Genomic DNA, 107878 nt, shown 5'->3' on the forward strand with positions numbered 1-107878 from the left:
GAATCGCTTGAACCTGGGAGGCGGAGGTTGCAGTGAGCCGAGATCGTGCCATTGCACTACAGCCTGGGCAACAAGAGCAAGACTTAAAAAAAAAAAAGAAAAAGAAAGAAAAAAATGGTTTTTCATGCCTTAGAAATGTCTAAAAGCCATTGGTCTCAATAAACAAATTCCCTCTAACTGTATAATCCTATTTCTTTCTGCTGTAGGCCTGAGCGTTTGTCTGGTTTGTTATTCAAATGAAGCATGACTCACTTAGGATTTACCAGCTTGCTCCGAATTGTCTGTGGCTGTATTAAGTCATTTGACCTGTTTCCAGTGGAAAATCCATTTTTATTTACATCCTTAGGTGAAAGAGCCTGATGGGGCCAAAAGAGTGCTAGGGAGCAAGTCCGCAGCCCTGGCTCCGTGCTGTGATAACAAACGTCATTCATAAAGAAGTATAAACCAATGAATATTTGAATACATGCTAACTAGCAACACCATCTTGGGCAAGCCTCCTTGTCTCTCTGACCCATCCCTCAAATGGGAACAATGCCTACCTGGTCTGCCTCACAGCATTTCTGTGAGACTCATATGAGAGAATGCATCTGAAAGTTCTTTACGAACCGTAGAGGGTGGTGCTAGGGGAATCAAGGCTTGGGAGAGCAGCTCTCCTGGTCAACTGCGGCGGGGCAGTTTGAGACCTTGGGAAGTGACTGATTTTCTCCAATAGCATTTCTCGGCTTGCGTGTTTGAAAGAATAAGCGAGAAACAATTAATGCATCTGCTGCCTTTCTTAGATGTTTCACCTCACCCCAAGTCCCGTCTAGCCTTCTGAAGGTCACTGAAATGAAGCTTTGCCATGAAAACTGGCAGAAACCTACTAGAAAGAGCCCTGGCCAAGATAAACCCCAGGAGAGACAGAGGCAGAAGGTCTCTCGTAGCTTCCGCAGATGTTGATCAGTTCCTCACATCATTTGGCCAAGGAATGAACGGGCATAATTTATGCTGCAGTTTAAGGAAGCACTGATTCTTCCATTGAACTTATTCCCTGTCAGTTCATCTATTTACCAAAACTTAACCGAATGACATCTCCCTCTTGAGCCCAAACCACCATCCCTACCAGTTTTTCTAACCTTGCATTACTAGAGCTATTTCTCAGGTGATTTCAATATGCTAGTCTTCTCAATGAAAGAATTGAAACATAGGCCAGGTGCAGTGGCTCGTGCCTGTAATCCCAGCACTTTGGGAGGCCAAGGCAGGTGGATCACCTGAGGTCAGGAGTTTGAGAGCAGCCTGGCCAACACGGTGAAACCCCGTCTCTACTAAAGATACAAAAATTAGTCAGGCGTGGTGGCGCATGCCTGTAATCCCAGCTACTCAGGAGGCTGAGGCAGGCGAATCTCTTGAACCTGGGAGGCGGGGGTTGAAATGAGCCGAGATTGTGCCATTGCACTCCAGCCTGGACAACAGAGCAAGACTCTGTCTCAAAAAAAAAAAAAAAAAATTGAAACATCAAGAGATTGCAGCACTAGCTGTGCTGTCAAACTGGAATGACAGAAAAAATGCCTTTGTCCAAACACAATCCGACGTTCTCCATCTTGTGGAAGCTACATCCCTTAGCCTGGCTGAAAGTAGCTCCAGTCTGGCCTCATTCAGAAGGCAGCAAGGACTGGTGGAAAAAACCCTGAGCTTGAGCTTGTCTCTTCTGCTCTTTATGCCTCAGTTTCCCTTCTGGTCCAATAACGAGGTTGAACTAGTCCTGCTATAAAGCTCCACTCATTTTCTGAGGTGGCAGCGGGGCTGAGGTGTAACACTGGGGTAGGAAGGAAGCTGAAGGGATACAGCAGTTCTGCTTTTAGCAGGCTGACACATTCTGAGTACAGTTTCCTTTGGCAAAGGATTACTGTGCTGATTAAAAAATGCTTAAAAAACACAGGCCTGGCTGGGCATGGTGGCTCATGCCTGTAATCCCAGCACTTTGGGAGGTCGAGGCGGGTGGATCACCTGAGGTCAGGAGTTTGAGACCAGCCTGGCCAACATGTTGAAACCCCCGTCTCTACTAAAAATATAAAAATTAGCCAGGCGTGGTGGTGGGCACCTGTAATCCCAGCTACTCAGGAGGCTGAGGCAGGTGAATCACCTGAACCCAGGAGGAGGAGGTTGCAGTGAGCTGAGATCTTGCATTGCACTCTAGCCTGGGAGACAAGAGTAAAACTCCATCTCAAAGAAAAAGCAAAACAAACAAACAAACAAACAAAAACCACAGGCTTTTACCTGATGACTCTGAGGCTGCCCTAACAACTTTCCTTCCCTCTACCCTTGCGAGAAAACGTGTGTATTCTTACTGCAGTGACTTTACTCGAAACTCCCATCCCAGCACATAATGCTCAAACTCCAGTTCCAGCCTCATCTCCTCCAAAAGCCAATGTGCCCATGAGGCTCTTCTCTGCTTCTTCTAACAACCCACTGGTTATACCAGGAGCCATGCCTGCCTTAGAGTGCCTTGTGCTGGGTGCCTCAAATGTCCCCCTACTTCCCCAACAAGATCATGAGACTGCTGGGGCAGGGACCCAGCTTGGGTCCGGCACTAATTGAGGACACAGGGATACCTGCTGAGTGACTGGATGTTGCAGAAGGCCACATCACTGACAGGGCCCTGGAGCTGAAGGTTGCTTAGAAGAGGGTCATACCCAACTCGGAGCCCCTCCCCATTCTCAAAGTGAGGACTGTGCAAAGAGCAGAGAGCAGGTGAATTCCCAGAGCTGGGAGAAAGTGGAGCGGGGTCTAGGGCAATGCAGAATGATCCAGATGGGCTCGGCTCCCTTAATAGCTCCCCAGTACCCTCTGTCCCTACTCCCAGCATGCTTTGGGTAGGCTCCATTGCCTCAGGGATTTACACAGGTTCCCTCTCCTCCTCTCTCTTCCAGTCCAGCCATTCCCTCCTGTGAAGAGACCAGATCCTGCCTCTGATCTGTCTCTGTCCCTGACACTGGATGAGATTGAGTGGGTCCCCTCTGCTCTCTGGCCCTCAGCTTCCCAGGTCTTTTCCAGAAACCTGCCACCCCATTGCATGAATGCCTTGCTAGGGTGGTCTGTTAGGTTGATCCTGCCTGTACCCTGGGGGCTTCACCATTGACTCTCCTGGGCTCCACTCCCCGTGGTGCCATTCCCCACCCCTGGGTCCTGCCAGCCACAGACGCTGAGCTCCAGTTTTCTTATCTGTAGAAGGCCAGCATCCCAGCCCTGATACTCTGAGATCCACTCAATTCAAAAGGATCTTGAATCTGCTCTGTGATGCTCTCAGCACATTAGACCACCTGTTCCCAGCCTGAGTGGATATCCCAGGCTTAGCACCCCCGGCAGGAGAGTTGAGACAAAGACAATCTTGGCTTCTCTGATATCGTTCACATTACAGACCAGGGGAGCCTGCTCTGGAACAGCAGATGCCTTGGGGTCTGATGGTATCAGTGACACTTTCTGGGAAATAGACATAACCAGCCTGACCCTCAAAAGAACATCCACTAGAGCTGGGTGCTGAGGGGGACAGTGGCCAGAATGCCTCCACTGTCGGGGGACGTCTGCAGTGTGACCTTGGAAAGAACCCACTCCCTCTTTCCCTCCTTTTCTCTCATTCACAAACATTTATTGAGCATTTCCATGGGCCAAGCCCTCTGCTAGGACTTTGGGCTTCAAAAGCATAGTCCTTGCCCTAGAGAGCCTTGTAATCTAATTGGAGAAGCAGAAATACGAACCTGTAACTATAGTATTTCCCCCCCCCAACCCCAGTTTTCTCAATTCAAGTGTCACTCTGTGATACTGTCAGCACATTAGAGCACCTGTTCCCACCAGTTTTGCTGCAGTGGCAGGCCACAGTCAGCAGGTGACCCGCAAAGAAGAGTTAGTGATAAATGATGACTTGAATGGCATTGAGAGTGGTCCGCAGTGTGGCTTGCTATGGCCAACAGACTGCTGTGGTTTGGTTCTTGCTCTCCAAATTTCCATTCCCTCAGCTACTGCCACCAGCAAAGCACTCGAAAGCTGTAAAGATTATTTTCAGCATGTCCAGGGGCTCTAAGAGAGACCAGGTGAAAGACAGATTATACTGTTGGTACCTGAGCCAGCACGAAACTCAAGCTCCTCTGATTGTTGGTCCAGGGTCTCTACAGCCACACCAGCTCCACATCCTTCCCTTCCTCGGCTAGAAATTGAGGAATATGAAATACATGTCTGGGTGAATAACTGGCTGTCAGGTTAAAACTGTTCCACAGGATTTCAAAGGACCTGGAATTAGGTGGCCCGGGGTAGTACCTAACTAATGTTTTTCTGGCTGGCGGAAAAATCTCAGATGTTAGTTGGGCAATTCCTTCCTTTTTTTTTTTTTTTTTTTTTTTCAAGATGGAGTCTTGCTCTGTCGCTAAGGCTGGAGTGTGGTGGCACGATCTCGGCTCACTGCAACCTCCGCTTCCCAGGCTCAAGCAATTCTCCTGCCTCAGCCTCCTGAGTAGCTGGTACTACAGGCACATGGGCACATGCTACCACACCCAGCTAATTTTTGTATTTTTAGTAGAGATGAGGTTTCACCATGTTGGCGAAGATGGTCTCGATCTCTTGACCTTGTGATCTGCCCGCCTCAGCCTCCCAAAGTGCTGGGATTACAGGCGTGAGCCACCGTGCCCGGTGAGAATTCCTTTCTTTCACATCCACATCTTTCTCTGTCTCACACATGCCCCATACTAGCCATCCTCCTTCCTCTCTGTTTCTCAAATTGAAACACAATTAAGGACAAAGAAAATACTCAGGTTATTGGACACATTTGCAAATCTTCACAATCCCACAGAGGGCCTTTAGCCCCCGATGAGAACCAGTGGCATAATAACCCCTCTTGGGAACCAGCGTCATTCTCCCGATTCTCTGTTATGCATCAGTCTTGGTCACCTTTCTTTTCTTTTTCACGCTTGTCTCTGCTTGGTATCCTCTAGAATCTGGTTTTCAATGTCCTTGCCTTACATTTGCAACATCTTCAGAGAAAGTGGTCCTAGCCCATCCCAGCTCCCACAGGCTGGTACCTCTAGTTTCCTGGCCAAGAAGGGCACACCCTTCAGGTACACAGAGATACAAAGGCTGGCAAATATTTCTCATTGCATTGTTTAGCTGGAGTATCTCAGGCCAGAGACAGGGACATGACCAGGCAAACTTCAGAGGAAGCTGTGAAGCTATGAGAGGTCTTGGAATAAAAAGATGGATCTAGAGCTCTTCTATCGCTGAATGGGCCATGTGACTGCTGCCCGTTCTATCAAAGTGGAAGCCAAGCCAGTCCCTTCCCTTAGAGCTTCCGTAGATGAGAGGGTACAGGGAAGCAGGAGGGATGGAGTTGTTTTTACTCTTGCACACCAGCTAAATATCAGCGCTGGTCTCCGGAGTAGAGAAGCCCTCTACGAGAGACTTCCAGGGTATCCGTGCTGTCTCTGATACCAAAGCATCCGGGCACAGCACAGCAGCTCATGCCTATAATCCCAGGACTTTAGGAGGCCGAGGAGGGCAGACGGTAGCTCACGCCTATAATCCCAGAACTTTAGGAGGCCGAGGAGGGCAGATTGCTTGAGCCCAGGAGTTCGAGACAAACCTGGGCAATGTGGCAAAATCCTATCTCTACAAAAAATACAAAAATTAGCCAGGTGTGGTGGCGCGCGCCTGTAGTCCCAGCCACCTGAAAGGCTGAGCTGGGAGAATTGCTTGAGCCCAGGAGGCAGAGGTTGCAGTGAGTGGTGATCCCGCCACTGCACTCCAGTCTGGGCGACAGAGTGAGACCCTGTCTCAAAAACAAACAAACAAAAAATGTAGTTCGACCCACAAAATATCTCAAGATTGCATTTGATTGGCTTTAGCTTGGGAATCAACTTTCATCTTCAATGGCACTGCTGTTTTGCAGGACAGCTTTTGACTCGACATAGAACAATATCCGGCAGTTTCTTCCTGACATTGCTGGATGAACATTGAGGCACATGACGAATTGTTGTGCTGAGAAACTCTGAGATGTTGCATGGGTCACAGCTGCTGTGAGAGTGACTCACAGAAGCCCAGACCTGCCTGGGAGGCAGGAAGGGCAGCATTGAGGGACTGACGGGCCCTGGGCCATGACAAACAGAAGCAGATGGGATGAGGCCCACAGGGACATTGTGTCATTCACTGGGTGACCTGAGCATTACCAGAGGCAGACGAGACTGCCAGGAAGAGCACTGTTCTCTCATCTGGTGGGTTTGCAAACCTTTTTCTTTTACTATTTTCTTAAAAGAAACCTCTTCTGAATTCTGTCTGTGGCTTTGGTTGGGATCCAGCCAAGCTTTAGTTTAAAAATAAGACATATTACATTGTTACTGAATTATCAAGCTTCGGTCAACGTCGACATCAACATCATTAGCAAAACATGATTCAGGTGTTCGGCTGAGCAGACCCTCGCACATGGCAATCTAAACGAATAAGCACACTTCCTTCTCAATTTTGAGAATGTAGCTGAGAAGCAAAAATGAATACTGATGTGGATGAAAATGTAAAAGGCTTGCAGACACATACCGTGCACACCAAATTTTGGCACACAACATTAAGAAGGAATAAAAGGTAAGGTGCCTGATCCTTCGTCACACGTGTACCCATCTGATGGCAGGCTGATGCCCATCAGTTGAGGTCGGTGGCGAGAGAAGGGTGGATTTGAAGGGTCATTTCAAATTCTTCTGAGTCAAAGTGGCCTGGACCAGGAGCCCCCGAGCAGAGACCATGGCTTTTAATTTTGAATCTTCACCATCCAACCCGGGGCCGAGTAGCTAGGCAGTAGTTTGATTGTAGTAACTCTTATCTTACTGTCATTATAATCTCTGCTGTTGAATGTCCCTGCATCACCTTCTAACTACCCCACCATACGAGGCTGTCATAAATGCGGGTTGATACTCACAGGTGTCTTCAGCTTGTCTCATTTTGTGGGAAGTGCACCATATCACTGTTCTGGAAGCTTTTTTCTCCAGAATTCCATAAGCTGGAACAACTATTTATGAACCTCATTTATAAGAGATGACAGTTGCCAGTAGTACAATGAAATACATGCTGTGAGAAAATGAAGTGTTCTAATCAATTAAACATACGTACAAGGCAGAATGAACTTTTATATCCCTCTAAGGCCTTTCCTGGGGCCTATGATAAGCCAAAGCTAGGCCAGCTCAAAGGAGAGGGAGAGTAGCGATTCTGTAAGAATATCCGTACACAGGAGCTGCACCAAGGGGAGGCCAGCTGGACAGAGAGCAAGGTTAGCGTGCCTTCTAAAATCCACCGGCCTGCTTCTCCCACCGGCCCCCAGCACAGTTCCTGCCCAGGTAAAGCAGAACCCAGTGTGACCAAAAGCCTGACCTGGACCCAAGGCATGGCCTGGGAGTGGGAGCAGTAGGTTGAGGAGGTCTGAAGGGGCAGGAATTGGGGTGTGGGTGGGGAGTGAAAGGAGAGAGGGCCAAATGTAGGGGGAGGCCCTCAGGCCAAGCTGGAAGGACCTGGGGCTGAGCGGGGCCCAGGGATTCCACGACTGGACCCCTGACCTTCACATACTCTGACTGGGAAGACACAGTGCAGTCTTTTTTTCGAGACAGAGTCTCACTCTGTCACCCAGGCTGGAGTGCAGTGGCGTGATCTCAGCTCACTGCAAGCTCTGCCTCCTGGTTCAAGCGATTCTCCTGCCTCAGCCTCCCGAGTAGCTGGATTACAGGTGTGTGCTACCACACCTGGCTAATTTTTGTATTTTGGGTAGCGACAGGGTTTCACCATGTTGGCCAGGCTGGTCTCAAACTCCTGACCTTGTGATCCGCCCATCTTGGCCTCCCAAAGTGCTGGGATTACAGGCGTGAGCCACCGCGCCCAGCCCGACACAACTCAATCTTGAAGGGCTGTTTTGTACATCCTTCTGGATGCAATGTGCACGGATAGGCTAAGAGTACACTTGTGTTATAAACTGTAAACCACTGTTCCCGTCCACTCTTCAGGTGGACGTTCTGGGTTTGTTTTACATGTGTTTTTCCTTTCTTTCATAAAAGAAAAGGAATCATGTTGTCATCAGTTTTTTAAAGTTTGTCCCCAGCTCCCTCTACTTTTTCTGTGTCTGATGGGGGCCAGCCAGTCACAAGGACCTCACCATACTAGCAGGGTGCGGCCTCCTAAATGGGCATTTGTGAAGCTCTGGGTGCTGGCTGGGCGGGGCAGGGTCAGAGAAATGCAAAGTATTCCAGGCATTAGCCCCGGAATTTACTCCCAGCCTCTCCTCTGCCCACATCATAGCCCCACCAGGCTGCAGTCTTCTCCCCTTGGAGCAGAAGGTGCCCCAAGGCCTCTCTTGGAGATTTTACCCTGTTGGCTCATCAGGAGAGAGGAAGAGAGGCTAGGATCAGAGGAAATGCCTAATGAATTACCATGCAGAAAGAAGAAGCAGAATGAGAGCAGCTGCCTCTGCTGGTTAGGTCCAGAGAAAAGATGTTTCTGGATCTATGATTTAGGTGGGCAGGCAAGCAAGCAAGAGGAGAGCCCGCAGCCAGGGGAGAGAAAACTCCTGGGAGTTTCTGCTTTCTGAAGCCTGGGGCAGTTTGCCCAGCCAGGCTGGAGGTGATGCTAGAGGGCCTCGATTTGGGGGTGCCACCTCCTGAGTATAGCAAACGGACCTAACACCCTCAGTGAAGTCAAGATAAGAGGAAGGCTGGATGCCAAATGGGGACAAAGGATTAAAATAGGCTTTGGGGGCTGTTCTAACCCAAGGAGAGGAAACACGAGAGAGAAAAAACATCCCTGAGTGACAGCCCCACAAATTCCCAGAAGTGGGATGGGAGTGGAGAGGGCTCATTATAAGCTGTTCCTTTTGCAAACCTGGGTGAGCTGCTGGAGCTTCTAGAGAACGAACATCCCAGGACATCTGGAATGAGGTAGGCGTGGGGAGACCCTATGATATCAACTCCACTGACAAATTGCAGTTTACCAAGCATGGTCAGAACCAGCATCCCACAGCACATGACAACGGTCCTGGGGCAGTGTCATCATCACGCTGCACCTGTTTTACAGATGAGGAGACTCAGACATGTGTGAGGACTTGGCCTCCATAGGTGGGCTTCAAAGAGAGGTGTGAGGACCACTGGTCAGTACGAGGTGATTTCGTGCTGCAAGGGTAAATTATTATGCTAATAGACATGTATTTACTGTAATGAGCTTTTAAAAATATAATTAGAACCACGAAACCTGTGATTTCAAGGATACTGTTACTTAGGAAGAGGCTACTTTTTTTTTTTTTTTTAGGCAGTCTTGCTCTGTCACCCAGGCTGGAGTGCAGTGGCATGATCTCAGCTCACTGCAGTCTCTGCCTCCTGGGTTCAAGCGATTCTCCTGCCTCAGCCTCCCGAGTAGCTGGAATTACAGTTGTGTGCCACCATGCCCAGCTAATTTTTGTATTTTTAGTAGAGACGGGGTTTCACCATGTTGATCAGGCTGGTCTTGAACTCCTGATCTCAAATGATCCACCTGCCTCGGCCTCCCAAAGTGTTGGGATTACAGGTATGAGCCACTGCATCCAGCCGAGGCTACGTTTTAAAAGTGAGTTTATTTAAAGTTGGTTTCAACAAAGTGGTAAAGAAATCATATTACATATGGCAGTGGGTTTTCCTTTTTTAAAAGTGCAAAGGTGGGAAACCATGTACTGAATGGTGGTGGTGATGATGGTGATGATGATGATAGCAAACTATCATCATCATCAAGTTTTCTAACACTCGGTGCCAAGCACCTTGCATAGATTAAATTATTTATTCTTGTGACGGCTCACGAGGTGGGGATAATGATGACTTCATTTGACACACGAGGCTTTAGGGAGGCACAGGGTAAGGGTGGAGGGCTACATCCAGGTGCTCAGACCGCAGTGCACTCACTCCTGAAGGCGGCTATGGAGGCCCCTGGCCAGAGGCCCAGATGCAGGGGTGTTGAGACCATGCCTGCCGGAATGGGGAGGGAGTCCGTGTATGCCCTCTCTGCTTCCGATGCAGAACTACAGGAGATGCCATATTTCACAATGGCATTGCTTTCCAAAGCAAATGGGGACAATCTGGTGGCCACAGTGAGGTGGTTTCATGAGCAGCTCCAGAAGCATTCTGCTTTGCACTTTGGGCAGAGGCTGCATTGCACAGCTAATGGGAGGGCCTCGGGCGGAATCTAGCTAAGTCCATTTCAGACTGGCCTTCCTGCCAGCCTGCTAAACTCTTCCAGATGATTCTGGCTGGATTTGAGAGGCTTTACCAGACAGGTTGTCTCTGTGTTAGAGGAGGGGAGGAGGATGTCTGCAAAATGTCTGAAGAGAGGGAAGAAGAGAACTCTGAGACCAGGTGGCTGCTGCAAAGGCTCACATGACGAAGGCGGATTGGGGAGACGAACGAAGAGACAATAGGGCTAGTGGGTCCTAAGAGTCTCTCAGCCAAGAGCACAAAACACAGTTGTGCTAGATGGGTGTGATGGCATGCACCTAGTCCCAGCTACTCAGGAGGCTGAGGTGGGGAGGGCCAATATGCTGCCAGCCTGGGCAACACAGCGAAATTCCATCTCTAAAAAGGAAGCCACAAAGGCCACAGTTGTGCTTCTTACTGTTCACACAATCGGTCAAAAGTCTTCCAGCGCATCCTCTCATTCAGCATAGCATTTAAGAGCAAGAGCTCTGGAATACTAGATTCACCTCTCATTAGCTAGATGGCCTTGCTGAGGTCATTTAACCTCTCTGGGACTCAGTTTCTCCAGCTGAAAAGTAGGAATAATAAAAGTGTCTCTCGTAGGGTACAGTAAAGATTACATGTGATGGTCTTGGCGCAGTACGGGACGTGTGTGAAGTAACTGATGGTGATAGTTGTTACTGTTGGCATCTCCCAGGTCACTGCCCCTCTGAGGAGACCCCATCTGGCTTGGATTTGTAAGTCTAGGCTGACCTACCACAGCAAAATTTTAGAAAATTCTTACTTTGATTAGTTAATGCCCCTTTTAATTTTTTAAAAAAGGTGTACATGGGCAAACGTACTGATTTCATGGGATATTTAAGCCAAAGTTAAGATATCAAAGTGGCCAGAAAAGGGTTCCAAAGTTGAATTCATGGTTTTTCTCTCTCAAAGCCTGCTTTTCCTCCCGTGTTCCCTGTCTTAGTAAATAACTCCTCTAAGTGCTGGGAGGGTCTAGAAAATGACACCTCTTTTCTGTTTCCAGGTCCTGATCAGACTGGCTATGCCACCCTTAGCTGACACTGCCTCCCACATTGCAGGCTTCTGAGGGGTATGGGGTGGATACAGCCGGCCCCACCAAGCTCACTGTGTGGCTCAGAGAGCAGAGAGATCACATCTGTCTGTGGCAGGCAGGGGTGATCTGAAAACCCAAAAGGCACTGAGCCACCCCAGTCCCATTCCTCCTCCCTAATACACCATCATATAAGGAGCGAGGGGTTGTTACGCCAACAGAAGACCCTCCACCAGGAAACATGAGGAGTGGGGAATGAGTGTTCCTCTAACACCATCCACCACAAACCTGAGTCACCTTAGACACACAGTCTCCCTCACCCCTACCTCACTCCATATTCTGCCTGTCACCAAGTCCTGTCAATTTCACTTCCGAACTATGTCTGGACTCTGCTCTCTTGACTCTATTATACAGCCACTAGTCCAAGACAGTATTTATTAACTCTCACCTGGACTGCTTACAGGCCCCCTCATCCACTTTTGCTGTCTCCGATCTGTTCACACTGCAGGCCCCAACTCTCCTGACATGATTTTTAACAGTTCTTTGTTGCTCTTTGGTAAAAACTAAAATCCATCATGTGTGCCTGATGCCCTGCTGGTCTAGCCCCTGCCTACCTCCCCAGCCTCGGGCAGCACCACCATCCCTCTCACCCCCAGTGGGAGCTCCAGCCACCCTGCTTTGATTTCACAGAGAAGACAGGCTTCATTCTACTCAGAACCCTTTCTCGTGCTTTCCCTCTGTGTAGAATGCCCACCCTTCCTTTCTTCCAGCCTTCCTTCCTCCCCTTCCCTTCCTCCCACCGACTCTCACTCATCCTCCACATCTTAACTCAAATGTCAGCTTTCCAAGGAAGCTTCCCAGACAAGATCAGATCTCCCTACTAAAGATTCAAGGTTTGGTGATCATTTATTTCATAGTATTGAGAGTTGATAATAAGATAATTGTTTGATTCTTTGATCAATCTCTGTGTCCCCATGATACTCTAAGCTCCATGAAGATAGTGGTTTTTTTCACCCCTCAGCCCCTGGCATAGTAACTGGCACATAGTAGATGCCTGGTAAATATTTGTTGATTGATTGAATTAGACAGAAAAATCATTGTAGAAAAAATGTGATCCCAGTGAATGGTTCTGGAGATCAAACGTCCCTTTTCCAGGAAAGTGGGGCAGGCTAGGGAGACATGGGATAGGCTGTTTGTGTGTGAGTGGTGGAGGGTGCCGGGGAAAAGGGTTTGTCTGGGATCAGAGTTCAGCAGCTGGCAGCTCAACTGGTTGCACGGGAAACGTGATTATAGTGTCAGGAGGGATTAATGGAGTGGAGCAAAGGAGGTGGTTCCTGGTAGAGCCCTTCCCAGATCAGATGCATATGGGATTTGAAACCTGGAGGGAGGAACAGGAAAATGCAGTTGTTGGCAACAGCCACAGCAAACATCACCAACGTTTCTCTGGGGTGTAGGCTCCTCCAGGTTGCCGCACCCACATGTGAGAGGCCTTTGTCATTTCATGGGATGCACAGCACCTGCATTCCCTTTTTAGTCCTGGGAAATCCCCATGGCATGTGTCTTTCTGGGAGGCAGCCAGATTTGTTTTTCAAACCTGGTTCTCCAGAACTTTGTGGTGGATCTCAATGCTACCCAATATCCTTGAATAAATTCCTTTTCTGCTTAAGTCAGCCAAAATGAGTTTCTCTTGTTTGCAGCCAAGAACCATGACTGGTTTAGTCTGGGGCCAGCAGGGAAGTGACGTTCGGCTTCTCCACGTAGCCAAGCACGTGGGTGCCACACATGCAGACACTCCGAGAGTGGACGGCGCCACTTTGGCGGCCTGAAAGTTAGGGGCTCCTCAGGAATGGGACAGGGGGATGGTGACCATCTAGAGCCAGTAAGAGTCTTTAGATGGACTTGGGTGGAGGCCACACCAGAGAAATCATTCTATTGTTGAGACATGTCCGTGGGTGGGACACCTGGTACACCCCAGACTGGGGCCTGGGAAGCACCTTTCAGTCGGAAGCCCAAGAACCCACAGCTGGCTCACGGCCTCGTGGGAATGCAAACCCCACCCCTCCCGGGACTTCTGGTACTTGTTGTGCTTTTCCTGAACAGACTGCACTCTAGTATCTGTTCAAGATACTTTTCCACTTCCATGGCCCTGAGTCTACTACAAAGACTAAAACACGGGAGGAAATCATCAGAGCCAGAGTGCACTCACCACACTTCCCACACCTCAAATAATCGGATGTCAGAGCAGGGAGGGCCCCTGGGACCATCGAGTCTTGGGGTCTCAGATGTCAGTGGGCCTCAGAATCACCCAGGAAACTACTTCACATCATGGGTTCCCATGGATTTCCCCAAGCCCAGAGCTGATCCTCTCGGCCTGCTGTGAAGCCCCAGGATCTGGGTTTTGTACAAACTTTTCAAGCGATTCTCATATGAGTTGTTTAAATATAGTGATTTTCATCCTTCATCTCATCTTACAGAAGAAGAAACAGACTCAAAAAGAAATTTCCTCCTGACCAAAACCCCCCAGAGAATTGATTGCTGAGCTGAACACTGACCTCAGGCTTCCTGACACCCACTTTCCTAGGCTGGCCGGGCTCGGCTGGGGCATGGAGAGTGTCAGTTCCATGATTTTTCTTCACTTACAGGGCCCCCTGTCCCTTTCCTTTTTTTTTTTTTTGAGATGGAGTCTTGCTCTGTCACCCAGACTGGAGTGCAATGGCATGAGCTTGGCTCACTGCAAGCTCCGCCTCCTGGGTTCCAACAACTGTCCTGCCTCAGGCTCCTGAGTAGCTGGGATTACAGGTGTGTGCCACCATGCTCGTCTCATTTTTTTACTTTTAATAGAGACAGGGTTTCACCATGTTGGCCAAGCTGACCTCATGATCCACCCGCCTCGGCCTCCCAGAGTGCTGAGATTACAGGCATAAGCCACTGGCCGCCCTCCTCGCTTTTATAAGAGGGGCTGCCTGTCATGGGAAAATGCTGAAAATAGGGACAGATACCCAGTGCTTATCTTGGCCAGAAAGGCTGCTATGGCCTTAGTGGAGCTGGAAACCCCATAGACAAAGCCAGAAATGGATACAGCAGGGCCCTCAGCCCAGGTTCCAGTTCTGGGTCTCCCAGTGATGTGCTGTGACCTTGGACAAGTCACCCCACTCCCTGAGTCTCAGTTTTGTCCAGTTTATAAAATAGGGACAACCCTGCTGTCTGCTGTCTGTCCTGCCTACCTTGCCGGCCTCTGATGTGAGTGTACTTTGAAAACTCCCAAGTACTGCCCAAGCAGAAGACATTACTGACACTGGAGGTGTGACTAGAATACTAATTTCCACCCAGGGTCCCCTGAGGACATGCTGGGCCCATCTTGGAAACAGTAGAGGAAGCTAAGAAGCTGCCAGCAAAGCTGGGGGAGATTGTCAGAGCCTTATGGGCTGGCTGGCAGGGAGAGCCCTTCTGCTCACACAGCCCATTTTCTTCATGCTCCTGTGTCAGGGAAGGTGCCATGGATGAGGACACTCACGGCGGCAACTGTGTGTGTGTGTGTGTGTGTGTGTGTGTGTGTGTGCTGGATGAGGGTGGGGTATGGGAAGTCACTGGATCAGGGCCCTCCTGCCTCTGGCCTGGTGCTGCCAGGACCCTCTCCGCATCTCTTACAGTGTTCTGACTCAGGAGCCCTGGGAAGTACTCAGAGGACCCCCGGGAACCCCAGGAAGTCACCCCCCACCCTTTCATGCCTGTTTTGGCTGTTGCAGCAGGTTTGAGAGGGTGGATGAGCTCAGTCACCCTCTTTCCTTCCTACTACATCAGAACCATTCTCCCAGCTGGTGGGAGTCCCTATTCTCTTTACGTTATGAGGATGCCAGGATGCTCACACAATGCTGCAAAACACTTGCTTTGTCACCTGGTCCAAGTCCCTTTATCTCTCTGAGCCTTTTTCTCATCTGTAAAAGAGGGGAGGCCAGGCGCAGTGGCTCACGCCTGTAATCCCAACACTTTTGGAGGCCAAGGTAGGCGGATCACGAGGTCAGGAACGGAGACCATCCTGGCTAACACGGTGAAACTCCGCCTCTACAAAAAATACAAAAAATTAGCCAGGCGTGGTGGCACACGCCTGTAGTCCCAGCTACTCAAGAGGCTGAGGCAGGAGAATCGCTTGAACCCAGGAGACGGAGGTTGCAGTGAGCCGAGATCGCACCACTGCACTCCAGTCTGGCAACAGAGTGAGATTCCGTCTCCATAAAAAAAAGTGGGGCGGGAGTGCGGGGAAGCAATTCCTGTGCCTCCTTCCACTATAGGGCTGCTGTGTCGAATGAGAGCAGGTGCAGGCGGGCTTGTTACACTGGAAGGATTTCCACTCTCTTGTAGAAGAAATCAGGACAGAGGGCCCACGAGAGGGGATGGTAATAGAAATGTCCTCCACTCCAGGAGGCAGGAAAGCTCTGCAGAGTAATTTCATTCCCGTCTCTAGCTGGGCTGTCCCAGGGCGGCAGGTCCTTTGCCTCATGATGCACCCCGTTCTGCCGTGCTGGGCTCAGCCTAGAGGCTCTGAGAGAAGACGTGTCAGACTCAGGGGCATCACGGTGGTGAAACCCGGAGAAAAGTTTTCAGAGACCTAAGCAGACACATTCCTGGGCCCAGGCGTGAAGTCGGCTAGGCCAGTGGGTCTCAAACTCAAACATTTTTAGCAGAACGCTTCCGCGTCAGAGACTTTCTTTTTTTTTTTTTTTGAGACAGGGTCTCACTCTGGGGTCCAGGCTAGAGTGCAGTGGTGCGATCATAGCTTACTGCAGCCTCCAACTCCTGGGCCCACCACAGCCTCCTCAATAGCTGGGACTACGGTGCCACCATGCCCAGGCTAGATACCGCTGAAGAATCACTGGGACTTTAGGAAGTTCCGCTGATTTATGGCACAGATGGGGAAATGAAGCTCAAAGAGGGGATGGAATGTGACCAAAGCCGGGCAATAAACCAGTGGTTAAAACAAACAAACAAACAAACAAACAAGCAAACCCACTTCAAACGCAGAGCTAACCCTCGGCACAGGTGCGCTTCAGAGAAAAATGGAAAGGTTCCTTCATTGAGGGGTCTTTTACACAGCCAGAGGATGGAGGCTCACAAAGGGGCTAGCGGATAGGTAAATAGGGGCCATTTATTGACATAGTTGCAATAAACAAATCTTACTGGGCAAGCAGGAAACTCATGGTCTCCTTTGAAAATGGAGGTGTTTCTCAAGGTGTGCCTGAGGCACTGAGCCCCTTTCTGAAATAAAGCAGAAGCAGGTCAAGCAGAACAGGACAAATGGACATTCCTTCCAGCTGCTTCAGCCCTGGCCCCCCCTTCCAGTCTCCCCAGAGCACTGGTGGCCAGGCTTTGCCAGTGGCCGGCGGGAGACTGACCCATCCGCACAGAGGGCCCAGGTGTCTCTCAGCGGTGGCCATAGGACACCTGAATGAGCCACGAGCCAGAGAGAGTGACTTTTTGGCGGGGCTCTGGAAGTGGCTTTCTGCCCACAGCTCAGGGGTGGGAGTGAGGAGTCAGACCTCCAGATTCCCCCACCGCGTTCACTCGGGACAGGTGCATGAACGGAGGCACGATCCGCACAGGCGAGGAGACGACCGATGGGGGCGGACAGCCGGACGCACGGCTGCGTCACTCACCCTCAGCGACCAGGGCCCCACGTCCCTAAGCGCGGAGCTGGGGGAGGGGTCGGCCAGCTGCAAGGCCGCGGGGGACCGGGAAGGGCCGGGACTGGAGAGAGCCGGGAGGAGGCGCCGGGGCGGCCGGGGAGCGGCTGAGTGGGGGAGCCGCGCGCAGCATCTGGGCCTGGCGCGGGCGCCCGGGGAGCGCGGGGTGTCGCCAAGGGGGCCGCACGACCCGCCCGCGATGAGCGCAAGGCCCGCGTGCCCCAGCTCTCCTCGGTGGGGCTTTTCCTCACCTGGAAAACACACGGGTTATGGAGGGGGTGGTGGTTAATCGTCGCACAGGGAAACCGGCAGACAGGTTCCGATCAAGCCCTTCATCCCAGTCCCAGGTGGCAGGTGCCGGGCGCCACGACCTCGCTGTGCAGGGCGCACGCTCTCTCCCCGCCCTCCCACACCCCAGCGGCCCCAGGCCCTGGGGGATTCTCAGAACGTTCCACGTGGAGCAGCGCTTGGAGAGCCCCTCCCCTAAGGGCGGGTGGGGGGAGGAAGGGCGAGGGTTTAGGCCGCCAGCCCCATTCCACCCAAGCACCCCCACTTTGTCTTTACTGCACTGAGACTTTGCCTGAGAGGTCATTTAACCCACGGCCGTGACTAAACACAGCTGCCAGGTCCTCTTTCAAGTCTCATTTTGACTTCGTGGTGCATGCATGACCTTGGGCCACTTAGAAACCTCGGCGTCTCAGGTTCCCCACCCATAATAGTAATGGTACCTCCCTCACAGGGTCCTGGGAAGGATGAGTGAATAAAGGCTTGTGAAGTGTTTAGAACATAGTGAGTCTGGATGACTCAACAGATTGTTTGCTGGTGAGCTGGGTGTGGTGGCCTACGCCTGTAGTCCCAGCTACCTTGGGAAGCTGAGGTGGGAGGATCGCTGGATCCCAGGAGTTCAAGGCCAGTCTAGGCAACAGAGCCAGACCTTGTCTGTGAGGAAAAAAAAAAAAAAATGTGTTAGATGTTGCTGTTATTCTTATTACTATTGTTTTCCAATGAGGAGAGTGAGGCGTTTGCTGCCTGGACAATGTGGCCAGTTGGTAGTAGAAGAGGGAGTAGTAACAAGGCCTCCTGGCTGCCCAGATGGAATCCATTATTTCTTGGACATTTAGTGGTTGCTGCTTCACGGATATCTTTGAAGCTAAACAGATTAACAAAAGCCCACTTGCTGGTAGGCCTGCTGTGTAAGGGGCCTCTGGTGCCACCTCCATGATCCTCAGGAACAGGAGGAGTGAGGAGAGGAGGAAGAGGGAGAGAGAAAGGAAGGTGGGGATAGAGGGAGGAGGTGGAAGAAGAGGAGTCTCGAGTCTTCTTAGCTCAGCCACTAAACAGGAGGTGGTCTCACTGGGGATGCTTCTGAGAGGACACTTTCATTAAGAAGAACTAAGCCAGGCGTGGTGGCTCACACCTGTAATTCCAGCACTTTGGGAGGCCGAGGCGGGTGGGTCACCTGAGGTCAGGAGTTCAAGACCAGCCTGGTCAACATGGTGAAACCCCGTCTCTACTAAAAATGTAAAAATTATCCTGGTGTGGTGGCAGGCACCTGTAATTTCAGCTACTCGGGAGGCTAAGGCAGGAGAATCTCTTGAACCGAGATCACACCACTGCACTCCAGCCTGGGTGACAGAGTGAGACTCCGTCTCCAAAAAAAAAAAGAACTAGGCCAGGCATGGTGGCTCACACCTGTAATCCCAACACTTTGGGAGGCCGAGGCAGGCGGATCACCTGACATCAGGAGTTTGAGACCAACCTGGCCAACATGGTGAAACACTGTCTCTACTAAAAATACAAAAAAAAAAAAAAAATAGCCAAGTGTGGTGGCACGTGCCTGTAATCCCAGCTACTCAGGAGGCTGAGGCAGGAGAATTGCATGAACCCAGGAGGCAAAGTTTAGAGTGAGCTGAGATTGGGCCACTGCACTCCACCCTGGGTGACAGAGCAAGACTCCATCTCAAAAAGAAGAAGAAGAAGAAGGAGAAGGAGGAGAAATAGCCCTCTAAAATATTTCAAGTTTAAGAATTTTGTTCAGAGAATAAGGATGAGAGTTTGGTTGCCTATTGTCTCAGCCTGTTTTGTGTTCAATTTTGGCTCAGTCCCAACCTCATGAATCTCTCCTTTCAATCAAAGAGGAGCTACCTCTTCGTAGCCCAGGTGACATCAGGGAGGCTGTGGCCAGCATGGCAGAAGCCCTCTTCATTGCCTGAGGAACAGTTAGTGCTTGTACCCAGCAGTTAGAGACAGTCTGGTTCTGAATCCTGTCACTTTCTAACTAGGAAAGATATTTAAACCTAAGCTTCATTTTAGTTATCTATAAAATTGGGATTATAAATCTTGCCTTATAGTATCACTGGGAGAATCAATTGGGATAATGCATATAACATGCTTAACCCAAGGCCTGGCGTGTAGGAAGCGCTTAATAAATGCTTATTACTTAGGATCAGATGTGGCTTCCTGCCCCCATGTGTATGCGATGGCTTCCTCATTTCCTGTCCAACTGGACTAGGGGTTCAGTTAGGATTTGCTTTGCATACAAGGAAATAATTCCAAAACTGTAATAATGCAGAAAAGATGGAAGTTTATTTCTTCTCACATAAAATCTGAATGAGGGGTCAAAGGTGGAATGTGGTTCCCCAGTGTCTGGGATCCAAACACTATCTTGTTGCAATGTCATAAATGTCTTGACTTTATGGCCCAAGATGGCAGCATCCCAAGTTCCAGGCTGCAGGATGAAGTGCCGAAGGAGCCAAAGGAGATGCATATAAGCTCCCCTTAAGGAAGGTTCCCGGAAGCTGTTGTACCACCATTTCTGCTTACATCCCATTGGCCAGAACACAGTCACATGACTACCCCCTAGCTGCAAGGGAATCTGGGGAAATGTAGTCTTTATTATGGCAGCCATGTGCTCAGCTGAACATTGGTGGATCTATCCCTATAGAAGGGGAAAATGAACATCAGGAACATGCAGCAGTCTCTGCCCCCAAGTCCCAGCTTGTCTAGGCACCTGGAAGCCAAGTACCTGAGCACTAGAAAGCCGGGATGGGGGCATGCTGCTTCTCCTCAGCCACCCCCAGTGGCTCAGTCTGCAACTGAGAACATGGAACTGGAACTGAAACTTAGGCCTCTTGCCATGGGTCTGAGAAAGCCCTGCCCTGTTTAATCACCTCCCTGACGTGTCCCAGCCTCAACACTAAAGGCAGGAGGGATACTAGAGAGGCAGCTGACTGCCCCCTCCTGGCCAAGGAGAGGACAGTGAGCAAAGCTGCAGCTCCGAGGGGCAGAGGGCACAGCAAGCTGGCAGGCTTGGCACAGCCTGGTGGAGTTGCCCACTGCAGGACACACAACTACAAATTGTGGGGAGGCCGGGCCACCAGCCAGTGCCACAATCCAAGTGCCTAACTGGAAGGATCTGCACTGGGGGTTCCGCCCTTCTTCATCCTGTTAATGAGAACACTTGAGCAGGCCATCTGGCCTTTGCCAGGCTCCCAGCACACCTGTCTCCCCTCTGTCCTGGGGTCTCTGAGAAGGGGAGGAAAACTTGCCTGCCTCTCCCCACACTGGCACTTCTGAAACAAGCCCTCCGGCCCTTTCTGCTCCCGGAGTTTAACTCCTAGTAGCCACCAGGGGACAGAAAAAACCACAGCCACAGGTGCTCCAGCTCTCCCTCTCCCAGGCCTTGCCCCAGGTCTGTCACTAACTCGGGATGCAGCATCCCCGTCTTCTCTGACCCTCCTTTTCCTTGCTGTGCCTTGAGTCGCTTTTTAGATATAAGGTTCCTGGGCTCCACTCAAGACTTACTGGTTCTGTTTTTGAACCAGTTTCCCAGGAGATTCATGTGTGCTGCATTTAGGATCCAAGGGGCTGGATGGCTTTCGCGGTCCAGCTTAGAGTGATCTGGTTCTGACAGGACAGAGCTGTCTGAACAGTGTCCTGCGGGTTGGGGCACTCCTAACAGCCCTTTCTTCCCAGGGGCTGGAGTTCTTCAAGCCTCCCCAAATTATCCACTTTCCTTTCAGAGTCCATCCCCCTGAGGTGTTAAGCCATTCTCATCCTGCTCTGCTGGCTGGGAAATGTCCCATCAGGTGCCCCACCTCCTGTTTCTATCTGTCAAAACCCTCTTCACTTGTCAAGTCCCAGCTGAAACACAACCTCCTTTAGGGAGCATCCGTTACCTCCCCAGTGAGAATTTCCTGCTCCTTCCTGGGCTGCCATGAACTTTGCTCGTACATTCACTATAGCCCAGGCTGTCCTGAGTGACAGCTCTCCAGGTTGGTGCGTCCTATCTGCTCCACCCCCTCACACCCTCAGCCCCACAGGACTGGGAACTCCTTCAGGCTGGGAATCAAATCTTACCATAGATATCCTGCAGCCTGATTATAGATCACTCTCAACCCTGAATGCTTAAAGAGAAAACATAGGAAGCCAGGGCCTGGGTAGGACAAACTGAGTGCTAACAGAAAGAGTCCAGGCCGGGTGTGGTGGCTCACACCTGTAATCCCAGCACTTTGGGAGGCCGAGGCGGGTGGTTCCCGAGGTCAGGAGTTCAAGACCAGCCTGATCAAGATGGTGAAACCTTGTCTCTACTAAAAATACAAAAAATTAGCCAGGCATGGTGGCAGGCACCTGTAATCCCAGCTACTTGGGAGGCTGAGGCAGAGAATTGCTTGAACCCAGGAGGTGGAGCTTGCAGTGAGCAGAGATCATGCCACTGCACTCCAGCCTGGGCAACAAGAACAAGACTCCGTCTCAAAATAAATAAATGAAGATCCCAAACACAGATAACCAGGGCAGGAAGAACTGGTCCATTCCCCTCCCCTAAGCTGAATGAATGAATGGGCTGATCCTCCTGGATGATTCTGAGGGTTTGTATTCCAGAAAAAAGAAAAATAAAAAACCCCTTCTTTGTCTAGGATGGACTTGTCTAGGCTTTTAGGCTTAAGGCCTTCTGGCAAATAATTTCTTAATCCACTCAGGAAATCTTCAGGGATTTCCAGTCAGGTGGTGATGCAGGGCTGTGGAGTCTGTTCTGCGTTTAGCAGTCAGGAAGGCAGTGGCCTCCTCTGCCCTAGGCCTCTAGGATGAGCCGGAAAGCGGGCTCTGGCTGCTGTGGTTCAACCCTGAGTGGGTCCCCATTTCTGTCTGTGCCTCTAGGACACCCTTGGGCTACAGTGTCTGCATTTCTCAGAAAGGCTGGGGTGGGGACGGGAAAGAATTTTGTAGGCGGTGACTGCAGCAGCCGGGGCACCTACTGAGTCCCCCCCTGTGCCAGGCGCTGGGCTGGAGAGCTTACCCACTCACCTATCTACACAACAACTCTGCAAAGTACAGATGGTTATCCCCATCACAGACAAAAAGAAATCGAGGTTTGCAATGCTCGCTGGCAGCAGCCCTAGTGTTAGTGTTAGTGACCCTCCCCACCCCGCCCAAAAAAGAAACTAAGGCTCAGAGAAAGTAGATAACTTGGCAGCATTATGCAACCAGGAAGTTGCAGAGCGGGATCAAAGTTAGGTGCATCTGGCTCCAAAACTTCTTTCTAACTGACCTCACCCAGAACACAGTTGCCAGCAAGGCCTGCTTCTGTCCCATCCCTCTGGCTGCAGGGTCTCTGAGGTCTCTTTCACCTCTAACAGGGCATCACCTGTGGGCTCTCTTTCTCAGGGACCACCTAGGTAAATCCACACAGGCGAGGAGAGGACCAGCAGGCACTAAAGCCAGACACACAGCTCTGTCACTAACCCTCAGTGACCAAGGCCCCACTGTCACTAAGCGCATAGCAGCGGGGAGGGGTTTGCCAGCTGCAAGGCCGGAGGAGGCCAGGAAGGGGAGGGAATTGGAGGGCCTCGGGGCGAGGGCAGGAGAAGCGCAGACCCTCCAGATGTGCCGTTTCTTTCTCTGCTGCAGTAACCCGAGAACCTATCTATCTCTTTTTAATGTTCTGCTGTTTCCTTTTGTCGTACACTTAACCGCACAGAAAATAAGCCCTAGGGCTGAAAACTCCAGTTTGTCGTGGTGCTGGCAGTGGTGTGCGCTCCTCCACATCTGGGTGCAGCCTAAGCCTCTTGTCCGGTTCTGCCCTCAGCCTCCACACCACGTGCCCAGTCCCACATATCCAGAGCCCCCTGCCTGGTTATTCTCCAAGCAGTCCCAGCACCGCCTGCTTGGCAGCCTCAGGTTGTTGGCCTCTGGGTTTCCAGGGGCCCTTATATTTTATTATTCCTTTGACAAAGTCATGGGACTCCCTAAGTAAGGAGAGACCCCTGCCCACTCACACCTCTCACATCAGCTGTCCATGAGGGGCTCCAAGGCTGTGCGGGGAAGAAGACAGACTGTGTTAGATTGAAAATGAGTATTTTTATTTACATGTGATGGAATCGAGGCTCTCACTTCCCGGCCCAAGTCATGCCCACGGTTACCCTGGGTCACCCTGGGCTAGACAGTGAGCTCTGGGAGGGCAGTGGGCTGCCTGCTGTCGGACGCCCGTGCCTAGACAGGGCCTGGCACAACGAAGAGATTCAAGTAATAAAGGGGCAGAGGGAGAGGTAGCAGCTGCTGTCCGGCACAGGACTGCCCCTCAGAATGTGACACTAATACGGCACCGGGACCATTGGCAGCTCCTCCGCCCTTCCCATCACAGCCCCGGAAGTCTCACTGTACCTCCATTGGAACGAGAGCCCATCAGTCCCGCCAGCCTGCAGGGAAGAGTCTGATGCCCCTCGTGACGTCACCGAGCTCTCCCCACTCCCTAGTGGCCTGCTGCTGTTGACCCTGCTTCCTGAAGGTGCCCCGAGTCTCCATAAGGCACAGGCTTCTCTCCCCGCGCCATGCTCCCTCTGTTTCTTACGGCAGGCAGGTCCCACACCACTTTGTCCACCTCTGGTCGGACATTATGAGCCAAAACCTTTGTCCAGAACACAATGTAGATAGGAGAAAGAGAGGTTGCAGCAGAGTAAATGACCCAGTCACAGAACACGTGGCCAGATGGCCCCGCAGAGCACTCACCGGCTGAGGGTGGCCGGAGGGTGGTGGCCGGTACAGCAGTGTACCCAGTGCAGTCCACCACGCCCGCTCTTGTCGTCTGGCAGCAGAGTTGAGCGGCACTTCCAGGCCCCGGGAACCACGGGCACTTCCTCCTGAAACTGGGGTGGCTACAGCTGAAGCTGAGAAGAGCAACCAGCCTGCTGCTATTTCTGCAGGAGCCCAGTGTGGTTACTCAGTGCGCTGTAATTAAACTCATCTCTAATTTGATAAGTGGGAGTAGCCTTACATTTTAGAGAGTAATTAAGTCTCACCAAAGGAGAAGCACATGGTGCTTCTGGGACCCAGCATCTCCTGAGGTTGGTCCCCGTTCGCTCTCCCTGTCTCTACACATCTCCACAGATGCTGAGGCCGCCAGGGTGGGCCTCAGCCACAGCCCTGGGAATGCTTCACGCCCCTGCTCTCTCCACCCTCAGGCCTTCCATCGACGTCCAGGCCCCTGGGAGATAGCGCAGACACTGCAGACACACGTGCGACGAGACAGGGAAGCCTGGGCCTCCCTTTCCAGGCTGCTCCGCGAAACTGCGGACTAGGAGGAAGCTGGCTGTCCTGCTCCCCCGCCTGCCTGCCGCTCCTTCGCCACGTGCAAGGCGAGGTTCTGACTGCGCTGAGTCCAGCCCAGCTCTGGGCCCCAGTGTGGAGACTGAGGCAGCCTGAGGGTAAAGGAAGGGGCTGCGGGTATAGAAGTCAGATGGGGCTGGGTGCAGTGGCTCACGCCTGTAATCCCAGCACTCTGAGAGGTCGAGGCAGGTGGATCACCTGAGGTCAGGGGTTCGAGACCAGCTTGGCCAACATAGCGAAACCCCATCTCTACTAAAAAAAAAAAAAAAAAAAAATTAGCCAGGCATGGTGGCGCACACCTGTGATCCCAGCTACTCGGGAGGCTGAGGCAGGAGAATCGCTTGAACCTGGGAGGCAGAGGTTGCAGTGAGCTGAGATCACACCACTGCGCTCCAGCCTGGGTGACAGATTGAGACTCTCTCGCAAAAAAAAGAGAAGCCAGATAGCCGAGGTCTGGATCTTGTGAGGTCTGGATCTTGCAGGGTCTGGATCTTGCGGGGTCTGGATCTTGGCTCTCTCGTTTCCTGGCTCTGTGATTTTGGGCAAATGACTTCACCTCCCTGAGGCTCAGTTTCCTTATTTGTAAAATGCAGACAATGGTACCGCCTAATATATAATCTGTTTATGCGGATCAGATGAGAGATTTGCCACGAACTCACTTGAGTAGTTGGGAGGGGCAGGTGCATGTGAGGAGTGTCAGCATCTCACCAAAGCTAGTAAACCTGTCTCAGAGCGCTTGGCAGCTTGAGGGGAACTCTAAAGACCATTCAGCCTGGTGTGTGTCATCAAGAATGAGGGATTGGATAACCACAGCTGAAACCTGTTCAGACAGCGAGGAGATGGAAATCTTGTCAAATGGGAGACCTGAGCTCTTAAACCTGACTTGGCCACTTCCAAATATCTGGAAGTCTATTTCAGAAGAGTTAAATTATTCTGTGCAGGTCTGGGTCATAACCAGGTGCCAAAAACATTAAGTGAGGTGGTAGATTTCAGCTCAGTCTTTGGATAAATGTTTCTGAACCAAGGAAATTGCCTCTTAGGAAGTAACGCACCCCCTGTCACTGGAGGGCTTCAAGCCCTGGCTAGCAGGCTCCTCATCCGGGAGCCTGGGAGTCAGGCACAATGATGGCTGAGTCCCCTTTCCTCCCCTGGGGTTGTGGGGGTCCTGGCAGCCTGTCCCAGCCCTCGTCCCTTGCTCAACAGCTGCCCACCCCGTGCCTCCGAATGCGCCACTCACAAGTCACCCTTCCTTAGTGCCCGCACACACCAGAGAGGCCTCATATACTGTAGGGTTGTTTCATCTCCCCCAGAGCACCAGAGCCCCTCAGCCCTCTTGCTCTGTCTCTTTGAGCAGAAATCATCACTAACTTCTCAAGCACGGCACTCACATAACCCTCAAGCCCTTTGAGGGCAGCTCCAGAATCCAGCTCTGCCTGCTTGGTCTTTGAATTCCTAGAGCCTGCTCTTGGGACTGGCCTTGACAGAGCTGACTTCCCGCTGGAAGGATACTGGGGGCTCCTCCAGCACATTCTCTCGCAGGGGGCAGCACTTAGAGCCCAAAACGGGAAGGGAAGGAGGGTCTGGCTCGAGTGGCAGGACCCCGTGGTTGCTGCTGTGCGTAGGCTGAGAGTCTCCTCGCTGTTACGTAACTGAGGGCTTCTTCCCTCCCTATTTTAGATCCTGCTGCCATCTGCCCTGATTTTCCGCATCACCAGCTCTGGGCTGGAGGTTAGATCTGGCTTGACACCCAGCTCTACCCCTCACTTGGTGACAGACTTGGGAAAGCCTGTTTCTGCAAAATAAGATAACCCCACCCTGCCTATCCTGCCTGGGTTGCTGTGAGAATCAGGTGAGAGGCAGCTGTGGTGGCTGGGTAGCAGGACCTGCACTGGGCGCCTGTGCCTGGTTGCTGTCTGGCCAACCCAGCCTGGGGCTGCCTGAGCCAGGGGAGCCTCTGCTTGCTCATGTCGGCTCCTATATCAACACAGTTTGCACAGGTTTGCAGAGCCAGGCCCTGTTCGAAATACAGGCAGTGAACAGACCTCACAAATGGGGAGTCTTTGTCAGACCCCCTGCCATGGGTGGCAAGGGTGCAGACCTAGCAGCTTGTGACAGGCGGGGCCAGGCTGGCTGTCACCTGCTCACACAGCCTCTTGGCCCCGGTGGAATGCTAAGCACAGCAGGTGCTCTGTAACAAGGCACTGTCAGGCGCATCTTGCAAAAAGCCCTTGCCCAGCCTCCAACCATCAGGGGAGGGGTTTGTGCTGGCTGGAGTCACCAGACCATAGGTTCACACAGGCAAAGGCCTCCTTCCTACTTACTCTGACAAGAAGGAGCGGCTGTCTGCCAGCAGACAAGCAGTGAGGGTCTAGGTGCCTGGTGACCCCAACTGGCTTTGCTTCCAGGGCTGTTGCTAGCCACAGTGTTATGTGATAGTGAAGAGTGCCACTCAGGAGACTTTTGTTCTGGCCCTGGTCCTGCCCTGGATTTACTGTGACACTGAGTGAGTCACTTTCCTTCTTTGGGCCTCAGTTATGTCATCTATAAAATGGGAATATACACCTGTTTTGTCCTCTCACCCTTTTTTTTGTTTTGTTGTTGTTGTTTTGTTTTTTGAGACAGAGCCTCACTCTGTTGCCCAGGCTGGAGTGCAGTGGCATGATCTTGGCTCACTACAACCTCCACCTCTGGGTTCAGTCGATTCTCCCTGCCTCACCCTCCCGAGTAGCTGGGGTTACAGGCGCCCACCACCACGACTGGCTAATTTTTGTACTTTTAGTAGAGACAGGGTTTCACCATGTTGGCCAGGCTGGTCTTGAACTCCTGACCTCAGGCGATCCGACCGCCTGGGCCTCCCAAAATGCTGGGATTACAGGTGTGAGCCACCACGCCCGGCCACGCACTCTGGTAAAGATGAAAACTACGTCCTGCGCCCCGGTAGGTTCTAAGCTGCCGGAAAGCGAATGGTGAATATGAGGTTTGAGTTAGCACTGGAGTTATTTGGAGGGACGGTAGCCTCGGCTTTTCAATCACTGGAAATGATTAAAAGCCAGAGCAACCTACATAGGCCGGCCCAGCAGTTCTAGCTTACTCAGAAGATCCCAGTAGACGCACATGCAGCTTCTCCGACGTTCGGGTCTGCTGATCGGGACCCAGAGTATGTGGCCCCCCCTTCCTCTAGTTCCCAGGCAGGGACGCACACGTGCAACTCCAAGGCTCCATCTATTTTCCTTTAATAAACTTCAGCACGAAAACAAATTCGCCCAACATGTAAAAATGCAATTCCGAAAGGATCCTGCTAGAACAAGGTCCACGGTACAAAAGCATCCTATGGTTATGTAACTGCAGTGGCCACCAAGCGTCCCCCTCTGCGCTCTGGAGGGTTTTATGTAAATGCAGTGGCCACCAAACGTCCCCCCTCTGGGCTCTGGAGGGTTTCAGCCCTGCCTGCCTCCCCTCCCTCCTCCTAGGGGAGCTGGGACAGGGGATCCCTGTTTGAAGACAGCGGGGACAAAGGCCCAAGAGGCAAGCTGAATTTGCCCATTGTGAGACCCTTCTTCCTTGGCACTGCCTGAACCCCACAGCCCACTCCAGCTGCCCGGGTTCTTCTGCCTTCTCCTGGCACCAGACTCCAGGTTCGGGCCAGCTGCTAGGAGAGCGAGAACACTGTTTCTAAAGGGTGTTGCTTGCTTCTTTGTTCCCAGTTTCCGAAGTGAGAATCCCGAACGCCGTGAGAAACCTCAGGCTCGGGCGGCAGCTCGGGAGTCTGGGGCCTTGGAGGCCGGCGGCGGCTGCGGAGGAGGCGCGCGCCCTCTAGCCGCAGGCCCAGCCCGCCCAGGGAGAGGCGGAAACGTTGAGTCTGATTTGTAAGGCTGGCACTTGGGACCCTGCCCCGGGCCGAAAGCCCCCTGGAGGACAGTGGTGTTTGGTTTTCGTCCCAACATACAGGCCCTGGGCAGTTGCAGGGATGGCAGCTTTCAAACTCAAACCCAAGAAGTGATCATGCAGACCCTGCCTCAAGTGGCATCACTTCTTAATTGAAAATAGGCCGAGGCCAGGCGGGAATGAAGGCCACGCTGAAGCCCTGCAGAACAGGGGTGTGTGTGTGTGTGTGTGTGTGTGTGCGCGCGCGCATGTGTGTGAGCACCACGTGAGGCAAGCAGGGACCCCAAATCCACTGCTAGGGGAGAAGATGCCACAGTGCCCTGCCATGGCACCACTGCTCGTGCCAAGCCTGCCCCATTGACACTGGCCCCACCCAAGGCAAAACCAAGCAGACCCAAACCAGTAACAACTTATCCTCTTAGCCAGAGAGCACCTCCACACAAGTCTATCCTGAGTCCTAAAAGAGGATAGAAAAATCTCAAGTAAAAATCTCATGCCTGGAATCCCAGCACTTTGGGAGGCCAAGGCAGGCGGATCACTTGAAGTCGGGAGTTCGAGACCAGCCTAGCCAACATGGTGAAACCCCATCTCTACTAAAAATACAAAAATTAGCCCGGTATGGTGGTGGGTGCCTATAACCCCAGCTACTTGGAAGGCTGAGGCAGGAGAACCGCTTGAACCAGGGAGGCGGAGGTTGCAGTGAGCCGAGATGGTGCCACTGCACTCCAGCCTAGGGGACTGAGCAAGACTGTGTCTGGAAAAAAAAAAATCTCCAGAAACATTCCCACCCCCTCCATACAGCCAGCTCTGAGTCACTGGCTGCTGGCTGGCCAGTCACACAGCACCATGGACATGCAGAGGTACCAGTGGGCACTTGGTATGTGCTGCTCAGATGAGGACACAGAGTTAGTCAGAAGATTCTTGGGCAAATGGATCCAAAACAGTCCTGGAATGCAAATGTGAAGTATTTCCACAGCCGTGGCGGGAACACATGACTGGCACTATTTATAAGCGGTAAAAGGGTTATTTCATGCATCCTCTTTAAGCTGCAAATGCTTCATGTACAAAAGAAAAAAACCTGTCCTTTTCATTCATGAGACTGGCTTAAGGATCAAATGAGATAATTTTTAAAAACTGATAATTTGACTTGAAGACATAAAGGAGTTTTGATTCTATTCTACAATAAATCTGTTTTTAATATAAAGATGTTTTCTTAACATCTCTGTATGAAATTATCTCCAGAGAGATAGATTCACCATGTTTGCCCTGAGATTTAGAGGCCCCTGCCTGCCACTCCACAGCCTGTTTGTGAAGGCCCAAGTCACTCACTATGCAAAGAAGTCATTCCCTCTAGTTCGTGTTAAAACCAGTTATGGGTCTTCCTGGCATGGTGGATAATCCACACGTGGATAATCAAGAGTTGACTATATGGGTTCCTCCCTCCCCTCCCCTTCCACCAGGGATCCCTGACAGAGGCCACAGCGAGACTCTTCAGCGGATGTAGATCATGTCGGAGATGGCTCCAGGCAAGTGGGTCATGATCTGCATTCGCAGCCACCAGTAGTAGTCCATGGGGTGGTAGCGGGTGTAGGGGGTGGTGGCGGTCAGGGCGTGTGTGACAGCATCGATGACAGGGGACGTGTCTGTGGAGCCACTGCTGCAGTAGGTCTCCATCTTGGCGATCTTTTCATCAAAGTACTTCTTGCCGTAGTCCTTGCGCACGACCTCAGGCAGCTCGTCCCACATCTTCTTGGCGATGGCCTGAATGCTCTCAGGGCTGTAAAGGCTGGTGGCAGCGATGAAGTTGCCGGGCTCCACCACACTGACCTTCACGCCCAGGGGGTACATCTCATAGCGCAGGCAGTCCGAGAAAGCCTCTACCCCGAACTTGGTGATGCAGTACGGGGAGCGGGCCGGGTTGGCCATGCGGCCCAGCATGCTGCTGATATTGACGACGCGGCCTACAGAGGGAGACAGAGATACCTGCTAAGGCGGCACTGCCCTATGACACAGAGGGCAGAAGTCTGGCATGTCTCTGGAGGCTTGGCTGGAACCACGTCTGAGCCACCCAGGAGCCTTCTCATTTAATAGGCAAGGCCAGCTCAGGCCCATGCATCAGCATCGGCACCCCTGGTCTTCCCTGGGAACCTGGCTGTGCCAGGCAGGACAGGGGAGGACAAGTGAGTGAGAAGCAGCAGGGCACAGTGTAATGGGCAACGCGCAACTGACTCAAAAACCAGATCAAGCCCGATGCGGTGATAATTTGGGGTGAAAACACGAGGGGAGAAGTGGGAGGCGAGACAGCTGTCTGTGTGGATCTGAGCTTTCACTATAGGCAAGGTCTGGTGCTGGTTAGGGAGAAATACAGCCTAAAAGCTTCCCCTTCCCCTTATGGAGCTTAAAGTCCAGCTCCAGTAGTACGACGTGCAGATAAGTAGCACACTAGGGCCAAGTGTCTAGCCACTGACAGCAGCCCTGGCGATGGGGGCTGGAGTGCAGACGAGGAAGTACCTGGGGCTGCAGCTGGGAGGGAGCCCCGAGACAGCCCTGAAAGAGGACAGGACCCGTGCTGTTAGGCCCAACTCCCCAACTCCATTCCACCCTGGTAAGGTGGAGCCTGGGTGGAGCCCAGGACCACCTGGCAAACAGAGCAGCAGGCAGGGGCAGGGGCAGGATTTCTGAACCTGACTTCAGGGCTAGGACATGAGGAGAGAGTCCTGGGCACTGGGAGAGTGTGGTGACCCCCCTCCTCCTCCCCCTCCAAAGGCCACAGGCCCAGCCTGGGGGCATCAGGGGCCTCCCACAGCTCCTCCTGGCCCTGGGAACAGAGGGGTTCGAAGTGGATTGCATTTGGACCGGCCGGGGAAGCCCAGGCGGATCTGGGACCAGTTTTCCTGGGAGGGAACTCAGCCCATCCAGGTGTGTCCCGGGGAGGGAACTCAGCCCATCCAGGTGTGTCCCGGGGAGGGAACTCAGCCCATCCAGGTGTGTCCCCGGGAGGGAACTCAGCCCATCCAGGTGTGTCCCCGGGAGGGAACTCAGCCCATCCAGGTGTGTCCCAGGGAGGGAACTCAGCCCATCCAAGTGTGTCCCCGGGAGGGAACTCAGCCCATCCATGTGTGTCCCGGGGAGGGAACTCAGCCCATCCAGGTGTGTCCCCGGGAGGGAACTCAGCCCATCCTGGGGGAGGCACCTTTCAGAAAGCTCTAAATTTGAAGTCACTGAAGGGTTGGGGTTTTCGTCTAAAATCCTACAGCTGCAGTCTGTGTTCATGCTTGTTGTTGCTAGGACTTCACCATAGATGTATGGATCTTACCCTTTTTGCCACAATTGTTTGCTACGCCAGAGAAAAAAATCCAAGTCAATGACTTCTAAAGTGGTTTGCTCACATTTGGCCACCCACATGGTTTGGGTGTTTTGTTGGTTTTCCAAATTTCTAATCTTGATTTTTACTATTGTTCCCTAATACCACAATGATCTCATTTTTTAAACTACGATATAAATAACCCATAGAATGAATATGCCAGATTTTACTAACCACACCTGATTGATACAAAGATGTGTACACACAGCTTTGTGCAAAGGGTGATTCTCTCTATCGATTAGGTGTCCAGAGTGGATGGCTGCTCAAATCTTTAAGCTTTTGCTGCATGGACCACTGACCTCTTACCTGCTCTGCTTCCTCCTCCCCTACCCGGCCACAGCCCCTCTGCCCACCATCACCCCAGGCCCAGCATAGCCCCTGGGATTCACGAGCTCACCCCTGCTGAGTTGTGGACATTGGAGCTGCTGGGACTGGTATTTCCATTCTGAGCAAAGATGAACATGTGGGGCAGGTTCAGGGGCGGGAGGGAGCTCCCTTTCCCACTCACCTTTGGCCCTTCGGATGAGGGGGAGAAAGGATTTCGTCATCCGCACTGTGCCCCAAAGGTTCACTTCTGCCACCTGCTTGTAGGTCTCCAGGCTGGTGAACTCCACCTCCCCGAATGTTGAGATGCCGGCATTGTTAACGAGGCCCCACATCCCTGGACAGGAGAGGGATAGATGTGCATTTACCACATGGGCTTGGCCCAGACATTGCCCATCAGCCTGCAGGCCAGCCTCCTCTCTGCTTCTTTCCTGTGACTTCCCAGCCTCTCGCCCAGTGCTCTCAAGAAACTTTCTAGAGTCACTCAGGAACGACAGGAGGTAAAGAGGCCTAAAGTGCTGACTGCAGCCCTCCCTTGCGTCTAGAATGTCCAGTCCTCAAGTCACATCTGCCTGGCTCGAGTCTCTGGGCCCATCATGACCCAGCCTGCCATGTCCCCCAGTCTTCAGTCTCACCTCACCTCAAATTCCCACTTCCACTCCACTCCACCCCATCCTATCCCCACACCCTGAGTTTGAGTTTCACACCCCGTTCCTGTTTACTCATCTCTGCCCTTGAGCTTTCGCTCACGTCTTCTCTTCTCTTGCCAGAAGCCAGGGAAATCACACGGGAGGTGGGCACGAGGAGGCAGCTGTGTTGTGCAGGGACCTCTCTGGGTTCAGTTTGTTGGGGTGCAAAGGCTGGATGGGTCAGAGCCTCAGGACAGAGCTGGGCCCTGCCTCTTTGTTGTGGAAACCCTCAGTGTTCAGTCTCCCGGGCCGATAGCCCCGTGCTCCTTCCCAAGGCACAGCCTCAGAGCAGAGCTCCCATCCTTGGGCCCTCCCCTGTCTGTGGGAACTCGGCGCTGCTTCATTTTCCAAGTTAATCATGGAAATGAGTTTGTGTAAATGACAGAGTAATTGGTCTCTAGCTGCTTTCCTTCCGTGTTACCCAAATTAAAGCTTCGTTCACTGCCCTCTGGTGCCTTCTTCAATTATGGAGAATTAAGGGCATTTATTAGGGAAAGGAAATTGCTGGTTAACACAGTGTCCATGAAGAGCTCACTCCCACTCTCCACCAAAGCCTTGCGGGTGTCTCCCTGCTCTAGGTCTCACCTGTGACCTCGCTCAGATGCTAATGACAGGATCAGCGTCATCCACGACCCCACAGCTCCCACTGTCTCCCTGCAGACGCACCCTGAGTCTTCACCTTCTTCTCTTCCCAGGAGGAGCAGCAGGCCGCTCCCCACCCGTCATGGCTGACGCTTCCACGTCATCTTCGAGACCATAGCCACTGATCCTTCTCTCTCTTTTACACAATTTCAGCTTTTCCACTGCCCATGACTCCATCCCTTCAGTTCTATACACATTAGGAGCTCAACAAATGTGTGTTAGAGGAATGAGTGTCCACAAATACCTCATTTCCATATCCCAAAGATCCTTCTGTAACTGTGCTACCTGCTCTCCCTCCCTCCACGCCAGGCTTCCAAGAACACACTTTATCCTGTAATACAAAGATTAGCCGGGTGTGGTGGCGGGCACCTGTAGTCCCAGCTACTCGGGAGGCTGAGGCAGGAAAATCTCTTGGACCCAGGAGGCAGAGGTTGCAATGAGCCGGATCATGCCACTGCACTCCAGCCTGGGTGACAGAGCGCGCGCGCGCACACACACACACACGCACACACGCACACACACACGCGCGCGCGCGCTCTATCCTCTCCATCTCCCTTCCATACCACACTGGGTCCCAGCCCTCAGCTGTTCTGACCATGCACTCTCCAGGGTCTTCAGGGTGGTACACCAAGGACCTCACCCCCAGTCTTCACTCTCCTCAGGCTCGCTACGATATGAGTACTGCCAGTACTCCTTGAGGCTCACCTCTCCCTCAGCATTAGTGATACCCAGGCATCTCCTGCATCTTCCCTGACACCTTTCTTTCACCTGCCCCCAGATACAAGTGGCCCCCAATGTCCTGGCCTAATCCTGCTCCTCTCAAAGTACACTTAACTCTTAGGTGTCCTCATCTTCTTCATGTTTGTGAATTTTCCAGCCGTTTTGTGTTTGATTCATAACGGACAATATCCCATGACTTAAAATGCATACAGCCCTTTTTCTACCTAAAAATAAAACAATGACATTTGACGCTACTATCCAAAAAAGTTTAATGAAACATGACCTGTGAAAGTGCACAGCCCCTGGATTATAGCTTTAATGAGTGTTGAGAGTGGTGGACCTAGTTGCCATCTGGAATCCTCAGCCAATGTTCTGAATAAACTCACGGAGGCATGCCCGCTGGTTGGGCGACAGCAATTTTCCTGTAACATCCCCAAGATCGCCTCCGCACCAATGGCCCCCCAGTTCTCCTTGGGAGTCACGGCTCTCTCTCCTCATCCTATCTCCTGTCTCGCTTCCACCTGAATGTCCCACAGGTCCCTGACTCACCCTAACCACAACCAACACGTCAAGTTTCCAAGCTGCCCAAGCCTGCTCCTCCTCTTTGTTAATGATTTTACTTTCGTCTGTGACTCCTCCAGCCCCTCCACCCCTCCCCCACCTACTGAGTCACCCAGTGCTGCTAACATTACAGCTCAAGACCAACATGACAGCTGGCAGGCCCCTAATGAAGCCCTTTACATTCATTAACTTCCCTGATCCTCACACCCACCCTAGAAAATAGATCCTAAATTGTCTCATATCCGGTTGAGGCAACTGAAGCTCAGAGAGGTTAAGCACCTTGGTCAATGTCACCCAGCTAACAGGCAGGGAGGGTGGGATTTGGACCCAGATCTCTGAGGACAAAGTCCCCACGCCCCAGGCTGTTGCTGGTTTCCTCTGCTGGGTCGGTTCTTCCTTCCTGTTTCCACTAGCATTCCCTTGGGTCCTTGCTGCCTGTCTCCTGGGCTGCTGGAGAAGCCTCCTCCTCGGTCTCTTTGTCTCACTCACTCCTCCACCTCCGTCTTCACCCCACCCCTCAGACAGACCCATCAGTCACTTCCTGCTCTATGGTCTCCATCCCCCCTCAGGCCGACCCCCCCATCAGTCACTTCCTGCTCTATGGTCTCCATTCCCCCTCAGGTCGACCCCCCATCAGTCACTTCCTGCTCTATGGTCTCCATCCCCCCCTTAGGCCGACCCCATCAGTCACTTCCTGCTCTATGGTCTCCATCCCCCCTCAGGCCGACCCCCCCATTAGTCATTTCCTGCTCTATGGTCTCCATCCCCCCTCAGGCCGACCCCCCCATCAGTCATTTCCTGCTCTATGGTCTCCATCCCCCCTCAGGCCGACCCCCACATCAGTCATTTCCTGCTCTATGGTCTCCACGCCCCCCTCAGGCCGACCCCATCAGTCACTTCCTGCTGTATGTCTCCATCCCCTCCTCAGGCCAACCCCCCCACTCCATCAGTCATTTCCTGCTCTATGGTCTCCATCCCCTCCTCAGGCCGACCCCCTCCCCATCAGTCACTTCCTGCTCTATGGTCTCCATTCCCCCTCAGGCCACCCCCCACCCATCAGTCATTTCCTGCTCTATGGTCTCCATCCCCTCCTCAGGCTGAACTCCCACATCAGTCACTTCCTGCTCTATGGTCTCCATCCCCTCCTCAGGCTGAACTCCCACATCAGTCACTTCCTGCTCTATGGTCTCCATCCCCCCTCAGGCCAACCCCCCCATCAGTCACTTCCTGCTCTATGGTCTCCATCCCCCCTCAGGCCGACCCCCACATCAGTCATTTCCTGCTTCTATGGTCTCCACGCCCCCCTCAGGCCGACCCCATCAGTCACTTCCTGCTTTATGGTCTCCATCCCCCCCTCAGTCACTTCCTGCTCTATGGTCTCCATCCCCCCCATCAGGCTGACCACCCCCATCAGTCACTTCCTGCTCTATGGTCTCCATCCCCCCCATCAGGCTGACCCCCCCCCCCATCAGTCACTTCCTGCTCTATGGTCTCCATCCCCCGCTCAGGCACCCCCCCATCAGTCACTTCCTGCTCTGTGGTCTCCATCCCACAGCATGGTAGGCCAGGTCTTTCCCAAGTTTCTCCCTTACTCCCCCACATATGTTCTGCTGCCCGTCAGCCTGTGAGCAGCTTGTGTTGAAATTCTTCCCATGCTCTTGTAGTGGTCTGATCCAGGCATGAGTGCTGGACGGCTCAGAGCACTCTCCCACTTCACAGATGGGCAAGCTGAGACCCACACAGGGGGCAGGTGCAAGCCCAAGATCACATTTCTAATAAGAAGTTAAGCCCAGGTCAGGCGTGGTGGCTCAGGCCTATAATCCCAGCACTTTGGGAGTCCAAGGCAGGTGGATCAACTGAGGTCAGGAGTTTGAGACCAGCCTGGCCAACCTTGTGAAACCCCTTCTTTACTAAAAAAAAAAAAAAAAATTAGCTGGGCATGGTGGCAGGCGCCTGTAATCCCAGCTCCTCGGGAGGCTGAGACAGGAGAATCACTTGAACCCGGGATGTGGAGGTTTCAGTGAGCCGAGATCGCACCATTGCACTCCAGCCTGGGCGGCAGAGTAAGACTCCGTTTCAAAAAAATTAATTAATTAATTAAATGTTGACTGACTGACTGGTAAGTGATGTGCCAAGATCAGGCCATGCCCACGGCCTGCTCTCGGGCCCACTGGCTCGGTGTCCCCTGGGGTGGGGACAGGGAGGGCTGGTCCCAGGCTCCAGATGTCCCGTCCCTCAGCGTCCTGCGGGGGTCGGGGCCGGTGGCAGATGGCTCCGCGGCTCTCATCAGACAATCTCCTTCATCTCGCCCCCGTGGCTGGCTCCCCGGGCTTTGGCAGCAACTGTTCCACAGAGCCAGGCTGCAGGGCGTCAGACTCGCCATCCAAATGTGCCCCCACGGTGGAGAAGGGGAAGGGGACCCTTCTGACATGTCCTGCGTGGGGTGTGGGTCGGAACGCTCTGGGAGGGCGCCCCCTGGAGTTCACAGCCGGCATTGCCTGAGGGGAAACGGCCAAGGCAAGGCCAGGACACGGCGGAGTGCAGAGGAGAAGCAGGGAGAGGGAGGAGAGGGAGACGGGAAGAAAGAGAGAGCAGGAGGTGGGGGACACGCCACTGCATATCTGACAGATGTATTGTTTTTTTCAGACCTAAAAGTCTTCAAATCCTTTTCCAAAAAAAAAAAATGCAGTATTGGTTAAGTAAGTTGATGGTGAGTGGTTTACCCAGCCCTCCGGAATGCCCAGCGTGGAAAAAGCAGCAGGGAAAGGTCTGCGCATCGGGCTGGTGCTGGGGTTGGAGCCCAGATCCCCGGGCAGGGGGTGAGTGCCTCCCCTCTGTGTGGGCCGGGGCCCACCCTGCCTTGTAGGTTAGGCTGCCTGGCCAGTCCAGTACAGAGAATGGAAGTGATTCTGCCCCAGAGGCAGGGGGGCAGGGGACGAGGACCGCCAGCCTGAGCAAGCCGGCCTGGTGCGTTCTCTGCTTGGGTCTCCGGTGATGATGCCTTTCCACGGGCATTTTAGATCACCACAAAACCCACGCTATAATCAAGTGGCTTTATGGTGCTGATGCAGCTGTTTTCCTGCCCAGTAGTTTATGAAGGAAAATATAGCAGCTGCCCAGGGAAGGTGGGAGGGAGGAGAATTTACCGCCAGGGAAGGGCGAAGCAGGCTGCAGGTTCTGAGCCGGTAATCATCCCAGCGGGACCCATCCTGCCTTTTCTTAATGGGCTGGCTCTGCCTGTTAATTATTAAACAGATGTTCAGCGAGAACAGAGAACAGAGAGGCCTGTGAATGGCCTGTTGGGAGGATGGGAGCGACAGTGGGCTGATGAGGTGGCACATCAGAGACAGGAAGAGCAGCGGCGTCACCGACAGCCACACACGCAGCCTCTGAGGCAGCTGCTGTGACAGCACATCCATCTGGCTGATACAGGCTCAGCAGAGCTCCCCGCATGGGATCTGGTCACTCCTGCCTTTTCCGCCTCCTTCCCCAGCCACTGAAGTAGCTGCTCCTGAGAGCTGCCCCACCCCATTCTGAGGGAAAGCAGAGGCCTGAATGAGGCACACCCTTTCTGCCTGGGCTGCCAGGGAGCTCAAAGGTAAACTTCATAGATTCACTTCTCCAGATGCTGCTGGGCGGCCCGGTTCCAGGGAGCTCCATCCCCCACTGCTGTATTCTACATGAATGGCACCCCGAGGTTGCAGACAGAGCTCCTCCCACAAGGCCCTCCACTGGCTGAACTGGAAGGATATTTTAGTCCTTATGCTACTGGAACTTTCTGTAGCTTTTGACCCTGTTGGCTACTGGTACTGCCCCCTACCCCAAACTTTCTGTTGTTTAGCCTCTGGGGCACTGTATCCAACCTCTCTGAGAGCTGCCTCTCCCCCTCCTCTGATCCCCGAACACTCACATTCCCAGGGGTCCCTCTGTGCATCTCCCCGACTCCCAGTGTCACCTGCCGTGGGCACCTGCTCTTCTAGCCTGGACATTCCCTCAGGGTGGGTGCTTCAGTATCTCCCTATCTCCCCACCTGCTCCTGCAGTGCAGGGCACCAGGTGTCCAGGACAGAGACTTCGCGCCTCACCTCATCCCCACATCCAAGTCACCAAGTCCAGGCAGCTTCGCCTTCTCAACACTCCTCGCACCTGACCCTTCCTGTTTCCCAACACCTACCACCCTAGTTCCGGACTCCAGAACCCATGTTTAACTCCCGCTTTGAATCCACCTTCACATTGCCACTGCCATCCTCAGAGGGAGCCTCACAAGTCTCACAATGACCAGGCCATTCCCTCAGGATGACCCCTTCAGTGGCTCCCCAGTGCCATCGGGAGACCAGCCATGTTCCCTCGCCTGGGATCCAAGACCTCCCTCCCCAACCTCCTTTGCTGCCACCCCCTCTGCGTGACCTGACCCATGACTCATATTGAGGTGCCGGCTAATCCCACCACTTGACCAACAGCCCCCGCTACCCTCCCCGTGCTGCTCGAAGCTGTGGTTCCTGCTCTCCCCTCCTCTTGGAACAACCATATCTGCTCTCTGCCACAATCTGCCTTAACTGGCCTATTTCCACTGCGTCCCCAAGGCTGGACTGACCCCTCTTTCCTGTGCTGCTCTGCCTCTCTCAATGCACGGCTCCTGATTTTGAACTCGGTCCCCCGGCTGAACTAAGAGGTCCTGGGGACAGAATGTGCCTTGACCATCTTTGTGTCCCTGGCACCCAACCCAGCTCCTGGGCCAGAGGGGGCATCAATGGGCATTGGCTGAACTGACCTGAATCAGCGCGTAGCCACCTAGCACTCCGTGAACTCTGAAATCACCTCCTGACTGTATTTTTCCATTGCCCTATTGCACGTGTATGTTTAGTGTAATCCTCTTCCTCCTACTGTGCAGGAGGAAGAGCCTAAACAATAAGGAAAGGAGTGTGGTGGCAGGATGCCAGCCAATGGAAGGTGGTGTTTAGCAAGTGCCCCTTGGAATGGCCCCATACGCAACCCCTGCCGCCCGAAGGGGGGCCCTACCTTTCTCAGGGTCCTTCAGGCTCGAGCGGACAATCTCCACCACTTTCTCCACCTCTTCGCTGCTGCAGACATTGAGCTGGACGGTTCTCAATCGGTCACTGTTTAGGCTGTCCAGCTCCTTGACCCCATCATGGCCTTTGTCCTGGGGAGGAGAGAAGAGCTGCTTCTACCTCCTTCCTTCCCACCCTGAGGCAGACCCTGAGGACTCCTGTCAAGGCAGGAGCTGGCCTCAAGTCCCGGCCAAAGCCTCAGGCATACTGGCAACTGCCCATGGGCCTGGCCCACCAGCATGCGGTTCTTTTTAATCCTGAGCACTGATGACCTATCAAGCATCAAGCTATGTGCCACAGACACAACCATGAATAGGATGAAGAGCCGGCCCCCAAGGCCTCAAGACAGGATTCTTTCTCCAAGCAGGGGTTGCAAACTTATGTGGAGCAGGCAGGGGCCCTGGGGAGTACAGGACATGTCAGGAATCACCATGTGGGGATGGAAACCCAGGGTTGCCAGATGGTTACATTTTTAAGCTAGTAATTGGGAAATCTCTTCATTCTTTTAAGTGTTGGCAACTTACACACATTTAAAAAAAAAAACAAAAAAACACTGTGAAGGCCAAAGCACGTCCACAGGCCACATAGGACCAGCAGGCTGCCAGTTTGCCACCTCTCTTCTAAGCCAAGGGCCCATCAACTCCAAATTGGTAAGAGGCCAGAGCCAGCCTCTAATCCCAGCTCAGTCACTGAGTAGGCTTTGTGCACTCAGGGGTGTCCCTGAACAGATGTCCATTTTTTCTGGCTGTAAAACAGGAACATCACCACCTGTCCTGACCTGCTCAGATTAATGGAGTAAGGAAATGGATTTGTAAGAAGCCTGTTAGAGTCTAAAGCACCACACAAATTCAGGTACTGCTAAACAGGAGAAAGGCGTCACTCGCTCGGCAAACATTTCTTGGGCCCCTATCGTGTTCCGGCACTGTGCTAGGAACTGGAGGTCAAGATCAATCATTCAGCCCCTGTTCCCAGAGTCCTGTTCTAGGGAAGGAGACAGGTAAGCACGTAAGCGAGACAGTGACTGTGTGCTGTATGGAAACTGGCGGGAGGTGGGAGGGACACAGGAGGGACGGGCAGGGGAGACCTTCCAAAGGCAGTGACAGCTGAGGACATTCACAAGAGGGGGCCGATGGGGACGGGGCACTGTGGGAAGAGATAAGAGGACACCACCATAAGCCATCGGTTGCAGGCAGTGCAGACACATAAGGAGGTGGTGGATGCAGGGCTGGAGAGGGGGGCAGGGGTCTGCTTGTGGGCACTGCCGAGCTGCTGGGGGGCTTTCCTCTAAGTAGACAGCATTTCCTGAGTGTCCACTGTCCTGAGCACTGTGCTAAGTGCTGATGTGCTTTGTCACATGAACCCTCATGTCACCGGGCAGGCTGTATTGTCACATTTCATCCTATTCTATGAAACATGGTTTCTTTCACAATAGGGATGAGCTACACTCGATGTGAAAATTAAACATAGTTGGTCATAAATGACTTAATTGGCAGCAATTTTCCTGAATGGTGCGTGGCATAGTGACACCTCTTGTAAGAGGACTGGACTAGCAGCCAAGAGTAAAGGGGTAGAGAAATGCCCACTCGCCAGCCAAGGGCTTGCCCATGGCACACACAGCTGCTACTGAAGCAAACATCCCAGGCGCGGGCAAGGGTGGAAAGCCCAGGACGGTCAGCACTTGTCAGGGGTGGAAAGTCCTCCGCTGGTTAGGCTGAGCCTTCTGAATGCTTTCAACCAGAAGAACCCCAACCCCAGGAATGGAGAAATCACATCATGCAATTTCAGAGGGCACAGGAGGAAATGGTGAAGGGACTGCCCAGTGGGGCCGGAGGTGCTGGACATAGTCACCCCGGAGAGAAGACTTGAGTGGAACATGACTGAGAGAGCCAGCTTGTTCCATGCAGCCACAGAAAACAGAGCCAGGACCAAGAAGTCCAGCTCAGCTCAAAATGAGGCGTGATCTTCACAGTCTGGAGATGGCATGAGCTGCCTGGAGGTGTTTAGGCAATGAGTTGGGGTGGGGGGTTGTTTGGAGGTAGGAGGGATGTTTGGGGGTTGGGGGGATGCTTGAGGATGGGGTGTGGGAAATGTGGTACAGAGACAATCCAGGCATTGGACAGGAGGTCGGGCTGATCTCCCCTACCTAACACCCCTTCCATTCCTAGACTGTCATCTTCACAGCCTGGTTTTCCATCGAAAGGAAGCCTCCCCAGTGGCCCTTTGAAAAGGCAATGTGACATGGCCCACTAAGTCTCTGCAGAGGCACCAGGGATGCCTTTGGACACAGCAGCCAGGCTGGAGGCTCGATGGTCTAAAGTTTGGCTCTGAAATCCCCTAGGTGTGCCGACCTTCCCAAACAAGACGCAGGCATGAGATGCACGGGACACATGGGCCTGCAGCTCAGGCTGTCATTCCCACAGGGGACTCCACCAAGAAAGAACTAATGCATCCTCAGGTCTAGGGTGTGATGATGTGGTGCCTGCAGACCCCTCTCTTCCACAGGCGGCACACAGGTACCAGGAAAACCCGTGTCTTGCTTTAATGCAGTCTTCCGCCTGGTGGCTCTTCAAATGCCCCTTAGCGTGGAGCTCACATGATCTGAACCTCAGAAAGGTGGATTCTAGCTGACATGCACAAGAGGTATCTAAATGTCCTTCCTCTTGGGACTTGGTTAACCCTGTTGCTATCATTCAGCTCTTCTCAGACCCCCATACAAGACCTCTCTGGTGCCCCTACACAGCATCACGACAAGGTCCCTGCAGTCCTCAGGGGAAACCCCCGACTCCAAGTCAGTAAACTCTTGTTTGACAGTGAAGAGTCTTCTTTCAGAGGAAACTAGGGGATTAATCTCACTGCCCACGGCTTCAGGCTTAGCGTTCAGGCTCCCGAGGAGAGCAACGCTACCCTCCTATCTTCACTGACAGACCCACCCCAGGAACCCTCACCTGCCTTTGGGCAGCCTCCACACCCTGCTCCTGACAACCACGCCAATAGGGACAGAAACTACCAATTTGCCCCCAGTTGTTCAGAGAAATCTTTCCAACCACCCTCAGCCTACTGGCTGCAGACTCTGGTGGCCCGTCCCCCTCAGGGTCTACCTGTCCTCAGGCCAAGACTGCCCCTCAGGCCACACCACCTCCCTGGACCCAGGGTTTCTGTGCTCCCTCTGCAGGTCTCTGTGCTCCCTCTGCAGGTCTGCGTGCTCCCTCTGCAGGTCTCTGTGCTCCCTCTGCAGGTCTCTGGAGTCTCTGTCCACCTCTGTCTGGCTGCTCAGGGACAAGCTTTTAGTTCCGCTGTGTTGGTGCATGTGCAACTGGCTTATTGATAAACCCACTTCTTTATCTTACTGTCCCTTTCAGCCTCACCTGTAAGCTATTTTTTCCAGCCCTGGATGAAACTTCAGGCAAGTCGTATAGCTTTTCCACTCATTCTCAGACAGTGGACAGAGAGCCTGTTTGTTTTGGCATGAAGAGTCCTGTTCAGTCTCTTAAGCAAATAATTCCAGCCCAGTCTGGTTTGAGAACCCAAACTCCCAAACTTGTATACGAGGTAAAGCTTTCCCCTGCCCAGCCCTGAGGGCTGTGGGAAGTAGGTGCTGGTGGAGGTTGTCTTTCTCACTGTTTTCTAGCTCCTCTCCCCTCCTATTCTTAACTTCTGACCCTTCCAAGGTTGGATCTGGGGCAGCAAATTAGGGGCAAGACTGTAGTCGTCTGAGGCTGGCTGATGTCTGCTGTTGCTGCCCCTGAAATAGCAGGTGCACAAAAGCCAGCTCTTCCTTCTTGGGGTGCTTCTGGGGAGTCTACAAAGATTCTGCCACGGAGACCTCCGACTGCCACTCCAGACGCAGGGCAGCGTGCCTCCCCCAGCTGGGCATCTGCTCCCTCAGCCCCTGGCCTCAGTGATGTACCCCCTTCTGGCTGGGGCCACATGGATCCCCCTAGCCAGCTCACTGGATGGTTACCCTTAAGGTGACTCCAAGCAGCTCTCTCCATTGTCCACACAGGGCCAGGCAACTGTTTCCTGCCCAGGTAGAAGGATAGCCCTCTCCCGACCAGCTCTCCGTGCTCCGCTCCCAGACGAGCCACTCCTGTCTCAATCTCGGGCCTTTAGACTTCTTCTGGTGGACATTAGCATCACACTCTGTGGCCTCCAGACTCCAGGGCACACATGGTAAGCCAAGAAGCTCTCCAGGGAGTTCAAGAACTTGGAGAAGTCCAGAAGCTCTCCAAGGCATTCATATGAAGCCCACCTCATTTTACTTGCCATCAGAGGGAAAATATCAGCACACTAACAACTCTTTCCAGTCGCTCAACCTCTTCTATCTCCATTTCTTATAATACTGAGGCAGCCAATGAGCTGATTCTGGCAGAAAGGTTTTTGTCTCTAGCATATATGTTCAGGTGGTTTAGCACCTCAGGGAAGAACATGAGGACACTCGACACATGTTATACGTCAGCATCTTATCACATGTGTTAGAAACACTTCAGAGAGGAGCGAGCCTGGGCACTGTGATGTTCACAGGATGGGCAGGAGGAGGAGCTAGCAAGCAAGATGGGGAAGAACTCTGAGAGCATGGAGTTAAGAAACGAAGTGTTACGAGCAAGGGTGGTTTATTTGGTCAAAAGCTGCTGCTGGGTTGAGAATGATGTGGTCTGAGAAGTGGCCAATGGATTTGGGAAAACGGGGGCTGTTGATATCCTTGATAAAAGCTGGGTCAGAGGCACTCATGGACCTTCCTGGTCTGGTCCTGCCTTCTTTTCCCAGCTCACCAGGGCACTGGGCTTTGGCAACCTCAAACTACTGGCAGTGCCTCATATGCCACCTGCCCCCATTTCGCAGGGAGCCTCCGTTCATCTTTCCAGATGGTGGTGAGACGCCACCTCTCATTAAGCCTTCCCTATGCTGATACAAGATCTGCTCCCATGCCCCTCACTTCACTCTACTCCCCCCTCATTCTGCTTCAGCCACAGAGGCTTCATGCTGTTTCTCAGGTGCACCCTGCACACTCCCTCCTGGAGCTCTGTACTGCAGTGTCCCCTCTTCCCCTGGATTTCTGTGACACTCCCTCCTGCACCTCCTTAGTTTCTGTGACACTCCCTCCCGCACCTCCTTGGTTTCTGTGACACTCCCTCCTGCACCTCCTTAGTTTCTGTGACACTCCCTCCCGCACCTCCTTGGTTTCTGTGACACTCCCTCCCGCACCTCCTTTGGATGAGGGAGTTCCAATTTACCTTCTTGGTGTGATCTTTCCTCCCTCTTGAAAATCAGACACCCCATCCACCATGCTTTATCTTCTTTTCCTGTTTTATTTTTCTCTACTGCTTTTACCACCCTGCAGAGAAGCAATTTACTTATCTTATTCCTTGCCTATCATCCCCCCTTGGAATATAAGCTCCGCAAGGGCAAGAACTTCTCACTGAGGTGTTATATGCTGTATCTCCAACAGGGAACACTGTCAGCTTATCTTAGGTGCTCAGTAAATATCTGCTGAATAAATAAACAAGTAAATAAACATCGTGATGGGGCAAAGCCTGATCCAGGTGGGTTGCACCCCCTCTGGGGGTGCTTTTCTGCAACAAGGAGCAGAGCCGTGGGGAGGCAATGCACACAGGGTGTGGTGGTGTAGGTCTGTATGAGTGAGTGTGTGTGTGTGTGTGTGCGTGTGCTGAAATGACCCAGGAGACAGCATGGAGCCAGTGATGTAGGAGGCGGCAGACACCTGCTGGAGCTAAGTTCCTGAGTTGGCCAAAGGCAATGAGATATGAGAGATAAGAGGAACACTAACTCTGAACAAGAGCAGAGAGAGTGTTTAGGTACAGATGCAGTCAGAATCCATCGTGGGGCTAACACTACAGAATCGGGCTAGAAACAAATCCCCCTTTCAGCCCCCACGGTGCCTTATCCAAAGCCTCTGGTGGCGCTAACTGCTTTCTGACTTGCCTGACTGATCTCAGATAGCAGACGGAATGGGTCAAGAGGTAGATACCAACAGATATAACCTGCCAATGAGCTTGTCTGGTACTTTCTTCAAAATACCAGTCAACCAATTCTAGAATCACTGTTGCAGGAGTGGAAGGACCTAAGATCACCAGTCCAATCCTATCAGGGTAAGTAAGAGGAAACTGAGGCCCAGGGAGGGGACATGTTTGTCCCCTTCCGGGGTTAGTGGTCAGTCTGGGACTAGAACCGAAGGCCCTTTTGAAGAGGCTTCTGCAGCATTGAGCAGCCTCTGCCCTGTGCTGTGGAATCTGACTGTGGCTCCCTGTGTCACTGGATAAGCCAGCACAATGGCACAGAAGCCTAACATAGGACAAGGGACTTTACAACATTTTTATGGCATCATGGTTCTTGCTGGGACCCGCTGAGGTAGGTCCACATTCTGCAGAAGAATCCAGCACCAGGGATGCCACACCCATTCCCCAGAACCCTCCCCGGACGGGTTCTCTTGAGCACTGTCAGGAGAGCGACAGCCTTTCAGGAGAGCAGTTTGGGGATTTGAACAAAACCTAAAACCTGCACACCTTTGCAACTTGCACTTTCACATCTACGAAATGTTCCTAAGAATCGCCAGTGGAAGGAGGCAAAGACATACGTGCAAGATGGCTCACCCAGGCTTTGTTAATACCGGTTGAGCATCCCTAATCCAATAATCCCAAATCTGAAATGTTCCAAAATCTGAATTTTGAGTGCTGACATGATGCTCCAGGGAAATACTCATTGGAGCACTTTGGATTTTGGATTTTCAGATCAGAGATGCTGAGCAAGTATAATGCAAATATTCCAAAATCTGGAAAAATCCAAAATCCAAAACACATCTGGTCCCAAGCATTTCAGATAAGAGATACTCGACCTGTAATAGCAAAAGTCACAAATAATGTATACACCTGCATTTAAGCTGCCTTGGAGCAAGAGATTGGGAAGACTTCACTCTTTTACATAATATACTTCTGTATTATTTGAATTTATTATGAATATGTAGTATTACTTTCACAATTCAAAGAAATAAAGATTAAAAGGACAAACAAAACCTTCTCTGATCCAGATGGAATGATGTTTAGAGCATGGCAATATAAATGATTTCTTGTACTTGTTTATATTATTGAAATTTTACGTTGGGTATCAAATATTACAAAGATATCAACATAGTATAGGAAATTCCTCCCCTGGGTTCCTACTGCCCTGAAAATAAAGAAAAATGTCTCACCCACCGAGCAGAGAAAGCAAGTTGTCCTGAATGCCCACTCTTCCCGTCATCCTTCTTCTATAGCAGTAGAACGCCTGACATTTCAGGCCGGGTACATATTGTCTCAGAATACTCACTACATTTCCCAGCCTTCCTTGCAGCCAGGTAAGGCCATGTGACTAAGTTCTGGCCAAGAGAATGAGAGCACAGGTGATATCTGGGAAGCTTCTGGGTCATGTCCTTAAAGAACAGGGGTATGCACTCAAGAGAAATACAATAAAAGCAACACTGAGGTACATTTCCCACCTATCAGACTGGCAAAAACCAAAAGCTTGATGCATACTCTGTTGGTGAAATTGTGTGGAAATAGGCACTCATGCACTCCTGGAGGGAATGTAAAATTACATGACCCCTAGGATGGAAAATTTGGGAATATCTTTAAAATGACAATATATTTTATTTACACTCTGATCTAAGAGCAATCTCACTCCCAAGGAATTTACTCTAAAGATAACCAGTCTGACCAACATGGTGAAGCCCCCTCTCTACTAAAAATACAAAAATTAGCCAGATGTGGTGGTGTGCACCTACAATCCCAGCTACTTGGGAGGCTGAGGCAGGAGAATTGCTTGAACCCGGGAGGTGGAGGTTGCAGTGAGCCGACACTGGGCCATTGCACTCCAGCCTAGGCAACAAGAGCAAAACTCCATCTCAAAAAAAAGAAAAAAAAAAAGATAACCCCCCAATAATAACAAAAATACAAAGTTATTCATTGTGGCATTATTTGTAATTGCAAAATATTGAAAACACCTAAATGCTCATTTACAGGAGATTTTGATGAAGTAAATTATGATCTGCCCACTCAGTGGGTGCTTCAAAGCTGTGAACAAAGTGAAAAAGATCTCTGTGAGGTCATACAACCTGATTTCCAAGGTATATTGTTGATGTTTTAAAAAACCAAAGAGTATATGCAATATGCAAACACTTGTGTAACGTGGGGAAAAATGAAGGAATGGAGTGGAACAGATAGGGGTGAGGGAATAACGCTACTTTGATTTTACCAATTTGTATAATTTTTGCCTTTACAGCCTTGTTAACAGTTTACATATTCAGAAATTAAATTACATCAACAAGAATCAACAACAAGGAAAACAGATCACAAATAAATGGCATTATATTTCAAATAAATAATACAGTGATAAAGAAAAACAAAAATTAATACAAGTAGCTTTTAAAAATAGTGCTTTGGGCCAGATGTGGTGGCTCACACCTGTAATCCCAGCACTTTGGGAGGCCAAGGCGAGTGGATCACCTGAGGACAGGAGTTTGAGACCAGTCTGGGTGTCAAACTGGTGAAACCCCGTCTCTAATAAAAATACAAAAATTAGGTGGGCATGGTGGCTCATGCCTGTAGTCCCAGCTACTCGGGAGGCTGAGGCAGGGGAATCACTTGAACCTGGGAGGCAGAGGTTGCAGTGAGCCGAGATTGCACCCACTGCACTCCAGCCTGGAAGACAAAGTTAAGACTCTGTCTCAAAAACATAAATTAAAAAAAAATATATATATATATGTGTACATATATATATGTATATATGTATATGTGTGTATATATGTATATATATGTGTATATATGTATATATGTGTGTATATATGTATATATGTGTGTATATATGTATATATATGTGTGTATATATATGTATATATATGTGTGTATATATATATGTGTGTATATATATAGCATAGGCACACAACAGAATACCATTCAGCAATACAAAGGAATGAGCTACTGATGCATTCTGCAACATGGATGACTCTCAAAAACATTACACTAAGTGTTCAAGAAGCGTGGCACAAAAGGCCATGTATTGTATGATTTCATGTAGATGAAAAGTCCAGAAAATGCAAACCTAAAGAAATAGAAATCAGTGGCTGCTCAGAGCTAGAGGTATATGTGGAGATTAACTGCCAATGGTCAAGAGAGAGAATTCTGAGTGATGGACGTATTCTAAAGTGGATTGTGGTGGTGGGCGCACAACTCTCTAACTGGGGCACTGCCCACTGTTTGCTTTTGCAGTCTCAGGTCCCAGTGCTTCCCTTCATGCACCTTAAATTCTACTTAATGTGTCCCGAAGGAGCCTCATGGTTTCAAGCCTCTGCCCAGGCTATTCCTCCCGTCCAGCAGGTAACCCCTCCCAGTCTCCACCTGTGGCAGCGTTATTTACTCGCCATGGCCCAGAACAAATGTCACTTCCTCTGGCATGCCACCATCAATCCCTTCCTCCTACACAGTCTCACCGAACATTCTCGCACACCCCTGAGAATCTGCTTCACTCGAATTCTTCAGCTGTGTCTATGCATGGCTGTCTCCTCACCACTCGACAGGGAGCAACTTCAGGGCAGGGACAAGGTCTCATTCTTCTGCTACACCTAGCAAAGTGTCAGGTACGTCACAGCATTTGACGAATGATGGATAGATGAGAGGATGGGTGGATGGATGGATGCATGGATGATGGATGGACAAAGCTATGAAGAACAAGTGAGACTAAAGCCGATGGAAAATGGACAGGCTGGTTTAAGCAAAGGTGAGCCAGTTGTTAGGAAAGCACTTTTTAAAAGACTAAAAACAACGACTATGTGTAAAAGACAATGGTGAAGAAGATAACTCGTCTCTTACCTTCATCAAGCAGCCAGCAAACACAAGGAAGCCTTTTGAATGCAGATGCTTGGCCAATGAGAACCCAAATCCAGAGTCACAGCCTGTGACCAGGACAGCTTTGCTGCCAACCTGTTTTACAAGGTCAGATTCCATGTTAGGAACCGGTGGTACAGGGGCAAAGTGACCAGGCCTCTCCACCCTCTGTGTAGTGAGAGTTGGTGCTCCTGAGTGGCCCAAGCCTGGCCCTCCCTACCTTGTTCTTGCTGTCTGGAGAAGCACCATGGTATAGTGGAAAGGCCAGGTTCTAACCCAGACTCTGCTACCCACCAGCAATGTTGCTTGGGAAAATTACTTCTGCCTTCAGGATCTCATCTACAATCCCCCATGCTACATGTGAGAAACAGAGGTCTTTTTAAAACGCTCAATGTAGCTAGTGATAGAGCTGGAACTGAAACCAGGGCTGAGAGATTCCAGAGTCTAAACTCTTCTTCTTTTTTTTGAGATGGAGTTTGGCTCTTGTTGCCCAGGCTGGAGGGCAATGGCCGGTCTCGGCTCACCGCAAAACCTTCACCTTCCGGGTTCAAGCAATTCTCCCGCCTCAGCCTCCCAAGTAGCTGGGATTACAGGCATGCACCTCCACGCCTGGCTAATTTTGTATTTTTAGTAGAGATGGGGTTTCTCCATGTTGGCCAGGCTGGTCTTGAACTCCCTACCTTAGGTGATCCACCCACCTCGGCCTCCCAAAGTGCTGGGATTACAGGCGGGAGCCACCGCCCTGGGCCTCCGGAGTCTAAACTCTTAACCCCTAACTTGCTGGGTGGGGCTGGGAGTTCTCGCTCCCCACTAGGCCTCCAGTGATACCTTCCTGGCTGGGAGGGGCTGGAGTGCCTCATTACTGCTTCCTCCCCACATGGATGGGGGTGTGTGAGCTCATTACTGATGAGGGGCTTTGGGGGAGGGTTAAGTGAGAAAGTGGCTCCGAGTGTCCTGGAAACACTAAGGCCCCACTCCGAGGGTAGCTCAGGGCCTAGGGGCCCAGAAGAAAGGGTTCTGACCATCCAACTGGCTCCCGGGTAGCTGGGCTTCCACTCACCGGCTCCAACGCACTGGCATAAGTCTGACGGCCAGTCGGGATAAAGGAAGTAGAAGCAAGCAATAGTGGGCGTCTGCAAGAGACAAGGAAGCCGTGAGTACAAGGACAGACTAGACAGACCCTCAGCCACACTGGCCTGAAGCAGCACTGGGGGTCTCTCCAGCCCCGGCTCCTGGAGACAGCTTGCTGGTACAACTGAGTAAGAGGCCCGCTTTCCACCAGGGTTGCTGGCTGATAGAAAGTGAGCCAGTATTTGCTATGGCTATGTTTGCCACTGTCCAGGAAGAGCCTTCCTGGGAATAAAGCCAATTTTGAAGCTACTTTTGTTGGGCAGGCTCTGCTGAACCCTGGCCAACCAGTGTCCCACTCCAATAAAGTTCCATTTTCTGCTTTCCAAGATGACACAGATAGGTAATGTTTCAAGCTAATTCAAGTGTGAACTACCCTTGCAGTACTATAGCTTTGTTAAAGCCTGCTGCAATTTTGATGTCTTAATCCACAGTAGGCTAAGCTTCCTGATAGTTACTTCAATCATACTTTTTATTTTGAAATAATTGTAGATTCACATGCAATTAAGAAATAATACAGAGAGATGCCAGGTCTTACCTCATTTCCCCTAAGGGTAGTATCTTGCAAAACTGTATTACCATATCACAACCAGGATATTGACACAGATACAATAAAAATACAGAAATTTCCATCACCACAAGGATACATGTTACCCTTTTATAGCCACACCTACTTTCTTCCCACCCACCCCACTCCATCTTTAACCACAAATCTGTTCCCCATCTCTGTAATTTTAGCATTTCAAGAATGTTATGTAAATGGAATCATACAGTATGTATCCTTCAGGGGCTGGCTTTTTTCATTCAACATAATTCTCTGGAGATTCATCCAGATTGTTATGTATCAATAATTTGCTCCTTTTTATTGCTAGGTAGTGCTCCATGACACAGGGGTATGACAATTTGCTTAACTATTTACCCACTGAAGGACAGCTGAGTTGTTTCCTGTTTGAGCATATTATGAATAAAGCTGCTTGAACATCCCTACACAGGTTTTTGCGCAAACGTTGAGTTTTCATTTCTCTTGGGTAGGTGCCCAGGGGTGTAATTGCTGGGTCATATGGTAGTTGCAGGTTTAGTTTTTTAAGAAACTGACAAACTGTTTATGAAAGTGGCTATAGCATGCTACATCCCCAGTGGCAGTGTCTGAACAACCCAGTTTCCCCACAGCCTTGCCGGCATTTGGTGGTGTCACTATTTTCTAGTTTAGCCATGCTGAAAACTGTATCATGATATTTCGCTGTGGTTTTAGTCTGCATTTCCCTAATGGCTAATGATGTTGAACATCTTTTCATGTTTATTTGTCACCTGTCTTAGTCTGTTTGGGCTGCTATAACAAAATACCATAGACTGCGTGGCTTACAAACAACAGAATTGTATTCCTTACAGTTCTGGAAGCTGGGGAGTTGAAGTGCAAAGTGCCAGCAGACTGTGTTTGGTGAGGGCCCACTTACTTCATAGACAGATGTCTTCTCACTGTAACCTCACATGGCAAAGGTCTCTTTTATAAAGACACTAATCCCATCCATGAGGGCTCCACCTTCATGACCTAATCACCTCCCAGGGCCCCTGCCTCCTAATACCAATACCTTGGGGGTTAGGATTTCAACACAGGAATTTGAGGAGAATGCAAACATTCAGACCATAGCACCCTATGTTTGGTAAAATGCCTTTTCATGTCTTTTGCCCATATTCTATTGAATTGTTCGTTCTTCTACCCCGTTGAATGTTGAGAATTCTTCAGACGTCCTAGCTGCTAGTCCTTGGTTACATATGTGGTAGGCAAAATTTTTCTCCTAGTCTATAACGTGCCTTTTTATCCTCTGTAGCAGGGTCTACTGCAGGGGCAAAAGTGTTTCACTTGGACTCGGAATCAGGAAACCAGGGGTTGTAACCCAGACTCTGCCACCAACCAACAACGTTGCTTAGAGAAATTACTTCTGCCTTCAGGATCTCAGTGTCCTCGTCTACAATCACCCATGCACCACGTGGGACAACAGAGGAATTTTCAGTGCCCAATGTAGTTAGTGATAGAGCTAACTAGTGAAACCAGGGCTGAGAGAGTCCAGAGTCTAAACTCTTAACCCCTAAATAAAGTCTAGTATTTTCCTCTTATGCGGCATGCTTTTGGTGTCAAGTCTCAGAGCTCTTTGCCCCCAGAACCCAAAGATTTTCTTCTATGTTCTTTTCTAAAAGTTTTATAGTTTTGGCTGGGATGGTGGCTCATGCCTGTAATCCCAGCGCTTTGGGAGGCTGAGGTGGGCAGATTGCTTGAGCTCAGGAGTTCGAGAACAGCCCGGGCAACATGGCGAAACCCCATCTCTACAAAAAATACGAAAATTAGTCAGGCGTGGTGGCTCACGACTGTAAGTCCCAGCTACTTGGAAGGCTGAGGCAGGAAGATCAACTGAGCCCAGGAGGCAGAGGTTGCAATGAGCTGAGATCGCACCACTGCACTCCAGCCTGGGGGACAGAGGGAGACCCTGTCTCAAAAAAAAAAAAGTTTTATAGTTTTATGTTTTACATCTTAAGTCTATGATCCATTAATTTTTGTATAAGACGTCAGACTTAGGTCTAAGTTTTGTGTCCATTTGCTCCAGCGCCATTTTTTGAAAACATTATCTTTCCTCCATTGAATTGCTTTCGCACTTTTGTCAAAAATTGGTTGGGCATATTTGGGTGGGCCTATTTCTGGATTTTCTATTTTGATTCATTGATATATGTGCTGCTACTTTATTTTTCTTCTTCAAAATTCTTTTAGCTATTCTATTTCCTTTGCCTTTCCATATAAATTTTAGAGTAATCTTGTCTTCATCTATAAAAAATATGACTGGGATTTTTATAGAAAGTGTGCTAAACCTGTATATCAATTTGGGGAAAGTTGGCATCTTTACTTTGTTGAGTCTTCCAATTCCTGAGTACAGTATGGGGTTTCCATTTACATAGATCTTTGATTTCTTTCATCAGTGTTGTGTCATTTTCAGCATTTAAACCATACATGTGGCCGGGCATGGTGGGTCATCCCTGTAACCCCAGCACTTTGGGAGGCCGAGGCGGGTGGATCAACTGAGGTCAAGAGTTCAAGACCAGCCTGGCCGACATGGTGAAACCCTGACTCTACTAAAAATACAAAAAACCAGCTGGGCATGGTGAGGGGGTGCCTGTAATCCCAGCTCCTCCGGAGGCTGAGGCAGAAGAATCACTTGAACCCGGAGGCAGAGGTCAAAGTGAGCCGAGATCGCACCATTGCACTGCAGCCTGGGCAACAAGAGTGAAACTCCGTCTCAAAAAAACCCAACCAAACAAACAAACAAAAACAAAACAAAAAACAAATCCTACACATGCTGTGTTATGTGTAACATGTTTGTTACATCTATTTCTCTCTTTTTTTGAGCAACTACAAATGGTATTGTTTTGTTTTGTTTTATTTTATTTCATTTTATTTTATTTTTTGAGACAGGGTCTCACTCTGTTGCCTAGGCTGGAGTGTGGTAGCATGATCTCGGCTCACTGCAACCTCCGCCTGCCACACTCAAGCAATCTTCCCACCTCAGCCTCCCCAGTAGCTGGGACTACAGGCGTGCACCACCACGTTCAGCTAATTTTTGTATTTTTTGCAGAGACAGGGTCTCACCATGTTGCCCAGGCTGATCTTGAACTCCTGGACTCAAGTAATCCTCCCACCTCATCCTCCCAAAGTGCTGGGATTACAGGCATGAACTACCACATCCGGCCGAAACTGTATTGTTTTAAAATTTGATATCCATATGTTCATTGCTAGTATACAGAAATGCAATTGACTTTTGTGTGTTATCTTGTATCTTGTAACCCTGCTAAACTTACTTATTAGTTCTAGGAGTTTTTTTGTGGATGCCTTGGGATCTTCTATGTACACAATCATGTAATCTGCAAATAGGGAGTCTTATTCCTTCTTTTCCAATCTATATGACTTTTACTTCCATTTCTTACCTTATTGCACTGGCTAGAAATTACAGCACTATGTTGGATAAGTGGTGAGAACTAATATCCTTGGTTTGTTCCCCATCTTAGGGACAAAGCATTCAGTCTCACCCTTAAGTATGTTAGCTGAAGGCTTATGGTGTTTACCCTTTATCAAGTTCAGGAAATTCCCCCTCTATGTCTATTTTTCCTGAGATTTTTAAAATCATAAATGTGTGCTAAATTTTGCATCTTCTGCATTGATAGAGAGCATCATGTAAGTTTTCTTCTTTTAGTTCATTAATTTGGTGGATGAGATTAATTTTCAAATAATGAACCATCCTTATATCCCTGGAACAAACCCACTTGTTCTGTCCTACTGCACTGGTCATTTGGCTAGAGAGAGCAAATTTTTGTTGGGGCTTTTTGTGTCTGAGCTTACTGGTATTTCTGGGTTGCCGGCTGCTTCAACTCCAAGTCTGGGACATAAGAAACAAAAAGAAAACCTAGAGAACTCATCACTGCGTCATTTCTTGGGTCCTGAGGTCCTTAGCTGGTCTGCCTTCTTCTCTCTGCCTTTTAAGAGGCTTTTTATATATTACATACTTACTAAATTATTTATAATTTATGTAATATCCAGGGTTTTTAGTTGTACTTGACAGAAAGAATAGAGAAAAGTACATCTACTCCATCTTCCCAGAAGCGGAGGTCCTGTTAGCTTTTAAATGGATATTAACCCAGTAATGACAAATGGAGGAGGTAGGGGTGAATGAGCAGGTGGTAACAGGGGAAAAGAGATGGGAGATAGACTTACCTTTTCTGTATACCATTTGATGCCATTCAAATTTTGTTTTTTGTTTTGTTTTGTTTTGTTTTTGAGACAGAGTTTCACTCTTGTTGCCCAGGCTGGAGTGCAGTGACACGATCTCAGCTCACTGCAACCTCCGCCTCCTGGGTTCAAGCGATTCTCCTGCCTCAGCCTCCTGAGTAGCTGGGACTACAGGCTTGCACCACCACACCTGGCCAATTTTTGTATTTTTAGTAGAGACGGGGGTTCACCATGTTGGCCACGCTGGTCTTGAACTCCTGACCTCAGGTGATCCGCCTGCCTTGGCCTCCCAAAGTGCTGGGATCACAGGCATGAGCCACGGCGCCCGGCCTGCCATTCAAATTTTGTACCATGTAAATATATTACCTATTCAACATATTAAGCTTTTAAAAAATTATTAAAATATGTTCTTAAAGAACATTAAATTCACTAGACAGAAATGAGGGTTCAGTAGGAAAACCTGCCAAGGTAACCCCCTGTCCTTTTGTACTGCCACAGAGGAGTCTGGATTTTAAGTCCCTGTGCACGGACGGTCTCAAGTGATCAGGATAGTGTGGTCGGTACACCCAAAGCTCGTGAATGACTCCATCCAAAGAGCATCAGTCTGTATTCCCATGACCCCCGTGTTGCTCTGCAGAAAGAATGAGAAGGTGTCATTGAAACCACCATTGCAAAACACTGAGACAGTGAAAGAGAACTGACCTAACCAACTCCATCTTGCTTCTAACCTCCAAGCCGTCCTTTTTCATTCCTGGCTGTGGGCTGAGCTAGCTTTGGGAGGAACTTAGTTTACAGTTTTGTTTTTTTGAGATGGAGTTATATTTGAGATGAGTTATATTTTTTTGAGATAAAGTTTCACTCTTGTCACCCAGGCTAGAGTGCAGTGGTACGATCTTGGCTCGCTGCAACCTGGGTTCAAGCAATTCTCCTGCTTAAGCTTCCCAAGTGGTTGGGATTACAGGCACCCGCCACCACGCCTGGCTAAGTTTTGTATTTTCAGTAGAGACAGGGTTTTGCCATGTTGGCCAGGCTGGTCTCGAACTCCTGACCTCAGGTGATCCGCCCACCTCAGCCTCCCAGAGAGCTGGGATTACAGGTGTGAGCCACCACGCCCAGACTATAGTTTATAGTTTAAAACAAAGATGGCAGCCCTTTCCCAAAACAAACCTCCTTCTTGCCTGGGGATCAGACCGTCTTTGTAGGATTAACAAATTAGGCACCAGATTACAAATTATAAACCATAATTTATAGTCATACAGCTGGAAGCTACAAGATGCTGACCCTCCCTGAACTGCTCCTAAGATCAGTGCTTGAGATATTTTGCAGACCCTGTACTTGATGGATCAGCTGGCACCACCCAGGTGGATAAACTGGCTCATCTGATCTTGTGGCCCCGACCCAGGAACTGACTCAGCGCAAGAAGACAGCTTCAATTTCCCATGATTTCCTCTCCAGCCCAACCAATCAACACTCTGTCACTGGCCTTCCCCCACCCACCAAATTATCCTTAAAAACTCTTGATTCCTGAATGTTTGGAGAGACTGATTTGAGTAATAATAAAACTCTGGTCTCTTGCACAGCCGGCTCTGCATGAATTACTCTTTGTCTACTGCAATTCCTCTGTCTTGATAAACTGGTTCTGTCTAGGCAGTGAGCAAGGTGAAGCCATTGGGCAGTTACATCCCTAGTGGAACTAGATGATTTGTTCCTGTCTCCTTAAGGGCCACACCCTTAGCACTTTTTTTTTTAGACAGCGTCTCTCTCTTTCACCCAGACTGGAGTGCTGTGGCACAACCTTGACTCACTGCAACCTCCGCCTCCGGGTTCAAGCAATTCTCGTGCCTCTGGCTCCCAAGTAGCTGGGATTATTATAGGCATGTTCCACCACGCCCTGCTAAATTTTGTGTTTTTGGTAGAGATGGGGTTTCACCATGTTGGCCAGGCTGGTCTCAAACTCCTGGCCTCAAGTGATCCACCTGCCTCTGCCTCCCAAAGTGCTGGGATTACAGGTGTGAACCACTGTGCCCAGCCTACCTGACATTTTTAAAAGTAACAAAAAGGTTGTGGCCAGGAGCGGTGGCTCACACCTGTAATCCCAGCACTTTGGGAGGCTGAGGCGGGCAGACACTTGAGGCCAGGAGTTCGAGACCAGCCTGGCCAACGTGGTGAAACCCCATCTCTACTAAAAATACAAAAATTAGCAGGGCGTGGTGGCATACGCCTATAATCCCAGCTACTCAGGAGGCTGAGGCAGGAGAATCATTTGAGCCCGGGAAGCAGAGGTTGCAGTGAGCCAAGATTGTGCCACTGTACTCCAGCCTGGGCGAGAGTGAGACCTGTCTTAAAACAAAAACAAAACAAAACAAGTAACAAAAAGGTCTAGGCAAGAGAGCTTATTTCAGATTGACTTGCTGCCCGTCTTTCTCTAAACTGTCTCTCCATTGTCAAATATATTCAGACCTGAAATTAACTGAGTCTGGGTGTATTATACCAGGCTCTACCACTCATACCCAACAGTCAATGGCACATTTCTACTCTTCCAGAGAGCAGAAGGTTCTATCTTGACTCACCTGCCCCCGCCACAGCAATACCCTGACAAGGTGGGTAAGGTGGGGCTGTGAATACTCCTGGGCGGGCAGCTCCAGCTAGCATGAGAGTGCCTCCTGAGCACTGCTGGACTTCTCGGCCTTTCCTTCTTGGCCACTGCTGGGATTGCCTCATCCTACTCTAATTCCTCTTCCCTCAATTTGCAGCTCTTACAGTCGCTGTGGGATCCCCATCTTAGGGCTGCTTCTCAATTTGAAGGGGCCTTGGGACCAGGAAGACCTTACTGCCTCAGCTCTCAAAAGTTGGTTAACAAGCACTTGGGGAGCTTGTTAAAATGCAAACTCCCAGGTCCCTCCCGTTGACATTCTGATTCAGTAGGAAGGGGTGGCCCCAGAAATCTGCCTGTGTCATTCCCCTCAGGGGATTCCAGTGCAACAGGTCCTGGGGGAAGAACTGGTTCATCTAGTCCACAACAGTTGTTCTCTGGGCCCCTGTTTATTAGAATCACTTGGAAATGTGATCATGGTCGTGTGGTTATATTACTAAAACGAGTTCTTATCATTTAGAGATAAATATTAAAATATTTGCAAATGAAATACCATGTCCAGGAATTGCTTCAAAAAATAATCTGGTATGGGGAGGGGGAGGAAAATGGAGATGTAGCTGAAATAAGATTGGCCATGTGCTGATAATTATGGAAACCCAGGTGACAGGCACACCAGGGATCAATATACAGCTTTCTACTTTTGCATATGTTTGAGATTCTCCATAGAATGATTTTTTTTCTTTTTAATCACAGGGAAGTTCTTTAAAGTATTTCTTTGCCTAGCCTCACTCCTGACCCAGGGGTGAGGCACAGATACTTTTTCCCTCACTGTTCTCTAGGTGATTCTAACCCACAACCAAGGTTCAATACCACTGCCCTACAGGAAAAGAAAAACAAAGACCTATCCCCAGGGGGTTCCCCTTTAAGTCCCTTAAATGCCAAAGCCCCAATATCCCTGTGAACAGCTGGAGGCCACAGCCCAGCTGAGCTGTGACAGACACTGCTCTTTGCCTGCCAGCATCCGTTCTTCTCATCTGCCTCACTAACAAGAATCTGGATTTTGTCCGGGGACAGCAGTCCGCCCCACGCTTTCCAGATTACCACCCACCTAGTGGTCACGTGACCTGCCTCTGGCCAATAGGCTGCAAGCGGAGGTCGACCACAATTGCTGAGTTTTGCTTTCCTGATGCAGGTGCGTTGCTTGTCCCTGCCTGGACTGAGGCTGGAGGTGAAGGACTATCACAGTATCCTGGGATCCTGAGCTGCCTTCAGAATAACACAGCAGAAAAAAGCAAGGAGCCTGGGCTCCCCAAAGCCACATGGCCCTAGACTTCTAGGGGTTCCTGCTACTCTTAGTGTGGGGCAATCCCAGCTCATACACTGGTCTCCCAGGGCTAAGAATGCCCATGAGGCGTTAGGCCCAAAACCAGCACATAAAATAGTGTGTATTTCCCTGGAGGGTCTCCTCTGCCCAGGAGGGTCCTGCAGTAACAGCAAGCTGCTGGCCAACCAAGCCACTAACACCAACAGCTATGCCGGTCTCGGTCTCTCGGGAGGCACAAGTTAAGCTCGAGATGGTCAACACGCTTTCTTTCTTTCTTTTTTTTTGAGACGGAGTTTTGCTCTTGTCGCCCAGGCTGGAGTGCAATGGCACGATCTCGGCTCACCGCAACCTCTTCCTCCCGGGTTCAAGCGATTCTCCCGCCTCAGCCTCCCAAGTAGCTGGGATTACAGGCACACGCCACAAGCCCGGCTAATTTTGTATTTTTATTAGAGACGGGGTTTCTCCATGTTGGACAGGTTGGTCTCAAACTCCCGACCTCAGGTGATCCACCCGCCTCAGCCTCCCAAAGTGCTGGGATTACAGGTGTGAGCCTGTACAGGTGTGTGCCCCCACCGGTCAACACACTTTCTGAAGCGAGAGCCCAAAGGCGTGGCTGTGAGATTCAGAAGACGAGAGCTTCCTGATTTTTGCCCTAACCCAGGAACAGAATGAGAGGGAGGAAGTGGTGCAGTCTGGCACCTCCCCAAGGCCCTGTGGAAGAGCCTGCTGTCCTCAGAGCCCTGGCCATCCCGGCCGCATTTGAGAGCGCTCCCTATGCTGGCCAGGGCGTTCATTCTGGCTTCTTCTCTATCTTACCAGTCTGTGTGTCTGTGCCTTTTATTGTCCCCATCAGGAATCAGCAACAATAACCAGTAACCCAGCTTTCTGCTGAGTGGAGCCATGAGTCCATTTGAATCTAACAAGACGGGGCTTAGGAGGAACACATATCAGTGGCACAGGTGCAGCTCGGGAGAAATACGGCCTCACAGCAGCATCTGTGAAAAAAATTTAGCCTGTTTGACCATGAATCCCGCATGTGATGTGGCAGCCAAAAGAAGCTATGTGAGCCTAGGCTGGACAGGAAAGAAACTAGGATAGGGGAGGCAAGAGCCCTTCTCCACTCTGCCCGGGTCAGGCCACCCTGGGAGCATTATGTGCTGTACCTGGCCTGGCAGAGCTGAGCACTGGTGATCACAGCCCAGGAGGCAGGGTCCCAGATGTGAGCAAGGCATCTGCCCCAGGGATGCCAGAGTCTTCTGGCAAAGCCAGAAATCTGAGAAATCTGAAATCGGAGGGCCATGGGGAGCCAGTAAGCACAGCAGGTTGTCAAGTGTTGGGGTTGGGGGCCTTATCCAGCCACTCCTGGGAAGGTTTTCATCTGGACGGAGCCATGTGTACTGGGTGATGCCTGCTCTGGGCATGTCAAGAGTGGTGGGTGTTTTGTTCAGGCACCACATCTTAAGAAGGAGCCCAGGCAAAGTGAAGACCATTCAGGGGGGAGACCTGGATGATAGTGGGGAACCATGAGAGATGAACAAGGAAAAACCATGTGGGTGGAATAAGAGTAGGCAAGTGGGTGGGTATTGAGGTGGCACAGTGCCCCTGGAGAGAAGGGAATAACTCGCTCAGTGTGAATGCAGGGGCAGACCCAAGAACAAGGAGTGGCATTAACAGGAGAAAAGATTTCTCCTCAATAAGGAGATGTCCAAACACAGGAGGCCTGCTATGAGAGGTACTAACCTCTCCATCACTGGACATACTCAAACAGAGGCGATAAAGTCACTTGGTAAGGATGCTATCAGCAAGATTCACTCACAGGTAGAGACTGGAGTATGAGGCTCTTTCCAACTGAGACTCAAGCAAAATGATCAGGCCAAAGTTTTCCCTTTGAGGGACTGTGGGATCCTAGGCATGGCGATTACCCACCATGCCAGCCTCCTTCTGTACCTGGGTTCCCTTCCACGCTGCCCATACCTTCACCCTACGACATTGACTCTACTCTGACAGCTCTGCGGCTGCCCAACCACTGCCCAGGCCCCTCAACCTAACCAAGTTACTTCTCATTCATCCAGAAGATTCCGAATTCCCTTTGACAATCTTTCTTTCCCCTCAAGTGAGCCAGGAGCTTGACTAATGCCTCACTCTCCTTACATTTGAGAACAAAACCTTTGTAAAAGTATTTTAACTTCCTGTGGGATTATCTTCTACTCTATAAAAAAAACTCCAGAAATCTCTAAAAGCCATGTTGGAGACAGATCTTGCCATCTTTATGAATCACTCACTGAAAAAACAATTGCAGCAAGTCACCTTCTTTCAAAAGCCCTTCAACAAAGCTGAGCTCCGTCCCCGCTGTGATGGCAGGGGCCTCCTGCCGCCTGTGCCAATGGGGCATTCTAAACTCTTCTCACGTGGGGTCCTCAGGTAGGTGGAGCCCCAGCTCCAAGCCATGCCTCTGTATCTCTCAGAAATAAATTCAAGCAAATGCTGCTAAAAGCCATGCCGGGCGCGGTGAATCCCAGCACTTTGGGAGGCCGAGGCAGGCGGATCAGTTGAAGTCAGGAGTTCAAGACCAGCATGGCCAACATGGCAAAACCCCATCTCTACTAAAAATACAAAAAATTAGCCGGGTGTGGTGGCATGTGCCTGTAGTCCCAGCTACTTGGGAGGCTGAGGTGGGAGAATTGCTTGAACCCGGGAGGCAGAGGTTGCTGTGAGCCAAGAGGTTGCCACATTGCCTGGGCAACAGAGTCTCAGTCTAAATGCATGTTCCATTAAACATATTATTGGCATAGAAATATCAGTGTTCTAGATCCTGGGACTTTGAATTTAACATAATCTTCAATTTCACTCCCCTCAAATATAACAGAAAGAAAAAGGCATTTCTTGTTTTTCCTTGCTCAGACTGCAAAAGAGTAAAATGTGGCAGCAGAGCCCACTGAATCCCCTGGGAAAAGGCAATTCCAGAAGCTCTCAAAGAAGAACAGCTGCTTGTTTAATTTGTACTTATATAATGCTTCCTCGAAATCACACAAACGATTCGGTGAAGGCTTGGGACATTTCGGTTAACTGATTTCATGCATAAAGTTTTAAAAGAGCTGTTATCCAGGTGGCTAAAGTAATGAGCCACATAAAATAATGTACCTCCTGGCACGATGGGCTGAGAAAAGCACCGCTTCACTGCCACGGGCGTCTTGCCACACAAACCCAAACTGAGAGACATTGTACAACATAACCAGCCAGAGTGTCAAGGTCGTGAGCGAAAAAGACTGAAGACCTGTCCCCGGCAGGAAGAAACTAAAAACACATGACACCTCCATGCCATGTGGGATTTGGGATTCGATCCTGGACCAGAAAAAGGTCCATCAGCAGCCACTTGGCGACACTGGAATAAGGTCTGTAGACTAGTTAATAGTATTCTATCAATGGTAATTTCCTGATGTTGATCATTGCAGTATGGTTTTGTAAGATGTTAACATTTAGGGAAGTTAGCTGAAGGGGATCCAGAAACCCTTTCCAACGATTTTTGCAACTTTTGTATAAGTCTAAAGTTATTTCAAAATAAAAAGGGTTTTAAGAAGTGGTTATGGCCAGGCACAGTGGCTCATGCCTGTAAACCTAGCACTTTGGGAGGCCAAGGCGGGTGGATCACCTGAGGTCAGGAGTTCAAGACCAGCCTGGCCAACCTGGTGAAACCCCGTCTCTACTAAAAATATAAAAATTAGCTGGGCATGGTGGCAGGCGCCTGTAATCCCAGCTACTCAGGAGGCTGACGTGGGAGAATCACTTGAACCCAGGAGGCGGAGGTGGCAGTGAGCCGAGATCACGCCACTGCACTCCAGCCTGGCAACAGAGTGAGACTCCGTCAAAAAGAAAAAAAAATAAGTGGTTATGAAAGATATTCCTTTCTGCCCTGTGTGCCCTGGGAAAATGTCTTCCCAGGACACCTCTGAGTTTCCTCTGCTGGGAGACAAAGGTATTGAGAGACATCTCTGAGAATCAGGCCTCATCACCGCCTACACCGTCCATGTGTGAAAACCTCTGCCTGCTCAGAAAGTGTCCCCTCAAGGCCACCACCACCTCTGGTTGCTTACCTTGCTCCATTCTCTCTATCACAGGCACTTAGGGTTTTTCCTGGGAGCCGAGACAGGGGTCTGGAGAGGCGGGTGGCCAGCATGGTAGCAACGGGTGTTAGAATGGCCCAGTTCCTCCCGGTGGTTCTGAAACACAAACGCACCCTCAGCATTACTTTGTTGCCTTCCGGGCTTTAATCAGGAGCAGTCATGTTCCTTTCAGGTTGTGAAAGTCAAACTGGGCTGCATCTGTTCCACCCAGCTCCAGTCCTGGTACCACCAGGCAGTCCACTCTGGTTCCTCTCTCAAGCTGCAGCTTCACGATGGAAAGAGTCAGGAGCCAGGGTGCCTGGAAGCCTGGGTTCTGGCTCTAGCTGTGCCACCAAACACACTGGGCAACCCTGGGCAAGTCATCACCCATCCATAATGTGAGCAGGTTGGCCCAGATCAGTGATCCTCAAACCCGCCAACCGCTGGGAGACTCGGGGACCTAACCTCTCAGGGATTCTGACTCGGTAAGTCCTATTCCTCTAACCTGCTGAAACACCCACCTGTGGTGCCCCAGGGCATCAGCCTTCATTCCTGAGGTGCCCACCTGCCCCTGCAGGCAGCTTGTCCTCATGCCACATAGCATCTGACTCAGCCGTCCACCCCTTTCCCCTATCCGAACAAACAAGGGGGCTCTGGCTCTGAGGCTGAATTAATCAGTAATTCATTATAGCATAGAGTTTGGAGCTACCAAATAAGAGACTCTTGTAATTTAAACACACACACACACCCTCCCCCCTCCCTCACCATTTGAGGTTAAAGCAACCTTATTGCAACAAGAATCTCTTGGTAACATCTTAAGGCTGCTAGGCACCACGACTCTTCAGCATTATTGACCGCTGATCAGCACGGGCATGCGTTGCCCTCCTGTTCTGTTAATAGTGATTCCTCCAGGCCTAAGGGAAGGAAGGCGGGCTGGTAAATGGGTTCCAGCCTCTCCTTTGCCTACCTGGCTGTAGTCTGTCATACTGTTCCTGGTAATAAGGTACTGCCTGGGAGGCTCCTCCCCTACCTGTTTGCTGCCACCCCAAACCTTACTGATAACCAGCCACCTGGGCCCAGAGGTCAGCAGTGTTAACTGAGCAACCACGGCCATGCACTCTGCTGGAAGCAGGTGGAGGCGTTTAATCTGTTTAATCCTCAGGAAAGGAAAGCAGGCAGAAACCTCTCTGGTGTTACCTTTCCAGAACTACAGTAAACTCTCGCTTGTACTCCTGCCCCTATTTGCCACACCCCCATTCTCAGCACAGCAGCCCAAGAAACCTTTTTAACACTGGTCAAGCTATGCGACTTCCGTGTTTAAAGCCAACTTTCCATGCCCGTGGGGGCTGGCCTCTCCCTCCCTGGAGGCCCCTAGCTCACTGGGCCACCCTCCTCTTTGCTCACTGCGTCGCAGCCACCACTGACTCCAAGAACTCCTTGCCTATGCGAGGGTGTTCCTGCCTCAGAGTACCGGCTCCTGCTCTGCTCTCATCCTGGATGCTGAGTCCTCTGTCTCCCTCACTAAAGTAGCTCCCATTCAACACACAGGTTGCTCTCTGTAAGATCACTCTCATAGCAGCTACCTTAATTCAAAATTATGTTTATTTACTTTATCTTCTACTAGATGCTAAGCTCAGTGACACCAGGAATCCTGTCCACCTGGTTCACCACCAAATCCTCAGTGCCTAGAACGAGCCTGACGCAAAGGAGGCACTCTGAGTCCCTGGGGAGTGGACGGGAGCTGAGTGGGCTCCCGCAGGGCAGTCTGGGGGTAGAAAGTCGGCCTGTGGCCACAAAAGAAGTTTCCATGGAAAGCTCCTTGCAGAGAGCGGCAGAATGGAGCCCAGACTGGCTTTTTATGGTTTTATGGAAGGCACAGGCCCATGTTGGCTCAGACTTTTTAATGAGGCACCTCCTCCCGCCATCTAAGTACTGACCAGCTGGCTAAGCACACACACCTCTACCTCCTCCCTCCAAGACCCAGGACCAGAGTCTGAGGTCACCATCACTGGGAAACTTCCCATCCAGTCATCTATAATTAAAGTCCTTTCCACCCCTTAGCTCAATGCCTGTGGCAGAAAATGCTTTAATATGATCTCCAAATAGACAGCTGCTTTCCATTTTGTTTTCCTTGAAGTCAGCCATATCTAAAAGTACTAAAGCCAAAATAATTAAAAGTGCATAAAAACTCAGTCCCTTGGCCAGGCGCGGTGGCTCACGCCTGTAATCCCAGCACTTTGGGAGGCTGAGGCAGGTGGATCACCTGAGGTCATGAGTTCAAGACCAGCCTGGCTAACATGGTGAAACCCTGTCTCTACTAAAAATACAAAAAATAGCCAGGCGTGGTGGCGGGCGCCCATAGTCCCAGCTACTCGGGAGGCTGGGGCAGGAGAATCACTTGAACCCAGGAGGCGGAGGTTGCAGTGAGCTGAGATCACGCCACTGCACTCCAGCCTGGGTGACAGAGCAAGGCTCCATCTCAAAAAAAAAAAAAACAAAAAACTCAGTCCCTTGAACAATGCACTGTTCTCAATGTAGTCTGTTGCATGCGTGTTTCTTAAACATGCAGCTATTTCCACTGCAGGGCTCCCAAAGACTCTTCAGGGTAGCTGTCTGCCATCTTCATGTTTTGTGCCAGGCCTTATTCTCTGTAAATATTAAGTTCTCAAACTTCACACACCACTTTCTTGACTTTTAGTTTGGGAACAGAAATGGCTGTGGGAGGCGGGTGCTCAGTCCCCTCAGCCTTGAAAGTCAAGTAATTAGTTGCCCTGAGGTGACTGAGCACAGGGGGCTTGACTCCCAGGGACCAAACTCATACGATACTGTCACAAAATCAAGATGCTCACGTATAAACCTGGAATCTTGGAGACATTTTTTAATGCTAGAAACACTTGGGGCTTCTCTCAAGGGCCCTCTCCACTGTCAAGGTATGACACATGGAAAGCACTCCTACTCCAGAAAAAAAGAAAACAGTGTGCGCATCCTTCCTCACTGCTGGGCTCACTGTGTTCCATTGCAACATGACCATCTTGCAGAGGTCACAGCTGGGGGCTTTCCTGTGAGGCAGCAGCAGGGGCTCCCCTCAAAGGGGCAGGCATTCCCAGTACTAACATTCTCAGCAGAGGCAAGGTATCCGCAGCAAACCGGGTCACACGAGGCAGGAAAGAGAACTCAGGTGTTTCTGGACATGAAGCCTACATGGGCCCTTGCCACTCCCAAGTGGGAGGCAAAGGGCCTGCCCCCAAGGAGGGCAAGCTGGGGTTATGCAGGGAAACAGCCAATGCAGAGACCCCACACTGAAGAGCTTCAGACCAGCAAGTTTCTGTGTCAGCTTCCCAAATCCTACAACTGGCAACCTACCTAAACATGTTCTACTTGGCTGATTTGTTTGGCCAGCCTGCTGTTTTAAAAAGCAGTGTAACTAGGCAGCTAAGCTATGCTTGAACTCAATACAAACAGTTTGTACTTACTATGTTAAAACTATCCATATCATCTATGGGCATTTGAGTTTTGAGATTCCTGACCATATATATCTATATATGCACTATAATCAAATTATATATATATATATATATATTTGGCCATTCCTCTTCTGAACATTTCGTAGAGTCTTGCTTGAAAGTTCCAACCCAGCTCAGCTATACGTGGGAGCTTCCTTGAGGTCATGCAAACGGGAAACCTGACAAGTTTTCAAGCCCTCATTCAAAAAGACACCTAACATTCCTTAGAGAAGTAACCACTCTCAAACAAAAGTCAGAAATAATTACATAGGAAAATCAAGTGATATAGTAGACAGTGTTCTCACCACCACTGTATCATACATGCAGAGATGACACTCACATGGCTTGTTTCACAGGGACCTTCAATAAAAGCCAAGGGTCTAACATTAGGCACGCCCAATGCAGACACCTTGATTGTCCTGAGAGACATTCCAGTCACCAGATTAGGCTTGGGTGGCGACCGGTTCTCCTCCCATAACACACCACAAACACTCTGCAGTGACTACCTTTCGGGGGTCTGTCCTGCTCACGTGATGTCCCCTCCTCTCGGACCTGCCCCTCCCTCATAGGATTTGGCCTCTGCAGCTGCAGAGACTATGCTTTGGTCACGGAGGACTGAGCCAGGAAGAGACACCAGACCCAAGGTGAACCCATTGTTCTGTCCCCTGGCACCGTGAGAGAATGCGAACCATGCTCTGTGGCGCAGGGCCATGCAATGGGGCTGCTGGAGGACGGCAGCTACACTCCACTGGGCCCTGAAGCCACAGAGAGGGGGAGAAAGCCGGTCTGCAGGGGCTGGGGGGATAAGATGCTCATGCAGAAAGCAGCAGGGGTGGAGGTGGAGGGAGGGAGGGAGAAAAGCCAGCAGCAGCAGCCGCCTCCCTCCTGCCCCCCAGCTCCAGAAGCCATGCTGTGCCTTTACAGTCTCTGTGTAATTTAAGCAAGCTGGACATTTCTGCCACTTGCCACCAAGTCAATAGTAGCTAAAACTGAAGGCAGAACACTATGATTTTTAACTTTTTATTTTTGTGGGTAGGTCGTAGTTGTATATATTTACGGGGTACTATTTTGATATAGGCATACAATGTGTAATAATCACCTGAGGGAAAATGGAGTATCCACCCCCTCAAGCATTTCTCCTTTGTGTTACAAACAATCCAATTCTACTCTTTTAGTTATTTTTATATGTGCAATTAAATGATCATTGACTATAGTCGCTGTGTTATGCTAGCAAATACTAGTTCTTATTCATTCTCTTTAACTTTTTGGTACCCATTGACCATCCCATCTTCTCCCCACTGCACAGACCCTCACTACCTGTCCCAGCCTCTGGTAACCATCATTCTACTACATCTCCATGAGTTCAATTGTTTTAATTTTTAGCTCCTACAAATAAGTGAGAACATGCAAAGCTTGTCTTTCTGTGCCTGGCTTATTTCACTTAACATAATGACCTCCAGTTCCATCCACGTTGTTGCAAATGACAGATGTCATTCTTTTTTTCTGGCTGAATACTACTCCATTGTGTATATGTACCACATTTTCTTTATCCATTTATCTGCTGATGGACAGTTAGGTTGCTTCCAAATCTTAGCTATTGTAAAAAGTGCTGGAACCAACATGGGAGTGCAGATATCTCTTCGATATACTGATTTCCTTCCTTTTGGGTATATACCCAGCAGTGGTACTGCTGGATCCTATGGTAGCTCTATTTTTTGTTTTTGGAGGAACCTACAAACTATTCTCTGTAGTGGTTGTACTAATTTACATTCCCACCAACAGCGTATGAGGTGTATTAATTCTCAGTTTTGACCCCTATTCTGAGAATGCCTCATTTATAATGACCTTATAATGACACTGGAACCTGTGCTTCCCCCATTCCACTCCTCTTCTGTCCTTCCCCAAGACAAAGTGTTACCCGAGCTGTCAAAACTGCCATAATTACAACTGCCAGATCAAGCGGGCATTTTTTCGCTAGGAGAACAGGGCTTGCCTACCAAATTAAAGGCAGGCCACTAAACAACGGAGTCTCAGGACTCTGTTCTTGGTCTGTTCTCCGCACCACGACGAGCACTCATAGCTTTAAATACGATTCACATGCCGCCAACTCCCGAAGGTTGATCTCCAACCCAACCTTCTCCCCTGAACTCAGACAACTGCGCATCTAACATCTCCACTTGAATGTTTACTACGTATCTCAAATGTAACCTGTGCAAAACTGAGCCTGTGCTATTGTCCCGCAGACCTGTTCCTCTAAATCTTCCTCATTCTTGACTCCCCTTTCCTGCACAGTCCACAGCCCAGTGCTCGGCAAGTCCTATCGATGCCACCTTCACATATATCTAGGATCCTCCACTACCAGCCTAGTCCAAGCCTTCATCCCTTCTTGCCTGGATTATTGCAATAGCCTCCCAAGTAGACTCTCCGCTTCCACTGTAGTTCCTCCAGATTCTGGTCAACACAGCCTGCAGGATCTTGCGGAACATAAATCAGATCATGTCACGCCTCACCAAACTCCTGCCAGAGTAAAAGCCAAAATCTAGAGTTTGCCTACAAGGCCCTCCATGTTCTGGGTCTCCATCGTCTCTCTGACCTCATTCCTGCCTGGTTCACTGTACTTTGGTCACAGTGGCTTTCTTGCTCTTTGGAACATAGCAAGCCAGCTCCTGCTTTAGGGCCTTTGTCCTTACTGTTCCCTCTACCTAGAACACTCTTCCCCCAATATCCACAGTCCTTTACTAAAATGTTTACTAAGACATTCTCTGGCCACCCCATCTATCCCACCCCAACCCTGACTATCCCCCTTCTCTGCTTCCATTTTTTCCTCCTCCTTGGCACTTTATTACATTATAGCATTCTACATGTTGTACATATTTATCTTGTTTGTTGTTGTTCAGTCTCATTAGAATATAAGCTCTTTGAGAACAGGAATTTTTGTCTGTTTTGTTCACTGTTGTATCTCCAACATGTACAGCAGTGCCCTGCACACAACAGACACACAGTATTGATTGATTGATTCATTGAGATGGAATCTCGTTCTGTCACCCAGGCTGGAGTGCAGGGGTGCAATCTTGGCTCACTGCAACCTCCACCTCTCAGGTTCAAGCAATCCTCCTGCCTCAGCCTCCCAAGTAACTGGGGTTACAAGCATGCACCACCATGCCTGGCTAATTTTTGTATTTTTAGTAGAGACGGAGTTTCACCATGTTGGCCTGGCTGGTCTCGAACTCCTAACCTCAAATGATCTGCCCACCTCAGCCTCCCAAAGTGCTGAGATTACAGGTGTGTGCCACCACGCCTGGCTGGTACATAATTAAATGAATTAAGAGAGTTTTGGCTGGGTGTGGTGGCTCACGCCTGTAATCCCAGCACTTTGGGAGGCCGAGGTGGGCAGATCACGAGGTCAAGAGATCGAGACCTATCCTGGCCAACATGGTGAAACCCCGTCTCTACTAAAAATACAAAAATTAGCTGGGTGTGGTGGCGTGCGCCTGTAGTCCCAGCTACTTGGGAGGCTGAGGCAGGAGAATTACTTGAACCCAGGAGGTGGAGGTTGCAGTGAGCCGAGATCACGCCACTGCACTCCAGCCTGGCAACAGAGCAAGACTCTGTCTCAAAAAAAAAAAAAAAAAGAAGAGTTTTAAGAAGAGGAGTGCCATTATCAGACTTACATTTTTAAAAAGGCAACTCTCATTGGGTTAATAATAAGTTGAGGATGGACTAGAGCAGAAGCAGGGAGACCCGTTAGGATCTGTGGCAGTAATCCAGGGCCACCATGTGCAGTCATGAGGGTTGTATATTGCACCACTGCAGTGAGATGTGAAAACGTGTTCCTTAGAAATGTACACCAGCCCTGGTAAAAACCATGGAACTGATTAGAATTGGTAAGTCTGGCTTTATATTGAAGGTAGAGTCCACTACCATTTACCAACAGACTGAGTGTAGGATATGAAAGAAGGAAGAATCAAAGCCATTTCCAAGATGTTTGGTCCAGGTGTTAACAAATGACAGTAGTGCAAATGATTAAGCAGCCTTTCTATTCACAAGTGCTTACTGCATTTCAAACCCGAGGACACAAGCTGAGCCCCCGAGTCCTCACCTGGCTCCTCCAAACCGCATCTCCAACTATACTTTTCTCCTCTACTCATTAAACCGTTTGCTACACCATCCCTCAACAAGCCCTGTACTTTCCAATTTCCGAGCCTTGCTCATCCTATATCAAACTGACTGCATCTGACCAAGTCCTAGCTGGTTCAGATAACTCTCCCGAGCTGCCTTTTCTAATCCCCTAATTCAGAAATCTTTCGCCCCAATCTCCTCCCTTCTGTGCCTCTGTAACAGCACCTACCTAGCCAGGGTCGTATTCGAGGGATTTCTGTTTATAAACATTCACAAGCCCCCATCCTAGCACCAATCCCCACCCGGACTGTGAGCACCCTACAGACAAGACCCAAATGTTGAATCACTCTCTTCTTGCTCCTCCGAATATTTATTGTGTGATGCCTGACAGGAAGTAGAGGCTCTGTAAACGTGTATTGAGTGAATATGAAAGCTTCACAAATTTCAAGGGCCAGCTTCCTTGGCGGCCAGGGATATATACGCCCTGTGCAGAGCCCGGCTCCAACGCCTCTTGTAGAAAGAAGGACACTGACCAGGACATTTGCAGCGTCACAAAAGATCCTGTCAGCGCGAGGCCTGCAGGCGGCCCTCCATAGTGAAATATGTGCTTCTGCAACCCCTCAAAGTAGGAACTGCAGGGTGACTCTGCATCAGCTGACTACAGGCAGATTTCCAGGCTGACTGGCTGGAAAAGAAAAAAAAACGCGGAGTTCGACGCCGCGCGCAGCACCAAACACTTCCCCAGAAGGGCGCAGCCTGGAGGCGGCCGCGCGCAGGACGCACGCCCAAGGCGCCTGGGCCGCTAGGGACCGACCGGAGCGCTCAAACCCACAGGGTATCTATCGAGCGCGCGCCAGCACGTAAGCAGAGCGCGAGAACGCCCGAGACGGCGGCGCAGCCAATCCCAGAGCAGCGCTCCCCAACGGCCGGCCGGAGGGCGGGGAGAGAGGGGGCTCGGCCAGAGCCACGCTTCCCATTGGTTGAGACAGCACCGCCCAGCCAAAGCCCCCTTGTCCTCGCGCGGGTGCGCAGCCTGGGCTCCCACCCTGGCCAGTCCCGGGCCCACCACCACTCTGGCATCCCCAGCCTGTCCCCGCGGCTTCTCCTCCTTCCCCGGCCCTGCGGCCTGCCTGCTGTCCAGCATTCTTCCCCAGGGCGCTGTGGCGCGGAGGGAGGACTCCCCAAATCCCGGGAACAGAGCCTTGCGGAGGACCCCGGAGGAGGAGGAGGAGGAGGGACGCGGACGGGACTGGGAGATTCGGTCGGGAAGGGGACAGGGCCTAGAGCCCGGGGCTAGAAGGCAGGACACCTGGCTTCGGTCTGGGCTCGGCCTTTGACTACGACGTGACCTTGAGGGCGGTTCCTTCCGTTCGTGGGGCCTGGGTCCCCTTCAGTAAGATGCGCCGGCAGGAAACGATGAGTCGTTTCACCTGGGAGCTGCAGGGCCGCGTGTTTAACCCAGGGCCTCCTCCTGCCTGGCACATTATTCCGAATAATAAATGCCAGATCATGCTGCTGGAGACGCCGGCAGAAAAGACGAGAGGGAGGCGAGTGAGGACTCCCCGGGGTGTGGGCGCGATCGGCCATCCTACCCTTACCCCGCTGCGGCCGCAGGGCTCGGCCTGTAGGGCGCGAGCCCCCCTTCCCCACCCGTATCCCGGCTTCGGAGCTAAAGGAACACGTGAGGCCGAAGCAAACCGAGTAGAGGGCGCCAGGGCATCCCGCCCGAGCTGCAGAGACGCGGACCCCTCCTCTTACCCAAAACCAAATGGGCAGGGGGCTCCGCCGCAGAGGGCTCGCCGAGGCGCTCGCCTTCACCCGGCGCCGCGCAGGTGCCCGCTCTCCTGCGGGGAGAGCCGAGTGGAGGCGCTGCCGCAGGGTCTCTCTGGAAGCCCCTCCACCAGCACTCCTGAGGCCTGCGGCCTCCGCCACCCGGACGCTTCTACACACGAAGCGCGCGCTGGGGCTACGCTGGGCGGGGCTCACGGCGGCGTGGCTGGTGGGGGGGCCGCCGAGCCGCCTCCTCCGCCCTGGGTGCCCGGCTGGCCCTCCTCCCGCCCAAGGTGCCCTGATCGCTAGGCTCCCGGTGCGGCCGTCTCGCCCCTAAGCCGGGCGCCAGATGCCCCGCCGCCTTCTCGCTCCCCGACCGCTGGGCGGGGGCGAGGGCCAGTTAGATGGAGCCAGGGGAAAGGGTTTCAGCCTCGGGGGCTGAGGCCGGAGGGTGAAGGCGCCGCTCCTCGAACGGAGGAAAACTCCGGTGAGGAAGAGGCTCTTTCCAGGTCCTGTGCGTGTTGCTGTCTTTAGAGCTCATTAGGGTTGGTTGGTTTTTAAATTTCTTTTGATCAGATGAATTTATTTAAAGGCCGGGGGCGGTGGCTCACGCCTGTAATTCCAGCACTTTGGGAGGCTGAGGCAGGTGGATCACTTGAGGTCAGGAGTTCGAGACCAGCCTGGCCAACATGGTGAAAACCCGTCTCTACTAAAAATACAAAAGTTAGCAGGGCGTGGTGGCGCACACCTGTAATCCCAGCTACTCGGGAGGCTGAGGCAGGAGAATCGCTTGAACCCAGGAGGCGGAGGTTCCAGTGAGCCGAGATTGCACCATTGCACTCTAGCCTGGGCGACAGTGCGCTCCGTCTCACAAAAAAACAAAAAAAAATTAAAGATTTGCTCCTCAGGGTCTTTAAAAATAAATTAAGAATAGCAGTTTCCCAGAGTTTTAATAATAGAACAACGGAGGGCCATCGGCCACAGATAAGGGTTTCCTCCCAACCCCGCCCCACTGCGCTATCGCCCTGCGCCAGCACACCTCAGTTTCCAGGATGAGAAACAGGCTGAGGAGAGAAGACACCAGGACACAGTAGTGGCGGAGCTACATGAAAGGAAAATAAATCTTGGGGCCCCAAATCACTAAGCTAAAGGGGAAAGTCAAGCTGGGAACGGCTTAGGGCCAACCTGCCCCCATTCTACTCAAAATCACCCCCTGCTCACTGAGATAAATGCATATCTGATTGCCCCCTTTGGAGAGGCTCATCAGAAACTCGAAAGAATACGACCATTTGTCTCTCATCTACCTATAACCTGGGGGCCCCCTCCTTGCTTCGAGTTGTCCCACCTTTCCAGACTGAACCAATGTTCATCTTACATACGATGATTGATGTCTCATGTCTCCCTAAAATGTATAAAACCGAGCTGTGTCCCAACCACCTTAGGCACACGTCAGGACTTCCTGAGGCCATTTCACTTGCGTGCATTCTTAACTTTGGGAAAATAAACTTCCTAAATTGATCTGGCTCAGATTTTGGGGGTTCACAACTATGTTTAGGTAAAGTACAGAGAAGGAATGAATAGAATGAAGAGAATGAATGAAACTCGCAAATACAGGAAGATGAAAACAGGAGGAGGGAAGTACTGGCATGATGAAGATTTAAAGAAAACTGTAGACCGGGTGCGGTGGCTCACGCCTGTAATCCCAGCACTGTAGGAGGCTGAGGCGGGTGGATCACTTTAGGCCAGGAGTTCGAGACCAGCCTGGCCAATGTGGTGAAACCCTGCCCTTCGTAGTGGATGCTTGTAATCCCAGCTACGTGGGAGGCTGAGGCAGAAGAATTGCTTGAGCCTGGGAGGCAGAGGTTGCAGTGAGCTGAGATGGTGCTACTGCATTCCAGCCTGGGCAACAGTGGGAGACTGTCTCAAAAAACAAACAAACAAACAAATAAAACTGTTGGCTCTGTCCGTCCATTCTGTGAGCTTCTGGAGAGCTAAGGCTATCTCCTTTATCCCCAGCTCCTGGCACATACAGCCTTGAAGACTGGGAGAATCAGGAAGGGAGGATGCACTTGGTTTTCTGTTCCTGTTTCACAGGTAGACTCAAGCCTGGATTTGCTCCAGTGACGGTGTTTCAGAACATTAGGCATATAGTACCACAGGGTTAAAAATAAATCACTCTACTAAAATTACGCCTTGAGGATTATGCTTTGCTAGAAAAGTAGTTAAAGGAAGAATCCTTCTTTACCCCAAGGGAAAAAACATAGATCCTGACTCTGAGAATTAAACTGAATTGTAGTCCTATTTGCATAAGACAGAAAAGGACATTTGACCTTTCTGAGGTTGTATTACACACCTGGCCTTACATCTTCCCAGCCCAGCTTTGCTGTGACAACCAGCTATGAACAGGTGTAACCTGAGAGCACCTTGCCTCAGCTGCACCTGGTATTCTGCGTCTCTGGCACTGCAATCTGGGACCCTTGCAGGAATCCGCTGCCCACTCTGACACATGAGTAAACCTGGAAGTACAAAGGAACACCTCAAAGGACAAACTTTGACCAAAGGGCAGGCAGGAACTGCAGGAAAAATACTCTGCTCTTCCAGTCTTCCAGTGGGCAATTCTGAGATATGTTCTATGCAGCTCCTAAAATGATAGCATTCTGTTTGCCCATAGTAGTGACCAACTTGATCAACTCACGAATACACCCTTGGATGCCATTCTCTTTCCCTCCTTCCCTATTTGACTCTTCCCAGCCCTCCCCTCCAATTCCTTGGGATTTTGTTATGTAGCTTTAAATGATTCCAAACACTTTCACTTTGCTGTGAGAGTGATATTGTTTTACTGTGATTAGAACATGCAGGGAACTCTCCCTAGCCAAGGGAATGTTATGTCACACCTTATCAACCCTGCCTGGGAGCTACTGACCTCAACCACAGGACTCCAAAACACATAGAATCCCAGGATTCTGACAGACGCTTGGAGAGCTTAGGATGCGGCGAGGCCACTCTCTGGAAGCCTTGAAGCTGTTTTTGAAGCCTTGTCTCATAACACTGGCACCGCTCTCTAGCAGCAAGAGACCTCACATATCTTCATGGATCTCCATTGTATTAGTCAAGCTGTCCCTCCCGAGAACCTCTCCTAGAAAGCAGTGCCTCGAACTCTGATTGGACTTTGCATCCACAAAAGCCTGCTTTCCATCCTAAGTGGGCAATTGAACTTTTTTTTTTTTTTTTTGAGATGGAATCTCACTCTTGTTACCCAGGCTGGAGTGCAATGGCGCGATCTCGGCTCACTGCAACCTCCGCCTCCAGGGTTCAAGCGATTCTCCTGCCTTAGCCTCCCAAGTAGCTGGAACAGGTGCCCGCCACCACGCCCAGCTAATTTTTGTATTTTTAGTAGAGATGGGGTTTCACCATGTTGGCCAGGCTGGTCTTGAACTCCTGACCTCAGATGATCCGCCCGCCTCAGCCTCCCAAAGTGCTGGGATTACAGGCATGAGCCACCATGCTCAGCTTCAACAGAACTTTAATAATTGGACTCTAAATGAAATTGGAACTCATTCATTATATGATTAATGTACCTTGTCTGTTGAGTGTATCCCCTGTGAGATTTGTTCTCATTATTCTCCCCCTTTTTAAGAATTGTGAAAAAGAAAGACCTCTTTGTATGGCAATAAACTGTGTGATTCATGAACTCATACTTTGATCTTCTCCTTATTTTAACCACACAAAACAGATTCATTCCCCAAATAAACTACCTATACACAAGTCCTTGCTCAGGCTCTGCTATTTGGGGGAACCCAGATTAAGCCAATGGTTAGCCCAAAAGAGACATCTCAGCTTATCTTTCCCAACCCTGCTAAGGAAGAATTTATTTGTTTGGTTTGCGCTTTTTCTCCTTTATTTCCCAAAGGCCCTGCCCCTTAGGGCATCACGAGTGAACTCTGACACAGTAGCAAGAGACTCCCAGGAGAAAGGGCCAACTGAGGAGTTGGGACTGGGTTAAGGGGTCAGACAAAGCCATTCTCAGCCCCACCTTCAACCTTTCCCCTCCTTCTGCCGTTCTGGTTGTTGACTTTGGAACTGGAGAAACATTCGGCTGTGAGGTTGAACACAGAGAGTCTGTGGAAATCAGGTCACTCCCAACACTGCATGCACCAAGATTCTCTCTCCCTCCCCCTACTGTAAAACCACCTCCTCTCTGTTCAGGTAGAAGGCCTCAGGCCAGGGTATTCAGCACTTAGCACACTCTCCTCAACCCAGGGAGGTACTGTTTGCAAATTAGGAAGTTAGTTTTGGGAGGGAAACAGTCCTTAGTCCCTGCCTTCAAGGAGGTGTGAAAAGTAAAGTAGAGGTTAGTCTTCAAAGACTTTCCTCCCCTCTAATTAGGAATAAATAGTAACTTCTCTTGGAAGCAAAATTTATTCAAAGACCTGTGCTAACATTCTTAAAATCTGCTAGCCTTAATAAATAAATCATATGTTCTTAGCTCCCACAATTTAGCCTAAATATTTGCCGTGGTGTGCTTATACTGGTCCAAGCAAGCATTAGGTCATAGCCTGTTCCTCTTCCTTATTTGAAGGTGTTTTTACCTTTCTCAGCATTCCACAAGTTACTTTCTCCTTCCTTTGTTCTCCTCTGCCTTTGCCTCTTTTAAAAAGTTCTAAGTTACTAGCCAATCGGGACAAATACAGAATGTGAGGTCCTGTTCCAGCCAATGGAAACCAGACACAGCAGTAGGGCGGATGTGTCAGGTTATAAATGACCCCATCTGCTTTGTTCTGTGTATGCTCACGGCAAAACTGCTGGTGAGTGTACCCTTTCTGCAGAAAGTATAAAAATGGCCTTGCTGAGGAAATTAAATTTATGTTCAAGTGCTATTTCTTTACTGCACCAAGGAACAAGCATTTCAAACAGAGGTGTGAAAGGAAAATATCTTGGGGCCCCCACATCACTAAGCTAAAGGGAAAGTCAAGCTGGGAACGGCTTAGGGCAACCCAGCCTCCCATTCTATTCAGTCATCCCCCTGCTCACTGAGATAAATGTGTATCTGATTGCCTTCTTTGAAAAGGCTAATAAGAAACTCAAAAGAATGTAACCATTTGTCTCTCACCTACTTGTGACCTGGAACCCACCTCCCTGTCCCACTTTTGCTTCAAGTTGTCCACCTTTCTGGGCCAAATCAATGTTCATCTTACATATGTTGATTGATGTCTCATGTCTCCCTAAAACGTATGACCACCTTGGCACATGTCATCAGGACCTCCTGAGGCTGTGTCACGGGTGTGCATCTTCAATCTTGGAAAAGTAAACTTTCTAAATTAACTGAGACTTGTCTCAGATTTGGGGGGGTTCACATTTTGGTAACCATGGAGGGATCCTGAGTGGAGATGCCTCTGACCTTTGACAGATCTACTGGTCCTTGGTAGCAGCATGAGCTAACCTTACGGCTCAAACAAATAGGACAATTTGCTGAGGTCTGGGAGCACACCCTCCAGAGAATCCTTGATCTCCCCAAATTTGGTCAAGATCTAGAGTTTATTTTTCTGTACAACTACCCTCCACCTTTTTTTTTGGAGTTTTATTTGCTTCCAACAAGGAAGGCAAGATTTCCTCTTTCCATGATGATAGAAGGCAGACAACTCCTTTAGGGAGCTTGAGCTCACTCCCAGCAGGGAAGATGAATTCGAGTTTTTTCCTGCTTTTAGGATGACAAAAAGCAGTCTTCAGCCTGAGACCCATCCCTAGGTAAGTAGCTGAGTTGGGTTTTTGTCTTGGCTAAAGTTTAACAACCAGCTGGTCTGAATTTCTCCTTTACCATTAGAGTGCTCAGTGATCATATTGTTGGGGTTTTGTTGTTGTTGTTGTTTGTTCTGGTTGCTTTCCCATCAGATTTGACCTACTCTTCCAGACTTGATCCAATCTGAGTGAGAATTCCAAATTACGGGTAACAAAGCCTTTCTAATCTGGCCAAAATTTCTCACAGCTAAAAAAAACAAACAAACAAAACAACAACAACAACAACAAAAACATGCACTTGGTTTCTGTGTTTGCTTCCTGTCTTAAAAAAAAAAATCTTTATTTCATTTACTTTTCTTCCACCCTATACCTCCTTCCCCCTTTGCCATCTGCAGTACCAAAAAAATCTAGAGAAGGCTTCTAATGACTCGAGCCCCTTTAAAGAATTCAGAACAAAGGGGCCACTCACCCGTTTTGGAGTGTTGTGTTTTCTCTGTGAAGTTTCAAGAGTCGTGGGTGGATTCTTCTTCTATCTAAAGCTCTGTTTTCCTGTATTGCATGACCTGACCTCTTTGGCTTTGGGGGAACCAGAGATGACCTTGCACTGTGAGAGGATTTGACCTTGGAGCATGTAATGGCAGACGAGAACTACAAAGTTACGGATGGCTGAGCACAGTTTACAGGAAGTGGTCTTGGCTGGCTTCTTTTCTTTTCTCTCCTAGGAAATTGTTGTTTAAGGATCCTAATTCTAGTTCGGAGATGCATTCTAAAGGGTCTTCTCTATTGCTTTTTCTCCCATAATTAATCTCAGTTGTGTTTGTCTGTGTGCATTTGTCTGAGGAACTGAACTGTTGTTTTCATAGGCAAATGAGAAACTGAGTTTTCTGAGCTCCAAAGAGAAAGGACATTTGCTCTTTCCAGCGAAAGGCGCCCCTGGGTGACCAGGGGCCTCGTGGGAGTGTCTGGGGAGTTGACCCCCTGCAACATGCAGTGGCCCTGCAGGGAAATCCCCAACAAAAATTAATTTTAAAAATGGGTCATCTGGGAAATGCATATAAGGGCTGATCACCTGGCATTTTGAGCCCTCTCAGAGGTCATAGACCTCTGGAGAGAGAAGCTGAGATGCATAAGAGGCTGGAAACAACTCAGTGATGACACACTGTGGAGTCCTGCCCACAAGCAGCTCACATCGATCCATGCACAAAAACCCTAGGCCACAGCTCAATTCTTCCTTTTAAGAAAAAAAAAAAAGAAGCAGGAAACAAATAATCTGAGAATGAGGAGAAAACAAGGAGAATGACCCCCTTTAGAGCACCTTATTGGTTTTATGGCACCTCTATTTGCCAGAGTAAAATGGAAGTAATACAGTCTTTGTGCAAATTGACATTAAGGAAAAAGAGCCCTAAGGTCAACCTGCAAATTCTAGAGTTCCTAGTCCCTTTTTCTCTATTTTCCTTTCTGCCATGCTTTAAGTCTGCTGTTACTTTTCCGCTGAGATAAAACCACTGTTTGGGTCTAACAGTGTTTTGGGTTCTTCTTGCAAGCTGGCAAATTTGTATTTATCTCATGGCTAAAGTACTGGAGTAAAAGTTATAGAATCTGTATGTGTGTATGTGTGTATGTACATGTACATGTGTATGTATCTGAAGGCCTTTATGATAGATGTCTATAATTTTATGTCCAATTGTTAATTAAATTCATTTTAATTTCCCTCCAGCTCACCAGACTTTCACTTTGTACCTTACGAGGTAAATTTTGCTGTCTGAATTTTATGTGAGTTGTTTCCTTTAACATGCAAATTTAAGACTATTAGCTGACAAGAAGAAAAAGAAGACCCTTTAGAATGCATCTCCGAACTAGAATTAGGATCCTTAAACAACAATTTCCTAGGAGAGAAAAGAAGAATGAACAAGGAGAGTTTGGAGGTTAAAAGCAAGATGGAGTCAGTTAGGCAAATCTTTTTCACGTCTCTGTTATAATTTTGCAATGATGGTTCCATAACTTTAAATGATGACTATTACAGTTTTCATAAATCATCTAAAACAATTAAAATAATTAGGTGAATGTAATACTTGTAGACAAACTCATAATTTAGAATCTAAAGTTATATTAAATTAAGTAATAGATATTTCATTATATGGGTATTTTCCAATAAAAATATATTTGTAAGAAAACATTCTTTTAAAAAAGTGTGTCATTTTTAAAAAGATGAATAGTTTTTGTCTAATTCAAAGCTTATTTAAAGGTCATGTTTAAAATAATATAAAAGGAACCAGGAAAATAAAAGAGATGTAAAGAAAGTTATGGCTGGGAGCAGTGGCTCACACTTGTAATCCCAGCACTTTGGGAGGCTGAGGCAGGCAGATCACTTGAGGTCAGGAGTTTGAGACCAGCCTGGTCAACATGGTAAAATCCCATCTCTACTAAAAATACAAAAATTAGCCAGGTGTGGTGGTAGGCTACTGTAATCACAGCTACTTGGAAAGCTGAGGCAGGAGAATTACTTGAACCCAGGAAGCAGAGGTTGCAGTGAGCTGAGATCTTGCCACTGCACTCTAGCCTGGGTGACAGCAAGACTTCATCTAAAAAAAAAAAAAAAAAAAAAAAAATGACAGTTATAAAAATAAAGAGGTTTTTTTTTGGTGAGAAAGCTTAAAGATAAATAATTTCATATAAGAAAGAATCTTGTATGGTAAATTTAGTCCTAGAGTAAAATGACTGGTTGTTTAAGAAAGAGGGATGTTCAGGACAAACCAGAAAGTCCAAGCATGTCATGAACAGTCTGTGTAAGTCACAATAAGAGGATTTATTTTTAAAAACCTATATGATCAAGTTGTCATATTATTATTAAGTTTTGGTTTGCTTAGGGAAAAAACTGAGATTAAAATTTTTTTTAAGTTAAGGTTATTACACCTATATATCTCTCTGTATGAGCTTTTAAAGTACTTGTGACATTTAGTTACAGGGCTTTGACTCCTGGGTGTAAAAAAGATACCAAGTCCTGCTAAAGTTTAAACACTGACAGCAATTAAAATCCCATCTTTAGTCTCGGTAGAAGATGCCAATCAAAATAAACTGCATTCCTGAAACACAGGGCCAAAAATTCAAGTTATTCAACTTTCTCAGGAAAGGGGCATGTGAGATTGTAAGAGCCAATGTTGAGAGATAAAATAAGTTCAGTTTCTCTATAAATTAATCATTAATGTCAAAGGCACACTGATGCAAGACCAGCATATGAGCCCATGTCAAATTAACAAGGCTTTTATGAAATATTAACCAACTCCTAAGTAAAGGTTATAAAGGTTATGAAAGGCTTATGGAAGTTATAGCTTATGGTCAAGATTAAAATTTTATAGATTGTTTATAAAATTTTAGAGAACAAATTTAATTGGCTTCCTGCTGTGTTTTGTTTTTTGTTTTGTTTCGTTTTTGAGATAGAGTTTCGCTCTTGTTGCCCAGGCTAGGGTGCAATGGTGCAATCTCCGCTCACCGCAACCTCCGCCTCCCAGGTTCAAGCGATTCTCCTGCCTCAGCCTCCCTAGTAGCTGAGATTACAGGCATATGCCACCATGCCTGGCTAATTTTGTATTTTTAGTATACACAGGGTTTCTCCATGTTGGTCAGGCTGGTCTCAAACTCCCAACCTCAGGTGACCCACCTGCCTTGGCCTCCCAAAGTGCTGGGATTACAGCCATGAGCCGCCGCACCCAGCCAGCTTCCTGCTGTTGTTACTAGGGCTTATTGTTTGGAAAATTAACTCTCTTTTCTCAAAGAGAAGGTTTTTGCCTTTTTTAAAAATCCTTGAGTTATCACTTTGTTCAAATGAATGACTTATTTTACAATAACCTGTGATATCAAGTGTTTTAAACCTTTGATATTTGATAACCTTTCCAAAATCAAATTATAAATTATGTCTTTTTCTGCTTGAATTAATCCTTTAAGATATTAGGTTTCCTGAAGTCCAAAATGACATAATTTGGCTTATTTGGTATAAAAATCATACAGGAAACTTTGTCAAATATGAAATGGTGTTTGGCTTTCTTTGGGCTATATTTATATAAATATGTTATTGGTATGTGTTCCAAAATCATGGGAAACTCCTATAATTTTTATATGACTTAATGTACATTATCAGTAATAATTATAATTGTTATGTTAAATTGTTGCTGCCACAGAGATAAGTTTCTTTGTCAGTTGTGTCTTTGACTGTGGCTGCCTTAAAACCTTTTGTCATCCACAAACAATTGTCTTGTTTTGGTCCTCCTTAGAAAGTGGTTTTATAATCAACTATAGAACTCTAACAGGTGTTCCTAGATGCAAGTTTCTGGTAACTTTGGAGATTGGAACATTAGAATAGAGAAAAAAACTTTCAGGACTCTCATGGAGAACTGAAATGTTTATGAATATCAGAACAAAAGCTAACTGCGTGAGCTGAACTAATAAAAGACTAAAGTAATCTTTTAAACTTTTTGCTTAAAATGTTGCTGATCCTTTGTTTTGTTTTCCAGATACAAGAAAACGTCTTTTAAGCTATTTACAGCTTTTAACAATTGAGTGAAGTATACTTCTATGAACAAAATTTAGACCATATTTGTTTCTGTCTACCTGATTTCTCCAAAATTTGGGAACTATGTGTGAGTATTCTTATGACAATACAGTTATTTGCATAAGTGCAATAAGAATCTGTTTTCATTTGTAACAGGACACAATTGGAGAAACTGGTTATTTTACTAAAGTTTTGACTGGAATGGTGTGCTTTCCTTTAAGGATTCAAACTTGACTTATGGAGGCAATAAAAGCCCATTGGATAAACTGCTGTGATACCTTTGTCTACACAGCCGCTGTACAGGGTTCCTGATGTGTCGTAAGTAAAGAATGTCACTTTCTGACAGGCCCAGGAGCCCCACGTTTATCTTGGAACCTCAAGAGGAAAGGATCACTCAACTCATAGGTACTTGATGGCACAAATCCACAGCTGGGCTCAGCTTTAAAAAAATGTCTTATCTGAGATTCCTTCTATGGAACAAAGTTCCATCAAAGCCAATTTAAAAGCCTGTGTAAAAAAATAATTACTCTGGCTGCATTGTATACAAATAATTAGGCCAAGTATAGTAAAGCAAACCAGTCCTACCATGATTTTTCTTTAGTACAAATGGGAAACTGGAGAGAGAAACATTATGATTCAAAACTATAGTACAGCAGTTGTTAGAGTCTAGTCTTGCCTAATGTTTCTTGATTTTTATTATTTTTTAAAGTTTGAACTGAATTCTAATTTTTCTTGGCTCCAAGTCTTCAAAGTAATTTTTGTTACTTTGTTTTCAATTTTTTTCTTCTTCTTTTCCCATTTTTCCTAATTTGGAGTCACTGAAAACTGAGCTGTGCTTTCATAAAGCCCCACAAACTGAAGCTAGACAACCTTCAGAAGAAAATAATAGCAACCTTATTTACATACATTAGCCACTTTCATACCTACCTACTGATGTATAAACTTCAGAGTAATGTGGCCTATATCGATTTTCCAGGATTGTTCTTTTGTTTGTTGTTGTTTTTCTACCTTTCTCCACCTGTTTTCTCTTCAAAGGACATGAGACTTCGCAACCTTCTAAATATGAGCTTCCCTGATAACTTGGGACCTACCTATCTAGGAATAAACCATCCTAGCCTTGAGACACCAGATGAAACCTGGGATGAGGGACTCATTTTCTCCTAAAATGCTTTCTCCAAAAGATTTTAAAAAGAAAAGGAGGGAAATGTGAAAGGAAGATAAATCTTGGGGTCCCAAAATCACTAAGCTAAGGGAAGAGTCAAGCTGGGAACTGCTTAGAGCCAACCTGCCTCCCGTTCTGTTCAAAGTCATCCCTCTGCTCACTGAGGAAAATGCATATCTAATTGCCTCCTTTGGAAAGGCTAATCAGAAACTCAAAAGAGTGCAATTGTTTGTCTCTCATCTACCCGTGACCTGGAAGCCCCCTCCCTGTCCTGCTTTTGCCTCCAGTTGTCCTACCTTTCTGGGCCAAACCAATGTTCATTTTATATATGTTGATTGCTTCTCATGTCTCTCTAAAATGTATAAAACCAAGCTGTGCTCTGACCACCTTGGGCACATGTCGTCAGGACCGCTTGAGGCAGTGTTACAGGTGCACATCCTCAACCTTTGCAAAATAAACTTTCTGAATTAACTGAGAGACCTGTCTGAGATTTTGGGGGTTCATGGAGGGAAATGAGGCATGTATGTAAGCTAAATGAATCATTAGAAGTCCTGTAAGTCTTCTAAAAGAGGGACAAATAAGTGTCATCAGAGTTCTAATAAGGGTTCAGGATAGGCTTTGTAGAAGAGGTAGTATCCTGAAAGATTCTCAGTCAGAATGAAGTACCCTAAAAGAGGCCCCTGACCTGAGAGATCATGGTGTTCTCTCCTGTCTGTTTGCCTGCTAGCTCACACTCTCCTCCAATACCAGCTGAATTTAATCATTCCCAGCCTCTCCCTTGCTGGATCTGGCCCTGCCCGGGGTCTGAATGCCCCTGGTCTTCTCTGCCCTCAGTATTAAGTGCTCAGTGTTAATTCAGGACAGTGCAGGTTAAATCCTGCCCTTAGGCAGCCACCTCCAAGTCTTCACAGAGCCAGTGTGCAGCCTGCTTTGCTGAGTTCTGCTGGGCGATAGGGAATAAAAACACTGTCTACTGCCCCAAACCCCACAGTCTTCTGTTTGTTTTGATGCAATTGAATTTTATTAAAGTTTTTTTTGGCTGGAAATCATACCCTTAATCTGTAGAATTTTACAGGTATTGAGTAGCTTTTTCTGGAATTGACAGCAAAGGAAAGAAGCCCAGTATATTATTCTATACTGCTTCTAAAACGAAGCTGTGGTGCTCAGAATCTAGTGTGTTGAAAAGAGCCTTTGACAGCTGATCTTAACGTGACTGTAATACTGAAATCTGTGGATGAATGAGAACTGGAGGAGCTGCCTTTTCCTTGCAGTGAATGAGCAAGTAAAACAAGTGCTTGACCTCAAGGGAAAAAGATGGAGAGTATCAGGCATCCCCACCCACTTTCTATCACTTAACTCCTACGTATTCATTAATTGAGTGTTTGTTTAAGCACAAGCATTTTGTGCATGGGTATGGGTTGTCTGTAAATTTAAGCAATGTTCTTTTGAGGTAACTAGGATCTTGGAAGAGGGAACAATATAAGGATATTTGATTAAAAAAAAAACACCTCTGCCCATCCTGACCTAAGCTACAGCAACCCATGCAATTTATTCATTCATTCAGTTTGCACTGATTGAGTCCTTATAATATCTCACTGATTGTGCTATATTCTTAGAGTGGAATCATAAATCAATGCAGGCTCCCTGTTTGCAATAATACTACAATTTAGCAATAAATGGTTGATTTCTATGTACCAGCCACTGTGACAAGTGCCCTCTATGCATTATTTCACTTACTTTTGCAACAATTCTAAAAGTAGCCTAAGATTATTCCCATTTGCAACTGAAAACATTGACAGTTACCAGGTTCAAATAATTTGCCCACAACAATACAACCAGGAAGTGGCAAAGATAGATCCCACCCAAGTCTGTCCTACTCCAAATGCTTTGGTTTAAGCACACCACCAATTGTTCTGAGGTTCTTTCTTTGAAGAAAGGGATTTTTAAAATCCCAGTTTCTGTGGCTATTTGGAGTACAGATTTTTTTTCCTTTTTCTAGAGTTACAGGAACTCAGCATGGAGTACAGAATTTTTTATAATCAGCTGGGCATCATTCATGTGGATAATCCAACAGAAGCTGGAATTGCTTTGTTACACAGAAATTTCATTCAATGAGTACAATACAGATGACAATTTCTGATGTCTTCAGTGAGGAAAAGTTATAGGTTCTGGTTGATTATATTGATATGTTTTGGCTGTGTCCCTACCCAAATATCATCTTGAATTGTAGCTCCCATAATTCCCATGTGTTGTGGGACGGACCTGGTGGGGAAAATTGAATCATGAGGGTAGTTTCCCCCATACTTTTCTCGTGGTAGTGAATAAGTTTCTCCCATACTTCTCTCGTGGTAGTGAATAAAAACTGATGGTTTTACAAGGGGAAACCCCTTTTGCTTGGCTTTCATCCTCTCTCTTGTCTGCCACCATGTAAGACGTGCCTTTTGCCTTCTGCCATGATTGTGAGGCCTCTCCAGCCACGTGGAACTGTGAGTCCATTAAACCTCTTTTTCTTTATAAATTACTCATTCTTGGGTATGTCTTTAGCAGCAATAAGGAAATGGATGAATACACATATAAACTTTGAAAGATGGCCAAGCATAGTAGTTCATGCCTGTAATCTCAACACTTTGGGAGAACAAGATGGGAGGATCACTTGAGCCTAGGAGTTCAAGACCAGCCTAGGCAAACAGCAAGACCTTGTTTCTATAAAAATTTAAAAATTAGCCAGGCAAGGTTGTGGCAGGCCAGGTCTCCATAATGGCTGAACAGGTAGGCCTCCATAACAACTGTTTCAGCACTGACTAAGTGGTTAGGTTAAATATTAGAAGCTGATAGCGTCAACGCCCTATACAAAGGCTTGAATGTAACAAGAGCCCACCAAGAGTTTTGCCTAGGCCTTTCCTGGGCCTTAAAGCATGACAAAATAATGAAGGAATTCTTAACAGGACCCATTTAGGATTAAACAAGTTTTATTGTGGATCTTAAGGAACTCCCCAGACCTTCACAAACAAGCTTTACTGGGGACTAAAGGAACTCCCCAAAACCCTGTGATTTAGCAGGACACAAGATAAGGGTAATCACCCCAGCACCTTCACCCATTTAGAATGAATTTATGAAGGCTCCAAAGGAAGGCCTTCAGGACTCAGATCTTAGTTATAGATGAGAAGAAGTTAATCACCTATGTCTTTAGATGAATGCACACGTACACATAGACATATAGCTTAGAAGGTATATAAGCTCTGGAAAACTTTGTAATTTTGAATTGTTCTGGTGATATTTTCCAGACCTTCTCCCTGTACCCAGTTACAGCAATAAACTCCCTTCTTTCCCAGTTCATCTGCATCTCATTACTGGGCCGCAAGAATAAGCAGCCCAACCCTCAGTTTGGTCTGGGAACAAGGTGAGGTGTGCCTGCCTATAGTCCCAGCTACTCAGGAGACTGAGACAGGAGGATCCTTTGAGCCCACGAGTTTGAGGCTGCAGTGAGGTATGATTGTACCACTACACTCCAGCCAGGACAACATAGCAAGACCCCATTTCTAAATAAATAAATAAACAAACAATTTTGAAAGACAAAATATGTAGTGAGATTCTCAACCCCTAAAACTGATTTGATTTTCTGAACTTCAAATTCCATTTTTTTCAAAGAATATCTAATGTATTACAACAAGCTGTTTTAAAAAACAAGATACAAAACCACATGCTTATTTTTCCTAATTCTTTTTCCAATCATTTTCCCAATGAATACATATTACTTTTTATTTATCCCTATTGCTACCAGGGACAGAGCCTGCTATTTCAAAAAGAAAATCTAATTGCAAAGCTGCTGCCTCTCTGTCTTGGGTTAACAGCACCTCTTTCCAAAGGCCTATTCACTCCTCCCCAACCTCCTCCCTTTCTACCAGGCCTTACCCATGGCTCAAATTTTCTTCTGCTGACCGCTCTCAGTGGCAGCCCACACGTTCAAGTTCAGCTGTCTCTCACCTTAGCTGGCAGGTGCCTCAGCACTATCAGCATGCAGGATCCTCTCCAGGCAAGTGACCAGCTGGATCCTCTTATTCTCAGTTGACAGGGCGTATTGACACCCCTGGAAACCTTTTCCAGGCTTTCTGTGTATTCTTTCAATGCTTGCCTTTAGCTGAGAATGGAAATTCTCACATATGTGTGACAAGTACAGTGGGGGTCGAGGGGGTGGGCCTTGGGATGTTTTTGTGTTTGTCCTTGCACAGGCAAAATTCAACAGCTTTGTAACTGTTTGTTTTAAGCTTAAAATGTCTGTGAGTTTGGCCTTCTGACAAGCAGAGGGTCAAGGGCAGATGCTGCTGCTTAGGAATACATTAAAAATCAATGATGCCAAAGGGCAGCTCCCACTGCCTCCATTTTAGCTCTCCCTGCCAGGTATGTGTGGGCATAAATTAGCAAGGAACCGGCCTGAACAGGATGAGAAATCTTCACAGACTGCCCTGAGCATAACCCAGAATCAGGACCTGAGAAAGATTTCAAAATGGCCAAGTGGTTTTAGATAGGGCCGTTTCCAAGAAGAGGCTGGAGACTCAGGGAGGAGTTACAGTTTGAATCTGAAGGCAGATTCAAGAAGGTGGGGCCAAAGCCATACCCCTTGAATGTCACAGTGGAGGTAAGGAAGAGTATGTCTGAAATACAGGAGATACCATAGGACGTCTCTTAGTATTCCCATGCCCTGTGATTAAAGTCAATGGAAAATTACAACAACCCTATCCAGGCAGGACTACTAATTACCCAGACCCTTTAGGAATGAGGGTTCTGGTCACCTCACCAGGCAACGATCCATGGCCAGCTCAGGTGCTTGCTGAGGGCAAAGGGAATATGGAATGAGTAGTGAAATAAGATAGTTATCAATACCAGCCACAACTACATGACCAGTTATAAAAACAAGAACTGTAATTGTCATGAGTATTTCTTCCTTATTTTGTTATGAATATGTTAGTGTGTGTATAGCACCTTTGTTTTCTTCCCTTTCATATTCCTTTATCGTGTAACATAAGATGCATTACTTTATCTCATAGAATTTAATATTGCTAACTTTACATCATAGTGTTTAAGTTACAGGATCTCAAGAAGAGTAAATATCACCTGTGAACCCTCAAAATGAGACAAGTCTCAATCAATTTAGGAAGTTTATTTTACCAAAGCTAAGGACGCACGCCTGTGATACAGCCTCAGGAAATCCTGACATGTGCCCAAGGTGGTTGGAGCACAGCTTGGTTTTATACATTTTAGGGAGACATGAAACATCAATCAACATATGTAAGATGAATATTGGTTCCGTCCGGAAAGGCAGAATAACTTGAAGCAGGGAGGGGGCTTCCAGGTCATAGGTAGATAAGAGACAAATGGTTGCATTCTTTTGAGTTGCTGATTAGCCTCTCCAAAGGGGCCATCAGAATATGCATTTATCTCAGTGAGCAGAGGGGTGACTTTGAATAGAATGGGAGGCAGGTTTGCCTTAAGCAGTTCCCAGCTTGACTTTTCCCTTTAGCTTAGTGATTTTGGGGCCCCAAGATTTATTTTCCTTTCACACACCTAAGGACTTTGTATCCTCTTCTGGGAAAAGGATTAGTGCGGTAGGATGCAGTTGTAGGAAGGATAGTTGTGTCATGTTAGACAGAACTACGATATTGTTATTGTCTTTACTTGAAGGTGAAGTATGATTTAAGGAGATATGTGTGGGTCCCAGATTGACAAGGAGCAGACTGGTGATGATTAATTTTACGTGTCAACTTGGCAGGAGTGAAAATTGTAAATTCTTTTTCTGTAAACGTTTTATTATGCAGAGGAGGGGCTCAGTCCTTGGCAGCTGCTTTCCTCATGGCGGCTCAGTACCCAGATATTTGGTCAAACTGATAGCCACAGGATGCAGCCAAATGCATTGGCAGGTAGGGGTGGGTCCCTGGTGAAACCCCACCTTCAAGCCAAAAACAGAGCTGAAAGACTGGACTGCTGGTCCCAGATGAAACCCACGACTCAGACTTAGAACTTCTGTTCCTGTTTGCCCATCCTTTCCTGATTGATTCTTTCTGAATAATGCCTTTTAACCAATTGAATGTTGCCTTTTCCAATACTACCTATGGCCTGCCCCTCACCTATTCTGAGCCCATAAAAAGCCCCAGACCCAGCCACTTGGGGAGGTGAGAACTACCCGACTGTGGGGCTGGGGGATCACCCCCTATGTCCCCTCTCCGCTGATAGCTGTTCCGTCACTCAATAAAATTCTTCTCCACCCCCATCACCCTTCAATGTCCAGTGTATCCTCATTCTTCTTGGCGTGGTACAAGAGCTCGGGAACCATTGAATGCAGGTACAAGCTATAACACAGGCAAGCTGGGGCATGCCAGCCTGGCTGAGGGAGGCCTGGACAGGACATCACCAGCTGGGGGTTTCCAGCTTGCAAAGTGACCAAGAACAAAAATCCTACATCAAAACATTATTCTGGATGTTTTTGTGAAAGTGTTTTTTGAATGAGATTCGACTGATGGAATTTGAGTAAAGCAGTTACCTCTATAATCTGGGTGGATTTCCTCCAATCAGCTAAAGGCCTTAATGGAAAAAGACTGACTTCCCCAGGAAAGGAAGAAATTCTGCAAGCAGACTGCCTTCAGATTCAAACTGTAACTCCTCCCTGAGTCTCCAGGCTCTTAGCCTACTCTACAGATTTTGGACTTACCATGCTGTTACAGGAAAGGGGTCCCAATCCAGACCCCAGGAGCAGGTTCTTGGATATCATGCAAGGAAGAACTCAAGGTAAGTCCATAGAGTAAAGTGAAAGCTAGTTCATTAGGAAAATAAATGATTTTTAAAAATGGCTACCCCATAGGCAGAACAGCCCTGAGGGCTGCTGGTTGCCCATTCTTTTTTTGTTTTTGGCTATTTCTTGATGATATGCTAAACTAGGGGTGGACTATTCATGCTTCCCCTTTTTAGACAATTTAGGGTAATTTCCTGATGTTGCCATGACATTTGTAAACTGTCATGGCGGTGGTGGGAGTGTAGCAGTGAGGACCACCAGAGGCCACTCTCATGGCCATTTTGATTTTGGTGGGATTGAGCCGGCTTCTTTACTGCAACCTGTTTTATCAGCAAGGTCTTTATGACGTGTATCTTGTGACCTCCTATCTCATCCTGTGACTTAGAATGCCTAACCATCTGGGAATGCAGCCCAGTAGGTCTTGGTCTTATTTTACCCAGCCCCTATTCAAGATGGAGTTGCTGTGGTTCAAATGCCTCTGACAAAGCCTCTAAAGTCGTATGAGACAATTTCTAAACTCTCTATTTCTGTCTCTCTCTACACACACACACACACACACACGCACGCACACACACACACCACTGTATATAGACTGGTTCTGTTTCTTTGGGGAACTCTGACTGATATACTCACTCAGCGTGGTCTGCTTCCTAGACTGGAGTCTGACACAACGTTGAAATAGATTCCTCTGCTGTGGAATTGGTCTATCTGCAACCTGGAGCATAAGTCAGAGGTAGGGGCCTGGTCTCAGGCCAAACAGGACATGTGAAACTTGCTTTTCACCCCCTCCACCCCCTGGGGTCTCTGTAGTCCCTGCCATCCAGGTGCTCACAGCCCAAGGAAGGGAACAGACACATCCGCAGCTTCCTCCCTTCCAGGAGAGCTTGGGCCCAGTGAGGCAAGTGAGGCATAGCCATGGAGCTCTGGGACGGGGAAGGAACTACTCCTCCAGCTTGGGGAGGGTGATGTAAATTAGGCAAAGCCATGGAGCTCTGGGATGGGGAGGGAACTACTCCTCCAGCTTGGGGAGGGTGATGTAAATTAGGCAAAGCCATGGAGCTCTCGATGGGGAGGGAGCTACTCCTTCAGGTTGGGGCGGGGAGGAGGGTAAGCAGCAGGAGATAAGGATGGCCAGGGAAGCTTAGTCCACATTCACTGGCCTTTGTTCAGAGAGCACTTGAGGTGCATTAACTTTACATAAAGGCATCTCAAAGACCAAAAAGCCCTCAAGACCTAAAGAAGTGAGTCTCAAATGGTGGTGTTCCAGGTTCCTGAAAGAGATATTTTGAACAATGGGGCCTTCCCAAGCATCCCCCAGACCAAAACGTATTATTAATTGGCAAAAAGAGAAAAAGATCTCAATTAAATAAAAAGGAGCATGACTACTTTCAGTGTCATCCTTCCTTCTCTCACCATTGTCTACAGTCATTACCCATTTTCCTCAAAGATGTTTGCTTCAGCCTCTCCCATCCTTTCCCCTCCCTTCTCCCCGTTCAGTCACCCAAACGCTCTCCTGTTCACCACTTACACGCAGCTCCCTGGTGCATCCCTCTGCACCCAGCATTACAGGGAGGTCGGGGGAGGAGCTAGCAAGGACCAGATCACCAGGGGGTTGCTGTCAGGACTACCCTTTCCAGCAGCTCCAGGTGGTACCTTGGGACCTGCCCAAAGGCAAACACTTGGAGAAGGTTCTGTCTCAGGAGGGTGATGCAGGCTGTGAACAGGGTGTCCGCTGTGGCCTGAGCCAGTGGCCAGACTGGAAGGAGGAGAAATGAAGAAGCTGAAGAGAAGAGACTGGGGAATGGCTGTGGGGGAGGCTGGGGAGCTTATCTCCTCCAGGTAATGTGTCTTCAGGGGCGTCCCTCTGACTCACGGCAGATTCACTGGGTGATGGCAACGTAACCACCCAGCAACACGTCTTTTTTAGGAAGCCCTGGCCAGCCAGGGTATCTCTAGGCTGTCCTGGTTTAGCATTGCCTCCTAGCCGGAGACTTCTTGAGGCAGACTAAAGGTTGCTGGAACCTTTCTTGCTTCTTCATCCCTCCTACTTCCCCAGGTTCTGCAGCCAGGCTCCAGTGCAGGAGAAATTCAGCTTCCCTCACCCAATATCCTGCTTCCTCTCTCCAAGCATGAGGTCAGGTCTGGGGAGATGAAGGATGTAGGACACAAGTTGGGGTCAGTTAGGGGAAGTCAAGGAGAGTATGGGGCATGAGGAATGCACAATAGGGATATTGGGGAGAGCTGGAAACAAAAGACCACCAGATTGAGTAGCCTAGTCTCCCAATGCTGACTGAGCTAGAAGGCAAGGCTCAACTGGCAGTGGGAAGAGAAGTGAGTTCAGACACGCCAGGCTGTCCTTAGAGGTTATCCCTTGAATGGCTGTCTATCATCCTCATGATGTGAGGCTGTGGCTGCCACAGCAGGGGCGCGTGGAAACCGTGCCTGCAGGAAGAGTGTGTTCTGACAAGCAGAGGCTGGCTCAGGAGATAAGCCCCCACCCCCACACAAAAATAATAGGGCTCCATCCAGAGTTGAGGGGACTGCAGCCAGAAGGCAGAGTTCAGAGTCATATCCCAAAGGGTGCCAAAGAGAGACATCCCATCAAGACACTGCAATGGCGAGGACAAAAGGCAGGAAAAAGAAATGAAGTATAAATAAAAGAAGACAAACCACCATTACTGCAGGTACTAACTAGTATTATTAACCCAGAATATTTAGGAAAGTCAGCGCTAAAATTATTAGAATAATAATGGAATTCAGGAAATTGGTTGAATACAAAACAAATGCAGGGAAAAATTAAAAGCTTTCCCATTCAGAATATATAGTAGAATAAATCATGAAAGTCACAATGGTAATAAAACCTAAAGACAGCAAGAAAATGTAGAGTCATAAAGAATGTATGTCATCACTGAGAGACATGAAACATGGATTGAAAATAAGGAGACGGGCCGGGCGCGGCGGCTCACGCCTGTAATCCCAGCACTTTGGGAGGCCAAGGTGGGCAGATCACCTGAGGTCGGGAGTTCCAGACCAGCCTGACCAACGTGGAGAAACCCCGTCTCTACTAAAAATACAAAAACTAGCTGGGCGTGTTGGCACATACCCGTAATCCCAGCCACTTGGGAGGCTGAGGCAGGAGAGTCTCTTGAATCCGGGAGGCAGAGGTTGTGGTGAGCCGAGATCATGCAACTGCACTCAGCCTGGGCGACAAAGTTAGACTCCGTGTCAAAAAAAAAAAGAAAGAAAGAAAGGAAAAAGAAAAATAAGGAGATATACCATGTTTTCAGATAGGAAAGCAACACTATAAAAGATGGATTTCCCCCCCATATTTATCTAGAATTCAGTGCAGCTTGGGGGTGGGAGTGGCAGAAGGAAATGTGATCAATTGATTCTGATGGATAAATATGCAAAATTATGCAGGAAAACATTTTAAAATGCATCATAAGATAAAAACATACTACAAAACTGAGCTAATTAGACAAGTATGTAAAAACATTTTTTGAAATAAAACTTTTTTAATTAAAAAGACAATGACGTGGTGCTGGTACGTGTATAGAAAAAGCAGATTAATGAAACAAATAGGCAGTTCAGAAACAGATCCACAAATTAATGAAAATTTAATACACAAGTAGAGTGGCATTACCAATGAAAAAGATTGTTTAATGGTGTAGAAACAATTGTACATTTATATACCATACACATAATAAATTCTACATGAATTAAAGATCAAAAAATAAAAACTAAGACTATAAAAATACTATGAGAAAATATAAGAGACTATTTCTATAATCTTGAGGTTGGAAAGGATTTGCTAACTCTGACACAATATCCAGGACACATAAAGAAAAGTGAAAGATTAGACGACTCAAAAACCTAAACTTTTGTGCAAGAGCGCTACCATTCAAATCATTGCCAGGGAGAAAACATTTGCAACATACATAAAAGATAAGAGCTAAAAATTCACAAAATGTAAAGTGTTTCTACATATGAATAAGAAAAAGAGAAACAAACTAATCGAAAAAATACACAAAGGATAAATAAATCACAAAAAAGAAAAGCATCGCTAATAAACCTAAGAAGACACACTGAATTATGATGAATCATAATTTTAAAAACGCAAAATAAAAAAATTTTTGGCAATCAAATTGGTGAAGATGAAAAACACTGGAGAGAAAATGAGGTGCTGGCAGGAGTGAAAATGGCCATCTTTTGTTCTGTAAAGGTTTTGTTACACAGAGCAAGGGGAGCTCAGTCCTTGGCAGCTGCTTTCCTCATTGTGGCCAGGACGTCGCTCAGCTCCTCTCACCTCCTCTTGGTGTGGATGTGTGTCCCCACCCTTTTCTTGATGAACTTGAGGGCCCATTTGTCTTTGGAGACCTTGAGCAACTCCATGGCATGCTGCGCATTCAGGGCAAAGCCACGCTCCTCTCAGATCATGTCCTGCTGAACTTGGTGAGTGTGCCTGAGGTTGCTTACGTTGCTGATCACCTGTGCCCTCGCTGAGGCCCTCAGCCACGGGGTAGTACAGAGCCATGGCTGCTGCTCTCCGATGGCTGATGTGTTGGAAGAGCGAAAACCGCAATAGTTTTTGAAAATAATTTAGCAGCATGCATGATACCCATTGACTCAGCAATTCCGTTCTAGGACTCTAGCCTACAAAAATAGTAACATGTGTCACAAAGATGTGCATACATAGGTATTCGATGCAACAGAAAAAAATGGAAAATAACTTAATAATGGAATGTTTAAAGAAATGATGGTCCATCTATACCAAAAATATCATCTGCCCATCAGGCTGCTCTTCTGGGATGGCCCTTCCTTGCATCCCGGCCTTCTCCATGCCCCAACCCTTTGTACCTGATTCTTGTTGGAATGACTCTACCTTCCTGGCCCCAGCTGATTAATTCTAGTGTTCCCTTGATCCACGGCAGGCCAGTCAGAGCCAATGAGAAAGAGCCAATCTAAAGATGTATAATATTAAGCTCAGGAGGGAGCGTGAGCTCAAGATAGGAGGCCTCTTAGAAACCACATTCCCCCCCGTTCACTGAGGCACCAAAAAAAATATCCATCAAGATTCTCCAAGGTAATCAGAGGAGCAAAAAATTTGACATTTGGGGAATAAGGCGGCCCCAACTCTCACCTCCAGAGTTCCCCTCCCCTTAGGTATCCCCCTGCATTGCTACTACCACCCCAAGCTGTCCTCAGGAGGGACTGCTCTTCACTACCTTTCCACCCAGGCACAGGTGCAGACCTCATTTGACTGGGGTCTGGGAGGGCAGAGTTGTTCTGAAACCAGGCTAAGACATTTGTGCAGTCTTGGCCAAAGGCTCAGAGCTAACTGAAGGGAATCTCACACATGTGGTAAGGCAGCCTCTGATTCTGGAGGTGATAGCAATGGAGGGACCTGAGAGATGCCACAAGCACAGCCTAATGCGGAGAAGTTCCTGGGGACAGCCACTCCGATCTACGCCCCTCTTTCCTGGGGACAGCCACTCCTATCCACGCCCATCTTTCCTGGGGACAGCCACTCCTATCCACGCCCATCTTTCCTAGGGACAGCCACTCCTATCCACGCCCATCTTTCCTGGGGACAGCCACTCCTATCCACGCCCATCTTTCCTGGGGACAGCCACTCCTATCCACGCCCATCTTTCCTGGGGACAGCCACTCCTATCCACGCCCATCTTTCCTGGGGACAGCCACTCCTATCCACGCCCATCTTTCCTGGGGACAGCCACTCCTATCCACGCCCATCTTTCCTGGGGACAGCCACTCCTATCTATGCCCATCTTTACCTAAGCTTTTGGGATTTCTCTAGCATTTCTGCTCCCTGCGGCTGGGTGAGACAAAAAGCAAGTGTTCACTTTTTCCTGGTTCTGAGGGCAGAAAGCCAAAGGCAAGCCCTGAAGAACGGTAGAGCCCACTCTTCCTGGCTGTTCTTTACTATCTGTCAGTTCTCTGAGGGAAAGGATCTTCAAGGGAAGCACATCACAGGGACAAAGTTGTGAAAAAGTTCTACTCTGGAGTCTAATAAGAAATGAATGCCCGGGCGCGGTGGCTCACGCCTGTAATCCCACCACTTTGGGAGGCTGAGGTGGGTGGATCACCTGAGGTCAGGAGTTTGAGACCAGCCTGGCTGACATGGCGAAACCCCGTCTCTACTGAAAACACAAAGATTAGCCGGGTGTGGCAGCACACACTTATAATCCCAGCTACTTGGGAGGCTGAGGCAGGAGAATCGCTTGAACCCGGGAGGTGGAGGTTGCAGTGAGCTGAGATCGTACCACTGCACTCCAGCCTGGGAGAGAGTGAGACTCCATCTCAAAAAAAAAATTAACATTTCAGTAGATGTACACACTCCTCAAGTCGAAACGTGACATCCAGTTCCTGCCACTGCCTAGCTGTGTGGCCTTAAGCCTCTCCCACTGGGCCCCTAGCTCCGTGTTCACAGAATGACAAGCCAGGCTTTGGTAAGACTGAAGATCGCTCAGAGTTCTCATTCTCATTTTTTTTTTTTTTTTTTTTTTTTTTTAGAGATGGAGTCTCAGTCTGTCGCCCAGGCTGGAGTGCAGTGGCGCAATCTCAGCTCTCCGCAACCTCCACCTCCCAGGTTCAAGCGATTCTCCTGCATCGGCCTACCGAGTAGCTGGGATTACAGACGTGCACCACCACACTTGACTAATTTTTGTATTGTTAGTAGAGACAGGGTTTCACCATGTTGGCCAGGCTGGTTTCAAACTCCTGACTTCAAGTGATCTGCCCACCTTAGCCTCCCAAAATGCTGTGATTACAGGCATGAGGCACCGCGCCCGGCCATGATTCCCACCATTTTTTGCCAGCCTGATGCCTGTTCAAGTCCCCAGGAGATGCGTATCTTGCGCACGTGAGCTGGAGACAAGACAGAAAGCCTGAAAGGAGCCGAGCATCCATTCCCAATAGGAACCAGCGCTTGGGAGAAACTGTAGTGAACCAAGCTGGTGAGAGGGTGGAGCTCTCCACCTAACTGATAATCAAGCTGCACGTTGAGTTAATTGTCTAATTAAATATTATCTAACAATTTATCACCGAACATTTTAGGTAAATAAGACTCCCTCAAATATCATGAGCTTCTGCCGGTGAGGAGTGACTTGCCATATTTGCAGTCGTAATTGCTTTGCCACTCTGCTAGGAGAAATTAATCTGACTGTGACAACTTAGTTTTGGCCAGGAACAGTAACATATTCCATCTAATGGACTTAAATTAATTAGAATCAGGCTTTGCAAGATGTCTCTAAAATCTATGGCTGAACAAATAGAAGTGTCACACAGTGGTGGATACTTGTTCTCTTAATAAAATTACTGTATAAAAATGCACCATTTTGCTTCCGAATGCTCAATGGAATTTAAAGCGGTAGCAACCTCAGTCCTTACAGGGTGTTTATAACCTTGCTTCTTGACCACTACTCTATCTCTCAAGTCCTTTGGATACTCCAAGCTGTATTTTTGTTTTCTTTTCTTTTTTTTTTTTTTTTTCTGAGACAGAGTCTCACTCTGTCACCAGGCTGGAGTGCAGTGGTGCAATCTTGGCTCACTGCAACCGCCACTTCCTAGGTTCAAGCAATTCTCTGCCTCAGCCTCTCCAGTAGCTGGGATTAAAGGTGCCCGCCACCACACCCGTCTAATTTTTTGTATTTTTAGTAGAGATGGGGTTTCACCATGTTGGCAAGGCTGGTCTTGAACTCCTGACCCCGTGATCCACCTGCCTCGGCCTCCCAAAGTGTTGGGATTACAGGCGTGAGCCACTGCGCCAAGCCCAAGCTAAGTTTTAGAGGTCTTTGAGACCCAGGCCAAAGGACTGCCCTGGAAAGGCAGTGACTCTCTCCAAGATCCAGGTCTATGGTGGCAGGGCCAGCTGGCAGGAGAGTCAGGGCTTGGCAGCTTCTTCTGCAAGATGCATCTGTGCTTCCTGCCACTACCAAGCCACCTGGCTCCTGAACGACGTAGCCTGTACCACTTACCAATGAGCTTTGAATACTCCTGCACTTCTCATGGCATTTGTCCAGAGTCATGCATCTTGACCTGTCCCCAAGTCCATTCTAATCTGTCCTAAACTTCCCAGCTTGTGTCTTATTTTACTGTCTTTGGACTAATCTAACCTACTCTTGTGTATGTTGTTTTATTATTTTTTGGGGGGGATGGAGTCTCACTGTGTCACCCAGGCTGGAGTGCAGTGGCACCATCTCGGCTCACTATACCGTCCTCCTCCCGGGCTCAAGCAATTCTCATGCCTCAGCCTCCCTAGTAGCTGGGATTACCGGCATGCACCACCACGCCCGGCTAATTTTTGTATTTTTAGTGGAAACAGGGTTTTACCATGTTGGCCAGGCTGATCTCGACCTCCTGACTTCAGGTGATCCACCCGCCTCAGCCTCCCAAAGTGCTGGAATTACAGGCATGAGCCACCATGACCAGCCTAATCTAACTTTCTCTTTAAACCTAATGCTTTTCACCCTTTCTCACATTTTTGCATTCATTCTACCCAACTCCTTCCAGGTGTTCCCAGGCCTTGCAGGTGTTCCCAGCGGTACTGGGGAAGAGGGGCTTCTTATCATGGGAGAGATCTCTGAAGCAGAGGGACATCAGGGGCCCTGATCTGAAAGGTAGCATCCGTCCACAGTGAGGTGTCTTAGAGACGATGCAGCAGCAACAGGCCCTCACGTCTGCCCCCGCTTCTGGGCATCTGCCCCTTACAGAATATCCACATTCCATTGGCCCCAGCACCTCCAGACCAAACACCAACCTTGAAATGTTGTCAGCGAGACTTAAGTTTTTCAGGTCCTTGGTAAACACAAAACCATCTGCCTTTTCTATTCCTCCTGCCTCTGTCCTCCTCCTAAAGTCATACTGTCCATTTTTGGGGGTCTACAAGTACAAATTCTTTCATTTCACTCCCTTACGCCAAAAGGAGAGCTTCATTCATTCAACACAAATTTATTGAGCACTTACTACGTGCCAAGTATTAGTCTAAGCACCAGGGATAGCTGGAAAAAAACACGCAAATCTGTGCATTTGTGGAGCTTAAATTCTAACGAGGGAGACAGAAAATAAGATAAAGAAATGAAGATTAACAGTGCAAATGGTAATAATAAACTCTAAGGATGAAAACAAGAAGGAAAGGAAGATAGGAAGTTACTAGAGATGAAGGGTTGGTGGTGCAGTTTTAAATAGTCTCAGTCTAAATGCAATATTTGAACAAAGACTTGAAAGAGATGGAGTAGTGAGCCACACAGATATCTGGGGGACAGGAATAGATCCAAGATTTGTGGGACCCTATGTTGATACAACTTTGAGAGCCTCTTTAAGAAATAGAATATGAAATTATCAATACAAAAGTGGGTACAAGGCCTTGAGAGGGCCCATGTCGGTAAAGGGTGGGAAGTTTATGCTCCATTAGTCTATTGGTAATTCTGCTTCTGCTGGAGGAAGAGCATCCCATGTAGAGAGAAGAGCAAGTGCTAACGGCAGGAGCTTGTGCAAGGAGCATGCACCACGAGTTAGAACAGCACCAGGAGGCCAGGGTATCTGGAGCGCACGAGAGAGGCTGCGGAGGAGGAGGCATGATCAGAGAGGTAGTGGAGGCCAGATTACATAGGATGTCGCCCAGGTTGAATGCAGTGGCACCATCTCGGCTCATTGCAGCCTTGACCTCCCAGATCAAGTAATCCTCCCACCTCACCCTCCTGAGTAACTGGGACTACAGGCAAACACCACTACACCCGGCTAACTTGTTATTTTTTGTAGAGATGGGGTCTCACTACGTACCTAGGCTGGTCTCAGACTCCTGGGCTCAAGCGATCCTCCTGCCTGGGCCTCCCAGAGTGCTGGGATTACAGCTGTGAGCCACTGCTCCCAGCCACTGGCAGTTTTTGGGCAAAGGAGTAATATGAGCTGACTTTGATTTTAAAAGAATCCGTCTGGCTGCTATTTGGAGAATATGCTGAAGCATGTCAAGGATGGAAGCAGGAGACCAGTTAGGAGCTAGTTGGAATAACTTAGGAGAGAGCAGATGGTGGCTCAAGCCAGGGTGCAGGCAGCAGAGGAGTGAGAAGTAGCTCATCTGAGCACGCTCAGAAGATACAGTCCACAGGATTTGCTACTGGATCCCTTCTGGGTAAAGGAGAAAGAGAGATACCGAGGATGACTCTGAACATTTTGTCCTGAGTAACTGGAAGGATGTATTTCCATTAACTGAGAAGAGGGAAATTTGTTTTTGTTTTCATTTTTTGAAACGGAGTCATACTCTGTTGCCCCGGCTGGAGTGCAGTGGCACGATTTCGGCTCACTGCAACCTCTGCCTCCCGGGTTCAAGCGATTCTCTTGCCTCAGCCTCCTGAGTAGCTACGATTACGGGCTCCCGCCACCACATCCAGCTAATTTTTTTGGTATTTTTTAGTAGAGACAGGGTTTTACCCTGTTGGCCAGGCTGATCTTGAACTTGTGACCTCAGGTGATCCACCCTCCACCCTCCTTGGCCTCCCAAAGTGCTGGGATTACAGGCGTGAGCCACCGCACCTGGCCTTTTTTTTTTTTTTTTTTTTATGAGTAGGAATAGGTAATTATTAAACTAGATGTGTCCAGTTCACCAGAAAGGAAATTGAAAGGATTTATAGCATCTATCTTTAACTTACCAGTCTATCTTCAAGTGATATTATAGTGTACACTAGAGTATAAGAACCCAACATGGCGAAACCCCGTCTTTACTAAAAACACAAAAATTAGCCGGGCGTGCTGGTGCATGCCTGTAATCCCAGCTACTGGGGAGGTTGAGGCAGGGGAATCGCTTGAACCCGGGAGGCAGAGGCTGCAGTGAGCCGAGATCGCGCCACTGCACTCCATCCAGCCTGGGCGACAGAGCGAGACTCCGTCTCAAAAAAAAAAAAAAAAAAAAAAAAAAGAACCATACAATAATCTAATTCCTCCCCTCTTGACCTTTCTGCTGCCATTTTTACACTTCCTTATGCCACAAAGCCTAGGCAACATTGTTCTTAGTTTCATTTAAACATTTATCTTTTAAAGAGATTTAGATAATAAGGAAAAGAACTTCTCTATTTACCCACGTAGTTGCTCCTCATTCCTTTGTATATACTCGTATTTTCATCTGGTTTCATTTCCTTCTGCCTAAAGGACTTCCTTTAACCTTTCTTGTTGTGTGGGCGCTTGGGATAAATTCTTTCAGCTTTTGCATGTCTGGAAAAAAAGACTTCATTCCACCTCCTTCATTTATAAAGGATATTTAAGCTGGTTATGGAATTCTAGTTAACAGGATTTTTTTTTCTTGCTGTACTTTAAGGATTTTGCTTAAGGATTTTCTTTTGCCTTTTCTTGTCTTTTCTTTTCAACATACAGGGTCTCATGTATTACCCAGGCTGGCCACAACTCCCGGGCTCAAGTGATCTTCCCGCCTCAGCCCCCCGAGTCGCTGGGACCACGGTGTGTGCCAATGCACCAGGCTGTCCATTGTTTTCTTGCTCACGTGTTTTCCCACTGGGAAATCTGGTGTCATCTTAATCTTTGTTCATGTATACATCTTTCCTGTTCCTTTGATTCTTTTTAAGGTTCTCTATTGATCATTGATTTTAAGCAATTTGATTGCCATGTCCCTTGGTGTCATTTTCTTCACATTTCTTATGCTTGGGGTTCATTGAGCTTCTTGTATTTGTGGGTCTGTAGTTTTAATCACATTTGGATTTTTTTTTTGCCATTATTTCTTCCAATATATTTTTCTGTTCTGTCTTCCTTTTACTTTCCCTGAAACTGATTTTTGACTAGTCCATATGTAATGACATGTCTAAAATGTGCTGGAAAAAAGCATGGGTTTTTCTTTAAAAAATGATCTCCCAGTGAGTTAGTTTAGTTGTTTGTTTGTTTGTTTTTTTGGCAGTCACATTGGCTAAAGTTAGGTTTAAAAATATATATATATATAAGTAGAATGTAAATAACTGCTATTTTAAAAAAAGAAGCAGCTGAGGTAAGAGGATTGCTTGAGGGCAGGAAGTTTGAGAGATCAGCCTGGGCAACGCAATGAGACCCTGTCTCTCCAAAAAAATTAAAAGTGAGCTGGGCAGGCGCCGGGGCTCCTGCCTGCAATCCCAGCAGTTTGGGAGGCCGAGGCAGGAGGATCGCTTGAGCCCAGGAGTTCAAGACTACCCTGGGCAACATAGCAAGATCTCATCTCTACAAATACAAAAATTAGCCAGGCGTGGTGGTGTGTGCCTGTGGTCCCAGTTATGTGGGAGGCTGAGGTGGGAGGATCACTTGAGCCTGGGAGACTGCAGTGAGCTATGAGCATGTCATTACACTCCAGCCTGGGGGAGAGAGTGATACCTGTCTCCCAAATAAATAAATAAAAATTTAAAAAGGAGAAGAAGAAAGAAGAGAAAAGGAGAAAAATGATGAATAAATTTGAAAGCAGAAAATATTTAAACATTTATATGGGAAAAAATAAATTTTAACATGTGTTATATTTATACTTATATTTTTACAGGTTATAAATATATACTATATATTTATGTATGTAAATATTTGTATTTCATATATTTGTATATTTTAGACATATCCTAAAGGAAATCAAGAGATAAATGACAAAAAGTGGGGAGGAGAATATTTGCAACACATATGACAAAGAGCTAATTAACTTAATACACAAAGACCACTTAATATACAAAGATAAAAAAAATGTTGGGCTCACACCTGTAATCCCAGCACTTCGGGAGGCCGAGGCAGGTGGATCACGAGGTCAGGAATTCAAGATCAGCCTGGTCAACATAGTGAAACCCTGTCTCTACTAAAAATACAAAAAAAATCAGCTGGGTGTGGTGGTGGGCACCTGTAATCCCAGCTACTTGGGAGGCTGAGGCAGGAGAATCACGTCAACCCAGGAAGCGGAGGTTGCAATGAGCCAAGATCGTGCCACTGCACTCCACCCTGGGCGACAGTGCAAGACTCCATCTCAAAAATAAATAAATAAATATAAATAAATGTTAAAAAGAAAGAAATGAGCAAACGATATAAACAGGTAGTGCACAAGAAAAAATGCAAATGGCTAAGAAACATACATAAAGGTGTTCAACTGTATTGATTTTTTAAAATACACAAAGTTACGTATACCATTTTTCACCAGCAGGTCGACAGAGACCGGAAACTTAGAAGTGAAGATGTGACCCACCCCTAACATTTGCAGGGTTAAAGCAACAGTACAAATGTGTACCCCTGTATCATACAATTACATATAGAAAAACTATAAATCAGGCAAACAGGCCAGGTGCAGTGCACGCCTGTAATCCCCGCACTTTGGGAGGCCGAGGTGGGAGGATTGCTTGAGCCTAGGAGTTTGAGACCAGCCCGGCTAACAGAGAGACCGTGCCTCTACAAAAAACCAAAATAGCCGGGCGTGGTAGCGTGTGCCTGTAGTTCCAGCTACTTCAGAGGTTGAGGCGGGACGGTCTCTTGAGTGACAGGAGTGTGTGAAAGATCTTTAATAGATATTTTTGAGAAAAGCTAATTAAGGATCTGATGTATACTACGACCAACTGTATGTGTGTACATCTACATATCTATATCTATCTATAGCTGTATATATATATTATATATATATATATGTTTATGCTTACATTTGCTAAGAAATTTTCTAGAAGGAATTACAAGAGAGTTACTACCCCTGGTTACTAAGAGAAGGGATAAATGGGGCAGTTTTTACCTCGCACTTCTGTCTGTTCAAATTTGTCAGAGCATTTGGTACTTCATAAGAAAAACAATAACCAAAAAATACACTGAGTAAAATTTCTCAGACACATCTTGTAACAGCCTCTAGCCTCCATCAACACCAGCAACTAGAAGCGTCTCACTGTGCAGGCGTTGCGCCAGGCACTGGGCTACCCAACCACAAGTCAGAGTTGCCTTTCCAGGCCCATGGAATTTTGTCCAGCCAGTGGCTGCCAGTTAGTTCTCCGTCTTTGTTTCCAAGGTAGCAGGAACCCTACAGAAACCAGGAGAAAATATGTCACATCCCTAAATGTGTTTTCTTCACAGATTTCCCTAGAAGGCTGCCAGCCTGGGCAGTGGGTGAGAAGCCGCTCTGCTGGGTTACACATGGCATGCCCAGCGCCCTGCAGGCTCAGGGAGGAGCTCTGCCCTGACCCGGCCGAATCTCACCCATGCAGGTGGCGGATCAGAGGACTTTCTGTGACTAGGAAAACAACTCAAAGGTCAGCCCTTCCCAGCAGTGAGTAAACACCCACATCCCCAGTTCTGAGAGAGGCCCGCAGAAGTGGCCTCTTCCCTAGTGAGAAGTCCTCCATGGCTAGTTATGGATTATTGGTCTGGGGGCTTCTGGACTTCAAAGACCAGCTGGATTAATCTCTGTATCCCGGTGCTTGGCACAGTGCCTGGCACATGGGTGATGTTTGCTGAATTGCCATCAGGGCCTGTCTCTTCTCCTGCCGCTTTCCACACCTCTGCAAAGAGGTAACCGCTCTTGGGCTGATTCCCTGGAGTTTGAACCTCACCTCTCTGAAGGGGGCATCCTTTTGCAGGATCTGCACTGTACATCCAGGAAAACGCACCAGATGAGGAGATCCTGATGACTGGTTCACACTAATTTTGAAAACTTATCTCAGAAAATTTAGAAAATGAAGATGTCTAATAAAATACAATAAAAATTCTATCCCCCTCCCCTTCCTGCTCTAACAGAACTGTTATGCTCCCCTGCAGCCATCTCAGGTGGGGAAATGTTTTTTTTGTTTATTTGTTTGCTTTTGAGACAGAGTCTCACTCTGTAGCCCAGGCTGGAGTGCAATGGCACAATCTTGGCTCACTGCAACCTCCCCCTCCCGGGTTCAAGGGATTCTCCTGCCTCAGCCTCCCAAGTAGCTGGGATTACAGGTGTGAGCCACCACGCCCGGCTAATTTTTGTGTTTTTAGTAGAGATGGAGTTTCACCATATTGGCCGGGCTGGTCTCAAACTCCCAACGTTGTGATCCGCCCGCCTCAGCCTCCCAGAGTGCTGGGATTACAGGCGTGAGCCACCACGCCCATCCCTGAATGCTTTGTCTCCTGGAGTAAATGTCCTCTTTGCTGACGACGGCCTCTTCCAGGCCATTCTGCCACTCGTGTGTCAGACTTTAGGCAGGATTTCATTGATGGACTGACCTCCATAGCCCCTCAGTCTAGCAAGGAGACGACAATGGTGCTTTGGGTCTCCAAGTATCAGTTTCAACTCAGTCACTACATCAGGTAGCCCTCCGGACATCTGGGGATTCCTTTTTCTTCCGTGTACGGTCACCCAAGTACACGGCCACGGGTCCCCCTAGGGAAAGACTGGGGGAATCATTACACTCTTTTCTTGCCACAGTGTTGCCGAGTTCATTCTTACAGACCCAGCCACCTCTTCAGTCCGTGGATTCCAGATCGGAAAATTGGCTTAGGTCAAAACAACTGAGTAAGGGACTGTAAGTTTGTATTAGGGCTCTGAGCCTCCTGCGTCTCCACCTGTGCCTCTTGCTGGCTGGAGGCGTTAGGCAGCACCTGTGTAGGTTGCCCATTTATTCTGCCCTGGGAGATGCTGTGCTCTGTGGACCACAACTCCCTGTGGGCTGGGCCTGGTTGGCTGCATGACTAACTCTGCAGGTCATTATGGTAATTATGACCTCCTGGCATCTGGAAGCCAAAGGCCACCACCTGGCCTCTATGCCTGGGGGTAGAGGGGCTTCATTGCCATGGGTAGCAATGAGCCCAGCTCTGTGACCAGCTCTCCTGTTTAGTGAGGTTGGTGCCTCTCACCTGAGCATTCCTGATGGTCGTGGTGAATCACCTGTTCTCTGGGCCCACCCCTCATACTTACCCCCACCCCCAGTGGCTCTTCTGGTCTCAGATGACATAGCCATCCCAGCGTGCCCACTTTCCTCAGGCTTTTTATGTTTTCACTGCCATCTTCCAGGGCTACTTAGTCATGTCCGTTGCCTCCATTGACACTGGCTGCCACTTTCTCCGGGCTTCTAAGAGTCACCCTTGAGTTTGTCTCATCACCTGGGGTCCTTGCCAGGGTGTTAAATTCGGCATCCTGAGAAAGCACCCCAATGGAACTCTGCTAGGCCCAGGCTCCTTGATCAAGCCCCCAGGGAGTGAGCAACCAGCGGCGTGTGCTGAGGAAGCCACGGCCTGCTTGCTAACCTCCCACCTCGTGCGTGCGCTGCCTCCTCACTTCCTTCGTCCTTTACTCTTACTTTCCTAGAACTCACTTCCTTCGTCCTTTACTCTTACTTTCCTGGAACTCAGCCCCGCTGCCCAGAAGCACACAAGCTTTGCCTCAGGCTCTGTTTTCTAGGGAAATTGGGCCAAGGCAGGGGTCTTCATGATTTCACATGTTGTAAGAAGGGGGGAGGCTCTCATCCTGGCCCTGGAAGTGGGGGGTGCTCATAGTAAGTCCATCTAGCTAGGGATGAAAACGGAAAACTCAACGTCTATGGAAAAATACAAGGATTTGGAAGCGTCACATAAAGACTAAATCAATACAAGTTCAAACTATAATCCCTCCCTGAAATGACACAGCGTTTTTTCACTGGAAACAGCTGGGGGCTGGTGCTGGGCTGCCGCATCTCCAGGCAGCAGAGGGCAGGGAAGGAGAAGGGCAAGAGCTTGTACCTCGGGT

General features: G+C 48.7%; 2 protein-coding genes across 7 annotated transcripts; one reads left to right on the forward strand and one right to left on the reverse strand.

The window, feature by feature from the left end:
• Positions 1-27753: 27753 nt before the first annotated feature.
• Positions 27754-88539, reverse strand: BDH1 (3-hydroxybutyrate dehydrogenase 1). Of its 6 annotated transcripts, none has more exons than XM_019024342.4 (8): positions 72955-73155; positions 71730-71881; positions 63566-63691; positions 50722-50794; positions 49647-49757; positions 39740-39881; positions 32294-32446; positions 27754-30382 (listed from the first exon to the last, which is right to left on the reverse strand). In XM_019024342.4, the coding sequence occupies exons 3-8, from the start codon at positions 63646-63648 to the stop codon at positions 29913-29915; spliced, it is 1032 nt and encodes a 343-aa protein (XP_018879887.2). In that variant the 5' UTR covers positions 63649-63691; positions 71730-71881; positions 72955-73155; the 3' UTR covers positions 27754-29912. The 6 variants fall into 6 exon arrangements, with proteins under 6 accessions (XP_018879887.2, XP_063560608.1, XP_018879886.2 ...); XM_063704538.1 differs by lacking the exon at positions 72955-73155 and adding an exon at positions 72506-72590; XM_019024341.4 differs by lacking the exons at positions 71730-71881; positions 72955-73155 and adding an exon at positions 88395-88539.
• Positions 72595-73275, forward strand: LOC134757985 (uncharacterized). The gene has a single exon (XM_063703499.1). It carries the CDS (start codon positions 72595-72597, stop codon positions 73273-73275), a length of 681 nt encoding a protein of 226 aa, XP_063559569.1.
• Positions 88540-107878: the final 19339 nt, after the last annotated feature.

This window comes from Gorilla gorilla, chromosome 2 (assembly GCF_029281585.2).
Source record: "Gorilla gorilla gorilla isolate KB3781 chromosome 2, NHGRI_mGorGor1-v2.1_pri, whole genome shotgun sequence".
NCBI classification, from domain to species: Eukaryota; Metazoa; Chordata; class Mammalia; order Primates; family Hominidae; genus Gorilla; species Gorilla gorilla.

Coding starts and splice junctions, on each gene's coding strand:
- LOC134757985 (XM_063703499.1), top strand. CDS start 72,595: ATGCGCCGGCAGGAAACGATGAGTCGTTTCACCTGGGAGCTGCAGGGC.
- BDH1 (XM_019024341.4), bottom strand. CDS start 63,648: ATGCTGGCCACCCGCCTCTCCAGACCCCTGTCTCGGCTCCCAGGAAAA. Junction 50,795..63,565: donor GATAGAGAGAATGGAGCAAG/GTAAGCAACCAG, acceptor TGTCTCTTGCAG/ACGCCCACTATTGCTTGCTT. Junction 30,383..32,293: donor CCTCATCCGAAGGGCCAAAG/GTGAGTGGGAAA, acceptor CTCCCTCTGTAG/GCCGCGTCGTCAATATCAGC.